Below are 144,179 nucleotides of genomic sequence, written 5' to 3'. Positions count from 1 at the left end.
AAAAGCTTTGAAGTTTCATTAGGTCCCATTTGTTTATTTTTGTTTTTATTTCCATTTCTCTAGGAGGTGGGTCAAAAAGGATCTTGCTGTGATTTGTCATACAGTGTTCTGCCTATGTTTTCCTCTAAGAGTTTGGTAGTTTCTAGCCTTACATTTAGGTCTTTAATCCATTTTGAGCTTATTTTTGTGTATGGTGTTAGGGAGTGATCTAATCTCACACTTTTACATGTAGCTGTCCAGTTTTCCCAGCACCACTTACTGAAGAGGCTGTCCTTTCTCCACTGTACATTCCTGCCTCCTTTATCAAAGATAAGGTGACCATATGTGCGTGGGTTTATCTCTGGGCTTTCTATCCTGTTCCATTGATCTATCTTTCTGTTTTTGTGCCAGTACCATACTGTCTTGATTACTGTAGCTTTGCAGTATAGTCTGAAGTCAGGGAGGCTGATTCCTCCAGCTCCGTTTTTCGTTCTCAAGATTGCTTTGGCTATTTGGGGTCTTTTGTGTTTCCATACAAATTGTGAAATTTTTTGTTGTAGTTCTGTGAAAAATGCCAGTGGTAGTTTGATAGGGATTGCATTGAATCTGTAAATTGCTTTGGGTAGTAGAGTCATTTTCACAATGTGGATCCTTCCAATCCAAGAACATGGTATATCTCTCCATCTATTTGTATCATCTTTAATTTCTTTCATCAGTGTCTTATAATTTCCTGCATACAGGTCTTTTGTCTCCTTAGGTAGGTTTATTCCTAGATATTTTATTCTTTTTGTTGCAGTGGTAAATGGGAGTGTTTTCTTGATTTCACTTTCAGATTTTTCATCATTAGTGTATAGGAATGCCAGAGATTTCTGTGCATTAATTTTGTATCCTGCTACTTTACCAAATTCATTGATTAGCTCTAGTAGTTTTCTGGTAGCCTCTTTAGGATTCTCTATGTATTGTATCACATGATCTGCAAACAGTGACAGCTTTACTTCTTTTTTTCCGATTTGTATTCCTTTTATTACCTTTTGTTCTCTGATTGCTGTGGCTAAAACTTCCAAAACTATGTTGAATAAGAGTGGTGAGAGTGGGCAACCTTGTCTTGTTCCTGATCTTAGTGGAAATGCTTTCAGTTTTTCACCATTGAGGACGATGTTGGCTGTGAGTTTGTCATATATGGCCTTTATTATGTTGAGGAAAGTTCCCTCTATGTCTACTTTCTGGAGGGTTTTTATCATAAATGGGTGTTGAATTTTGTCGAAAGCTTTCTCTGCCTCTATTGAGATGATCATATGGTTTTTATCCTTCAATTTGTTAATAAGGTGTATCACATTGATTGACTTGCGTATATTGAAGAATCCTAGTGTTCCTGGAATAAACCCCACTTGATCATGGTGTATGATCCTTTTAATGTGCTCTTGAATTCTGTTTGCTAGTATTTTTGCATCTATGTTCATCAGTGATATTGGCCTGTGGTTTTCTTTCTTTGTGACATCCTTGTCTGGTTTTGGTATCAGGGTGATGGTGGCCTCGTAGAATGAATTTGGGAGTGTTTCTCCCTCTGCTATATTTTGGAAGAGTTTGAGAAGGATAGGTGTTAGCTCTTCTCAAAATGTTTGATAGAATTCGCCTGTGAAGCCATCTGGTCCTGGGTTTTTGTTTGTTGTAAGATTTTTAGTCACAGTTTCAATTTCAGTGCTTGTGATTGGTCTGTTCATATTCTCTATTTCTTCCTGATTCAGTCTTGGCAGGTTGTGCCTTTCTAAGAATTTGTCCATTTCTTCCAGGTTGTCCATTTTATTGGCATAGAGTTGCTTGTAGTAATCTCTCATGATTTGTTTTTTTAACATCTTTATTGGAGTATAATTGCTTTACAACGGTGTGTTAGTTTTTGCTTCACATCAAAATGAATCAGTTATATATATACATATGTTCCCATATCTCCTCCCGCTTGCGCCTACATCCCTCCCACCCTCCCTATCCCACCCCTCCAGGTGGTCACAAAGCACCGAGCTAATTCCCCTGTGCTATGAGCCTGCTTCCCACTAGCTATCTACCTTACGTTTGGTAGTGTATATATGTCCATGTCTCTCTCTCGCTTTGTCACAGCTTACCCTTCCCCCTCCCCACATCCTCAGGTCCATTCTCTAGTAGGTCTGTGTCTTTAATCTTGTTTTACCCCTAGGTTCTTCATGACATTTTTTTTTCTTAAATTCCATATATATGTGTTAGCATACGGTATTTGTCTCTCTCTTTCTGACTTACTTCACTCTGTATGACAGACTCTAGGTTTATCCACCTCATTACAAATGGCTCAATTTCATTTCTTTTTATGGCTGAGTAATATTCCATTGTATATATGTGCCACATCTTCTTTATCCATTCATGCAATGATGGACACTTAGATTGTTTCCATCTCCGGGCTATTGTAAATAGAGGTGCAATGAACATTTTGGTACATGACTCTTTGTAAATTATGGTTTTCTCAGGGTCTATGCCCAGTACTGGGATTGCTGGGTCATATGGTAGTTCTATTTGTAGTTTTTTAAGGAACCTCCATACTGTTCTCCACAGTGGCTGTATCAATTTACATTCCCACCAACAGTGCATGAGGGTTCCCTTTTCTCCACACCCTCTCCAGCATTTATTGTTTCTAGATTTTTTGATGATGGCCATTCTGACTGGTGTGAGATGATATCTCATTGTAGTTTTGATTTGCATTTCTCTAATGATTAGTCATGTTGAGATTCCTTTCATGTGTTTGTTTGCAGTCTATATATCTTCTTTGGAGTAATGTCTATTTAGGTCTTCTGCCCATTTTTGGATTGGCTTGTTTGCTTTTTGTTGTTAAGCTGCATGAGCTGCTTATAAATTTTGGAGATTAATCCTTTGTGAGTTGCTTCATTTGCAAATATTTTCTCCCATTCTGAGGGTTGTCTTTTGGTCTTGTTTATGGTTTCCTTTGCTGTGCAAAAGCTTTGAAGTTTCATTAGGTCCCATTTGTTTATTTTTGTTTTTATTTCCATTTCTCTAGGAGGTGGGTCAAAAAGGACCTTGCTGTGATTTATGTCATAGAGTGTCCTGCCTATATTTTCCTCCAAGAGTTTGATAGTTTCTGGCCTTACATTTAGGTCTTTAATCCATTTTGAGCTTATTTTGTGTATGGTGTTAGGGAGTGATCTAATCTCACACTTTTACATGTAGCCGTCCAGTTTTCCCTGCACCACTTATTGAAGAGGCTGTCCTTTCTCCACTGTACATTCCTGCCTCCTTTATCAAAGATAAGGTGACCATATGTGCGTGGGTTTATCTCTGGGCTTTCTATCCTGTTCCGTTGATCTATCTTTCTGTTTTTGTGCCAGTACCATACTCTCTTGATTACTGTAGCTTTGTAGTACAGTCTGACGTCTGGGAGCCTGATTCCTCCAGCTCTGTTTTTCGTTCTCAAGATTGCTTTGGCTATTCGGGGTCTTTTGTGTTTCCATACAAATTGTGAAATTTTTTGTTCTAGTTCTGTGTAAAATGGCAGTAGTAGTTTGATAGGGATTGCATTGAATCTGTAAATTGCTTTGGATAGTAGAGTCATTTTCACAATGTTGATTCTTCCAATTCACAAACATGGTATATCTCTCCATCTATTTGTATCATCTTTAATTTCTTTCATCAGTGTCTTATAATTTTCTGCATACAGGTCTTTTGTCTCCTTACGTAGGTTTATTCCTAGATATTTTATTCTTTTTGTTGCAGTGGTAAATGGGAGTGTTTTCTTGATTTCACTTTCAGATTTTTCATCATTAGTGTATAGGAATGCCAGAGATTTCTGTGCATTAATTTTGTATCCTGCTACTTTACCAAATTCATTGATTAGCTCTAGTAGTTTTCTGGTAGCATCTTTAGGATTCTCTATGTATAGTATCACGTCATCTGCAAATCATGACAGCTTTACTTCTTCTTTTCCGATTTGTATTCCTTTTATTTCCTTTTCTTCTCTGATTGCTGTGGCTAAAACTTCCAAAACTATGTTGAATAAGAGTGGTGAGAGTGGGCAACCTTGTCTTGTTCCTGATCTTAGTGGAAATGCTTTCAGTTTTTCACCATTGAGGATGATGTTGGCTGTGGGTTTGTCATATGTGGCCTTTATTATGTTGAGGAAAGTTCCCTCTATGCCTAATTTCTGCAGGGTTTTTATCATAAATGGGTGTTGAATTTTGTCGAAAGCTTTCTCTGCATCTATTGAGGTAATCATATGGTTTTTCTCCTTCAGTTTGTTAATATGGTGTATCACATTGATTGACTTGCGTATATTGAAGAATCCTTGCATTCCTGGAATAAACCCCACTTGATCATGGTGTATGATCTGTTTAATATGCTGTTGGATTCTGTTTGCTTGTATTTTGTTGAGGATTTTTGCATCTATGTTCATCAGTGATATTGGCCTGTGGTTTTCTTTCTTTGTGACATCCTTGTCTGGTTTTGGTATCAGGGTGATGGTGGCCTCATAGAATGAGTTTGGGAGTGTTCCTCCCTCTACTATATTTTGGAAGAGTTTGAGAAAGATAGATGTTAGCTCTTCTCTAAATGTTTGATAGAATTCGCCTGTGAAGCCATCTGGTCCTGGGTTTTTGTTTGTTGTAAGATTTTTAGTCACAGTTTCAATTTCAGTGCTTGTGATTGGTCTGTTCATATTCTCTATTTCTTCCTGATTCAGTCTTGGCAGGTTGTGCCTCTCTAAGAATTTGTCCACTTCTTCCAGGTTGTCCATTTTATTGGCATAGAGTTGCTTGTAGTAATCGCTCATGATCTTTTGTATTTCTGCAGTGTCAGTTGTTACTTCTTTTTCATTTCTAATTCTATTGATTTGAGTCTTCTCCCTCTTTTTCTTGATGAGTCTGGCTAATGGTTTATCAATTTTGTTTATCTTCTCAAAGAACCAGGTTTTAGTTTTATTGATCTTTGCTATCATTTCCTTCATTTCTTTTTCATTTCTTTTTGATCTGATTTTTATGATTTCTTTCCTTCTGCTAACTTTGGTGTTTTTTTGTTCCTCTTTCCCTAATTGCTTTAGGTGCATGGTTAGGTTGCTTATTTGAGATGTTTCCTGTTTCTTGAGGTAGGATTGTATTGCTATAAACTTCCCTCTTAGAACTGCTTTTGCTGCATCCCATAGATTTTGGGTCATCGTGTCTCCATTGTCATTTGTTTCTAGGTATTTCTTGATTTCCTCTGATTTCTTCAGTGATCACTTCGTCATTAAGTAGTGTATTGTTTAGCCTCCATGTGTTTGTATTTTTTACAGATCTTTTCCTGTAATTGATATGTAGTCTCGTAGCGTTGTGGTCCGAAGAGATACTTGATACAATTTCAATTTTCTTAAATTTACCAAGGCTTGATTTGTGACCCAAGATATGATCTATCCTGGAGAATGTTTCATTAGCACTTGAGAAAAATGTGTATTCTGTTGTTTTTGGATGGAATGTCCAATAAATATCAATTAAGTCTATCTTGTTTAATGTATCATTTAAAGGTTGAGTTTCCTTATTTATTTTCATTTTGAATGATCTGTCCATTGGTGAATGTGGGGTGTTAAAGCCCCCTACTATGAATATGTTACTGTCGATTTCCCCTTTTATGGCTGTATTTGCCTTATGTATTGAGGTGCTCCTATGCTGGGTGCATAAATATTTTAAATTGTTATATCTTCTTCTTGGATCGATCCCTTGATCATTATGTAGTGTCCTTCTTTGTCTCTTCTAATAGTCTTTATTTTAAAGTCTATTTTGTCTGATATGAGTATTGCTACTCCAGCTTTCTTTTGGTTTCCATTTGCATGAAATATCTTTTTCCATCCCCTTACTTTAAGTCTGTATGTGTCTCTAGGTCTGAAGTGGGTCTCTTGTAGACAGCAAATATATGGGTCTTGTTTTTGTATCCATTCAGCCAATCTGTGTCTTTTGGTGGGAGCATTTAGTCCATTTACATTTAAGGTAATTATCGATATGTATGTTCCTATTCCCATTTTATTAATTGTTTTGGGTTCTTTATTGTAGCTCTTTTCCTTCTCTTGTGTTTCTTGCCTAGAGAAGTTCCTTTAGCAGTTATTGTAGAGCTGGTTTGGTGGTGCTGAACTCTCTCAGCTTTTGCTTGTCTGTAAAGGTTTAAATTTCTCCATCAAATCTGAATGAGATCTTTGCTGGATAGAGTAATCTTGGTTGTAGGTTTTTTCCCTTTCATCACTTTAAGTATGTCCTTCCAGTCCCTTCTGGCTTGCATAGCTTCTGCTGAAAGATCAGCTGTTAACCTTATGGGGATTCCCTTGTGTGTTATTTGTTGTTTTTCTCTTGCTGCTTTTAATATGTTTTCTTTGTATTTAATTTTTGACAGTTTGATTAATATGTGTCTTGGCATATTTCTCCTTGGATTTATCCTGTATGGGGCTCTCTGTGCTTCCTGGACTTGATTAACTATTTCCTTTCCCATATTAGAGAAGTTTTCAACTATAATCTCTTCTAATATTTTCTCATTCCCTTTCTTTTTCTCTTCTTCTTCTGGAACCCCTATAATTCAAATGTTGGTGCGTTTAATTTTGTGCCAGAGGTCTCTGAGACTGTCCTCATTTCTGTTCATTCTTTTTTCTTTATTCTGCTCTGCAGTAGTTATTTCCACTATTTTATCTTCCAGGTCACTTATCCGTTCTTCTGCCTTAGTTATTCTGCTATTGATACCATCTAGAGCATTTTCAATTTCATTTATTGTGTTCTTCATCATTGTTTGTTTCCTCTTTAGTTCTTCTAGGTCCTTGTTAAATGTTTCTTGCATTTTGTCTATTCTATATCCAAGGTTTTGGATCATCTTTACTATCATTATTCTGGATTCTTTTCCAGGTAGACTGCCTATTTCCTCTTCATTTGTTACGTCTGGTGGGTTTTTATCTTGTTCCTTCATCTGCAGTGTGTTTTTCTGTCTTCTCATTTTGCTTATCTTACTGTGTTTGGGGTCTCCTTTTTGCAGGCTGCAGGTTCGTAGTTCCCGTTGTTTTTGGTGTCTGTCCACAGTGGCTAAGGTTGATTCAGTTGGTTGTGTAGGCCTCCTGGTGGAGGGAACTAGTGCCTGTGTTCTGGTGGATGAGGCTGGATCTTGTCTTTCTGGTGGGCAGGTCCACGTCTGGTGGTGTGTTTTGGGGTGTCCATGGACTCATTATGATTTTCGGCAGCCTCTTTGCTAATGGATGGGGTTGTGTTCCTGTTTAGCTAGTTGTTTGGCATAGGGTGTCCAGCGCTGTAGCTTGCTGGTCGTTGAGTGAAGCTGGGTGCTGGCGTTCAGATGGAGATCTCTGGGAGATTTTTGCCGTTTGATATTATGTGGAGCTGGGAGGTCTCTTGTGGACTGGTGTCCTGAAGTTGGCTCTCCCACCTCAGAGGCACAGCACTGACTCCTGGCTGGAGCACCAAGAGCCTTTCATCCACACGGCTCAGAATAAAAGGGAGAAAAAGTAGAAAGAAAGAATTAGTAGAAGTTAAAAGAAAGAAAGGAAGGAAGGAAGGAAGGAAGAAATGAAAGAAGGAAAGAAGGAAAGAAAGAAAGAAAGGAGTGAGGGAGGGAGGGATGGAGGGAACCAGGGAGGAAGGAAGGAAGGAGGAAAGGAAGGAAAAAAGAAAGAAATAAATAAAATTAATATAACATAAAATATAATAAAGTTATTAAAATAAAAAATAATTATTAAGGAAAACAAATTAAAAGAAAAAAACGGACGGATAGAACCCTAGGACAAATGGTGGAACCAAAGCTATACAGACAAAATCTCACACAGAAGCATACACATACACACTCAGAAAAAGAGGAAAAGGGGAAAAAATCATAAATCTTGCTCTCAAAGTCCACCTCCTCAATTTGGGATGATTCGTTGTCTATTCGTGTATTCCACAGATGCAGGGTACATCAAGTTGATTGTGGAGCTTTAATCCGCTGCCTCTGAGGCTGCCGGGAGAGATTTCCCTTTCTCTTCTTTGTTCTCACAGCTCCCAGGGGCTCAGCTTTGGATTTGGCCCCGCCTCTGCGTGTAGGTCGCCGAAGAGTGTCTGTTTTTCCGCTCTGACAGGACGGGGTTAAAGAAGCCGCTGCTTCGGGGGCTCTGGGTCACTCAGGCCGGGGGGAGGGAGGGGCACGGAGTGTGGGGCGAGCCTGCGGCGGCAGAAGCCAACGTGACGTTGCACCAGCCTGAGGCGCGCTGTGCGTTCTCTCGGGGAAGTTGTCCCTGGATCCCGGGAACTTGGCAGTGGCGGGCTGCGCAGGCTCCCCGGAAGGGAGTTGTGGATAGTGACCTGTGCTCGCACACAGGCTTCTTGGTGGCGGCAGCAGCAGCCCTAGCGTCTCCTACCTGTCTCTGGGGTATGCGCTTTCAGCCGCGGCTCGCGCCCATCTCTGGAGCTCCTTTAAGCAGCGCTCTTAATCCCCTCTCCCTGCGCACCAGGAAACAAAGAGGGAAGAAAAAGTCTCTTGCCTCTTCCGCAGGCCCAGACCTTTTCCCGGACTCACTTCCGGCTAGTGGTGCACTAACCCCTTCAGGCTGTGTTCACGCCGCCAACCCCAGCCCTCTTCCTGCGCTCCGACCAAAGCCCGAGCCTCAGCTCGCAGCCTCGCCCGCCCCGGCGGGTGACCAGACAAGCCTCTCGGGCTGGTGAGTGCCGGTCGGCACCGAACTTCTTTGCGGGAATCTCCCCGCTTTGCCCTCCGCACCCCTGTTGCTGTGCTCTCCTCCGTGGCTCTGAAGCTTTCCCCCTCCGCCACCCGCAGTCTCCACCCATGAAGAGGCTTCCTAGTGTGTGGAAACCTTTCGTCCTTCACAGCTCCCTCCCAGAGGTGCAGGTCCCATCCCTATTCTTTTGTCTCTGTGTTTTTCTTTTGCCCTACCCAGGTACGTGGGGGAGTTTCTTGCCTTTTGGGAAGTCTGAGGTCTTCTGCCAGCGTTCAGTAGGTGTTCTGTAGGAGTTGTTCCATGTGTAGATGTATTTCTGGTGTATCTGTGGGGAGGAAGGTGATCTCCACGTCTTACTCTTCCACCATCTTCCTCCTCTGCAGCCTTTTGAACACTTAGGCTCTATGCTTCCATCCAGAGAGTGCCCATCCCGGGTCCTGTGACTGTTTATGCATCTCTCCCTACCCCCGACCCTGCACTGGTTTTGGGAGGTGGCAGGCACTGAGGTGGCCACCAGGTGAGACCCTGGTATCCGCAGGGGATCAGTGAGGGCCCGCGTCTGGGGGGATCTTAGAGGGTCTCTGAGTTCCACTTTTAAATTATTATTCTTTATAGAGAGTTAGCAAATACATCTTGTAGTTAGTTAGCTGTCAGCCTGCTGGCCTTGTTAGAGCTGCACTTCGGAAAGTAGCCATGTTACCTATCTATATCTGTATGCAATTTCATTTTTCAAGTAGAATTAATACCTGTAATACTTAGGGTCTATGTAACAGGGTCAACAATAAAGATCCTCCATTCTGTTGCTACTAAGATGAAAGTATGCATATGCTTATTTATTATATTTATTATTTCTCATCGTATATGTATATACTTGACCCAGTGTATTGGACCATCTTCCCATTCTACTTTGTATAGAATAGGAAGAAAAATGTTGCATTGTGATAACTTACATGTTTGTCACCATTCCCCCCACCCCCCAGACCACACACATTGATGAATTTATGTTGGTATACTCACTGTCTAGAACTCTATCCAGCATACAGCACTTGCTCAGTGACTGCTTGTTAAAGTAATGAACTTTGTGAATGAATGACAAAAAATAGCATGCCGTTACTGTAATTCTTACATCCTTTACAAATGATTATTTTCTGTCATTCAAGTTAATAAACCATGGAAATGTGTTTATTGTATTGTCACTCTAAAATGTCAGGTCTTCAATTTTAAAGGAATTTATGAAGCAAATGCTATCATCTAATCTTGGGACTGAAGCATTCCTTCAAGTGGGTCCTGTTGCCACACTGGAGATAAGCCCATGTATTGGCCTCTAGTGACCAGTGCTGTTTTCTACTCAGCATGTGTTCCACGCTTCTCCTAACAGAAGGCTGATTTTGTTCTCTATTCATTTATGTGTTCTTTTCCACCTTGGCAGACACACCCTAGGCCTCATCATGACATGGAAATCCTCAATCCCCAAGATGCAAAACTAAAGTCCCTTTTCTGATCAGATCACCTTCTTTCTTTCCCACTAACTACCACTTTCTGCATCTCTGCTCAGTGGCCAAAAACCCATCATCCTCATTATCACTACTGTTCCCAACTAGTGAGTGCCTACTCTGTGCCAGGTCCTGAGTTATAAGCACTATAGATATTATCAGCAATCCTTATGTTACCATCACCTTTTCACAGATGGAGCTAGATTAAGTGAAATGTGTAGGGTCCCATGGATATGAAGTGGCAGAGCCTGAATTCAAACTCAGTTTGTGTCTAGCTTTAAAATTCTTACTCTTTCTACAGTGCCAAGTGGAGGAATAAGAAGATATATTCACAAGCCAGGATGTTGTCAAAGTCCAAGAACTCACATAGATTCAACATATATTCCAATAGGTAAGTCATAGCTAAATTATGTGAACTTTGAAAGCAGAGATGAGTAGGAAGATTTTTATTCTGAAGCTGGGAGGAGTCATTGGAAGACTTTTGAGGCTGGAAGTCACAAGGTAAGATTAATTTAAAAATTTTTTTAAATTAGGACAGTTTTTTAGAGCAGTTTTAAAATAGCAGCAAAATTGAGGGGAAGATACAGATATTTCCCATATACCCCCTGCAACATCCATATGCATAGCCTCCCCGTTATCACCATCCCCTATGGGAGTGGCACATTTATTACAACTGATGAACCTGCATTGGCACATCATAATCACCCAAAGTCCATAGTTTATATTATAGTTTACTCTTTGTGTTGTACATCCTATGATGTACCTATGGGTCTGGACAAATGTGTAATGACACATATCCTTCATTATGGTATCATACAAAGTATTTTCACTCCCCTAAATATCCTCTTTGCTTGTATTATTCATTCCAAACACCACCCCACACCCATATTGCATATATTGCATATTTTGGAGATTAATCCTTTGTCAGTTGCTTCATTTGCAAATATATTCTCCCATTCTGAGGGTTGTCTTTTCATTTTGTTTATGGTTTCCTTTGCTGTGCAAAAGCTTTTAAGTTTCATTAGGTCCCATTTGTTTATTTTTATTTCCATTTCTCTAGGAAATATTTTTAAAATATGCTTATTTGTCATCTGTATATATTCTTTGGTAAGGTCTCTTTTAAGGTCTTCAGCCCATTTTTAAATCAGGTTTTCTTATTGTTGTTTTAAGAGTTTTTTGTATATTTAGGTTAGCAGCCCTTTATCAGATATCTTTTGCCAATATTTCACCCAGTCTCTGGCTTGTCTTCTCACTGTCTTGACATTGTCTTTTGCAGAGCAGAAGTTTTCAATTTTGGTTATCTACAGCTTATCAATTATTTCTTTCATGGATCATGCTTTTGGTATTGTATCTAAAAAGTCATCACTGTACCCAAAGTCATCTAGGTTTTCTCCTGCATTATCCTCTAGGAGTTTTATAGTTTTGCATTTTACATTTTAAGGTAATCTTTCTATTGAGTTAATCTTTGTGAAGGATGTAAAGTCTATGTCTGGATTTATTTATTTTTTGCTTGTGGATGTTCATTTGTTCCAGCATCATATATTTAAAAGACTGTCTTTGTGCCATTGTATGCCTTTGCTTCTTTGTCAAAGATCAATTGACTATATTTATGTGGGTCTATTTCTGGGCTCTCTGTTCTGTTCCATTGATCTTTTTGTCTTCTTTTGCCAATCCCACATTGTCTTGATTACTGTAGCTTTATAGTAAGTCTAAGCTTTATAGCATCTCTCTTCCAACTTTGTTTTACTTCTTCACCATCGTATTGACTATCCTGGGTCTTGTGTCTTCATACAAACTTTAGAATCAGTTTGTCAGTATCTACAAAATAACTTGCTGGACTTTGATTGGGATTGCATTGAATCTGTAGATCAAGTTTGGAAAAACTGACATCTTTTTTTTTTTTTTTTTTGCGGTACGCGGGCCTCGCTGTTGTGGTCTCTCCCAGACGTGCAGGCTCAGCGGCCATGGCTCACGGGCCTAGCCACTCCATGGCATGTGGGATCTTCCTGGGCCGGGGCACGAACCCGTGTCCCCTGCATCGGCAGGTGGATTCTCAACCACTGCGCCACCAGGGAAGCCCCTGACATCTTGATAATACTGAGTCCTCCTATCCATGACTATGGAATATAACTTCATTTATTAAGTTGTTTAAAAAATTTTCATACATCATGGTTTTATAGTTTTCCACATATAGATCTTGTACACATTTTGCTATATTTATACCTAAGTATTTCATTTTTATGGCTGCTGATGTAAATGATATGTTTTTAATTTTTTATAACTTCTTTACTGGAGTATAATTGCTTTACGATGTTGTGTTACTTTCTGCTGTATAACAAAGTGAATCAGCTATACGTATACATATATCCCCATATCTCCTCCCTCTTGCGTCTCCCTCCCACCCTCCCTATCCCACCCCTCTAGGTGGTCATCAAGCACCGAGTTGATCTGCCTGTGCTATGCGGCTGATTCCCACTAGCTATCTCTTTTACATTTTGTAGTGTATATATGTCAATGCCACTCTCTAACTTCGTCCCAGCTTACCCTTCCCCCTCCCTGTGTCCTCAAGTCCATTCTCTACGTCTGCATCTTTAGTCTTTATTCCTGTCCTGCCTCTATGTTCTTCAGAACCTTTTTTTTTTTTTTTAGATTCCATATATATGTGTTAGAATACATTATTTGTTTTTCTCTTTCTGACTTACTTCCCTCTGTATGACAGACTCTAGGTCCATCCACCTCACTACAAATAACTCAATTTTATTTCTTTTTATGGCTGAGTAATATTCCATTGTATATATGTGCCACACCTTCTTTATCCATTCATCTGTCAGTGGACACTTATGTTGCTTCCATGTCCTGGCTGTTGTAAATAGAGCTCCAATGAACATTTTGGTACAAGACTCTTTTTGAATTATGGTTTTCTCAAGTATAGCCCAGTAGTAGGATTGCTGGGTCATATGGTAGTTCAATTTTTAGTTTTATAAGGAACCTCCGTACTGTTCTCCACAGTGGCTGTATCAATTTATATTCCCACCAACAGGGCAAGAGGGTTCCCTTTTCTCCACACACTCTCCAGCATTTACTGTTTACAGATTTTTTGATGATGGCCATTCGGAACAGTGTGATGTGATAGCTCATTGTAGTTTTGATTTGCATTTCTCTAATGATTAGTGATGTTGAGCATCCTTTCATGTGTTTGTTGGCAATCTGTATATCTTCTTTGGAGAAATGTCTATTTAGGTCTTCTGCCCATTTTTGGATTGGGTTGTTTGTTTTTTCAATATTGAGCTGCATGAGTTGCTTGCATATTTTGGAGATTAATCCTTTGTCAGTTGCTTCATTTGCAAATATATTCTCCCATTCTGAGGGTTGTCTTTTCATTTTGTTTATGGTTTCCTTTGCTGTGCAAAAGCTTTGAAGTTTCATTAGGTCCCATTTGTTTATTTTTGTTTTTATTTCCATTTCTCTAGGAGATGGGTCAAAAAGGATCTTGCTGTGATTTATGTCATAGAGTGTTCTGCCTATGTTTTCCTCTAAGAGTTTTATAGTATCTGGCCTTACATTTAGGTCTTTAGTCCATATTGAGTTTATTTTTGTGTATGGTGTTAGGGAGTGTTCTAATTTCATTCTTTTACATGTAGCTGTCCAGTTTTCCCAGTACCACTTATTGAAGAGGCTGTCTTTCCTCCATTGTATATTCTTGCCTCCTTTATCAAAGATAAGGTGACCGTATGTGTGTGGGTTTATCTCTGGACTTTCTATTCTGTTCCATTTATCTATATCTCTATTTTGTGCCAGTACCATACTGTCATGATTACTGTAGCTTTGTAGTATAGTCTGAAGTCAGAGAGCCTGATTCCTCCAGCTCCATTTCTCTTTCTCAAGATTGCTTTGGCTATTTGGGGTCTTTTGTGTTTCCATGCAAATTGCACAATTTTTTGTTCTAGCTCTGTGAAAAATGCCATTGGTTGTTTGACAGGGATTGCATTGAATCTGTAGATTGCGTTGGATAGTATAGTCATTGTCACAATATTGATTCTTCCAACCCAAGAACATGGTATATCTCTCCATCTGTCTGTATCGTCTTTAATTTCTTTCATCAGTGTCTTATGGTTTTCTGCATACAGGTCTTTTGTCTCCTTAGGTAGGTTTATCCTAGGTATTTTATTCTTTTTCTTGCAGTGGTAAATGGGAGTGTTTCCTTAATTTCTCTTTCAGATTTCTTATCATTAGTGTATAGGAATGCAAGAGATGTCTGTGCATTAATTTTGTATCCTGCCACTTTACCAAATTCATTGATTAGCTCTAGTAGTTTTCTGGTAGCATCTTTGGGATTCTCTGTGTATAGTATCATGTCATCTGAAAACAGTGACAGCTTTACTTCTTTTTTTCCGATTTGGATTCCTTTTATTTCTTTTTCTTCTCTGACTGCTGTGTTTAAAACTTCCAGCACTATGTTGGATAATAGTGGTGAGAGTGGGTAATCTTGTCTTGTTCCTGATCTTAGTGGAAATGCTTTCAGTTTTTCACCATTGAGAACGATGTTGGCTGTGGGTTGGTCATATATGGTCTTTATTATGTTGTGGTAAGTTCCTTCTACGCCTGCTTTCCAGAGGGTTTTTATCATAAATAGGTGTTGAATTTTGTTGAAAGCTTTTTCTGCATTTGTTGAGATAATCATATGGTTTTTATCCTTCAATTTGTTAATATGGTGTATCACATTGATTGATTTGTGTATATTGAAGAGTCCTTGCATCCCTGGGATAAATCCCAGTTGATAATGGTGTATGATCCTTTTAATGTACTGTTGGATTCTGTTTGCTAGTATTTTGTTGAGGATTTTTGCATCTATGTTATCAGTGATATTGGCCTGTAGTTTTCTTTCTTTGTGACATCCTTGTCTGGTTTTGGTATCAGGGTGATGGTGGCCTCGTAGAATGAGTTTGGGAGTGTTTCTCCGTCTGTTATATTTTGGAAGAGTTTGAGAAGGATAGGTGTTAGCTCTTCTCAAAATGTTTGTTAGAATTCGCCTGTGAAGCCATCTGGTCCTGGGCTTTTGTTTGTTGTAAGATTTTTAATCACAGTTTCAATTTCAGTGCTTGTGATTGGTCTGTTTATAGTTTCTATTTCTTCCTGGTTCAGTCTTGGAAGGTTATGCTTTTCTAAGAATTTGTCCATTTCTTCCAGGTTGTCCATTTTGGTGGCATATAGTTGCTTGTAGTAATCCCTCCTGATCCTTTGTATTTCTGCAGTGTCAGTTGTTACTTTTCCTTTTTCATTTCTAATTCGGTTGATTTGAGTCTTATCTCTTTTTTTCTTCATGAGTCTGGCTAGTGCTTTATCAATTTTGTTTATCTTCTCAAAGAACCACCTTTTAATTTTATTGATCTTTGCTATTGTTTCCTTCATTTCTTTCATTTATTTCTGATCTGATCTTTATGATGTCTTTCCTTCTGCTAACTTCGGGTTTTCTTTGTTCTTCTTTCTCTAACTGATTTAGGTGTAAGGTTAATTTGTTTATTTGAGATGTTTCTTGTTCCTTGAGGTAGGCTTGTATTGCTCTATACTTCCTTCTTAGAACTGCTTTTGCTGCATCCCATAGGTATTGGGTTGTCATATTTTCATTGTCATTTGTTTCTAGGTATTTTTTGATTTCCTCTTTGATTTCTTCAGTGATCTCTTGGTTATTAAGTAGTATATTTTTTATCCTCCAGGTTTATGTATTTTTTACAGATTTTTTCCTGTAATTGATGTCTAGTCTCATGGCATTGTGGTCAGAAAAGATACTTGATACGATTTCAATTTTCTTAAATTTATCAAGGCTTGCTTGATTTGTGACCCAAGATATGGTCTATCCTGGAGAATGCTCCATGAGCACTTGAGAAGAAAGTGTATTCTGTTGTTTTCGGATGGAATGTCCTATACATATCAATTAAGTCCATCTTGTTTAATGTGTCTGAAAGCTTGTGTTTCCTTATTTATTTTCATTGTGGGTGATCTGTCCATTGGTGAAAGTGGGGTGTTAACATCCCCTACTATTATTGTGTTAGTGTCGATTTCCCCTTTTATGGCTGTTAGCATTTGCCTTAGGTATTGAGGTGCTCCTATGTTGGGTGCATAAATATTTACAATTGTTATATCTTCTTCTTGGATTGATCCCTTGATCATTATGTAGTGTCCTTCTTTGTCTCTTGTAATAGTCTTTATTTTAAAGTCTATTTTGTCTGATATGAGTATTGCTACTCCAGCTTTCTTTTGATTTGCATTTGCATGGAATATCATTTTCCATCCCCTCACTTTCAGTCTGTATGTGTCCCTAGGTTTGAAGTGGGTCTCTTGTAGACAGCATATGTATGGCTCTTGTTTTTGTAGACATTCAGCCAGTCTATGTCTTTTGGTTGGAGCATTTAATCCATTTACATTTAAGGTAGTTATCGATATGTACGTTCCTATTACCATTTTCTTAATTGTTCTGGGTTTGTTATTGTAGGTCTTTTCCTTCTGTTGTGTTTCCTGCCTAGAGAAGTCCCTTTAGCATTTGTTGTAAACCTGTTTTGTTGGTGCTGAATTCTCGTAACTTTTGCTTCTGTGTAAAATTTTTAATTTCTCTGTTGAATCTGAATGAGATCCTGGCTGGGCAGAGTAATCTTGGTTGTAGGTTTTTCCCTTTCATCACTTTAAATATATCCTGCCACTCCCTTCTGGCTTGCAGTTTCTGCTGAAAGATCAGCTGTTTACCTTATGGGGATTCCCTTGTATGTTATATGTTGCTTTTCCCTCAACCTCTTTTAATATTTTTTCTTTGTATTTAATTTTTGATAGTTTGCTTAATATGTGTCTTGGCGTATTTCTCCTTGGATTTATCCTGTATGGGACTCTATGCACTTCCTGCACTTGACTGACTATTTCCTTTCCCATATTAGGGAAGTTTTCAACTATAATCTCTTCAAATATTTTCTCAGCCCCTTTCTTTTTCTCTTCTTCTTCTGGGGCCCCTATAATTCGAACGTTGGCACATTTAATGTTGTCCCATAAGTCTCTGAGATTGTCCTCAATTCTTTTCAGTCTTATTTCTTTATTCTGCTCTCTGGTAGTTATTTCCACTCTTTTATCATCTAGGTCACTTCTCCGTTCTTCTGTCTCAGTTATTCTGCTATTGATTCCTTCTGAAGAATTTTTAATATCATTTATTGTGTTGTTCATCATTGTCTGTTTGCTCTTTAGTTCTTCTGTGTCCTTGTTAAATGTTTCTGGTAATTTCTCCATTCTGTTTCCAACATTTTGGATCATCTTTACTATCATTACTCTGAATTCTTTTTCAGGTAGACTGCCTATTTCCTCTTCATTTGTTTGGTCTGGTGGGTTTTTACCTTGTTGCTTCATCTGGTGCGTATTTTTCTGTCTTCTCATTTTGCTTAACTTACTGTGTTTGGGGTCTCCTTTTCTCAGGCTGAAGGTTTGTAATTCCCCTTGTTTTTGGTATTTGCCCCCAGTGGGTAACATTGGTTCAGTGGGTTGTGTAGGCTTCCTGCTTGAGGAGACTGGTGCCTGTGTTCTGGTGGATGAGGCTGGATCTTTTTTTCTGGTGGGCAGGACCGCATCCGGTGGTGTATTTTGGGGTGTCTGTGAACTTAGTATGATTTTAGGCAACCTCTCCTCTAATGGGTGGGGTTGTGTTCCTGTCTTGCTAGTTATTTGGCATGGGATGTCCGGCACCACACCTTGATGGTCCTTGACTGGATCTGGGTCTTTGCGTTGAGATGGAGATCTCTGGGAGAGCTCTCGCCAACTGATATTACGTGGGGCCTGGAGGTGTCTGGTGGTCCAATGTCCTGAACTTGGCTCTCCCACCTGAGAGGCTCAGACCTGACCCCCTGCCGGAGCACTGAGACCCTGTCAGCCACATGGCTGGTTTTGTTACCACCCTCTGGAGTCAGTCCCTAACAACAGTCCTCCTGCCCAGTGTCTCTCAGGACAATAGAACAAAACTGAGCTCAGTTCAGAAGCAAAGGAAAGCTTCATTCTTTGATTGAAGAATGGAGAGGCACAAGCTTATGCTCTAGAGCACAAGCTGCCCTGTGTTTTTAATTTTAAATTCAATTTTTCATTGCTAGAATATAGAAAAGTGATTGATTTTGTATATTAACCTTGTATCTTGCAACCTTGCCATAATCGCTTATTAATTCTGGGAGTCTTTTTATGATTGTTTTGGATTTTCTACATAGACGATCATGTCATCTGTGCACAAAGATAGTTTTATGTTTTCCTTCCCAATACCTTAGTTTTTTATGGAACTGTTACCGTTTATTAAGTACCTACTAAATCCTAGGAATTTTCAAATATTTTCTAATTAATCCTCACAATAATTCTATGAAATAGTTTAATCTCAACCAAGTCTCAGAAATTTTAAGTAATTTTCTGGTTTTCATGGCTGGTAATGGTGGATTTAGGCCCCATAACCTAATCTGTATTGTTCTTTACTTGTCGTGCTTCCCTGCTTGTAAAATGTTCTAGAAATGTAGATCAGACAAAACTGTGCAAGATTTGAGGTTATTGGAGGCAACTAATGTAATAATTAAGGTGAAAGTGGTTTATAATGTCTGAGACCAATGTTAATGACAGAAAATGTTCTGCATGGACCAGGGAGTATTCATAATTGTAAACGGATTAAGGAATTTAAATTTTGGGCGAATGAAAAGTTTCCCTTATCAGCAGGCAGTCACTGTCTTTTGATACTTTATCATGTATTGTGGTTATGAAAATGTATAAGGTACTGTCTCTGTTCTGTTAGATATACAGCTATGAAAACAAAAGCAAGTCATAATTTAATCCTTAAAATAATGTGTCAAATGGGTGATCAAGTCAATATATATATGCTAGAGGAGGTTAGAGGAGGGAGTGTTTCCTGAAGCCAGGTGGACAGGGAAGGCTCTTTGTAGCAGCTGGCACTCTCCTGCAGTTCAATTTTAAGGTAGTGGGCAGACTCCATGATTGATGCTCTTCTTCCATAATGTCATTACATCATAAAATTGGGAAGAAAATGAAGGATCAACTAATCCCACTTTCTCATTTCACCAATGTGGAAATTAGGGCTCAGAGAAGGCAAATTTTTAGAATGTAGCTTTTTTTTTTTTTTTTAAACATCTTTATTGGAGTATAATTGCTTTACAATGGTATGTTAGTTTCAGCTTCACAACAAAATGAATCAGTTATATATATATACATATGTTCCCATATCTCTTCCCGCTTGCGTCTCCCTCCCTCCCACCCTCCCTATCCCACCCCTCCAGGCGGTCACAAAGCACCGAGCTGATCTCCCTGTGCTATGCGGCTGCTTCCATCATCGGATGAATGGATAAAGAAGATGTGGCACATATATACAATGGAATATTACTCAGCCATAAAAAGAAACGAAACTGAATTATTTGTAGTGAGGTGGATAGACCTAGAGTCTGTCATACAGAGTGAAGTAAGTCAGAAAGAGAGAGACAAATACCGTATGCTAACACATATATATGGAATTTAAGAAAAAAAATGTCATGAATGTAGCTTTTTTGATGATAAAGTCAGTACTCAATTCTAAATGTATGTGGCTTTCAGATCTTTGTGCCTTAACACGTCTTTCCTTTTCTATAGGCAATTGTTTCCTTGGAAGATCTCAGAAAGAATGAGCTCTTTCGTGTTTATGTCACTGTTTATATCTAGGAAATTTGATTTAGGAGTTGAGTTGTCTGCCTCAAATACTTTCTAGAAGAAGGTGGGGTGGAAATAAATTAGCAAGTAAGCATAAATAGACATGAGTAGTCCTGGATAAAATGACATTCTTTAAATCTAAGGAAATCCTATATGATGAATCATACTTCATGCATTTCACATTATAATTTGACCTTGAAGAGTTTTGTGGCTATTAAGGACAGTGTGATTTCGTTCTTAAAAAGAATTGGTGGGTGGGATCTGGAATGGAAGAGGAAGAGAACAGTCATTTATTGAACACCTTTTATTTGCCCATTATTGGGCTAGATTTCATTTAACTTTAATCCTCCCATTATTCTGTGAGATCAATGTCATTATTTCTCCTTCTCTACTAAAGAGGTACAGAAGTTCATATACCTGTTACGTGGAGCAGGTTGGCTCTAAAGCATGTGTCTTTTGCTCTGCAGTAGTTTACTTTATACAGTCTCCAAATTGGGTGGAATCTTAGGGTTCCTCATCTGTAAATGAGAATGTTATTACCTTTTTCATTTATATCCCACATAGGAACAAGTAAAACAGTCTTATTATCCAATTGGCTAAAGATATGAAAGTATTATGAAAAATATTACACTATTATTTTCAGTTAGAAGTGTGAGATCACAGCCTGCTGGCATTAAAAAATTTTTTTTATTGAAGTATAGCTGATTAACAACATTGTATTAATTTCTGGTGTACAGCAAAGTGATTCGGTTATACATGTATAAACATATTCTTTTTCATATTCTTTTCCATTACTGTTTATTACAGGGTATTGACTATAATAGTTCCCTGTGCTATATAGTAGGACCTTGTTGTTTATCTATTTTATACATAGTACTTTGTATCTGCTAATCCCAAACTCCTAATTTGTCCCTCTCTCACCCCCTTTCCCCTTTGGGAACCATAAGTTTGTTTTCTATGTCTGTGAGTCTGTTTCTGTTTTGTAAATAAGTTGATTTGTATCTTTTTCTTAGATTCCACATATAAGTAATATCAATGTGTCTTTCTCTGTCTGACTTAGTTCACTGAGTATGATAATCTCTAGGTCCATCCATGTTGCCGCAAATGGCATTATTTCATTCTTTTTTATGGCTGAGTAATATTCCATCATATATATGTACCACATCTTCTTTATCCATTCATCTGTCGATGGACACTTAGGTTGTTTCCATGTCTTGGCTATTGTAAACAGTGCTGCTATGAACACTGGAGCGCATGTATCTTTTCAGATTATAGTTTTTTCTGGTTATATACACAGGAGTGGGATTGCTGGGTCATATGATAGCTCTATTTTTAGTTTTTTAAGGAACCTCCATACTGTTCTCCATAGTGGCTACACCAATTTACATTCCCAACTGTTGGCATTTTAAGTCTGGAAGACAGCACAATAGCATGGCCTCTGTGGTCACACATTTCTAGGTTTGAATCCAGTCTGTGCCACTCTCTAGTTTTGTGACTTAGGTTAAGATTCTTAGCCTCACTTTCTAAGTTTAAAATGGAGATAAAATATCACATAGGTCTATGGGGAACATTAAATCAGATGACAGGTGAAAAAGGTATTAGTTAGTTCTTTAGGCTCTGAGGAGAAGAGGTTTTACCCAAGCTACCTCTAGTAATGGGAATGAATTGTGAGGATATCATGTGGCAGTAAGAAAGAAGGATGATAGACAGAAAGTGTGGTATATACATACAGTGGGATGTTATTCAGCCACAGAAAAGAAAGCAGTCCTGTCACATGCTACAACATAGACAAATCTTGAGGAAATTATGCTAAGTGAGACAAGACAGACACACACGGACAAATACTACAGTTCCACTTTTAAAAAATATTTATTTATTTAATTTATTTGGTTGCACCAGGTCTTAGTTGCAGCACATGGGCTCCTTTGTTGTGGCTGCAGGGCTCCTTTATTTGTGGCTTGCAGGCTCCTTAGTTGTGGCATGCGAACTCTTAGTTGTGGCATGCATGTGGGATCTAGTTCCCTGACCAGGGATCAGACCCAGGCCCCCTGCATTGGGACTGCAGAGTCTTATCCACTGTGCCACCAGGGAATCCCTATATGATTCCACTTGTATGAGGTATTTACAGTAGTCAAACTCAGAAACAGAAAGTAGAATGATGGTTTCCAGGGGTTAGGGGGAGGGGGAAATGGGGAGTAGTTGTTCAGTCATGCATGTTTTAGTCATGGAAGATGAAAAAAATCTTAAGAGATCTTCTGTACAACATTGTGCTTACAGTTAATACTGTACAGTACACTTAAGATTTTTTTAAGAGGATAAATCTCAAGTTATGTAGTTTCTACCCAATTTGAATACAAAGGAAGAAAGAAGGATCCTAGGGGAACCATCAAAAGGCTTTTGGAAGACCAAAAGTAGTTCAAATAAATGATCTGATTGGAAAACTGACAATGTACTTAAGGGACCTACAAAGCTGAGGTGCCAGAGTTTTATTTTTTAAGGTTTTAATATTACGTTACAATCAGTGCATAGTCATAAAGGTAAAACTCAAGTGTGTGAACTGCTATAGACATGTTTTGGTCTTAAGTAATTTTACAATTTTTTTAAATTGCAGTATAATTGCTTTACAATGTTGTGTTAGCTTCTGCTGCACAGTGAAGTGAATCAGCCATACACATACACACATCCCCTCCCTCTTGGACCTCCCTCCCCACCACCATCCCACCCAACTAGGCCATCACACAGCACCAAGCTGAGCTCCCTGTGCTATACAGCAGGTTCCTACTAGCTATCTATTTTACACATGGTAGTGTATTTAAGTCAAACCTAATCTCCCAATTCATCCCACCCTCCCCTTCCCCTACCATCCACACAACTGTTCTCTACATCTGCCTTTCTATTCCTGTCCTGCAAATTGGTTCATCTGTACCATTTTTCTAGATTCCATATATATGCGTTAACATACGATATTTGTTTTTCTCTTTCTGACTTACTTCACTCTGTATGACAGTCTCTAGGTCCATCCACATCTCTACAAATTACCCAATTTCATTTCTTTTTATGGCTAAGTAATATTCCATTATATATATATGTGCCACATCTTTATCCATTCATCTGTCAATGGACACTTAGGTTGCTTCCATGTCCTGGCTATTGTAAATAGTGCTGCAGTTAACATTGTGGTACATGTGTCTTTTTGAATTATGGTTTTCTCAGGGTTTACACCCAGTAGTGGGATTGCTGGGTCACATGGTAGTTCTATTTTTAGTTTTGTAAGGAACCTCCATACTGTTTTCCATAGCGGCTGTATCAATTTACATTCCCACCAAGAGTGCAGAAGGCTTCCCTTTTCTCCACACCCTCTCCAGCATTTATTGTTTGTAGATTTTCCGATGATGGCCATTCTGACCTGTGTGAGGTGATGCCTCATTGTAGTTTTGATTTGCATTTCTCTAATAAGTAATTTTACAATTTTGAATTCCATATTTTGTAGACAACTGTGTCAATATAATTGCAATACTTCGAACCCCTGCCTTCATCTCTGGGAACAATAGATTTTCTTGCCAACCCTTTCATTAGATTTACAAGTATATTTTAAAACCACAAGCTTGCAGTATCCTTTTTAAACAAATTTGATAATTTTTCTTTTTACTTTTTTCAAAATATTACACATAAAGCTTGGCTTATTTCCAGTAATATTACCTATTCAATTTCATTCTAAAATGTCATTTGTGTTACCTTTGGCCAAGTTTTTAAATAATATTTCCTTATTGATTATATGTAGGTGATAAGTTTCCACTTATTATATTCTCTAACTTATGAAGGTATACAGATTACTCTTCAATTTGGCATGCCAAAATTTGTCCATATCAGCAAATACTTAAAGCAGAATAGGTAACCAAGATTTTCTTTAATAGAACATTAATCCAGTATACAGACTTCCTATAAAATATTTGATGTTTAAAAAAATCATGTAGAAAGAGCCATGAGAGATAAAGCAGAATGAGACCCAAGATCCAGGTATTGTGCCCTTTACATTTTGGTCCCAATATCCTTTTATAATTATATCTATCAGTATTTTCAGTCACCTTTTGTCACAGTTGAATTAAGCGCTGCAATATTACTTTTCCTCCAAATATAGTTCTCCTGAGCCTCACCCATATACCTATGTGTTCAGACCATTCATCTCTCAAGGCTTTTTTTCAAAAATCATGTCTCCTATAATCCTTTTCGTAATATTTCAGCTGATAGTCATTTTTTTCCTTCTAAATTCCCATGCCACTTTATCTTTCGGCAGTTATCACTTTTTATTTCAAAGTAAAGCTATATTGGGCATATGCCTTGTCTACGCTATTACAAGACCCTTGAAGGCAAGACTTCTATCTGATTCATCTTCAGTAACTTCCACTGACTTTGAAATTGATGCTCAGTAATGACTCAGCGAATCGATGAGTTTGTGCGTGCTGCCGAAGCAAGCACAATGAATGGTTTTGGTAGAGCTAATGGAAAAAATGAGAAGTGGTCTTGTTTTTTTTTTTTTTTTTTTTTTGCGGTACGCGGGCCTCTCGCTGTTGTGGCCTCTCCTGTTGCGGAGCACAGGCTCCGGACGCGCAGGCCCAGCGGCCATGGCTCACGGGCCCAGCCGCTCTGCGGCATGTGGGATACTCCCAGACCGGGGCACGAACCCGTGTCCCCTGCATCGGCAGGCGGACTCTCAACCACTGTGCCACCAGGGAAGCCTGAGAAATGGTCTTTAAAAATGAAGAAAAGGGGCAGCAAATCTGAATAATGCGTTCAATGAGGATAATACAGTTCTTCACAACATGAGGAATTTTCAACAGATACACGATTTAGGATACCTCCAAGCAATTGAGATGCAGGGGGAAAATAGGGTGAAAAGTCCACACTTGGCATCGTTGTTATTTTCAAACTGTTTATACTTCTTCCTTCTTTCATTTTGATTAATAAAATAAGTACACACTTCTTTGCAGGTACCCCTCTCCAAGATTTTAAAACTTATGGTTTCTGCACTTGTAATAAAAGGGGAGGCTGGGTGAGGCATATTAGTCCTCCCATCTCTGGTTGAAAACAAAACACTTTTATGTATTATGTATGTTATGGTTATATTCAAGATCTTATTTGAACAAATTTTATTTTTTTTAAATTGAATTACATGTTGCAAAGACAGAAATGTTCCAATCTCCAAAGAAAGAACAGAAGACACTTAGGAAAGTTCTAAAGAAGCAAGAAGAATGGAAGATAGGAAAGCATTCTCTGGAATGCAAATTTAAGGTAGACCATGGTTTTAACAGTGAAGAGAATCAGAAATAGAAATAAACCTTTAGTATGTGACCAGCTGTGAACTCCTAGGTAGCTTGGGGAAGTTTCACCAAAGGTGAAAAGTCACTGAAAAAAGATCCTTGGAAGGAAAGGGTCTTGAAGTTAGATCTAAGAGAAGTTCAGTTCTGGAAATGCTAATGACAAAATAATGATTGGAAAACATGGAGGAAACAGAAAGAAGGACAAAGTAAAATGTCCAGTATTCTACATCTTTTTTTGAAAGTGGTCCTTTCTCTGGCAAAAACGAGTTATTGACGGATTCAACATTTGTTCATGTACTCTACATTCAGGCGAGGATTTGATTTTTAAAATCAGAAATAAGAAAGTTTCCAATCCTGTAAGACATTAAAAAATAAGTATCACTTGGCTTTTCTATCAGTACATTATACCCTCTGGGGGCATAGCAGAATCCCTTGTTCCAGAATCAACTGTATAATCACCAAGATAATTAATGAAGCTTTGAAGCTAATTCTGGATAATAATTCTAGAGTAGAGTCTCTGAACGCTCTGTTGGCATTTTAGAGTGGCTAATTCCTTGTTGGGGTGGGGAGTGTTGTCCTGTGCATCGCAGGATGTTTAACAGCATCCCTGGCCACTATCCACTAGGGGCCATAGAACATCCCTAAATGTGACAACCAAAAATGTCTCCAGACATTGCTGAGTGCCCCCTGGGGGCAAAATTGCCTTTATTTAAAATAGATTAAAACTAATAAAAATGTAAACTAGCGGTCAAACCCCATTATATAAAATACTATATATGAGTCTGAGTTTGTTCCCTGGAATACAGGGTGATTAAAAAAAAGAGTCAATCCCCAAATCAGGCATGAGTGAGTGATTGAAAAAGTTGTGGTTTGGGAAAAACACATGGGGCTAGGAGTCAGGAGAAGTGAAATGAGTTCCAGCTGGGCCAGTCTCTAATTTTTTGTCCTTGAATCTATGGCTTCCCCTTGTCAGGACTTACGGATAAAATGAAGATATTTGGGGGCTTCCCTGGTGGCGCAGTGGTTGGGGATCCGCCTGCCGATGCAGGGGACGCGGGTTTGTACCCTGGTCCGGGAGGATCCTGCATGCCGCAGGGCGGCTGGGCCCATGAGCCATGGCCGCTGAGCCTGCATGTCCGGAGCCTGTGCACCGCGACAGGAGAGACCACAGCAGTGAGAAGCCCGCGTACTGCAAAAAAAAAAAAAAAAAAAAGAAGAAGATATTTGAATATACTAGAATACACCACAGCCCATTCCTGTTCAAAGACTATGATAAGTTTGTGACTATTCATAAATGTACACACACCTGGTTCTTTGGGTATTGAACTCTCTCAAGGACTGGACACTCAAGAGAGCTAAGTGTGTTTTCTTGCCAGGGCCTGACCTGAAAGGTTTTCAGTCTTTCTTTTTTCCTTTTGCAACAGGATTCACCCCATGTCTACGCTCACTGTTTACTTCCATGAGAAATGGAAGGAAAGAAGTGTGCTCTGGCAAAGGCATTATTTGGCCCTAAGATGATATTCACATTTTCCACCTCTGGAGAAGAGGCCTGGGGCTAGGCTGTTTGGGTTATGCAAGCACCTTTTGCTGAGCTCAGAAACATAAGCCAAGTGGGCAAGGAATCAAGAGTGAACTTCCACGGGAATTTCAGAGCCCATTTCTGTCCACTTGCCTCTCTTCCCAGAAAACCAACATCAGAGGATGTTCTGCATTTCTGCCCTAAGTAGGCTGCCATTTTCCCATTGCATCACAACTCTAAGATGAGAGATTATTCTGACTCCCAAGAGTTGTTTTCAGAGCACAGCAGTTAATTAGGCAACAAGACAACAGGGTGGAGTGCTACTTTATTACTCCGGATGTCTCCACACCCACAATGGATTTGGCCTGGTGCCACTGCCAGCCACCTTCACAGCAGTGGCATCTTATAATGCAGCCACACCCAGATGATGACAAATTGTATTTTTTAAGGACTAATTTAAAAATTGCACATAGTCATTAATCTAGGGGCAAAAAAATGTGTTAGCTCTTCCCTCTCTTCTTTCCCAAACCCCACATAATTGTTTGAAATTTTGAGATGTAATGAGCTAGCCTTTTAAGTGAATATTCCTGATAAAATAGGAGTTGAGGCAGCTTGAGGCACATAATACCAATCTACACCAAGAACAGCAACTAGCTTCTGCTCAGCACCTTAGAGCTCATGAGTCAGTCCACTAGTACTGTTTAATTATATCTTTATATAATTCGCTCTTGATATTGTACATTCTATGGGTTTGGACAAATGTGTAAATGTATAATGACATGTTTCCACCATTATAGTATTATACAGAGTAGTTTCTCTATCTTAAAAGTCCTCAGTGGGGCTTTCCTGGTGGCGCAGTGGTTGAGAGTCCGCCTGCCGATGCAGGGGACACGGGTTCGTGCCCCGGTCCGGGAAGATCCCACATGCCGCAGAGCGGCTGGACCTGTGAGCCATGGCTGCTGAGCCTGCACGTCCGGAGCCTGTGCTCCACAACGGGAGAGGCCACAATAGTGAGAGGCCCGCGTACCACAAAAAAAAAAAAAAAAAAAGTCCTCAGTGAAGATATCTTTATTATATTGGTTGATACACTTCATCAGTACAGTGTAACTGGCCTACCTTCTTTTCATTCCCTTTGTTCATTTCCCAATGTGCCTCACATCATTAGTAGTTTAGGAATGCAATCTGTCTCACTTCAGCTAAAAGTGAGGACTGGAATTAAAACACAGACTTCCTAATTCCACATCAAACACTATTTTGACTTCATTCATGAACTTGCAAATGAGCTAAAGGCATAAGAGGGACTGGTAATGGTAAGAAAAGGCATTCCCTCCAGTCTCATCCCCTGCTGGATAATAAGACATTTCCTCTCTTTTAAGGAGGGAAAATATTTGAAAATTTAAGAGCTTAGAATGAGCTCTTTGATTTTCTGAAGTATTTAAAAAGGTGTCACTTCTTTTTTTTTTTTTGCGCGGACCTCTCACTGTTGTGGCCTCTCCCGTTGCGGAGCACAGGCTCCGGACGCACAGGCTCAGCGGCCATGGCTCACGGGCCCAGCCGCTCCGCGGCATGTGGGATCCTCCCAGACCGGGGCACAAACCTGCGTCCCCTCTGCATCAGCAGGCGGACTCTCAACGACTGCGCCACCAGGGAAGCCCAGGTGTCACTTCTTGATGGCTCAGATGACCTGTCAGTCCATCCAGCCATGTGTGGTTGTTGTTCACTGAGGGTGACCCAACTCCTTACAAAAGCTGCACCACCTGAAGTACAATATGTTGTCCAAAGGAAGGGGCACTAATGAGGAAATGACTCCTTCACCCTGGAGGCTATTAGTTGTACCCCTAAAATTAGCACTGGTTTTTAGCACTTCCCACAAAATACTCAATACTTTAAAAGACCCGGAAGTGGATTTCCCTATTGTGATCTCTAATTCAATGTAGCCAGCAGGCTAACAAGAAGACCTTTCTAGCAACAGATAACACTGTGCACTCTCCATACGCCAGGTACTATCTAAAGGCTTTACATAAATTACCTCACGTCAACCTCATGGCAATCATGTTACCCTTCTCAGGTTAGTGGTGAAGAAATTGAGACAGAGTTTAGGTAAATTGTCCCTGGTTACACAGCAAAAAAGCCAGTTTTTAAATCCAGGTAGCATTGCTCCAAAGCCCAACACAGTTCTAAGTTACATCTCCTTTGGCTCTCAAGAAGGACTTCAGCATGTATAACTTGAACAGCTACCAATAATAATAGTTGCTTTAGCCTTTTCACACAATCATGTCAATCTGCTCAACAATTCTGTCAAGTGAATGATACTCTTATCATGATTTGTCTGAGATCAAAATGCTAGCAAGTCACACATTTCCAAAAACCGCTTGTCTCCTGTGGTGCAGATTGGAGAAGTAATCTTCTCTGTCCAGACACTGTTGGGATCCACCTCCAGGAGATGGTCCAGGAAAATCCTGAGACACTTTGCTTTAGCATTATGAAGTGGGGGTTTGGAAGGATGAAAATCTCCCCCACCCCATCAAAGTAAATCATGACATTTACAGTTAGATCATATCGCTTAGGGGATGAAGGTACTGAGGATGTGTGGTTTTAATTGAAATAATTAGGAAAAATCATTCTATTTGTCTTAGCCCTCATATCTTCATCTGTAAACTAAAGGGGGGAGTTGGATGACTTTCAGTGTTCTATCTAGCCCTAAAAATACCTAACGAATTTATAGAAATAGCATTTTTATTCTTAAAAATAATACCTACTTGGTACAAAAAACTTATCAGACAAGGAAAATGAAAGGAGAACATTAAAAAATCATAAGTAATTCCACCAGAGATAATAAATGTTAGGATTTTCTTGTAAATCCATTTCTACCTTCCTTAATACTTAAGTGTATAAATGTTTTTAAAATAGTATGATATTTAATGTCAGTTTTTTTCCAAAGTTAAGTTTATTGAAGTGAAATTTATAAAGGCAAAATTTAAACTTTTGGGTGTACAGTTACATAAGTTTTGACAATCACTTATGTAACTACCATCACCTCAAAATATTTTCATGTGCACCTTTGTGGTCAATCCTGTATCCTCTCCTTTGATTCATAGCCCCTCGCACCCTCTGATCTGATTTCTGCCCTTGTAATTTTGTCACTTTAAAAATGTCATATGGGGACTTCCCTGGTGGTCCAGTGGGTAAGACTCTGTGCTCCCAGTGCAGGGGGCCCGGGTTCGATCCCTGGTCGGGGAGCTAGATCCCGCATGCCACAACTGCAACTAAAGATCCTGCGTGCTGCAATTAAGACTTGGTGCAGCCAAATAAATAAATAAATATGTATTTATTTATTATGAATATTAATAAATATTTCATAATAAATATTTATCATTTCATACGAATGGAATTTTATATCTGGCTTCTTTCATTTAGAATAATGTTCTTGATGTTCACCCATGTTGGAGAAGGTTCATTTCTTTTTATTCTTGATTAGAAATCCACTGTAAGGATGTACAATAGTTTTTTTTTTAATCCATTCATCAATTGATGTACATTTGGGTCATGTCTGTTTCTCAGTGATTATGAACAAAGTTGCTATAAATATTCTTTTGTAAGTTTTGTGTGAACATATGTTTTAATTTTCTTTTGAGTAAATACTTAAGAGTGAGATTTCTGGGTCCTATCGTAAGTACATGGTAAACTTTATAGAAAGAACATAGGATTTTGTAATCTACATTTTTAAAAACTTTGTTTGGAATTTTGCAAAGATAGTACAAAGAAGTCCTGTGTACTCTTTACCCAATTTCTCCCAATAATTAAGTCTTACATAATTATACTACAAAATCAAAACTAGGAATTTGATTTTGATGAAATGTGTGTGTGTGTGGTTCGATATTATTTTATCTAATGTGTAGTTTTGTGTAATTAACACATCAATCAGGATATACAATTTTCCATCACCACGAAGACCTCCCCCATGCTACCTCATTATAGTCACATCTACACCCCCCACTCCCCATCCAACAGCCATCATTAACCCCCGGCCAATATTAATTTGTTTTCCATGTCTGTAATTTTGAATGTTATATAAATTGAATTACAGTATGTGCGTTTTGGAGATAGCCTTCCCTTACTTAGCATAATGCCCTTGAGATCCATCCAAGTGGTTACATGTTTACATAATTCATTCCTTTTTATTGCTGAATAGCATTCCGTGGTGCAGTGTACTAAAGTTTGTTTAACCATTCACCTACTGAGGGACATTTTAGTTGTTTCCAATTTGGGGCTATTACAAATAAAGCTACTGTGGATGATTGTGTGCAGGTTTTTGTGTGGATGTAAGTTTTCATTTTTCTGGGATAAATGCCAAGATGTGCAACTGCTGGGTAGTATAATTAGTACGTGTTTAGTTTTTTTAAGCAGCTGCCAACTTATTTTCCAGAGTGGTTGCACCATTTTACATTCTTACCAGCAACGTATGAGAGATCTGGTTTCTCCCAATACTTGCCAGCATTTGATGGTCACCATCGTTTATTTTAGCTACATTCTGACCTCCCACTCTTCTAAAATTACTTTCTACTCTTTACTTTCTCATATATTGATGCAGTCAAAAGGTATTACAGGGCTTCCCTGGTGGCACAGTGGTTGAGAGTCCGTCTGCTGATGCAGGGGACACGGGTTCGTGCCCTGGTCCGGGAAGATCCCACATGCCGCGGAGCAGCTGGGCCCGTGAGCCATGGCCGCTGAGCCTGTGCGTCCGGAGCCTGTGCTCCACAACGGGAGAGGCCACAACAGTGAGAGGCCCGTGTACCACACAAAAAAATAAATAAATAAAAGGTATTACATAGTCTTTCATGGAGACCCCACATTATTTTGCTCCTGGAACTTTGCGTATGTCATTGTGCTAAAATATCAGTTACATTCCCATCACCACATGTTCAAATATTCTCAAGCCTCAAGGCCCACCCAATCCAAAGTCCACATCGTTCAAAAAAATCATTACTATCTTCCAGATAGAAATACTGTATCTTTCCTGGACACTTCATTTGGACTTATTTTAGCACACTTTAATATTTTGTTTGGGACTTCCCCAGTGGCGCAGTGGTTAAGAATCTGCCTGCCAGTGCAGGGGACATGGGTTTGATCCCTGCTCCGGGAAGATCCCACATGCTGTGGAGCGCCTAAGCCCATGTGCCACAACCACTGAGCCTGCGCTCTAGAGCCTGGAGCCACAACTACTGAGCCCACGTGCCACAACTACTGAAGCCCGCATGCCTAGAGCCCGTGCTCCACAACAAGAGAAGCCACTGCAATGAGAAGCCCGCGCACCACAACGAAGAGTAGCCCCCGCTTGCTGCAACTAGAGAAAGCCCACACACAGCAACGAAGACCCAACGCAGCCAAAAAATAAATAAATTAATTAATTAATTTAAAAAAATTTATATTCTATTGAATTATTTCTGAGGCAAGTATTGTCTTCCTTACCAGGTTGCTAGATTCCTTAGCGTAGAAAAATTTTTTATTTTTTTCTCCTTACTTCCAGCACCTATGGTTTTCAAGCTTTCAACTACTGAAATTCAACATGACTCCTACAAATTGATATTGATCTAAATTTTTGATTGGCATTAATATCCTTATAGATAAGTATACAAGAGAAAAATGCTTAATTTCAAATCTCTGTGTTGAACATTTTCTTAATCCTATACCATCTTTATCTTCATTGCATCTAGTTAATTTCTACATAGCATTCAAATTTTATAGTTTAAAATCCACTTATTCTACCCTAGGCCCAGATAGTAGCAGCCCATGCATGTGATCTATTAAGTGTTACTTATGGTTTTTCTGCCATCCCCAGAGGCATAAAAGACAATCTCTCCAAGGCAACCATGTGCTTTATATCTGGACAGATTTCATTGTTAGAGAGCTTTCCCTTTCAATGGAGTCATAACAGCCTCTTACTAACTTCAGTCAGGTTCTAGCTTTACTTTCTTGGGTTACATGGAGTAAAACTTTTTCTTTTCTGCTTGATCATAAAGAATTTCAAGACTTTCCTAAGTATTCAAAATGCCAATGAGTAACAATTCTGGCTTAAGGTGAGTTATAAACAGATACTATGATTTATAAACATATGAATGCTTGGTTTTCATCTAATGAAACAATAAGAAATATTCTCTCATGTAATTTCTATAACTCTTGACTACCTCTCCTTTGTTAGGTACAAACACTTTGAGTGGTAAAAATGTTCTCTTGGTGAACTGATATCTTTGTCATCATGAAATGATTCTCCTTATCTCTGGTAATATTCTTTGCTCTGAAATCTAGATTGTCTGATATTCATATAGCCAATCAAGCTTTCTTTTGATTAATGTTAGTATCATATATCTTTTCCCGTCCTTTTACTTTTAACCTATTTCTATCTTTACCTTAAGGTGTGTTTCTTGAAAGCTGCAAATAATTGGATTTTCCTTTTTTTATCTAATTTGACAATCTGTCTCTTAATTTACATATTGACATATAACACATATGTTTATGTCTAATACATTTATATAGAATATATTTACATTTAATATATATTTTACATAAAATATATAGGTTTAAATATAATACAGGTTATTGATATGGTCAGAGTTGAGTCTGCCATCTTTTTGTTTTCTATCTGTCCTTTCTGTTTTCTTGTTACCTTTTTCCTTTTTTCTGCTTTTGGATAAATCAAGTATTTTATGATTTCATTACATCTCCTTTGTTAATTTACTACCTATAGATCTTTAGTTCTTACTATTAAAGCAGTTATTTTTAAAAGAGATTTAAATAATAAGAAAAATTCTCATATATTTACCCATGTCGTTATCCTTTCTAATGATTTTCTTTCCTTTGTGTAGATCCATATTTTCATGTGGTATGTTTTTTTCTCTTGCCTGAAAATCTTCCTTTAATATTTTTTCCAGTAAATGTATGGAGTAAGGGATGAATTCTTTTAACTTTTTTACATAAAAAAGTCTTTATTTCACCTTCACTTTTAAAAGATGTTTTTATTGGGCATAGAGTTCTAGATTGACAGAATTTTCTTTCAGTACTTTAAAGATGTTGCTTCACTGTGTTTCTACTTGTGTTATTTCCAAAGAGAAAATCTGCTGCTTTCCTAATCTTTATTATTCTGTATATAACAGAGCCTTCTCTCCCTGCCCCACTCACCCACCCCCTGCAACTGCTGTGAAGATTTTCTCTTTCTCACTATTTTTGAGCAACTTGATAATGATGTGCCTTGGTATAAGTTCTTCACATTTCTTGTGCTTGGAGTTCATTGAGATTCTTGACCTGTTGGTTTATAGTGTGGAAAATTTGGGGCCATTACTACATCAAATATTTTTTTCTGCCTTCCCAGGCCTACCTTTGGGGGCTCCAATTACACTTATATCAGTCTTCTTATATTAGTTGTCCCACAGCTCACTGATGCTCTTGTCTTTAGTTTTTTTTCCTCTGTGTTTTATTTTGTATCATTTATATCATATGTCTTCATATTCATTCATCTTTTTTTCTATGACATCCAATTTATCATTAATCATATTTAGTATATTTTTCATTTCATACTCCAAAGTCCAGTTTGTATTTTGTTTTTATGTTTTCCATATCTCTACTTTATATTTTCGAATATATGGAACACATTTATAACTGTTTTAATGTCCTTGCATTCTAACATCCGTAACAGTTTTGAGTTAGTTTTAATTGATTGATTTTTCTCCTCACTATTTTCTTGCTCTTCATATTTTCTTGCTTCCTTAGCATGCTTGGTAATTTTTTATTGAATACCAGACATTGTTAGTTTTATATTATTGAGTAGTGAATGATTTTGTATTTCTATAAATAATTTTTAATTTTGTCCTGGGACACAGTTCTGTTAGGAGAAGTGTATGTATCCTTTTGGATCTTGCTATTACCATTTGTTAGGTAGGACCAGAGAAATATTCAGGCTAGAACTAATTATCCCCTACTACTGAGACATAGCCCTTTTGAGTACTCTATCCAATGCCTTATGAATTTTGAGATTTTTCCAGTGTGGTTGATAGGAACAGGTACTAGTCCTGACCCTGTATGAACATAGGGTGCTATTCTCTCTAATTATTTCAGGTGGATCTTTCTTTGGTCTTGAATAGTTACGTCATGTGCCTTTGGTGATCCATACTGTGCTGAATGCTTAAGTGTTATTCATATTTCTAGGGTACCCACTCTGTTCAGCTCTTTCATCTCCAGTATTCTGTTTTGGTAAATTCCAGCTGCCTTCATCTCTCTGGAATCTCAGCTCTCTCCTTAACAGAGTCTGTATGGCTGTGCCTGAGTTTCTCCTTCATTCTCTATGACTTGGAAATTTTCTTAAGACAGTAAGTTGGGGCAATTTTAAGTCGCGGCTTGTTTGTTTACTATCTCTCATGGATCACTTGTCTGCATTTCAAGAGACTGTTGTCCCGTATCTTGAAAACCATTGTTTCATATATTTTATGTTTGTTTTTATTTGTTGGTTTACTTATTGCAGGCAGCAATATAACTCCAGTTCCTATTACTTTCTTTTGGCTAGAATCATGAGTCCAGTCAATTCTTTTGATTGATTTTTCTTCTTAACATAAATTCTATTTCCTGTTTCTTGGTTTGTCTGATAATTTTGGATTGTATGCTAGTCGTTTTATGTTTACTTTGTTCAGTGATGAATATTTTTCTTTCCTCTAAATGTCCTTGAGGTTTGTGCTGGGACACAGTAAAGTTACTTGAAAATACTTTGATCCTTTCTAGCCTTGCTTTTAAGCTTTGTTAGGTGGAACCAGAGCAACCTTTTGTGGTTAATTTTTTCTCACTACTAGGGAAATACCATTCTCAGATCTCTAACTAAATGACAGGTTTTTCCCTTTGATTGGTGGGAACACAAGCCATCTCCTCTCCTGTTTTACTCTGGATATTATTCCCTCTACTTCTTAGCACCCTTTTTTCCACAGCCTTGAGTAGTTTTCTCACACACAGTTACTATCACTCAGTTGAAGACTCTAGGTGGACAATTTGCTGCAAATCTCTCTTTGAAGTTCTCTCTTCTTGGTATCATGCCATGTAAATTTTACCTCCCTTGGTCTCCTCAACTCTTAGCTTTGTATCCTCATCTCAGGGAGACTGCTGTGCTCTACCTGTGTTTTCTCTCTCTATTCAACAGACTAGAAACTATAGACAGTAAGCTGTGGCAATGTAGAGCTAACTTGGGTTCTATTCCCACTCCCAAGGATCATGACCTGCATTATATAATGTCCAGTGTCAGAAAACTCTTGTTTCATGTAGCTTTTTTTTTTTTAACTAATTTTTTTCTTTTATTGTTTCAGGTGGGAGGAAATATTCTTTCCTTGTTACTGCATCTTGGCCAGAAGTGGAAATCTTATCATTAAAAACGAAACAAAACAAAACCTGGTATATCCTGGTAAACATATTTTTTTGTTTCTCTTTTCAGAAAATAACTCAGTTATTTTAGTTTTCTTATTTGCCTTCTCATCATTTTCTTCCTAATGAAATTATGAAAGCTTCAAGCATCTTTCACAGTGTTCCAGAAGGTTTATTCTGTATAAACTACATGTTAGTCTTCAGTAGAGTATCTTTTCCTTTTCTTTTTTCCCCCTTTTTTCTTTCTTTTTTCCCATTTTTCCGTTATTATTATTATTTTTTTGATTTTGGTTGTTTGATGTGCAATATGTTTTTGTATGCAGGTAGTAAATAAACTTTGATCTTCAAAAAAAAAAAAAAAGCCAAAGGGCATAGGGAAAAGACAATGGAATCTTGATTGAGTAGACTTCAGTCTGATTCCAGCTTTCACCACTTACTGTTTGTATCTTTGGGAACGATCTCTCTAAATTTTAGTAAAATGGGGATGCTAGCAATAATGTATGTCCAACCTACTCAGAAGGTTGTTCATGAGGCCCAAATGAGAATATTAAAAATTGTAATTTGTAAAGCATTTTACATGTTAATATTGCCCTTCACCACCAAGATTGGTTCAAACTTGATTTTTTTCTCTCTTTCAGTATATTTGGTGTCCTTCTGTTCCTTTATTTTCTTTCTGAATACATGCCTCTCTTTTGTACTCTTTCCATGTTTTCTTCTTTCCTATCCTAATCTCACTGAATTTGTGTTTAGACCTCTGTTAAATATGGGAGAGTGTGAAAAAAATATATCAGAACAAATACATATATATATATATATATATATATATATATATATATATATATATATATATATCAGGAAACTTGAATTCCTGTCACAGCTCTTCCACTTATGGCTAACAGACTTGAGGAAAATCATTCAACCATGCTGATTTTCAGTTTTACTGACCATGAAATGGAAATAAGATATTATCTGCTTACCTCAAAGAGTTAATGTGAGGATCAAATATATAAAATATAGATAGTATATAAATATTTTTATATATACATATTGTGTACAAATTAGTATTGCATTCTATTATTATATAAATATCCTATTATAAAAATAAATTTTATATTGAATTGCTCTATAAGTACAATAATAATATTAATAGCCTTTATTAATGTTAGTAACTGCATAGAATTCTTAAATAATTTCCTATACAGTTTTACAATACTTCTCAGAAGCATAAGTAGTATTTTCTATCTAGAAGTGACAGAAAAAATAGACTAAAGCTGGTTATTGCATTTTCCAAGGTTGTGTATGTAGATGACAAATGTCCACTCCTTACAGCTTCTTGCTCAGAAATATTAAAATTACTTTCTGGAAAAATACCTTCTTAAATAGAGGTGTTTTATAGTAAGGACGTGGTGATGAAGTGCATTAATATCATGTGGGAGGTGTCACTCAAAATAAACAAAAAACCCACTAAATGCAAAATAATTTCTATATTCACTTTTAAATTTCTATATTCACTTTTAAATTCACTTTTAAATAACTCCTGCTCCCGTCCCCAATAGTGTTAGTTAACTAACTAGTAATATAGTGGAAACTAAAATTCAGGTAAAAGAAATGACTACAGCAAAATTTCATTCTCTGATTCATTTAAAATATATATTTTTAAATTTTTATTGGAGTATACTTGATTTACAATGTTGTGTTAGTTTCAGGTGTAGAGCAAAGTGAATCTGTTATACATATACATATATCTCTTCTTTTTTTTTTTTTTTTTTTTTGTGGTACGCGGGCCTCTCACTGTTGTGGCCTCTCCTGTTGCGGAGCACAGGCTCCAGAGGCGCAGGCTCAGCGGCCATGGCCCACGGGCCTAGCCGCTCCGCGGCATGTGGGATCTTCCCGAACCGGGGCACGAACCCGTGTCCTCTGCATCGGCAGGCTGACTCTCAACCACCGTGCCACCAGGGAAGCCCCCATTCTTTTCTAGATTCGTTTCCCATATAGACCATTACAGAGTATTGAGTAGAGTTCCCTGTGCTATACAGTAGGTCCTTATGAGTTATCTATTTTATATACAGTAGTGTGTATGTGTCAATTCCAATCTTCCAATTTATCGCTTCCCCTCCTTTACCCCCCCGGTAACTATAAGTTTATTTTCTACAAGGAATGATTCATTTGGATTAACTGAATTTTTCAGATGATTGAAGGCTATACACCTTTTTAACCCCAGCTTATTTTTTTAAGAATTGAGAGTATCATCAGGGAATTCCCTTCTAGAGGCCAAATATCTGTATTATATGCTAGTTTTACTCTATGGACATCGTTTTTAAAAGATTTTCACAGAGTCAGGTGAACAATGATTTGTATGATTATTTTCTTCTTCTTCCACTAGAGTATAATTTCTTAGAGATTAGAGACCACATCTATTTTATTCACAAGCTTAATGCTGGGCTCTCACATGATAACAGATAATTGTATGCATTCAGTAAATATTTGTTGTATTCATGTGGGGAGTATTATAGAATCTATTGGAATACCATAACATCTAACTTTGGACTTATATTTTTAACTTGTTAAATCACATTTTGGTAATTTGGTCCCATACCTGAGGATTCTCTGATTTATTATTCATTCTTACTGCTTTTTTCTGTCTAGTGAATCAAGATTGTTGTATGACACAATGGTTGGTGCTATTTAACTTGCTACTTGTTTGAATGAAATTTTTAAGTCTTAAAACCTAGATGTGAGCCACAGCTTAACTGCTTACAAACCATGTGGCCTGGTGTAAGTGACTGTGCACAGGCATCCCTGGTGTCTCTCTCTACATCCAGATTTCCTCCTATAAGGGCACCAGTCAGTTTGGGTTAGGGCTCAACCCTAACGGCCTCATTTTAACTTAATCACCTTTGTAAAGGCCCTCGAACACAGTCACATTCTGCAATACTGGGGTTTAAGACTTAAAAATATGAATTTTGGAGGGACACGGTTCAGTCTATAAGAGGAAGTGTCTGAGATAAACTAGTTATAGGTGTAAATAATATGGTCACTACAGTGTGTGTTACTTTAGAGCTTGGACTCTGGATTTCACTGCCTTTATTTTCATTGAGTGTTATCATTTGCAAAGACCACGGCTTACAGGCTGTATGACCTTGGAAAAGTTATAGAATCTCACCAAACCTCCATTTTTTAACCTGTAAAAAAAGAGAAAAATGATACTCTTTATTGTTGTACCTGTCACTTAGTAAGTGTACCATAAATGATAGCAAATTTCATATTTCTTTGCAAATAATTTAATAAAGATATATATACCACCTTTTTCTAATTTTGCTTATAAATCTAAGTTTTCTTCTTATTGTATATACACACACATAAAAGTATTTCACTGTAAAATATGCGTTACTTTTTTGCCAAAACTCATTATACTAGCTACTTCAGAATTAATTCATTGTGATTTTTTTCCCAAAGGACTGTAGCTCCACAAACTTGTTTTCTACAGTCAGAATGAATCCTAGGAGACTTGAGAATGTACAGAATTTTCAAGTGATGGATAGTGTAGGGTCATGGAATAGGAGTTCCAGTAGCATCAGCTGTAGGGAGAAGCTGGATATTGTATTTAAGAACAAAATATAACCTGATACATAAAATTTAATACAGTTAAAAATTAGGTATTAAAACATTCCTGTTTTCTTAATCCTAATCTAACATAAGCAACAATTATGTCTATAAATAGTAGGGTCTGTATGCTTAGTGATCAAAGAATGCCCATCTCATCCTGTTCTTAGATAAAATGACATGCTTATCTTTATAGTTTCTCAGCCTTTCTAGACAAACAGAAAGGAACTCCCAGAGAAGGAGTAAAGGTACCTGTTAATGGGACATTTCAAGATAAGAAGGGGGGTAAAATCTATTTTCCAGTTAGTGTCTTTTAAAAAAGGAGATACAGACATGTTAAATTAATGGGGGAAAACATGAGAATTTTAGGAAAGGAAATTAAAAATTAAGAAAATAAAAAAGAAATTAATTCATCTTCTAAGAACTGTTAGGACATATACTTTTTCAGTCATGGTCACAACGTAATTCTTTTTGTCATTATGGGTTTACGGTTGTGTGTGTGTGTATGAATGTGAGAGCAGCAGATAAACATAAAGGACTGCGTTAGCAGTAGAATGTTGAACCTAGTTTAAAGCACTGTTAACGTCCGGATTCTCTTTGAACTGTCTGAAATGCTATGCGATGGCCACATAGGGTGTAAAAGGTGAGAAAGTGGCAAGGCTGGTATTACCATCCAAGCTAGTTCCTACTCTGAGGTTTATTAATGGCGCCATTTTGGGCAGGTGAGGAAAGGACAATAACACCTACTCTGCTGCATCACTGCATTGCATAAACAAGTCATGAGAGCTAATGGATGACAGATTGTTTGGAAAGATGCGGAAGGTGATTTAATTGTAAGGGACTATAATTATTTATTATTGTGATCATCAAGGATATCTCAGCATAGAAAAAGAGAAGATCTGAACAATGATCTGCTAACTTTGGATTTTGGAAATAACCTTTGTCTTTAGTAATATTACTGATCTACAAAATCTTGTTTACTTTATATTTTTCTTATCTCTTCCCTCTGTGTCAATATCCTTGATGTGAATTCAGATTCTGGGCCACTCGATACATGTTTTGAATTGTAAAGCTTATACTTTTTACAACCTAACTCCATTCCTTTTTAATGAGAAGAAAAAGGGTTTTACACGTTTGATGAATAATTGAAAGAGCTGGCCACCCCCCCAAAAAAATAGAATTTAGAATTTCAGGAAAGTACTCTGATAACCTAATATAAAAGTACTCTATTAACCCAAAACTCAGTTCTCTAAAACCTCAGTCCCATTCATTTGAATTTAAAGTCCATGGTTTTCAAAAATAAGGAGTGATTAACAGAGTGTATGATTAATCACCTCTGGATTTACATTTCTAAAATGAAATGCAGAAGTAGGTCTGATGACAAGAGCCGGCTGACATGTACTTCCAGTATTGGGGGTGCTCACTGAATCTTCTCTTGGCCATCTTATTCTGCTGGAAGAGGTTATCAGTCTGAATCCTCTTATTCATCATTTCAGAAGGTTCTGGGTGTTAGTAAGGAACTCTTCTTCAGTAAGAAAGAAACCAACTCCTTCAACCTTCCCTCATAGCAGGGATACTTTAGAGATGCAATCATCTTTTGGTTCTTTTGTTACACCCTATCACTACTTCCACTCCTGGAAATACTGTCCATTTGGGCTAGATTTGGTGTTCATCAGAACATAGTACACAGTCACCAATTCTATTGTAAGGCATTAAACTTTTCTACCGTATGGTTGGGACACATTTCATATGGTCTAACAGAGCAAATGGAAGATTAAAAGATTAGTATTGGTATGTCATTATGCAGAGGAGGATTTTTATAGACATCAGTGATGACCGAAACCTAGCAATGACTTTGACAGAGTTTAGATGGTTAATACTTTGATCTATTTCAGGTGTCATGGTTTAGAACACAATGATAGGATGAAAAAGAGAACCTATATCCTGACTTTTTGATTTCACTTCAGAATGTTTGGGGATTGTTATTTCTATGCCGAGTAAACTTAAATCTGTCATTGTGGACCACGTTTAAGAGATGTTGACTTTTCTCGGAGTCTTAGAAATTACCTAGTAAATCACATCATTATAATGAGATAAAAATGCAAGGCCAGCTATCATTAACTATAAAACTTACCACATATGCTTGGAATTGTTCTAAACAGTACACGCACACACGATTTACCTCTAACTCTTACAACAATTGTACAATATAGTTTTACTGTCTCTATTTTACATATTAGGAAACTGAGGCTGAAAGCAAATAAGTGACTTGCCCAAGACAACATAGCCAGTAACTCGTGAGTCAGGATTTGAACCCAGATCTATAAATGCATCAAAGCCAGGTTCATTTCCATTACACTGTGTAGTTGCAAAGACAGGAATAGAAACAAATTTTCTGACTCCCTGTCCCATTCTTTTTCCATTAAGCTAAGACAGTCAATTTTCTAACCTGTGATAGTCACGCAATTTGAACTTGTTTTCCATGGGCACTAATTTCACTAACCCACTGGAGAGAAATAAAGCTTATAGCACAGACCTTAAGACCAATGATTATATTTTATAGGAAAGAAATTAATTCATGAAAAAAAGAAAGGGAAATATTCTAGCTTTGATGGGATTCAGAATATTGACACAATCTCAGCGTTGGATCAGTTTTCTGGAACAATAATTAAAAGGGCTTTGATCCCATCAATTCTAACTTATATATGTGTCTGTGACACTGAATTGAGACACTTTAGAACAGATGCAGATGGAAGCAAACGGAATCCTAGGTGCTCTTGCTATATGCAGCTTTCTTCAGATGTAGAAATCTTTAAATCTTTACTTGGCTTGTAGGACAACCCATCTGTCTTCTTTTTCCCTCCCCTCCCACTTATGAAGGGAGCTGAGTTAGAAACATGTTTGTCTATGAGGAAATGTGTCTGGTGTTGGTGAGGAATTCAGTTCTGATATAGGATTATGGAGTACTAAACTTTGAGCAGGGTCCTTGGACATTATCTGTTGCATTCTAGGGGAGGTATCATGAAGACACATTAGAACTACTTTAGAAATAATATCTGTTCAAATCTGCCACGTTGACAGGATCCTAAAAGATGGAAACTAAATTGATGTGGTATATTAAGTTTAGCATGACCTTGAACAACTGGTTTTACAGTTTGGCTGTTGTTGTGGGTGTCACCCATAGTATACTATAAAAATGAGCTGCATCTCCACAGGTTCAGTCTTAGAGCACCAGCTGGTGAGCAATGCAAGGAGCAGTCGTGTAACCAACTTACATCCTCTTCAACATGAAGATAGCTGCAGTGCCAATGCTTCTGACCCTGGCTCTTTGCCTCATACAAGGTGAGCAATTTACCTGTAGTCTAAGCCTCTTGCCACACATCCTAAAGCTCTGGACAGGGACTTGTCTCTCTCCCTCCTTCTTCAGTGTGTGTGTGTGTATGTATGTATGTATGTATGTGTGTATATATATATATCCCTGAAATACCTTGCCAGACGCAGAGTTTTGAAGAATTACATATGTGGTTTTATAGCTATGTTATCTTTAGAAATGACAAGTAGTTTGAGATAATCTGAATTTTTATCCATCAGAAATCCTTCCATTAATTCAACATTAATTCTGAAAAGCTAATAGATTCTTTTCCATATTCCCCTCACCAGACATAAAAGTTCATAACAATATGAATTATATATATTATACATATGTAGGATATTAAGCCTATGAATTGATGCTGATATGAATTATGTGTATAACAGATATTTAAAACTTACATGTACTTAATATGTATATTTTAATACTATATTTGTAAATAAAACATTAAAAACTCAAATTCAGTCATCTGTTTTTATTTTAAAGCAGTAGTGCTTTCTAGCAAATTTTATTTTTGTGTTTTCAAATCCTAAATGGATTGAAAATATTTCATCTAATTGGTAAGGGACTTCTGTGGGAGCTAGGAAGTAGGTTTTTGCTTTTGCTATTTGAATTTGAAGGGAACACAAGATTGCCTAGACTTAACCTGCTATGAAGCATTTACATATTTTAAAAGGAAACCTCAGAGATGGAGAGTGAGGAGACCATTATACACAAATGATGCCCACTTTCCTAAAAAAGTGTATAGGTACAAAAAAAGTCTGTTAATGAGAGAGTATATTAGTCTGTGAGTTTAATCTTAATATTTACCAGATCTCTAATTTTTGTGGCTATAATGAGGAGGCGGAGCTACCAGAATTCAGAAAATTTAATTTTATGTATATATATGATATAAACTTTATGCTACACTATACCTTAAAACTATAATTGATATATTTGATAGGTGTACTATGTTATAATTTTAAAAGAGGCCTGCAATACTTTGTTCTGAAAGGATCTTTTAGAAATTAGATATTTTGAGGGGGTAAGAAAGCATATGAGTAAGTATTATTTTTCAAAGTAATTGGAACTTTATGAGCGAGAGATCTTTGTGACTGTATATACTGCCTGGTGCAGTGCCCTCACTTCATTTGCCATGGTAAATTTTAATGTGTTCAAATCAATTTGTGGTTTTAAAATATACTGCCATTAAAATAAGCAAGATACTACACTCAGTAAATTGTTTTACTTATTAAATGTTTTACATTCCCTTAACTTTGGTTTCTGTATTTTTGTCCCAGATGCTGCCAGTGAAGGTGAAAATCAGGTTAGTCCTGCTTTGGCTCTTCATTGAATTCATTCCAAGATCCCTAAAGAAAAATGTTCTGTGGCCAACACCTTCATATTATAATACAGATATATTATACTCATGGGTACTAATAGCTTTTGTTAAAAACACAGAAACAGGTCTTTATGAATCACACACACACACCAGTCAACGTCTTAATGATAATGGATATCTGCAAGAGGCAATCTACCACACTAAAGGAGTGCTTTAAAATTCCATAAACAAACACACTAGTGAATTACTATTGTTCAGTTTAACAGCTGAAAAGTCATGATACACATAGGAAGCTGAAATAACTTTTCTTGTGATCATTATGCAAAAAGGGGCTGTCTGTATCTTGTATATAGTCAGTGTATATATTTCATTCAATACATATTTACTGAGCATCTATTGTATGTCAGATCCTGTTTGAGATGCCAGGGATATAAAAACAAAAAAGAACGCTGCCGTCATGGAGCTTACATTTTAGTGGAAGAAAACAAACAAGTTAATAAGTAAATTAGTAAAATATATACAACATTAAATAATGATTAGTGCTAGAAGAAAAATAAAGCAGGATGGAAGACAGGAATTTCTGGGGATGCAGATGGTATCAGTTCTTATGAGATAGTCAGGTAAGTTCTCTCTGAGAAGATAGCATTAGAACATGGATCTAAAGGTGAGGTGGGAGTGAATCATGAAGCTACTTGTAACTCTCAGCAGACCAGGCAGAAGCACCTGTGATGGCAGAGGCCCTGACTCTGGAAGGGTCTGCACCAACTCTAAGGGATCTTTTGATTGAGAAATGAAGGAATCGTTTTCTATAGAAATTAAACATTTTTTAATCTATTTGAAAGACACGTTGAAAGAGCCAATTACACACACACACACACACACACACACACACACACACACAACTGTGCCATTATTTCAGATTGAAAATATTTCTACTTATGTAGCAGATATTTGCTATGTTTCTCAAAGACCACGAACATTGAAAGAATAAAATAGTAAAAAGATTCTTTTCTACACCAAAACTCTTATAAATGTGGTTAAAATACTCTTGCTGTATTTTATTGTTACTTTTTTTTTAAAGAAACTTACAGGAATATTCTAGAGAATTCCATTATAGTCTCTATTATTTCATTTAAGTTTTTTTTTTCATTTTAACATCTTTATTGAGTATAATTGCTTTACAATGGTGTGTTAGTTTCAGCTTCACAACAAAATGAATCAGTTATATATACACATATGTTCCCATTTCTCTTCCCGCTTGCGTCTCCCTCCCTCCCACCCTCCCTATCCCACCCCTCCAGGCAGTCACAAAGCACTGAGCTGATCTCCCTGTGCTATGTGGCTACTTCCCACTAGCTATCTACCTTACGTTTGGTAGTGTATATATGTCCATGCCTCTCTCTCTCTTTGTCACAGCTTACCCTTCCCCCTCCCCATATCCTCAAGTCCATTCTCTAGTAGTAAGTCTGTGTCTTTATTCCTGTTTCACCCCTAGGTTTTTCATGACATTTTTTTTCTCTTAAATTCCATATATATGTGTTAGCATACGGTATTTGTCTCTCTCTTTCTCACTTACTTCACTCTGTATGACAGACTCTAGGTCTATCCACCTCATTACAAATAGCTCAATTTCGTTTCTTTTTATGGCTGAGTAATATTCCATTGTATATATGTGCCACATCTTCTTTATCCATTCATCCAATGATGGACACTTAGGTTGTTTCCATCTCTGGGCTATTGTAAATAGAGCTGCAATGAACATTTTGGTACATGACTCTTTTTGGATTATGGTTTTCTCAGGGTATATGCCCAGTAGTGGGATTGCTGGGTCATATGGTAGTTCTATTTGTAGTTTTTTAAGGAACCTCCATACTGTTCTCCACAGTGGCTGTATCAATTTATATTCCCACCAACAGTGTAAGAGGGTTCCCTTTTCTCCACACCCTCTCCAGCATTTATTGTTTCTAGATTTTTTGATGATGGCCATTCTGACTGGTGTGAGATGATATCTCATTGTAGTTTTGATTTGCATTTCTCTAATGATTAGTGATGTTGAGCATTCTTTCATGTGTTTGTTGGCACTCTGTATATCTTCTTTGGAGAAATGTCTATTTAGGTCTTCTGCCCATTTTTGAATTGGGTTGTTTGTTTTTTTGTTATTAAGCTGCATGAGCTGCTTATAAATTTTGGAGATTAATCCTTTGTCAGTTGCTTCATTTGCAAATATTTTCTCCCATTCTGAGGGTTGTCTTTTGGTCTTCTTTATGGTTTCCTTTGCTGCGCAAAAGCTTTGAAGTTTCATTAGGTCCCATTTGTTTACTTTTGTTTTTATTTCCATTTCTCTAGGAGGTGGGTCAAAAAGGACCTTGCTGTGATTTATGTCATAGAGTGTCCTGCCTATGTTTTCCTCTAAGAGTTTGATAGTTTCTGGCCTTACATTTAAGTTTGCTGATTAAAGAGAGGTTCAGAAACTTCTATTGCCTAAGTAGAGTGGGATGGTAGGGTAGAAAAAAAGCCTGGATTTTTGAGAATCGAAGAGCATGCTCATTTGGATATTTCATACTGGAAAAAGAAGGGTATTGTGTAAATCTTACTGAGCATGAAGCCATGATTTTCTTTTTTCAGTGTCTAAGATAATGGGTAGTAGTTTCGGTGGATATTTCAAATTTTGCACTGATATTTCTCATACTGTTGAACTCTATTTCACTGAAAAACATTTTAAAAACAAATTTAGCCACCTCTCGTGTTGGCATAAGCAAAAAAGAATATAAAACATAATTATTTATCTGGAAATATTTCTGATCATAGTCTTTGGATATTTTGTCAGAAATGAAAACTATTAATTTAGTCTTTCTTATAGTGCTGGAAATTTTATTTTCCAAGTTCAGTAGCTCAAGTTCTTTCTAGTACAACATAAAAACATGTTGAATTTTACAAACATGAGCCAGAATAGCACAGAAAAGCACTGGAGTAATCTGCAAGGATCTTTACCATATGCTTAAATTTGTCATCCCAGAAGAGTTAATACAAAGCCATGGCAACCTTGATGATGCTCTAACACAGAGCAGGGGTGATGCCAGCTCCTGAGGGGTTTATGGTGATGCCTGGGGAGGAAAAATGGAAAACACTGGGCAATATCACAGCCAGTGAAGGAAAACAGAAAGAGCTTGGCCCTACAGGGCTCCAGTTTCTCTGAGACAAGTAGAGAAAACACAAAGAGCAACTAAAGCAAACAAAACAAAACAAAAATGAGCCAAAGACTGGAAGTTAGATTGCAAGTAATCGGTTGCTGGGAAGTCATCTCACCAACTCAGGATTCCTTTACGGTCCAGACCTGTTCCTGTTTCAGCCCTCTCTGTTATGGTCATTGGGAGGTTATTTCCTTTTTCCCAGAGAAAAACACAACTGCTGATTTCAATTTTTATGGCCTTTTCCTATTTCCCAAAAGAACACACTGGATAACCTCATAACTCAGAAAAATAGCATCGAGTTCCATCTTTACTAATTACAAACTGTGAACAAATTTCTTACCTGTTCTCTGGGACTCAGTTGTCCATTCGTATAAAAATAAAAGTGTGTCTTTCTAGGATTTAGGTATTTTTCTAATTATGACACAGGAGAAGTCCAATTCAGGAATTATCTTGATTGAGAATGTTCTTTTTCAGTTGACCACTAAAAACTATTTAAAGCTTTATTCTAGTGTTATCATGAATCTTTGTTTTCAGCACTTTCTTTAAGACCTACTTCACAAGGGATATATTTCTATTACAGAGTCACCAGGCTGTTCTCTGGTTCTATGACAATGTTTTTATCTGGACTTTATAGAATCAGTTATATCCAGCCAGCTAAGCAGTAACTTGCAATACTGGCATAAGATACTATAGAATCAGAGACCAGACACGGATCTCAAGAGGCCCAGTTGTCAGTCTGTTGCCAGAAATTATTGCTCTGCTACTCAGATAAGATCACTGGGTGGTGGTAATACTCTTAGAGATGTTTTAGTAGGTCACCCTTAGCGAAATTTCCTAGGGCTGGTCTCTGAAATTATTTATTCTTCTTCACCATTAATCATTTATTCTGCAAGTGCTACCAACTGCCTCCTGTTTATAGGATGCTAGGTTAGTTACATCATTATCCATTAGATGGTAAGCACCATTTAGGCAAGGATCCTTCCTGCCTTATTTATTGCTGTATCCATGACACCCAGGAAAGTATAGCATCCTCATAATAAGTGTTTGTTGATTAACTGAATGATTATTATGAAGATATAGGAGGCTGAATAGAATTCTATAATCTGTCCTTTGGAAGAGGTTGCCTATGTCAGAGTTGGAGCAAAGGCTTGATTGATTTACTTATATTTTCTGGTGCGAGGATCTTTATGCTTTGTATTTTCAAAGTCAAAACAAAACAAAAAACCAAAAGAAAAAAAAAAGAAAACATAGATTACAAAGGCTTTAAAGGACCAGTGGATTTCCTAAACTAATAGGTAGTATAACATTTTAAATCAGTACTTTACTAGGTAGTGCAAATGCATCATTAATGTTAAGCTCCTAGAAAAAAAGTGAGTGACATATAGCAGGCCTTCATCAAATATATTGCAACATTTTCATATACCTTTTAATGGCCAATATTATTGAACTGTGTGCTAGGTATTTTATATGCATCATCTTAGCATATTCCAATAATAATGGCAATAGCAACAACAGCTATAATAATAAAGCAGGAGGAAGAGGAGAGGTAGAGAATCTAATTATTGAATATCTGCTATGTATCAGGCACTCTTTGAGGGATTTACATGCTTATGATATTTAATCCACACGAAACTTATGAAACACATATACTTATATCCTCTGTTTTTACAGATAGAGTAAATGAGCCTTTGAGAAGTTCATTTGCTATGGCTATTGGGCTTGTAAGTGAGAACCCTGGAAGATAAGCTCAGATCTTTTGACTCCAAGTCCCTTGTTCTTTCCATTTCACTAATGACTTTAGATGAATGCTTTTAGGTGAATTTTCAATCTCCAACAGACAATCCAGATTCATTACTTTTATTTGTATTATCTTTATCACCTGAGTGAATGTCTTCCATACAAAGCGGGTGGTGGTCATGAAATAATATTGTTCTTAGAAGGTAAAGTCTTGCTTTGATGAGATTTCTGTAAGCACTTTTTTCATATTTTCCTAAGGAAACATGCAATGAATATAGGGCACTGATGAAAAATGGAAAACTGTTCTGTTCCCGAGATAAAAACCTTTTTCAAAGCTCTGATGGAATAGTGTTCATCAACAAATGTGCCACATGCAAAATGATATTGTGAGTAAAGTTCAATCTTTCTTTCAAGTGTTTTGAGTTACCAGTTATTCTCTGAACTACTAAATGTATTATTTTTATTTTCTGTCAAATATACTTTTCTAAATCTAAGTGGGTAAATAAAAATGCTTAGCAGATCACTGTGATACCTACCATCAAGTAAAGTTGGATAAATGCCACCCACTCGGAAAGTTTTTAATAATCACTCATGGTATTCCAAAATATCCCAGAGGGCCTGGTATCAGTACCTCATGTAACACTTAATAGTTTTTTGAGGATGTACTTCCAAGTTGAGTTTTCTGACCCTGGGAGAAAAGAATTCTTGAGCCTGTTAAGACCTGACTCTGTTGTACCCCTGAGAATGATGCCAGACTCTTCTTGTGAGAGCCAACCAGGAGAATCAGGATACACCCTGACTCTGTGAGCTGCCAGTGTCTTCAGACATCTAGGATTATGCTAACATGAGATGGACCCTAGGATTGACTGTGGCTTCCAACTCCCCACAACTCAGAAAGAATTAATATCCTGGAGGTTTACTGATATCTTTGCAATGCTTCTTAACTATTTCCTTCTATCCAGTGACACTCCATAGGTGGTAAAGGCTTGAGTTATCAGTTGCAAGTCCTCAAATCAAAGGGACCGAATTTGGTTTTGAACAGGGAATTCATTCTCGGTTTCTGACCACCATCAAAACTTCAACTCTGGGGGTTTCCCTGGTGGTGCAGTGGTTGAGAGTCCGCCTGCCGATGCAGGGGACACGGGTTCGTGGTCCGGTCCGGGAAGATCCCACATGCCACGGAGCGGCTAGGCCCGTGAGCCATGGCCACTGAGCCTGCGCGTCCGGAGCCTGTGCTCCACAACGGGAGAGGCCACAACAGTGAGAGGCCCGCGTACCGCAAAAAAAAAAAAAAAAACTTCGGTACCAAGCCAACACAAAACTTACCCACTGAAGATAATTATATTATAATCAGCTTTTAAAATGCCAAGTTGGTAATGTGTCATTTAATCTGACATAGTCATTAATATTGGGATAACAAAGCTCTGATCACATGTGCTGCTCCTATTGAAGACACTGTAGGAAGATGAAGGAAGGCAGGGCAAAATTTAGGGAGGAAGGACTCCCAGGGCAAGTTGAACAATCCTTTCTTAGCCTCTTGAAAGCTGAATGTAAACCAGCAGGTGTAATATTTACTAAAGAGTTTCCTCCTTGTTACATAGGATGTTTTGTTAGGAGACTGAAACTATAAATAGAATAAATTTATTGAAAAATAATTTAAAATAAAAATTAAATGCCTTTAGACATACAAGGCGGGTTATTTATCACTTTGAGGTCACTCACGCAATTATTATCTTTATTACTTATGTAAATTATATTGGGATAAACTTGGCTTCTTAACCTGGAAAGGAGGAGACTGTATGAGGCATTAAAGTTATCTTTAAATTGCTGAATTTGCTCTGTGGGTCCTTAGAGATTGGAACCTCAGACCAAGAACAGGTGGGTAGATTTTGGATCAATCTGAATATGGTCTTTCAAAGAGCATTCCAAAAATGATATAAATGGCTTTTAGAGTTGGTGACCACCTGGATGATGGAAGTATTTAAGGTGGGTAATCAGTTATACAGTTAACAGTAAAGATTCTTGCCTTTAATAGAACCACATTTGAGATATATTTCAGCACTGAGGAGAGATTTACAGTACCTGTGGTTATTTCCAGACATACCTCCACTTCTGACAAGCTAGATTAAGCTGAGAAGAATAGCCAAAATTAAGTTTACCGTGTATGATGTTAGACCTAAAATTGGTCAAGCATATCTGAGCTATTTTGTTCTTTGCTATCTTCCAGAGAAAAAGAAGCAAAATCCCAGAAAAGGGCCAGGCATTTAGCAAGAGCCAGGGCTACTGCCCCAGCAAAGGTGAGACTATTTGGAGTCAACTTGTCATATTTGCTTTAGAGATTATGTTCAACTCTATTCAGATCTCTTTATTTCTTAATTACTAGGTCATACCTGTTCTGAGACCAGCTACTTAGAAGGGAGGGAACATGGCGTAGTCCAGGGGTAGGCTAAATATCTGGTACAGCTTGTCCATAGGTCCAACCCATGACCCAACTCTCTGAAAACATCTGGGGCACTGACAGATGCTAAGAGGTGGTGTAAGCCAGTGTGATGTCTGCCTTCCATGGCCATTTCTCATTTCTACTGTCCTGTCTTAGCTCCAACAAGAGAATTCACGGGACTGTAGAACTAAGTTCAAGTCTCAGAATTTGGACAATTTATGTATATCTGGGTCTCAGTTTTTTCACCTGTGAAATGGAATGTGGATCAAATGAGAAACTAAGTTTTAAAAGCCAGCTACAATGTTTAACATGTGTTAGCAGACATTTGACTCATTTTATTTCCTTTCTCTTTTCCTCTTTCTCTTCTGACTGAACATATTTTCTAATACTTGGAGATTTCTCCTAATTCAAGTAGACTTGCTTATTTATATCTGTTTTGCAAATTGGGATTCAGGCTAATATTTGTTGGAGAAAACTCTTCTGTGGTAAAAAAAATTTTTAATTAAATAAAATGAAAGAAACTATACAGATGCAACCCAACACATAACCATTTCCCTTTATAAATAATTTTTTATTATACAAAAATTCTTATTTATACAAAAAAATAAAAGTTATAGGCCCAGACTTGTTGAACTCTCTGTCTACGATGTCTTACAATAAGTTATTGACAAAGCTGGGGCTATTGCCAGGTATTCTGACAACTACTCATATTATTCCAGGTCTCCTATGTAGCTTCTTCTCCAATATCTTCTTTCTCTTCCTCCTCTCCTGCCTCTGACACATAACTAAAATGATCAGTCAGGGAAGGCACACCCAAATTACATTAATATCCCTGGTCTAACCAAGCTACCATTCTCCTTGTCAGTGTTACTCAGGACTGTCTGAGCACCTCAGCCTCCGCAGTAGACCGAGTCAACCAAATCTTTGCCCGGGCTCAACCAGTCTCACTTTTAAAACAATAACATAGTCACCACACAATTGGTCAATAACTACAAACTCTTTGAGCAAAAGGGAGCTGCTTCTATGTTCCCCCAAATCTGTGAGGGTCAGAAAACTTTACTGATACTTTTCAAATCTGCCTTTCTTTGTGACATTTAGAGAGAGGCTTATGCTATAAAATCCATTCTCTTCCTCCTCCTCTTTTTTCTTCATGAAAAACTGATATATCATTGGTGTTTAAAAATATAAAATACAAGAAAGTGACAAACAAAAATCCCCCCAATACATACACACACACACATCATTCTTAAACCTACTGTTTTAAAACATTACTAGTGGTACGTTTTCATATGTAGACACACATTTACTGAATTTTAATGAAATAGGATTTTTAAGAAATAAAATGATAGAATATTAAGACATTATACTTCTCTGTTACCATTTTATGCCTGAATTATAATTTTGACCTCTAGATAAAGTTCCTATGGTTACATGTTTTGCTACCTAGGAAATTATTTACTTATAAATTAAGGCAGTTAATATTTAGCTGTTTGCCTTCAAGTAATTTCTGTCTAGATGTTTACTTGTCTGTGTGTGAATAGATTAATGCAATTATAGTATATTTTTATTGTTGTTATTTTCCTCTTAACTGTAAAAGAAAACAATCTACTTTCTCTGCTTAGATTTTTCCCATCAAAAATTAACCCTTTTCTCCACACCCTCTCCAGCATTTATTGTTCGTAGATTTTTTGATTATGGCCATTCTGACTGGTGTGAGGTGATACCTCATTGTAGTTTTTTTTTTTTTCTCATTGTAGTTTTGATTTGCATTCCTCTAATGATTAGTGATGCTGAACATTCTTTCATGTGTGTGTTGGCAATCTGTACATCTTCTTTGGAGAAATGTCTATTTGGTCTTCTGCCCATTTTTGGATTGGGTTGTTTGTTTTTTAGATATTAAGCTGCATGAACTGCTTGTAAATTTTGGAAATTAATCCTTTTGTCAGTTGCTTCATTTGCAAATATTTTCTCCCATTCTGAGGGTTGTCTTTTCGTCTTGTATCCTCTTGCACTGTTGGTAGGAATGTAAATTGATACAGCCACTATGGAGAACAGTATGGCATTTCCTTAAAAAACTAAAAATAGAACTACCATACGACCCAGCAATCCCACTACTGGGCATATACCCTGAGAAAGCCATAATTCAAGAAGAGTCATGTACCACAGTGTTCATTGCAGCTCTCTTTACAATAGCCAGGACATGGAAGCAACCTAAGTGTCCATTGACAGCTGAATGGATAAAGAAGATGTGGCATATATATACAATGGAATATTACTCAGCCATAAAAAGAAACGAAATTGAGTTATTTGTAGTGAGGTGGATGGACCTAGAGTCTGTCATACAGAGTGAAGTAAGTCAGAAAGAGAAAAACAAATACCGTATGCTGACACATATGTATGGAATCTAAGAAAAAATTGGTTCTGATGAACCTAGGGGCAGAACAGGAATAAAGATGCAGATGTAGAGAATGGACTTGTGGACACAGGGAGGGGGAAGGGTAAGCTGGGATGAAGTGAGAGAGTGGCATGGACTTATATATACTACCAAATGTAAAATAGATAGCTAGTGGGAAGCAGCCGCATAGCACAGGGAGATCAGCTCAGTGCTTTCTGACCACCTAGAGGGGTGGGATAGGGAAGGTGGGAGGGAGACTCAAGAGGAAGGAGATATGGGTATATATGTATATGTATAGCTGATTCACTGTTGTAAAGCAGAAACCAACACACCACTGTAAAGCAATTATACTCTAATAAAGATGTTAATAAAAAGAAAATTAACCCTGCTTCTTACTCTCAGAATAAGATGCTTTGTTCAAGAAGTTTCCTCCTATAGACATCCTCTCTCTCTTGCATCATCAATTTATTCTTCATTACTATGTATGTCATCCTTTAACCTTATGACTCTGATATGCAATCCATCAACAAGTCTTGGTTTTGCATCCAACGTATATTCCAATTTGACTCCTTTTCATGATTTCCATTCCTACCACCCAAGTTTTCTGAAATCCTCCATAATTTCTAATCACTAACATCTTTGGCCTATGTAGAAACTTTTGTTTTTTAATCGATCAATTCATTCATTCAGTGTTTCTCATTGATTTAAGTTGCCAACTTTGTAGGATATTAAATTCATAGGTGTGTATGTGTTTCTAAGTTCCCTTTTTTGTTCATATTGTTCATTTCTTTAATAACTAATAAGACAAGTCCCCTTTCTTATCTCACTTTTTCAAAGTTGACTTACCTATGCACAGATATATATTTTTCCACATACATATTTGAAATAAAAAATTTACTAAGTTTATTAAAAATCCAACTTGAGTTTGAGAACTCAATGTGGTAAAGGCTACAGAGAATTTATAAATTAATTTGGGTAAAATTGACTTTTTACAATAGTAACTTGCCCAAGTCAAAGGCATAGAATATCTTATTAATTCATATAACTTTTGTGTATCTTATGAAATCTATAAAATATTCTCCACAGGTATTTTTTGCCAATACCTAGAAAATTTGTAATTTTATTGCTCTTTTGAGTGGTATTTTGTTGTTTATGGTATTTATATCTGATTATTGTTGGCATAGACAAATTCTATTGATTTCTATAGGTTTATCTTCTGTTAAAAACCTTTATGATATCTTGTTAATTCTTATAATTTATCTTTTAATTCTGTTGTCTTTTTCTTGTAAGTTGATCACATCATCTGCAAATAATAGAAGCTTTATAACTTCCTTTTCAATCTTGTCACTTCTTTCTTTTTCTTTCCTTATATCATTGGTGAGGATCTAGAGTTCAATACAGTAGTTCAACAGTAGCAATGATAATGGACTTCAATCTGCCCTTTCTCTGCCTATATTAAATGCAATATAGCCAAAGTTTCTCCATTAAGTATATTGTTTACCATAGGTGTTTTTCTATAAACTTTAGTAAGTTTAGAAGTTCCTTTCTGTTTTTATTCTTCTGAATATGTTTTGATCATTATCACATGATAATCACATTATCACATCAAATTGTAAAAAATTTTACAATTTTTCTCTTTCAGTCTATTAACATAATACATTTTTTGATAACCATGCTAAATGTTAAATCATTATTATTTTCTTAGGGTAAATCATAATCGTAATGCATTTTTTAATACACTGTTGGATTTGCAGTTATTATTTAGAAAATTTGAAACTATTTTTGTAAGTAAAATGAGTCTATACTTTCCCCTTGCTAATTATTCTTATCTGGTTTGGGAATCAATATAAAATTACCCTGAGGGGGTGGCACTTCAGACTATTGCTGAATAAGGAGGTCAGCTAATTCCCTCCCCAAAGAACAACTATAAGGCTACACAAAATTGAGTAAAACAACCATTTTAGCATTCTGGAAATTGACCAGCAGCCTATGTTAATCTGACAATCAGTTATGCTTGAAAAACTGTTGAACTCTGGGTAAGAGCAATGGGATTCTATGATGTTCTTGCTTAATGATAGTCCCATCTCACTCCCATGGCTTGGTTGATATGGAGGGTCTACCAAAACAGAGCAGGCTATGTGGATCAGCAACTGCACTGCAAATGTTGAAAGGGGTTTATTTAATTTTGAGTAGTGGGCAACTGACATATCCAGAGATATTTTTGGTTACTCCAGTAAGGAGAATGATCTTAGGTTATAGCAGTAAGCATATTTCTGGCTATGTCTTCATAACAGGGCAGCAGAGACAAAAAGGGACTAAGCAATTCATAAAGTCCTGGACAATCATAGGGATGTGTGCAAGCACTTAGAAGACACAAGAAAATCCCAGTGGAAAGCAAATGCTAGGGTAGACGTAAAAGTAGCCTGAAATTTGAATACCCTCTCCTACATACACAGGTCCATCTGTGGAGGATAGACACCTTACTAGCTTGAGCATAAACTCTGTCTAATCATTGGCCTACTGCTAAGTTACACAGATCCAGGGAGAAAAAACCTAAAAAGTCAGGCTTAAAAAAACCAAAAAACTACAGTCATCCCTCCATGTCTATGGGTTCCACATTCATGGATTCAGGCAATCACAGACCAAAAATATTAAAAACAAACAAACTCCAGAAAGTTCCAAAAAGCAAATCTTGAATTTGCCCCATGCTGGCCACTATTTACATAGTATTTATATTGTACTTACAACTATTTACATAGCACTTAAATTGTGTTAGGTATTGTAAGTAATCTAGAGATAATTTAAAGTATACAGGAGGATGTGCATAGTTTATATAAGGGACTTTAGTATCTATGGATTTTGGTATCCATGGGGGTCTTGGAACCACTCCCCCAATGGATACAAAGGTATGACTGAATAAACGTTTTCTTAGCATACACATCAACAGCTGCACACTATGGGAGAGCAAGAGATCAGAGATTTAGCTCAACCAAAGAAGCAAACAATAAAACAGCGAAAATCATCTTTGGAATAAATTGAGTTGCTAAACTATATTATCCATAATGTCCAGTTTTCAACAAAAATTATGAAATAGGCAAAGTTAATAGAATATATGAACCATAGTTGGCATGAAAAAATGTTAATGGAAACTGTTTGAGTGGTTCCAGATGTTAGTTTGACAGACAGAGACTTAAAGAAGCTATTTATAAGGTGTCCAACACTAAAGAAAACAATATTTGAAGAGTTAAAGGAAAACGTAATAACAATGAATAGAGATTTTCAGTGAAAAGTTATATATAACACCCTCATATACACTTGTATATGTGTATATATATATATATGTATATACACATATATATGTATGTATATATATAACCAAATGAAAATTCTGGAGATGAAGGGCACAATAACTCAAGTTTTAAAAATTCAGTAGAAAGCCTCAAAAGCAGCTTTGAGATTGTATAATAAAAGAAGAATTAGTAAACTTGAAGAAAGATTAATAAAGTTTAACAAAAGAAGTACAGAAGGAAAAAATATTGACAAAAATTGCACAGAGTCGCAGAGTCCTTGAGACATCAAGAATGCCAGTATATGTGAAATAGGAATGCCAGAAACAGAAGACAGAGACTGGATAGAAAAATTATTTGAACGAATAACAGCCTAAAATGTATCAAATTTGATGAAAGAATGAATCTTTATATTCAAGAATTTCAACAAACTCTAAATGGAACAAATCAAAGAGATCTACACTTGGGCTCATTATGATCAAAATGTTGAGATCAAGAGAAAGTTTTAAAAGTAGCAAAAGAAAAATAACCCATTATATATGACTGGCTTCTCATTTAAAATAATGAAGGTCAGAAGGCAATGGAAAGAGATGCTCAAAGGGCTGAAAGAAAAAAAATGTTAACCAATATTCTATATCCACAAAAATTACCCTATAAAATTAAGGCAAAATGAAGATATTCCCATATCAATGAAATCTGAGAGAATTTGTTGCTAACAGATCTGTCTTATAAGTAATAATAAAGTTCTTTAAAGGAATGACCACCAGATGGTAACTTGAAATTAGAAAAAGAAATAAAAAGCACCAGAAATGGTAAATATAGGGGTTAATATGAAGTACTCTATAAATATATGTCCCTTATTTTCACCTAGCTTCTTTTAAAGATATAATATTGTATATAGCAATGATTATAATGCTGTTTTATTGGGTGTACAAATATAACATGTATGATAGTTACAGTACGAAAGGAGACAGAGAAAATAGAGCTACAATTGGGGCCAAGTTTCTATATTTTACTAGAATTAAGTATTAATTGGTAGTAGATTGTGATAAATTAGGATGCTTATTGTAATCACTAGAGTAACCGATCAGAAAATGACATGTATAATAAATGCATAAAATCAGCAGGAGAATAAAAAAGACGCACTAGTAATATTTAACCCAAAAAGAAGGCAATAGTGGAAGAATAGAGAAGTAAAAAGAACAAGAGTATATTAAAAACAAATAGAAACATAGCATATGTAAATACAATCCTATCGATAATTATATTAAATGTAAATGGTTTTAACATCCCAATCAAAAGGCTGAGACTATTATATGCTAAAAAAAAAAAACCCAACTATGTCTCCAGTACATACTCCTTAAATTCAAAGTTTTAGAAAAATGTATTTTAAGTCTATTAGAAATGGGGCATTTTGGGGAGAGAATATCTCAGACCAGTATATCAATTAGTTAATATACTTATTGATACGTTCAACTTTCCTCCTGCTTAGGACACCAGCGGAGGTATTTTCTACTTTTTTTGTAGCCATGTCTCCATTTTGGTTTTCAAATGCATTAGCATATGGATACTCACAATATGCTTTCATTGTATTATTTCTTAATGTTCAGTTATTTCCAATATCACTATATATATTTTTAAATTGTCATCTTCTCTTTCTTTTTTTTATCAGTTGTACTAGAAAACTATAACATTAGCTTTTTTATTAATTTTCTCTGTAGTTTCTGTTCTTTATGTTATTCATTCCTATTTGCTCTGCTGCTCATTTTACAGTGAATTGAGCAATACTTAGTCTTTAAATTTTAACTTTCTAAATTTCATGACAAGTGTATTTGAAGGTATCAGTGTTCATCTGTCTCAGATTTGTACTTGAAGTGTTTTCATTTGTCATTCTTTGCCAAATATTTCTTAACTTTCCTCCCTCCCAAATTTATTTAGTAACACATTATTTGATTTACAAATATGTGGTACTTTTTTTCCATTTTAAATTAACTTAAGTTTATTGAATTGTGGTCAAAGAACATGGGCCATATGACACTGATCCTTTGGAATTTCCTAAGACTTTCTTTAATTTTTTCCTTTGATATATTTTTCCTTATAATTTTTTCCTTAATTTTCTTAAAATTTTTTTTTATTTCTTTTATTTTTATTTTTTATTTTTTTTTATTTTTTCCTTAATTTCCTTAATTTTCCTTAATTTTCCTTTGATATATCAGCTTCTGAGAAGTGTGTGCTAAAAACTCTAACACCAGTTATTGATTTATTTAATTATATTGGTTATCACTTGACAGAGCCTGTATTATTGAATGTATGCTCATGATTATTACACCTTCTTGTTCTTTTCTTCCTTTTACTTTATGTAATGTCCTTCTTTGTTACTTATGATGCATTTGGGACTGAATTCTATATATTAATATTTTTGCTTCTGCTCTCTTCTTACTCACTTTTGCTTTGTATCTTTTCTTATCCTATTATAATATTTATGGGCTTTTTAATTTTTCTGTAGTAAATTTTTTCTGCTAAGGTGAGTTAGAAAATACTGAAGCCAAGCTTCAGCCTCTGCCTCTCCTGGTAAGTATCAGGAGAGGACAAAGGATAAGACTCAGAGCTGAAGGTTCTAGAACCAGTGTTAACTCCATTTTGCTGCCACTTCACCATGTCAAGAATCCATCTGTAAGCTCTCAGAAATTGTCAGCATCAGGAAGAATTGTTCTCTGTAGGCTGTGATCCACCAGCCCTTGGGGTTTGGAGGAGGAGGAGGTGGAGTAGTAAATGCTTACACCTGTTTTCATCACCTCCCAGCTGGGCTTTTGATCTGTCCATCACCCTGCCAACATCTGTGACCTAGTAGGCTGCTGTTGGTTTCACTGGTGAAGCGGGAGAGGAGTGATGGTCCCAAGTTGATTGCTTGGATCCCTATCCCCATGCTTCTGCAATTTCTCCAGAAATGATTTTTGAGAGAAAATCAGCAGCTTTTCCTTACGCTCCTGCTTTTTCCTTATGCTCCAAACACACTTCTCTTCTTTCTGCCCCTTAAACAGGAGAATCTAGTTCCTATCACAAATCTTTTGCAATTGCAGTTCTCCATGTCTGGAATGTTCTTTCCACAAGTCTTTAATGCCTGGCTCCTCCTCATTAATGCCATCTCACCTCAAATGTTACCTTTGCAGAAAGATCTTTCTTGACACTATATTTAAAATAGCCCCTATTCTGGGTGCTATCATATCGTGCAGTTTATTTTTCATAGCACTTGTTATAATTTAAAGTTTTTGTATTTACTGTCTATCTCTTCCCCTGTTTAACGAATGTAAATCCGTTAGAGTACATATTCCTTTTCTCTTTTTTTGCTGTGTCACAGTCTAGTGGAATGCCTAGAGCCTAGTAAATGGGTAATGGGTTTTGAGGAATAAATGAACAACCAAGTGAATGGGGTAGCACATATGGCCATGACTTAACCTGTTTTCACTCTATTTTTAACTTCTTCCTAAATATATGACATGAAGAGTGGGGTATGTTTCATAGATTTTCTTTTCTAGTTTAAATTCTTTTTCCTTTTTAATTGTCTTCTAGGTGAGTTCCTCAGTGTAATCTTCTGGTTCAAAAATTTATTTTACATTTGTGTCTATCCTACTTTATTCTTGATATTGTGTGCCATACTAAGTCACAGGTCCATATCCTAAGTTTTCCAAATCTATAATAAAGACATTTTTGTTATGACAATAATGACATCAAAAAATTTGTTTTGCAATGTTCTTTGGTTTTAGATAGAAATTAAGTTCTGAACCATATTCTTTGGTTTTAGATAGAAATTAAGTTCAAGTTAACTCTGAATCAGAATATCTAGCTTATGTCACAATGATGAGTTGCCAAATAACGTTTCAGTTGGGCTAACACCTTCTTTCTATGCTAAAATTCTGTGAGCCTGTGATAATAGGGGAAGTGAGTGAGGTTACCCCCATCAAGACATTTAGCACATTGTATTTTTTTCTTTAGATTTATTTAAACTATATTTTTTGTCTTTTTTAATTGAAGTATAGTTGATTTATAATGTTGTGTTAATTTCTGCTGTACAGCAAAGTGATTCAGTTATATATATATACACACACACATTCTTCTTTATATTCTTTTCCATTATGGTTTATCATAGGATATTAGCACATTGTATTTTTTTTAGCTGTATAGCATTATTTTTATGAGAAAAAGATAAATATATGTATATGTGTGTAAATATGCTTTTGCTTTTATATGCTTAGGGAAAAAAGGGAGATACCTAAAAAATCACAAATACATTTATCCTTGGAAAGTAGGATTACTCTAGGATAGTGGTTTTCAATGTTTTTTGTCTTAGGACTCATTTAAACCCTTAAAAATTATTGAGGACCCCAAGGAGCTTTGTTTATGTGAGTTATATCTATAGATATTTATTGTATCAGGAGTAAAAACTGAGAACTTGAAAAATATGTTTATTTTTCATTTTAAATTACAATAAACCCCTTACATGTTAACATAAATAACCTATTTATATAAAAAGCCACATTTTCCATAATTAAAGAAAAACAGTGAGAAGGTAACATTGTTTTATCTTTTGTAACTCTCTCTTTTATTGAAGTATAGTTGATTTATAATGTTGTGCTAATTACTGCTGTACAGCAAAGTGATTGTTACAGATATACATTCTTTTTTTTAATATTCTTTTCCATTATGGTTTATCATAGGATATTGAATACAGTTCTCTGAAGCACGTTGTATTTTAAATGTCTCTTTGTATCACCCAGTAGATTGTGAGCAAGTTGAGGGCAAGGATTGTGTTCTACCTTTGTTCTAACACATCATAGGTTATCCACGTTTACTAATAAATGAATAAACAAGTAAACGAGTTCTATAGTTAACCATGTGAATTATACAGTACTTACTGACCTACTTTTACATGACTGGCATTGCTCTAGGTAGCTAGTGTGCACTAGGCAGAGGGGCACTGGGCTGTATAAAATTTCTGAAAATGGTGTTGTAAGCATTACCATCCGGATGGTAAATGTGAAGTTTCTTTCCCTGTTCTTCAGGATATATGTAGTGATTTTCGGCCTTATGTGAAGGATGGAAGACTTGGATGCACAAGGGAAAATGAACCAGTTCTTGGTCTTGATGGAAGGACACATGTCAATAAGTGTGTGATGTGTGCTGAGCTATTGTAAGTATCATCACCCCCAAGCTGGCCAGCAGGTGGACCTGATGAGAATGTACTTGGTTGCTATCCTGAGAACCACTCCACAGAGAGATAAAGTCCTTTTCCTCAAGCATGTTATCCTTTGTCTTTATAAGGTGAAATGGGCCTTGCTCCCAGAGTGGCTTCTTCTCTTTTTAATTCATATTATCTGATAAAGTTTCTTTTTTTTTTTGCGGTACGCGGGCCTCTCACTGTAGATAGGGCTTCCCTGGTGGCGCAGTGGTTGAAAGTCCGCCTGCCGATGCAGGGGACATGGGTTCGTGCCCCAGTCCGGGAAGATCCCACGTGCCGCGGAGCGGCTGGGCCCGTGAGCCATGGCCGCTGAGCCTGCGCATCCGGAGCCTGTGCATCCGGAGCCTGTGCTCTGCAACGGGAGAGGCCACAACAGTGAGAGGCCTACGTACCGCAAAAAAAAAAAAAAAGAAAAAAAAGGAGTAGATAAAGCGGTTATGCTAGTTATTTAATTTATTTAATTATAATGACTTGAAAATGCACAGTGTTTTATAAGGCATAATATTTCAAAATTTAAAAGGTGCTCTCTTGTGGAATAATCTAAGTCAGTCATTTGACATGTACTGCTTCATTCAGGCATGTATAGATACTCTCACTGAATATGACAGTCTAATTTAAAATAATGTCATGTGGCCGAATTTATTAGTTGTATAAAAGGTGGGACTTTATGAAAGGGAAGAACTGTTGGGTTAATCTTTCTCTCAGTGCCTGACACTGCTCTGAGCACTGAGACACAGATATGAGTAAGATCCACAGAGTCTTTAATATTCTGACTGTTAAAGCATAGATTCTCTAATCCGTTTGTCAGCAAGCCTTAAAGTGCTCTATTTATATCACTGGATTTTTAAAATCAGGAGAGAGAAAGATTTAACAGATTAAAGGACTTCACATCTGTCTTTGAAAATTATAGTATGCTGTGTGGAATTCAAGGGCATGTCCTCTCAGGTTTAAAAATAGTTATTATAACTGGTTTCCAGACAGGAAATCATCCTCATTTCCACTTTCTTATCTAGGAGGCATGCACTTTTAGTGCTCAAACCTGCCCTAATTCTGATTCTGTGTTTCTTTCCATGTGCTAGCTAAAAAAGAGAATCTGACCTCCCTGACTCCTGGTTGGTTTCTTCCTCTGTAGAACTAAGATAGTCTTGTCTATCTCCAAGTTGAACTGCAGTTAGATAATAGATCTGAAAGGACTTAGAAGCTCAGTTCAATGTAGCTTTTATTGACAAGGGTGCTTTTACATGAAGGCAAACAAGTACTTTACAAGGTTTAAAAAAGCTATGCATAAGGGTGTGGATGACAACATGTACTTCAAATGCTTAGTTTGGTTTCATCCTTGTCACAGCATTGTTTTAAAGCTCTTGGTTCTTCCTGTTAAAGCAAGTTTTCCTGACAATCTTGTGTGTCAATCAAGGAGTCACACCCATCCAGTTTTACAGAACAAGGCTTCTAATTGATTGTCAGTGAGTCAGTTTCACACCCATCCTTATCTTTGGCAATTTTCTGGCTCAAACATTCAAGACAGGCAAAGCTTGTCTCATGTAAGTGGATGGGTTGAGCAAGTTGAGCAAAGGATATGGAAGTGCTTAGCACAGAACTGGACACTGAAGATATGATAAAGTCATAAACCGACCAACTATTTTCCTTTCTTAACAGCTTAAAAGAAGCTGAAGAAAATGCCAAGCGAGAAGGTGAAACCAGAATTCGACGAACTGCTGAAAAGGTAAATTTCTCATCAACACAATTTGGTTCTTGTGGACATAAATATTAACAATTTATACTTGAACCTTTAAGGTAATTCAATCATGTCATTGTTCTTCATTATTACATTGAACTTTTCTCCTTAATTTTAAAGTTTCCCAAGTTGAATTCCTAGTACAATATTCCTAGTATAATATTCCTAAGTATATTAATCACTAGATTCAAAGTTAAAATAGCATTTCCCACCTAAAGCTCAAAATACTCTGCTTGCTTAAAAAAAACAAGAGAAAACAAAGTTTATGCAAATTAAATTCTGCTTAGTTTCCACCAGACTTCTCTTTGACTTAGTGTAAATTACTTTTGCTTTGAATAAATTAGTTAAAAAAGCAACTTAATATAAATTTGACAGGAATAACTTGAAAATAATTCCAGAATCTTTTAAACAGTATATCCACTGGTGTATTTCATGTATATTCCCACTGATGCAAATTAGTTATTCATTTTTCCATTATGGTTATTATGTTCAGAGAGGCATGCAATTATGAAGGTCATGCTTCTGATTAAACAAAACCTCAATTATTGATATTGTTTTTAAAATAACCTTAAAATTAAGGTTTTTCAAATTATTTGATGATTTATTTTTTCAATCTAGTATAAAAAATTATTCCTTTCGTTAATTGAATATGCATTGTAGATAACACAGCCTGGATTTCTTAAATCACCAAGGTTATTAAACCCTACTTTCAATGAAAGTGATAGCAGCTACTTTGGTAATGAGTAGTCTTTTGTTGAAAAGTCAGAACACCTGAGTTTTAGTCCTTCTCTGGGTGTGTGAAACTGAGCAACTCATCTCTTCTGTCCAGGTCTCAATTTTCATTATTAGTAAAATAAGGAGGCTGGGTAAATGATCTCAATTTTACCCTCCTGTTGGATTCTGATTCTGTGTCCTGCACCCTTTGGTGCTAATAAAAAGATACTATTTTTGTGGATTGTAGGGCATATGTTTTCCTAAGGGGAGACACAGGTGCAATTTTTGGTATTTAAGAGCTGAACTTCCACTTCATAATGCCATTCAATGAAACAAATGTCCCACCCTAAATAGGGCATTCAGAATTTAAATTAAGAAACACAGAGCATTCATAATTATCCATAATGTGTTCAACACTCACTGAGATTTGAAAAGCAATTTTGTTGTGGTGGTTGTTAAATTTCAGTATAACACTTTGGGTCATCTTGTGATATTCAACATTTTATTACTTCATAAACAGGGAGTTTCTTTTCCCTTGTCTTTCATCATGCCTCAGCTACTTTTCCTTCTTTTTGTCTGTGGCTGGGATCATTGTTTTGGTGGGGTCATTGGACATGATTATGTTGAACAGGACTGCATTATTGTGATGGCGCAATATTTGCCCCATAATTAACCTGTCAGTGGGTTGATCACACAGCATTTCTTTAGAATCTCCTTGGATGAATCACAACTTATAAACTGAAATTATCATTGTTTCTTTTATGGGAACCATTGAGCATCAATTTTATTACCACACTGTGATTATCAGGTGACTGTCTTCTGCGTCTGTATTCCTAGATTGTTACAACCAGGAAGTTCGGAACACACCCATTACTCCTCTAAAGACAAATATCTCCTCATTAGATTCTCTTTTAAAGTGTCCTAATGAAGTGTGAGTTATATATTTTTTAAAATCAGAGAATACTAGATCTAGAAAAGGTCCTAAAGAGCAGCTATTCTGAAAACTGCCTTTGTGTTGGTAGTGAGACTGAAGTCTCAAAGGTGATGTGACTTTGCTATGGTCTCCCAGTGAGTTAGAGCCACAGTTTAATTTCCCTTCTGACTCCAAACCACACTCTTTTTTAAAATAAAATTTTTAATTGAAGTATAATTGATATGCAATATGTTAGTTTCAGGTGTACATCACACTGATTTTGTATATATATATATATATATACACACATTTCAAAACAGTCACCATGATAAGTCTAGATACCATTTGTCACTATACAAAGTTCTTATAATATTATTGACTATATTCCCTTTGCTGTACATTACATCTCCATGACTTATTTATTTTATAATGGGAAGTCTGTACCTCTTAATCCCCTTCACCTATTTCCCCTACCCCACCCCACTCCCCTCCCCACTGGCAACCACCAGTTTGTTCTCTGTATCTATGAGTCTGTTTTATTTGTTCCTTTGTTTTGTTTTTTTAGATTCCACATATAAGGAAAGTCATACAGTAATTACCATTCTCTGTCTCACTTATTTCACTTAGCATAATACCCTTTACAACCCATCCATACTGTCACAAATGGAAAGATTTCATTCTTTTTCATGACTGAATAATATTCCATCCATCCATACATACACATTGTATATATGTATATATCACATCTTCTTTATCCATTCATCTACTGATGAAAACTTAGGTTGTTCCACGTCTTGGCTATTGTAAATAATACGGCAGTGAATAAACCATACTCTTTATGCTCACGTTTTATTAGCTGAAATGGGAAGATGAGGGTCATACAGTTGAAAAAGGCCACAGAGAAGGAAGCATTTTTATAGATTATATTATAGTAATATATGCTCTCAAGTAGTGTTTTGGTATAGTGTTTTAAAGTTTATATATATATTTATCATATATAATTAAATATAACTTTTGTATACACACATACCCACACACACATATATATGGCCCTTATCAAATAGAATTTTCAAAACACAGAGAGAAACTTGAAAATACTGAATTCAAGCATCAATCAGGAAATTTGTGTGTATAAACCTCTTCTGAATTTTGGGAGGAAGTCACAACATTTTTAGGTTTTCTAAATAAAGATTAGTCTTGATGGTCTGCATTTCTAAGTGGGTAATGAAGGAAAATTAGGTTCACTCCTGAGGTTTCCACCTGCAGTGTTAGAAATGAACATTGATAAAGGTGGCAGAGTATATATAAAAATGGTCCACAGATCCACAGAGGAAACAAATAGAGTAAGCATAATGCTGTTGGATACCATCTTATTCCTTTTTCCTTGCAAACTAAGTAAAATTGTTCTTGACTTGTTCCATATTAAGTAGCTCTTAAGTATCTCATCTTACAGATTCTATATTCTGCTCATTGGCAACACTTTTGTTTTGTCTTGGCTGCTGTGTTTTGTTATGTCTTTGTTGGAACCTCATGACAGATCTTTTATTTATTATCTTTTTCCATAGATTTGAAAGTGAACAAAAACTATCTGATTTTAGAAAGTATTTGCTCAGCCTTATTCTTTCCTAGGATCTTTTACCTTTTAATAAATACACGACATAGTATATACAGGTACCGAGTAATTTGACAATGTAATTACTATTTCTCATTAATACGTTGTGTGTGTTCACCAACACTTTCTAGATATGACATTCTTTGACTATAAATCCATGATGCACATTTTCTAGATTAAAGAATAGAAAAGTGCTAAATGTAATTACTTGTCTTTTTAAAGGATTTCTGCAAGGAATATGAAAACCAAGTGAGGAATGGAAGACTTTTTTGTACACGGGAGAGTGAGCCAGTCCGTGGCCCTGATGGCAGGATGCATGGCAACAAATGTGCCCTGTGTGCTGAAATATTGTAAGTATAGATGTGGTTTCTTTGGAGTTACTCAAAAGGTGAAGTGGAGAGTGACTAAAATGATGAATAAGAACAATGTTCATGGGAATATTTGTTGTTGAGAATTTTTGAGCTGTTTTATGTCCTCTACAAATCATAATACCACCTAATAAGTAGGCTCTAATGCTATACATTTCTTTTTTAATACAAATGGATTCTAATTTCCAGTAGGATGACTGGATTACAAAATACTTGTTTACATTTTCTCCCATGACCTTTGTAGGCCTTTTTATGAGCTAGTCATAGTACAGAATGAGGGTTAAAAGCAGGCACTAGGACTTTGATTCTTTTCCTTCAGTAATTACCCCATTGTGGCAGAATAGATGGGATGCCCACAAAAAAATCCATGTTCATATGTGAACTGGATTAACTCTATCTTTTCATCTTGGACATCTGACCCTGGGGGAAGAGCAAATCCCACAACATATAAATTATGGCACTTATAAAGATGGCTCAGGAAAGGTCTCATCACATTTTTTTTTAGATCCTTGAACTCTATGAGCTCTTTCCTACACTTTCTGACTGCCAGTTCTTGTTTTGGCCAGCTAATGTCTCTTCTATGGTTTGCATTTCAAGATTATCCTTCCTTGGATGAAATCTCCTAAAATCACTAATTAAATTCAATCTTTATAACACTTGATAATTTTATTTTATACTAGTCATCATAGTTGGTATTTGTATAATTATTTCTAGTACTATTTGTTGACTGTCACTCTTCTCTACTGGTCTGTAAGTTCTAAGAAGATAGGGTATGTGTTTATATTGTAAACTACTGAACTATATGCCCAGAGTGCTTTCCAATGCTTGCTGAAAAATAATTACTAACCAAATGTTGAATAAATAAGTGAATGAATGAATGTATGGACAAAGATCCCTGCTCTCAAGAAGCTTAAGGCTAATAGCAAAAATAATCCTTGGATGTACACACACACACACACACACACACACACACATTGCAAGACAGAATGAAAACTGTCCTATAAGAGAAGAATATACAAGTATGAAAACACACTGAAAGATGTAGAACTCATTTCCACTTTGAGGTATGAGGTGTCTTCTTAAAGAAGGTAGAATTTAAGCTGGGGAGGTTTAAAAGGGAAGATGACAAAAAAAAAAGAAAAAGATTGTTACAGTGGAAGGAAATGGCAAACTTAAAGGCAAAATGCAAGGGGTTCTTTGGGGAAATGGTGAAGATTTCAATTTCATAAGGGGCTTTAGGGTGGTTTGAAAATGTTTGTTCTAAAACTCAGGAACACTTAGCTGTTTTTTTCCACTTGCATCTAAATGACCATTTTGTAGCTTGAAGATTCAAAACATCTATATTCACTTCCTTATTTTTGTTTCTTACTCCAGCAAACAGCATTTTTCAGAAGAAAAAAATAAAGCAGATGAACGCCTGAGAAAGGCTAAAGAAAAAGTTAAAAGAGAAACTGAGGTGAGGATTAGTTTGATCAATTCAGTTACGACTTTTGTAGGGTGTGCATGTGTGTACTTTACTCTAGAATGCATTTTCAATATTTATTTATTTTTCCTCCACTACTAATGGGTTTCTGGAGACTAATTTTTAGTTACTATTTTATAAGATTTAGAATACTTATGACATTACAATTTTCAGCTCTATTTGGAGGAAATTAAGGCACATTAATAAAAACAGTTCTACACTCCTGAATGAAGGTGATATATCAAGGCTTATCTGAATTCAAAGCTGATATACATTCTTCAAATGTGTGACAGTTGTTTTGGGGTTTTCATTTTGAAAGCAATAGCAATGTAAAATTTTAATATGATCCTTTTAAAATCATACGACATTCTACTTTTAAAACACCTCTTAACTAGTCATCCCTTTTTTCCACTGCTGTCATCTTAGCACAGATACCTAATAGCTTTCTTCTGCATTGATACATTAGCATCCTGCCTGTTCTCTATACTTCTAGCCAACATCTTCCTCAATCTTCAAGATTCAATTATTCTTCCATGTTGTTTTCACAGAGTAGGAAATACTTCCATGAACCAATGGCATTATGAAAATCTAATGTTTACAGGTATTCTAGAGTGTATTTGGACCATTTCACTCCATTAAAGAGACCCTATTTAACTTATTCCTTAGAGTTATCCCACCTTCTATGAAGTGTAGTTCAGTTTCATAAAATAGCTCATTCCCGTAGTCCACCTTCTGCCTTCATGTAACTATATCTTAATTGCTAAGGCCTGTTTCAACTGCTTTCTTTCCTTCAGTCCTAGGTTACACAGTCCTTTTAATTTTAGCTGTTAAATGTCCCTCAACTATCCTATCTTTCACTTTCAATTTCTTCCTTCCTTTCTCTCTTCCTTTTCTTTTTCTCCCTTCCTTCCTCCCTCCCTCCCTCCTTCCCTCCCTCCCCCCTTTCTCCCTTCCTTCCTTCTTCCCTCCTTCCTTCCTTCCTTCCCTCCTCCCTCTTTCCCTCTCTCCCTCCCTCCCTTCCTTCCTTCTTTCTCTTCTATAGTTTCCCTAGCTTCAGTCTTTAGTCACTTAAACCCTCCACACATCCGACTGGATAATCTTTCTAAAACAAAGATTTGATTAGGTCCTTCTCTGCTATAAATATTGTTTTCCATTTCCTAAGAATAAAGTCCAAAGTCCTTTCAAAGTTTAGTAGTCTGATTTTGACTTTCTTCAAGGTCTCCTTTTAACGAGTTCCCAAACCTTCCTCTTTGTGTCCTGCTAATTCTTTAGCCACTATACTCCTGACTGTAATAGATTATCTCAAAATAACGTATTCTTTTATGCCTGTGTCTTTGCATATCATAATTCCTCCTGGAGGACTTTTTTGCCACACTGTTCTCCTAGGCACATTCTAAAGATACAACTCAAATATAAGCTCTTCTCTGAACTTCCTTGGATCATTCTTTCCTATATGCTAGTGCATACTTAATTTAGACATGTGTCATATCCCTTAGCTTTTTATATTGCAATTCCTTATCCTTTTCACTTGACATAAAAGCGCTAAATCACATTCATATTTAATCCCTTTAACTTAATATATTTGTTGAACACTTAAATGGATGAATCTTAATTTATTTTTTAAATTATTTTTGGCTGCACTGGGTCTTCGTTGCTGCGCACAGGCTTTCTCTAGCTGCAGCGAGCCGGGGCCACTCTTCATTGCAGTGCACGGGCTTCTCATCGTGGTGGCTTCTCATGTTGTGGAGCACGGGCTCTAGGCGTGCGGGCTTCAGTAGTTGCAGCATGTGGGCTCAGTATCTGTGGCTCGTGGGCTCTAGAGCGCAGGCTCAGTAGTTGTGGTTCATGGGCTTAGCTGCTCCACGGCATGTGGGATCTTCCCGGACCGGGGCACGAACCCGTGTCCCCTGCATTGGCAGGCAGATTCTTAACCACTGCGCCACCAGGGAAGCCCCAAATGGATGAATCTTACAAGAGAAATATCACAAAGCTTTTGGACAATTATACATCCTAAATGTTTTATTTTTTTATCCTTAATTCCTCTTTTCCAATATCTTTGATAAAGAGTATCTAAAGTTTATAGAGAACCATATCTAAACTGTCTTATTTTCTTTATTCAGAAACTCTGCAGTGAGTATCAGGATCATGCAATGAATGGAATCCCTTTCTGTACCAAAGAAAATTACCCTATTCGTGGCCCAGATGGGAAAATGCATGGCAACTTGTGTTCCATGTGTCAAGACTTCTAGTGAGTACAGAGTTTTAGAATGTCGAAGAGAAAAGGGAACCTACAGTAATCTAATAGAACTAGCTTGTTTCATAGATGGGCAAACTGGGAAGGGAGTTCAGGAAATTACATGGAGAATGTAAGTAATAGAGCTGGGAATAAGTACCTAGAGCATTTATGCCAAGATGTCTGTTAGCCCCGACACTCATTCTCTTAGCACTGGAACATCCTGACTTACGCAAATATCAAATTCTCCCTACTGCTGAAGCTTCATATTGTGAACCCGTTGTACAAGTTTATAGGCATCTCATCTTCCAGAGAGGCAAAGACCCAAAGTTAACACTTACTGCAGAAACTGATTATTGAAGTTGCCCATGAAACAACCATGAACTCTTATTAAATTACAGTAAATGTTACTTCATATAATGTGACATTTCTCAGTAAGTTATAACTGAGTTTGGTTTCAAAATTTGGGACTGTACTCAGTTTATCTGATTGAGTTCAGATTAAGTAGTTGACTACATTTAGAATCTTTGGTCTTTTGTAATTTGATTGACAACCAGGTATGGTTGAAATACCATCAGTTAACTGTACATACCATGCAATTCCATTGTACAAAGCAAATTTGGCTCATTTGGTTTATCAATGTATGGAAATTATTATTTTTCCACCCATCCTACATTTTCTTACAGATAACACAGCCATGAGTAAGCAATACAGGTAAACTGAATTAATAAAGCTACGGCATACACGACGTGGTAGACAGAACATAGACTTGAGAGGAGAAATTTGGGTTAGTTGTTGTCATATCCTGAGATTATAAGCAAAGCCCTCACCACCTCACCTTGTCTCTGTGAAACAAGGGGACCAGTCAATGTGCTTTATTAAGGCCACTTTCAGGCTCCAGGTGTAATGTCACCGCAGTACTAGTTCTTTTTTGTTTTTTTTTTTGCGGTACGCGGGCCTCTCACTGTTGGGGCCTCTCCCATTGCGGAGCACAGGCTCCGGACGTGCAGGCTCAGCGGCCATGGCTCACGGGCCTAGCCACTCTGTGGCATGTGGGATCTTCCCAGACCAGGGCACGAACCTGCGTCCCCTGCATCAGCAGGCAGACCCCCAACCACTGCGCCACCAGGGAAGCCCACGGTACTAGTTTTGATATCTCCTTGATGAACACTGATGATGTTCCTTTTCTGACCACAGCCAAAAAAGGTAATTTACAGAAAGCAGGTCTCCCAAATCCACAAGTAACGCTATCTTTATTTCAGTGTTATGCAGAAACTATGAAGAAGTTCTGGTATCTTATACTGGAGGCTGTTTTGTTGCTTCTCATTAGTATGTAGTGATAAAGGGGCAAAGTTGCTCCTTCTTCAGGAGGGAGGACAGATTAGCAATGCAGAAATGTGGAGAAACCATTGACTGTGTTTGGTCCTATGGATCTGTCCTGTTTTTGTTTTGTTTTGTTTTTTCTAATTCAGCCAAGCAAAAGCTGAAGAAAAGAAAAAGGCTGAAGCAAAAGCAAGAAGTAAAAGAGAACCTGGAAGAGTAGACTCATATGCAGTGAGTAGACTGTAATTTGAACACACTTCAAAGAGCCTAAAGGCTGGAATATTGCCCTGCAAAAATCCCCAGAAAACCTTAACCTTTCAATCTGGAGATGACATTGAGATGAATGATATGGGAGTGGATCAATTCTTGCTGCTTCAGAGACTAACTCTGTACAGTAAAAAGAACTTATTTGCAGTCTGAAAAAAAATGATTTCTAGTTCTAGTTTCATCATTTACAGACTATGCTAGCTTTTGCTTACCACTTTCCTGAGACACTTAGTGTATATTTTCTACATGTGAATTTTTGAAATTTCACATCTGAGTTGGGTTTAAAATACATTGTACACACACAGAAAACATAGTTTTTACCTTTGAAATATTACAATATTCATTTTCATGGCTTTATATAAGTTACCGTTAACTTCTTCTTTAGATGATGAAAGTCTCCTAATCTTCCCTCTAAGTTCTATTCTTTTTCTTATCCAACCATCCTCCCTAACACAGCTGGAGTAGTTTCAAAATATTAACTAGATCATAATACTGCTCTTCTTAAAATGCACAAATAACTCATTATCAACTAAAGGATGCATTTTAGTCTCCTTAACTCTCTTATTTGGCTCCTTACCGTCATTCAGAAATTCATGTTCTGCTATAGGCCATGTAGTTTCTGACATGTGCTTCTCAGCTTATTTTAGCAATCTAAAATGTGTATTTCTGAATCCATTTCTTAACCAGGAAAATCCTATTTACTCTTCAAAGTCTCACTCAAAGTATCCTAGTTCCCTGACATCTTCCCTGATTTCCACAATCAGATTTCATGGTCCCAACAGTTCTCAGATTTTCTTGTACCTGTATGTTTGCACTTATTTTATTCTATTTAGATTATAGTGGAGTTTACTTATCTACCTCTTTTATTATACATCCTATTATGTCTTATTTGTTTCCATCTCTTAGCAAATCACGAGGGTTTTTTTTGTTCAATTGAATTTTATATTTGAGAGAAAACACAACTAAAATCCTGGGCTCAAAGATTAGTTTCTACCAATGTAGATGCTTCAAACTTCTGCTCTGAATGGGAATAAAACGTGTGTCCAAATTACCTTCTCTATCTTGGCAAAAGCCGTGCAGACCATACCTCAAGTTTATGACAAATGGAATACTCCCCTGCACCAAAGAGATTAACCCCACCAAGGGCCCAGATGGGAAAATGTATAACAGCCCCTGCTCCATGTGTGCGACTATGCTGTGAGTAGAGCTGCTGCTGGGAAAATGAGGGAGGGTTTTGTCCTTTCTGCTTCATTTCTCTTTTTTGGAGCTTTATTCTATTTTGTTTCTTAAATTGTGTTTGTTTCTTATCAATGGCATTTTTTTGTGACACATTTTTGCACAATGTCATAATTGTCAAAGAATGATTCCTGCATATCAATCACTGGTTGAGTTCCCGTGAAAGTGTAAATGACATGAAACAAGGATCATACCCTTGCAGAGTGGGATATGAAATCATCTGAAAACACGACAGATCACTAGCAAACATATCAATATGCCAAACAGTACATCAGTTCATACATGGTTCATAATATATATAACTGTAATAACTGAATGATATTTGAGTATTTTAGATCACTTTCAATCTGGAGATTCTATGATACTTACTCATCTCTTTTTAAATCACTCTTTTTTAGCCAAGCAGAAAAAAAAGAAAAGAAAAACAGGGAAGATGAATCAAAAAATAAAAGGCAATCTGAGAATACATCTTCCTTTGAGGTGAGGGGACCTTCTTCAACAAGTCAGAGGCATATGGACCTGGGATCCATAGATGGCGTTCAGGGAACCCATAAATTCCCTTAAACTGTATGAAACATTGATACAGTTTGTGGTTTGTGTATTTGTTTATATGTGTGCATGTACACATGTGCATATGTGACTATTCTAGGTTGAGGGTCTGTAACTTTTATCATTTAAAAATATTCACGTCTTCAAAGTTAAGAACTATTCTAAAATTTGCTAAGTGCTGACCGCCATTTAAGAAAAATGTATAAACTTGAGCAGTTTTTGCAATCTGATCCAACCCGTGTTCAACACCTCAAACTTCCCTCCTTGATTTCACAGGAGTTGTGCAGGGAATACCGCAAATCCATGAAGAATGGACATCTTCTTTGCACTAGAGAGAACAACCCCATCCAGGGCCCAGATGGGAAGGAGCACGTCAACCTCTGCTTCATGTGTGAGGCTCTCTTGTGAGTAGAGCTTGGGGCTTCTGAGGCAGTGGGGACAGGGAACTGCTAAGGGCAGTTTTCCAACAATTATGAATAATGCGTTTTCCTCTTCAGTGTAAAACTTCAGTGTTGTTTTCCTCTTCTTTTTTTTTAAATTTTTTTTATTTTTTGCGGTACGCAGGCCTCTCACTGTTGTGGCCTCTCCCGTTGCAGAGCACAGGCTCTGGACGCGCAGGCTCAGCGGCCATGGCTCACGGGCCCAGCTGCTCCGCAGCATGTGGGGTCTTCCCGGACTGGGGCACGAACCCGTGTCCCCTGCATCGGCAGGCGGACTCTCAACCACTGCGCCACCAGGGAAGCCCAGTTTTCCTCTTCTTGTGTGTCACATTTAAATGAACTAAAAAACAAACAAACACACAAAAAACTCCAAAACCAAGTGGAGAGCTTTCAGATGATAACTACTGTGATATAAAAAATGCAGAATAATTTCAGGACATTTCAGAAAGAACTCCGAATCCTTTTTTCAGAGAAGAGAATACTCTATGACAACCATACTAATTGCTTTTAGTTTTCTGAAGGATTATCAGCTGAAAGAGGAAATGCATGAGATTACATGTAATATATTGATATCATTATGGTGCATGGCAAATTTTAGGAATTTTTGTTTTGTGTTGGTTCATGATTTTTATTTCTACTTGTTCTGTGTGACCTCAAGGAACAGAATTAAAATTGATGAGAGATATAGGGAGACAGATTTGGGCACAACATGAAGATGAACTCTGCAATAGTTAGAGAAAGGCTGCTTCAGGAATGATGATTTTGTTGTATAGGAGTTGAATACCTCATTTACAGGGGACTAAAGTATGACTTTAGAATAGACAACATGGTATGTCCTCTCAAACCAGAGTCTGCTGTATTCCTTAAGTCTTTGTCCCAAGGGATACTCTATTTTCTAGATGCCCAGAATCTCTGAAAGGATTCAGTCATTCCGTCTTCCCTAGTGGAGAGCAATACAACCCAGCAGATTTGTCCCATAGTGTAAGTGAGCCATGGAAGCATTAAAAAATCTGTTAGATGGAAGTCATGACGATGACCATATAATTATCATAACCAACATTTATTGGCATATAATCGGCATATACTTGGGTTTTGCTACCCAATCTCATTTAATCTTCACAACAACCGTATGAAATGGGTTCTGTATTATCCCAAGTTATAGATGGAAAAAAATTAAGGCCCAGAGAAGATGAGAATGATGGAAATTTCGGCCCAGGAAAAATGAAGAAAATGATAAGATTTCTCAATGTAGGGTGTAGACAGGGTATAATTATTTAGCAAAGCCATTATCAACTTCTGGTAGTAACATCTGCCTGTTACGCTCATCTCAGGCTTTTTCTTTACCTTAATCTTTCATAGATAAGGAAGTAAGTCTGCCACCTAGTGGTCATCTCTGCTGTTTCCTCTGACAAGTTTCCATTATGAAAAGAAAATGCTTCTTAAATTTTATAGTCAACTTAGACTCACAGTAAAGTTTGGATCAGTATCCATATAAAGAAGTATAAGAAACCCCACAATTTTGGAGCTATTTTAGTTTGTTCCATCAATATAAAAATTCCTTATCCAATTAAAATTTTATTGCCTCATATTTTATGGATATGTTAGCAAAGGCTATTGCCTTTCTTAAGAACCATACTTCCCTCCACAGTCATTTCTTAAACACTTTAATATCATATACAAATAGTGTTTTCAACTTTTAAAAAAGTTTTAAGTTGATCAATGAGCAGTTTTTACGTTGACTGTAACGTATGAAAACGTTTTAGCAAATTATTTTTGTCTCTACAACATGATTGAATTATCTGCATTATAGATCTAATTATGCTGCATACTGAGTATATTAAACTTAATTTCTAACACTGTTACTCATCCAAAATGGTTAATAGCTATTACTCTCATTTCATTTTCATCATGTGCCTGTTTTTTTGTTGTTTTTATTTATTTATTTTATTTATATAAATAAAAGTTATTTATTCATTTTTGGCTGTGTTGGGTCCTCACTGCTGCACACGGGCTTTCTCAAGTTGTGGTGAGCAGGGGGCCACTCTTCCCTGCGGTGCACGGGCTTCTCATTGCGGTGGTCTCTCTTGTTGCAGAACACGGGCTCTAGGAGCACGGGCTTCAGTAGTTGTGGCACGTGGGCTGAGTAGTTGTGGCTTGGGGGCTCTAGGGTGCAGGCTCAGTAGTTATGGCACATGGACTTTTAGTTGCTCTGCGGTATGTGGGATCTTTCCAGACCAGGGCTCGAACCCGTGTCCCCTGCATTGGCAGGCGGATTCCTAACCACTGCGCCATCAGGGAAGACCAATATGCCTGTTTTTGGAGTGTTCACTTTCAATAATGCTTACAATGCTGATGATGACAATCACTTTTATCAATCACTTTATTATGTACCGGATACTAATTCTAACTGCTTTACATGTATCAACTTATTTAATGCTCACAACAGTCCTATGAGAGAAGTATTCTTATGACCTCTTCTATCCCTCCACTCCATTTCCCCATTTAAAGATGAGGAAAACACAGAGAGGTTAAGACACTTTTTGTGTTCCTTATTCTATTTGGCTGCAGAGTCTTTCTTCTTAACTTTCTTCTTAATCACCATGCTATACTGCCTCCCAGAAGCTAAATATCACCACTTTATAAAGAGTTCTGCACCTTTTGCAGATGTAAAAGAATCAGCAAATAAGAAAGTCCTATTCCAGGATATTTGCTGGGAAGCTAAATAGGTTTACTCATTAATTAAGGGGTTTTCCCTTGAACACCATTCTCTTGAGGTGTGGTAAATCATTCTAATTATTACCCAATAAAATTACACCTACTATGAGTGGATCTTTGGAGTTGCTTGAGAATAATCAAAGCAATGAATGATCAACCTGTGAATGTTAAGAATCTATACTACTGTATTAAGATTCTTCTCTCTTTTTTCCTGTTTCTTACAGTCAACAAGAAGAAAGAGCAAGAGCAAAGGCTAAAAGAGAAACTGCAAAGGTAATCTTCTCACAAATTCTTATATTATACCCTGACATTTTTTCTCTGCAGTAACATTCTAGATATCTCATTAGCATAAATGTTTTCTGTTTTTGGGGGGACAGAGAAAGATAAATATCATATGATATCGCTTACATGTGGAATCTTAAAAAATGGTACAGATGAACCTATGAAACAGAAATAGAGCCACAGATGTAGAAAACAATCTTATGGTTACCAAAGGGGAAATGGCGGTGGATAAATTGGGAGACTGGAATTGACATATACATAGTACTATATGTAAAACAGATAACTAATAAGAACCTACTATATAGCACAGGAAACTCTACTCAATACTCTGTAATGACCTATATGGGAATAGAATCAAAAAAGAGTGGATATAGGTATATGTATAACTGATTCACTTTGCTGTATAGCAGAAACTAACAAACATTTTAAGTCAACTATACTCCAATAAAAATTAATTTAAAAAATGAATAAATATAACCTTTAACCTGGAAAAAAAAGTCTTAAGTACAAGTTTCCTGAGTATCAATTTTATTTCATGATAATTCAAAATTTAAGGTTTAGTTCATAAAAAATGGAGTTTAACTTATTTGGCTTTTCTTAAGATTTCTGTTGTCAGGCACAGGTTATTACTATCAATTTTTACAATTTACTAATTTCAGGTTACATAATTCCTACCTCTTAGCTATTTTAAAGAGAGCACAACATCCCTATCATTCACATTAGTTCAATTTACAAAACAAAGAACACACATATTTTCATATTTGATCTTTGTCAGCACCCAGCTATGGAGGAATACTAGTATTTTCACTTTCAATTATGACAATTAAATCCTTTGACTTTCTAATTATTTTTAATCTACTTCACATTTCTATAATTTTACAATTTTATAAGTAGCAGAGCAAAGTCTGTCTTTACATAGATGTAGGATTACTCTCACATAGCCTTACACAAGGTTTACCTTTATTTATTCTGTTTCCTAACAACAGCTTCAAAAGTATAAGCCTAATAATTTGGGGGGGAAAGTTGACAGTTTAAAATGTTGCCTTTAAACTGATTCATTTTCTCAGTAACTTTGTTACCTGGAACCATCTTTTTATTAGTAATTCAGAATTGAAAATTTGTTTTATCCATAATGTTTGATCAGTTTCTAAATCCTATTAGATTTTTCAAATGTTCTTAACACATTCCTCCTCCTCTCCACTCCCATTGTTACTCTTCTGTTTCAAATATGCATCCCCCATCCCTGGACTTTATCAAGTAACTCCCAGAAAGGTGTCAGTTTCTCCAGGCATCATACTTTCATATTTGTTCTCTCCCCCATATCTTTGTTTCAGATATGTCTTTCTTTCTTTTCTTTTAATAGATCCTTATTGGAGTATAATTGCTTCACAATACTGTGTTAGTTTCTGTTGTACAACAAAGTGAATCAGCCATATGCATACATATGTCCCCGTATTCCCTCCCTCTTGAACCTCCCTCCCATCCTCCCTATCCCACCCCTATAGGTTATCACAAAGCACTGAGCTGATCTCCCTGTGCTATGCGGCTGCTTCACACTAGCTATTTTACATTTGGTAGTGTATATATTGTCAATGCTACTTTCACTTCGCACCAGCTTCCCCCTTCCACCCTGTGTCCTCAAGTCCATTCTCTATGTCTACATCTTTATTCCTGCCCTGCAACGAAGTTCATCAGTACCATTTTTTTTTTTTTAGATTCCATATATATGCGTTAGCATCAGTATTTTTTTTTCTCTTTCTAACTTACTTCACTTGTATGACAGACTCTAGGTCCCTCCACCTCACTACAAATAACTCAATTTCGTTTATTTTTATGGCTGAGTAATATTCCATTGTATATATGTGCCACATCTTCTTTATCCATTCATCTGTCAATGGACACTTAAGTTGCTTCCATGTCCTGGTTATTGTAAATAGTGCTGCAATGAGCATTGTGGTAAATGTCTCTTTTTGAATTGTGGTTTTCTCAGGGTATATGCCCAATAGTGGGATTGCTGGGTCGTATGATAGTTCTATTTTTAGTTTTTTAAAGAAACTCCATACTGTTCTCCATAGTGGTTGTATTAATTTACATTCCCACCGGCAGTGCACAAGTGTTCCCTTTTCACCACACCCTTTCCAGCATTTACTGTTTCTAGATTTTTTGATAATGGCCATTCTGACTGGCCTGAGGTGATACCTCATTGTAGTTTTGATTTGCATTTCTCTAATAATTACTGATGTTGAGCATCTTTTCAGGTGCCTCTTGGCCGTCTGCATGTCTTCCTTGGTGAAATGTCTATGTCTTCCACCCAGTTTTTAACTGGATTGTTTGTTTTTTTGATATTGAGCTCCATGAGCTCTTTGTATATTTTGGAGATTAACCCTTTGTCTGTTGTTTCATTTGCAAATACTTTCTCCCATTCTGAGGGTTGTCTTTTTGTCTTGTTTATGGTTTCCTTTGCTGTGCAAATGCTTTTAAGTTTAATTAAGTCCCGTTTGTTTATTTTTGTTTTTATTTCCAATACTCTAGGAGGTTGGTCAAAAAAGATCTTGCTATGGTTTATGTTATAGAGTGTTTTTTCTATGTTTTCCTCTAACAGTTTTATAGTGTCTGGTCTTACATTTAAGTCTTTAATCCATTTGGAGTTTATTTTTGTGTAGAGTTAGGTAGTGTTCTAATTTCATTCTTTTACATGTAGCTGTCCAGTTTTCCCAGCACCACTTATTGAAGAGGCTGTCTTTCCTCCATTGTATGTTCTTGCCTCCACTGTTGTAAATTAGGTGCCCATATGTGTGTGGGTTTATCTCTGGGCATTTTATCCTGTACCACTGATCTATATTTCTATTTTTGTGCCAGTACCATACTGTCTTTATTACTGTAGCTTTGTGGTATAATTTGAAGCCAGGGAGCCTGATTCCTCCAACTCTGCTTTTCTTAAGATTGCTTTGGCTATTCGGGTTCTTTTGTGTTTCCATACAAATTGTAAAATTTTTTGTTCTAATTCTGTGAAGAATGCCACTGGTAGTTTGATAGCGATTGCACTGAATCTGTAGATTGCTTTGGGTAGTATAGTCATTTTCACAATATTGATTCTTCCAATCCAAGAACATGGTATATTTCTCCATCTGTTTTTGTCATCTTTGATATTTTTCATTAGTGTTTTATAGTTTTCTGAGTACAAGTCTTTTGCCTCCTTAGTCAGGTTTATTACTAGATAAGTTTATTCCTTTTGTTGCAATGGTAAATGGGAGTGTTTCCTTAATTTCTCTTTCTGATTTTTCATTGTTGGTGTATAGAAATGCAAGAGATTTCTGTGCATTAATTTTGTATCCTGCAACCTTATCAAATTCATTGCTTAGTTCTAATAGTTTTCTGGTGGCATTTTTAGGATTCTCTATGTATAGTATCATGTCATCTGCAAACAATGACAGTTTTATTTGTATTCCTTGTATCAGTTTTATTTGTATTCCTTTTAGTTCTTTTTTTCCCTCTGATTGCCATGGCTAGGACTTCCAAAACTATGTTGAATAAGAGTGGCGAGAGTGGACATCCTTGTCTTGTTGCTGATCTTAGTGGAAATGTTTTCAGTTTTTCACCATTGAGTATGATGCTTGCTGTGGCTTTGTCATATATGGCCTTTATTATGTTGAGATAGGTTCCCTCTATGCCCATTTTCTGGAGAGTTTTTATCATAAATGGGTGTTGAACTTTGTCAAAAGCTTTTTCTGCACCTATTGAGATGATCATATGGTTTTTATTCCTTAATTTGTTAATGTGCTGTACCACATTGATTGATTTGCATATACTGAAGAATCCTTGCATCCCTGGGATAAATCCCACTGGATCATGGTGTATGATACTTTTAATGTGCTGTTGGATTCTGTTTGCTAGTATTTTGTTGAGGACTTTTGCATCTATGTTCCTCAGTGATATTGGTCTATAGTTTTCTTTTTTTGTGATATCTTTTTCTGGTTTTGGTATCAGGGTGATGGTGGCTTCATAGAATGAATTTGGGAGTTTCTCCCCCTGCAATTTTTTGGAAGAGTTTGAGAAGGATGGGTGTTAGCTCTTCTCTAAATGTTTGATAGAATACACCTGTGAAGCCATCAGGTCCTGGACTTTTGTTTGTTGGAAGATTTTTAATTACGATTTCAATTTCATTACTGTTTATATTGATAGGTCTGTTCATATTTTCTAATTCTTCCTGGTTCAGTCTTGAAAATTGTACCTTTCCAAGAATTTGTCCATTTCTTCGTGGTTGTCCATTTTATTGTCATATAGTTGTTTGTAGTAGTCTCTTATAATCCTTTGTATTTCTGCAGTGTCATTTGTGATTTCTCCTTTTTCATTTCTAATTTTACTGATTTGCATCCTCTCCCTTTTTTGCTTGATGAGTCTAGCTAAGGGTTTACCAATTTTGTTATCTTCTCAAAGAACCAGCTTTTAGTTTTATTGATCTTTCCTATTGTTTTCTTCATTTCTATTTCATTTATTTCTGCTCTGATCTTTATGATTTCTTTTCTTCTACTGACTTTGGGTTGTCTTTGTTCTTCTTTCTCTAGTTGTTTTTTTTTTTTTTTTTTCCCGCACGGTACGTGGGCCTCTCACTGTTGTGGCCTCTCCCCTTGCGAAGCACAGGCTCCAGACGCGCAGGCTCAGCGGCCATGGCTCACGGGCCCAGCCACTCCGCAGCATGCGAGATCTTCCTGGACCGGGGCACAAACCCGTGTCCCCTGCATCAGCAGGCAGACCCTCAACCACTGCACCACCAGGGAAGCCCTCTCTAGTTGTTTTAAGTGTAGGTTTAGATTGTTTACTTAAGATTTTTCTTGTTTCTTGAGGTGAGATTGAATGCTATAAACTTCCCTCTTAGAACTGCTTTTCCTGCATCCCATAGGTTTTGCGTTGTCGTGTTTTCCTTGTCATTTGTTTCTGTGTATTTTTTAATTTCTTTGATTTCTTCAGTGATCTCTTGGTTATTTAGTAGCACACTGTTTAGCCTCCATGTATTTGTGGTTTTTACAGTTTTTTTCCTTTAATTGACTTCCAGTCTCATAGCGTTATAGTCAGAAAAGATGCTTGATACGATTTCAATTTTCTTAAATTTTCTGAGGCTTGATTTGTGACCTAAGATGTGATCTATCCTGGAGAATGTTGTATGTGCACTTGAAAAGAAAGTGTACTCTGCCACTTTCGGGTGGAATGTTCTATAAATATCAATTAAATCTATCTAGTCTATTGTGTCATTTAAAGTTTGTGCTTCCCTATTTATTTTCTGTTTGGATGATCTGTCCATTGGTGTAAGTGGGGTGTTAAAGTCCCCTACTATTATCATGTCACTGTCGATTTCTCTTTTCATGGTTGTTAGCATTTGCCTTATGTATTAAGGTGCTCCTATATTGGGTGCATAAACATTTGTAACTGTTATATCTTCTTCTTGGATTGATCCTTTGATCGTTATGTAGTGTCCCTCCTTATCTCTTGGAACAGTCTTCATTTTAAAGTCTATTTTATCTGGTACAAGTATTGCTACTCCAGCTTTCTTTTGATTTCCATTTGCATGGAATATCTTTTTCCATCCCTTCACTTTCAGTCTGTATGTGTCCCTAGGTCTGAAGTGGTGTCTTGTAGGCAGCATATATATGGGTCTTGTTTTTGTAAACATTCAGCTAGTCTGTGTCTTTTGGTTGGGGCATTTAATCCATTTACATTCAAGGTTATTATCAATATGTATGTTCCTATTACCATATTCTTAATTGTTTTGGGTTTGTTTTTGTGGGTCTTTTTCTTCTCTTGTGTTTCCCACCTAGAGAAGTTTCTGTAGCATTTGTTGTAAAGCTGGTTTTGTGGTGCTGAATTCTCTTAGCTTTTGCTTGTCTGAAAAGCTTTTGATTTCTCCATCAAATCTGAATGAGACCCTTGCTGGGTAGAGTAATCTTGGTTGTAGGTTTTTCTCTTTCATCACTTTAAGTATATCCGGCCACTCCCTTCTGGCTTGCAGAGTTTATGCTGAAAAATCAGCTGATAACCTTCTGGGGATTCCTTTGTATGTTATATTTTGGTTTTCCCTTGCTGTTTTTAATATTTTTTCTTTGAATTTAGTTTCTGTTAGTTTGATTAATATGTGCCTTGGTGTGTTTTTCCTAGGGTTTATCCTGTATGTATACTCTCAGTTTTTCCAGGAAGCTTCCCCTTCCAGGCCTGTTGAATCTCCTCACCTTGATCTTTCCTAGCTTTTATAGACTGTGATGTGCAACACATCATAAACATATATATTTTATATTGCTCTCCACCAATTTTATCAGCCTTCTTCTGCACCAATATTTAAGCACCCTCAAAAGAATGCTGATGGTAAATATTTACAGATCCACTATAGTGACATCACAATTCTGAGTCTATGATAGAAGCCTTTTATTTTTTTATTTTTTTAAATTAATTAATTTATTTATTTTGGGCTGCATTGGGTCTTCGTTGCTGCACACGGCCTTTCTCTAGTTGCAGTGAGGGGGGGGCTACTCTTCATTGTGGTTCGCAGGCTTCTCACTGCAGTGGCTTCTCTTGTTGCAGAGCACGAGCTCTAGGTGTGCAGGCTTCAGTAGTCGTGGCAGGCGGGCTCAGTAGTTGTGGCGCACGAGCTTAGTTGCTCCGTGGTATGTGGCATCTTCCCAGTCCAGGGCTCGAACCTGTGTCCCCTGCATTGGCAGGTGGATTCTTAACCACTGCACCACCAGGGAAGCCCCAATAGAAGACTTTTAAATGCTTACTGACACTTACTGCTACATGTAATCACTTTTCTTTTTACTTCTTACTCTGCATTACTTGTCTTCATAATAGACAAAAGTGTAGGGAGGATAGGAAACCACTCTGAGAACATATTTTCTTCATTTTCCAGGAACTCTGCAATGAATGTCTCTGCTTTTTCTAGCTTCTAGAGGGCGTTCATGTTCCTTGGCTCCTGGACTGTTTCCATCATCTTCAAGGCCAACAACATTGCATCTCTAATTGTTCTTCTGTAGTCATATCTCCCTCTCACTCTCTCCCGTCTTACTCTTCCAGTTTTAAGGACTGACCCTTTTGATTTCATTGGGCATACTAGGATAATCCAGGATAATATCCCTATCTCTAGGTCCTTAACTTAAACACATCTGCAAAGTCCCCCCTGCCCTGCAATATATTCACAGGTCCTGGATATCAGGACTTGGACAAATTTGGGGGCAGGAGCTATTATTCTGCCAACCACAAATTGCTTTACGAAAGGGACAATAAATCATTCTTTTTTGTATCTCTCACAGTGCCTAGCCCAGAATAATATTCGGGTAAATTGAAGGTTTTATAATTAGATAAGTGACAGCAATCTCATATTCCAAACAATGTGTGACCTAGGCCTCTGAACAGCATCTGGCTAATACTAACCTTCTGCATCGTCTTCTTGATGCATCCATTATGTTTGGGACATTATATCATAGTTTTCAGAGGGGTAATGTGGAGGAAGCTTTCAATATTTAGTTACCTGATTCTATTTTTTTGTGTGTGTGTGGTACACGGGCCTCTCACTGCTGTGGCCTCTCCCGTTGTGGAGCACAGGCTCCGGATGTGCAGACTCAGCGGCCATGGCTCATGGGCCCAGCCACTGCGCAGCATGTGGGATCTTCCCGGACTGGGGCACGAACCCATGTCCCCTGCATCGGCAGGTGGACTCCCAACCACTGCCCCACCAGGGAAGCCCTAGTTACCTGATTCTTAAACCCTCCCTCACTTGGCAGGAGCTGTGCCGTGAATACCGTAACTATGTGAGGAACGGACGTCTTCCCTGCACCACAGAGAATGACCCCATCGAGGGCCCAGATGGGAAAATCCATGGCAACACCTGCTTCATCTGTGCAGCCTTCTTGTGAGTAGACCTGCAGTCACTGCTCCTGCTGAGTGTCGGAGAAGACAGGCCTGTGGTGGGCAAGAGAGATGATATTGAAGGTTTTTTCTAGGAGGCAGATGGCTATCTTTGCACTGAGTTTGGGGATTTACTCTTACAAAGCCATATACTCGGTGCATTTCTTTGTAGTGTTCTCAGTGTTCTGAAAGGTACCTGAATTGCCATTAAGGGAGGACCATGTGCTAAGAGGAAACTCCTCCAGAGTTAATGGCATATAAGGATTGGAATTTTTGTTCTCTGCGTACATACTGTCATGAATAATCCAAAGATGTAATCACTGGGTGCTAGCAAATTAAAAATTTGCTAATATTTAGTCATTTTTTAAGTATCCTAGTTGCTTTCTGAGGAGAAGGCCGATACCTTTGTTTTCCAAAATAAACAGAGTAGTGAAAATTTATTTACTGTCTGGCCATGGCATATGTGTCTTACTCTTTAAGCAATACTAAAAACAAGAAGAACAATATGGAGAGGTGTACATTTACCTTTCTACTCCCAAGAGATTCCCCTTTAGGATAATATGTATTGGGTACTAGGAATGATTGTTCCCCCTGCCTTTCTCTTATAGCCAGCAAGAAGCAAAAGAAAAAGAAGCTGAATCCAAAAGACCTAAGAGAGGAGCTGAAAAGGTAGTTATCTTGGAAGCTTCATACCACAATGCGGTTTGCAGTTTCTCTTTAAAAATAACTCATGGAATCACTGAAGGCCTATGTGAGAGAACTCAAGGTTTAGTTAGTCCAGGGGTTGATAAAATTTTCTTAAAGGGCCAGACAGTAGATATTTTAGGCTGTGACCATTCAGTCTCTGTCACAACTACTCAACTCTGCTATTGTAGCTCTAGAACAGCCATGGATGATATGCAGATAAATGGGCATGGCTGTGTTCCAATGAAACTTTACTTACACAAAAAAGGTGGTAGGCCAGATTTTGCTCATGGGCCATAGTTTGCAAACCTCTGATTTACTCCATGCCCTATTTTTAAATGAAGATTTAAAATCCAGAAGGAGGAAGAACTTGCTTACAAAGGTAGTGAGACTATTGGTATCAGAATCTTCATACTGTTTCAAAGTTCTCACAGCTGCAAAACAGAAACAATTCAAACTTAGACTTCCTGACACCAAATCTAGCATTATTCCTAACACACTATGTAGCTTTGGATGAGCACATTTGGTCAAACCAGGTGTGTTCCTTGCTTTAACTTTAATTATCTCTGGTGTCAGCAGTTGGCAGAAAAATAGAAGAGCAACTTTCCCCAATAATATTTTCTTGGTTTCAAAATGAATGACTCCAGGTAGATTTTTCCAGGTTTGTGGATATTTCCTTGCCCCCATCAAAAAACTATTGATATTAAAAATAATCTATAATGAAGTATCACTTGGAATTCTGTATGATTGGTTTGTTTACAGTTATTTTCCCCACAATTGTGAGCCTGAATTTAAAAATAATATGAGCTCATATGCTTCCCTTTTCAACATCAATAAGAAAATATTCTTCAGTATCAGACGATTTCTGATTTCACATTAGCTACTATCCATAAACTATCCTCTCATATCATATTTCTTTTGCTAAATATGACCAGTTAGGGAATCAGGCAGTGAACCTTGAAGGAAAGCTAGGAAAAAACTCACTCTTGTCCTCACTGAGTTTTGACTTGAACTAAAAGATACAGAAAAAAACAAGTTCAGTCTTACTTGCCACCAGTAATTAATTATATGATCTTAAGTGATTTGCTTATTCTATCTCAATTCCTCATAACTCTGAAGCTAAAATTTATTGAGTACTTCCTAGATGTCAGTCATTGTAGATATAGTAGATATACATTATTTCACATTATTCTCATAACAATTCAGCACATATATTGAATACTTAATAGATATTGGCCATTATTATTTTAACTGTGTGAAACAGATACTATCATTATTTCCATTTTATAGAAGAGGTAACTGAGGCACAGAGAGGCAAGACCCCCTCATCCAAGGTCTCTTGGTGACAGAATGGAATTCTAACTAATGATATTATATAGCTGTCAACATATTGGGCTTGTCTGGACATACCTGGAATATTATGTTGAAAGGGAAGAATTAAGAATGCAAAATGGTGCAAATGACTGAAACAGATTGGAACAGGAAGACTGAAGTATCTGGGGATGCTTTGCTCTTGGAAAAGCACATAGGGAGCTATGGAGAAGGACAAGAAAGCTTTCTCCAAATATATGAAGGACTTTCTGTGTGCAGGAAGGAAAATATACTCAATTTTTCTGAAGGAAGTAAAATATGTTGACTTTGCTTACTGGTTTGAAAGAACGTATTCATCCCATGCAGTGACATCTTAGAAAAATAAAACTCTAAGGATAAGGATCCTATAGGATTGATTAGAGATATTTTCCAAGATCCTCCCAAAGTAGCACTATGGCTAATCTGTGGGAATGATTTAAGAAATTTTGGAATGAACTATCTGGAGGGTAACGAACTCATCACTGCAGGTATTCCAGTGCAAATTAGACCACTTTTTGGCAGGCATGACATAAAGGGGATTGAGACGTAGTACAGATGGTTGCACCAGGTGAACTTCAAAGTTCTACCTAAACCTTAATTCTTTAAACTTCTATGCCATGTGCAGTGTTTTTATTGCATTATAATATAATAGAGAGGGACAATAAAATCTTGACTAAGGACTGTGACCAGTCTGCAGAGAACCCAGTTTATTAAGAGGTTCTTGCTTGTGTGTGACTGCAGGTTCAGTCTGGATTTGGAGGCTATATCTCAAGGACAAAGAAACAGAAACCTCTTTTTAAGTCCTGTGTGCTTACTAGGATTTGAACAAAACAGTTGCCAGAAAGAAACATTCATAGGTCATTTTCTTTTTTTTTTTTTTTTCCCCCAGGAAGCACTTAGTAGGGACCCAACAAAGTAATTTCCAAGAAAATACCCAAGCTCTTGCCTTTTCTCCTCCTTTTAGGATACATGCAGTGAATTTCGGCACCTTCTGAAAAATGGAAGTCTTTTCTGCACTCGAGAAAATGATCCTGTGCGTGGCCCAGATGGCAAGACCCATGGCAACAAGTGCGCCATGTGCAAAGAAGTCCTGTGAGTGCACAGATGAAGCCCATGCTGTGGGTGGCAGAGCCGGGAAGATAATATAGATTGTGTTTGTCCTTTCCTTACATGTAAAAATGACAAATGATGACCTCTAAAGCATTTTGGGGTGAATCTCTCTTTACAGAGGCTAAGATTCACAATTCTAGAAATAGGCAATAGGTGACTAAGTTATTACACTACATTCTCCATTAGTTCTGGGGTAGCACCTTACAATGATCACACCATCTTTCTTGGTAAAATCTTAAGCCCTTTGCTGTCAGGTGGATCCCTTTTCTGGATTATTTTGTAATCCCCATCGGGAAGAACATACACAGATTTTACTATCAATCTAATGCCTCTACCTGCATTTTTGGGAAAAAAACAATCACACTTCTAGGAAACTAAAAATAGCTTTACACAAAGTTTGGAAGTACACCTAAAATATTTGTCATTAACAGTCATTTGCTGAACATGTACAATGTATAATGTGTATAACGGTTGGTTATACAAAGTTGAATGAAACAGTATTACCAAAAATCATATAGTTCAGTAAGGTTTAGACATGGGCATAAATTAATATAACACAAAGGAGGAATTGCTAAGTGAAAAATGATATATACAGTGTGTTATGGTAGTTTAGGAAAGGGAGCGTTAATAGAAAGTTTTATGGAAGAATAGAACTAGATCTGGTAATTTGGATCATATGTGAACAGTATGGGAAGGAATGAGAGGAAGAAGGAACAGTGTAAGTAAAATCTAAAATTAAAGAAACTGTACTGTATGTACATAAAGAGAGCAAGTCATTTTAGTTTAGTTAGAGCTTACCCACTTCACCAACTGTGAATGCCAGATCATGGATTTTGAAGTCAATTCTATATACAGTGGCAAGCTGCTAAAATTTTTCAGCTAGGAGAGTAAGTGGCGTAAATATGGTTCCTTTCGGAAGATTCATATGTCAGCAGTAAAAAGGAGAAAAGAGGAAGGGACTAAAATTCAGAAGACCGCTGGCGGTAGTAGGGGATTACAATAATCCAGTGAGAGGTAACTAGAGCAAGGGAGCTAGAATAGAAGGTGAGTGGGTCAACATAGGAGACACTGAAAGTGAAACCAACGTCCTGTGGCAACAGCTATGCGAGCTGAAGGAGAGGGAGCGGTTAGGGATGGCTCCAATGTTTTGTTCTTTGTGAAAGAGAATCCAGGAGGAAGAACACATTTGGCAGAGAAGATAATTATTTTGGGACCTTTTGAACATGAGATATTTGAGAGAAATCCAGCTGGAGGTTCACATGAGCATTTACAAAATGCTAATTAATTGCTCACCTAGTCTTGCTTGAGGTTATGTAAACGCTGGTTTTCTTCTACTGCAATGAGAGCTCTTCCAGGCAAAAGGATGTGACATAATTCATCTTTCTATTGATATTTTCAAAGAAGAGGACCTGCAATGTAATAGGTGTTCAATAAATGCCGGTGAATTCCATACAAATCTAATCTGGTCATATGATGAGAAACTCACAGAAATGCATTCCACTCTCTGTAATCTATTATTCCCTACCTCCCACTTTCCAATTTCCAGCCAGAAAGAAGATGAAGCAAGAAAGAGAAAAGAAAAGGAGAGAAAAGAAAAGGAAGATCAGAGAAAAGCTGTACGGAGTGGTTGCAAACGTGGCAGAAGAGGGAAAGCTCAGGTGAGAGCAGCCTCTAACTTCCATAACCAGAGTGGGCTCAACTCAATGGCACTGGGACCCCGGCAGACCCTATGGTCAAAGGCTATGAATGTGTGTAGTGCTGAGTTGGAAAGCATCCTTGGAAGGACAGGGGATTTTCCCCTTAAGACTGTAGAGTAATATCTGAGCAATTTTTAGTTTCTCTAGGGCTCACTTTGACTTCTTTAAACTTGGAAATAATTAACATGAATACCAGACCCCAGTCTCTTGACTCCTCTTTATATCATCTAGCTTTCAGGCCAATAAATGATCCTAGGAGAGTAAGTGGTATAAATGTGGAGATGTTCCACATCAGCATCACATGCTCTTCATTTCCTTTCATTATTCTCTCTTTCCCTGAATGGAACCACTTTTTGGAAGTATATTTTCTATTGTTCCTAGGCAGAATAATATGGTGAAAGAGCACAGGTTTTCGAGTCAGATAGTTTGAGGTATCATCCTACCCATGCCACTTGGACTTGCAAAGCACTGAATAAATCACTTCATCTCACTCAACTCTAGTTTTTCTTACTTAGCACTACTCTTATAGGGATACAATAAAATAATTTAGGCAAGTGTTTAGCACATTTCCTGAGACTTTTTTTTTAAGTGTCAGCATGACAGTGTTGCATGTAAGCTCACTCCTCGTGCATGTGAACACAACTGCCTGAGATCACAGCCACCTTATTTCTATTCTTATGACCTGGGGATATCAAGACCATCTCTTTGCCTCCAGATCTGACACAGGCCCAATATCTGCCTTTGATAAATTTTGGCTTTTCTGTTTTTCCATATTTTCTCCTGTAGGAACCTGAGTTCTCACTCTCAAATGATAGACTTGTTAAGACCCTTTTTCTATCTTCATAATTTGCTCAAGCCTGTCTTCCTTGGCATTTTGCATGATTCTGTGCTTTCTCCCAGCACTTCTTTCTCCCTTCTATCTACATTAGAGGTCAGCAAAATTTTTTTTTTCTGTAAAAGGCCAGATAGCAAATATTTTAGGCATTACGGGTCACACGGTCTCTGTCGCAACTATTCAACTCTGTTGAATAGCCACTGTTGTGGGAAAGCAGCCATAAATAATATTTAAATGAATGAGGGTGCGCTTCAAGTTTTATATATGAAACTTCTTATGTAAGAACAGACAGCAGGACAGATTAGTCCTGTAGGCTATAGTCTGCTTACCCTTGATTTGTGCGATTAAATCCCAACCAGCTTTATCATTTCCCTTTGTAGAACCTTAAAAGCAACATTACCCATGACAACAGATGTCTTAGAATATGGATGATTCCTGCCCCTCCTCTTCTGTAGACAGCAATCCTAGATGTTACATGCCTTATAAGAGAACATAGACAAGAACTTCTTACTCAAATTATTTAACAAACTTAATAACAATACAACAGACCAAGTCATCCAAGAGGCCTGCTCTCTTCTTCCCTTTCAGGACCAATGTGCTGAGTATCGGAAACAAATGAAAAATGGACCACTCAGCTGTACTCGGGAGATTGATCCTGTACGCAATGAAAATGGCAAATCATACAACAATAAGTGTGCCATGTGTAAAGAGAAACTGTAAGTAATTCTCTCAACCTGCATGTTTAAAAGATAGCCACCTGTTCCTCCTGAATTAATGGTTATTTCTCATTTGCCTATAGCTCCTTTCGTGAACACTACCCTTTTTGTTAATTCTCAAATATTATCTCTTTCTCTTGCATCCCCTAAGGAACAGTGAGCCCTAGTAAGGGCAGCTAATCAGTGGCTGATTCCTACTCTATTTTCTATCATAATTCTGTGAACTGTGTCATCATGGTAGATAATTGCTCTTTAGAACACATCATGGCTAAATCCTAAGGATGGTTTGCAACGGTCATTGGAATAGTTAACCAACATAGTTTAAGAGGGTGGCTTCATGTCGTATGTATGGGACACATTTATTGCACAATCCAGGGTTTGTTCCTTCTATTTATTTTCTTTTGGTGAATGGTACTGATTGGAGTGGTTAATGATCCAGCTCAGCCACTCTTGATTTGTGTTACTGCAGCAAGTAACATAACCACTATTGGTCCCATCTGTATACTGAGGTAGTTTTCTAGGTAACCTTGATGGGTACTTATAGTTCTAAAATTTGATGCATATATCACAGTGTTATTAATTATGGTATTTAATTGATATGCATTTAATGAGCACTTAATGCTTCTCCACACACATTTTTTTTCTCCTTGAAAAAAAATCACAATCTTGTGATTGTGGTACTACAGGCCATGTGATAAAATCTAGTTATTCCAAGTGCTGCATTTTACAGATGAGAAAAACTGAATTTTTTTTCTTTAAGTACAAGGTCTCATGGGGGAGTGACTTCAGAGCTGAAACTAGAATCCAGTTCTTCTGAATACCAGCCTAGTATTTATTCCATGTCATAATATTCTTTAATAGAAGCAGGGTGGCAGAATGGGGCAGTGCTAGGGTATTAGCATCATATGGTTATTTCAGCTCCATGTTCTTGGACAGGTTATTTCACGTCCCTAGGCTTTAATCTGCTCATATTTATAGTGGGGGTGGGGCAGCCATAATCATAGTAGCCACATGATGTTTCTTTTGAAAGTTAAATGAGAAAAACTATGTAAAACTCTTAGCACAGTGCCTAGCACAAAGGAGGTGCACAAAAAATGTGAATGGTCACTATTAGCACTGTCATTAGTGTTCAGCAAATAACAGGTGTCGCCATTAATAGCAATAAAAGAATGACTATTATGATCTCTTATGCTACCCTATGTTGCCCCTTTGCACACCTCATACTTCGTAGGTATGATGTACATAATTGAGATAGCTCTTCACATATGACTATTTCTTTCTGCATCACATATTAATAGTGGGTAATTTTGTGAAGGAACAAATGATGAATCTCAGATGCAAACAATTATTAAGATAAAACTTTGCTGATACAATCCATGTCATCTATGTTATAAGATACTTAACTGGGGCTTCCCTGGTGGCACAGTGGTTGAGAGTCCGCCTGCTGATGCAGGGGACATGGGTTCGTGCCCCGGTCCGGGAAGATCCCACATGCCGCGGAGCGGCTGGGCCCGTGAGCCATAGCCGCTGAGCCTGTGCGTCCGGAACCTGTGCTCCGCAACGGGAGAGGCCACAACAGTGAGAGGCCTGCATACCACAAAAAACAAAACAAAAAGATACTTACCTGGTACTCCAGGTAACAAAATATTTAACAACATAACAAAGTATTTAACAACATAAATCAAATAATTTTACAATCTTTGGAACCCATGCATCTGACAATAAATGGTTTTTGATGGCCTACTATATAATAGGCACTCTTCACGGACAGGTGCTCTTCAAGTGAACAAGACAAAATTCCTGCCATATGGAACTATAATATAGGAAAGACAGATTATAAACAAAGAAGTAAAAAGCTACATAACAAGACCAGGTGTTGATAAGTAAAGCAGAGTAAGGCAACAGAAAGGGATTGGAGGTGCTACTTTATGGTGTTTGGGGAAAGCCTGACAGTAAGGGAGACCTGAAAAAGGGAGTGAAATGAGCCAGCTGGCCATCTGAAGGAAGAAAGTTTCAGGCAGAGCAGGAGCCACTGCAAGTTTCTGTATATATATATGAAATTCACAAGCTCAGGAAAGAGAGAGGAGGTCATTGTGTCTCAAGATTACTGCGTGGAAAATTGCAGAAATTAATTTGGAAAGATCATGTAAGGCTTTTTTGGGCCAAGAGAAGGACATTGGATTTTATTCTATGTGTGATCAGAAGCCACTGGAGATTTTTGAGCAGAGCTGTGATTGTAGATTGAATTCCACCAGACTGAATCATTACAGGTGGTCTCTTTTTCCTAGTATTTGATTAAGATGTCATGACTTTATTATATTTGTTTGAATCCTCAGGATACATTTACTACCACTTCCCTATTTCTTATATATGAAAAGGGAGCTCCGTAAAATACACACACACACACACACATATTCATGTTATATACATTCATACATGTTTCTTTTAAGCATAAAGCCAAAAGAAACTTTTTTTTTTACATCTTTATTGGAGTATAATTGCTTTACAATGGTGTGTTAGTTTCTGCTTTATAACAAAGTGAATCAGTTATACATATACATATGTTCCCATATCTCTTCCCTCTTGCATCTCCCTCCTTCCCACCCTCCCTATCCCACCCCTCTAGGTGGTCACAAAGCACCGAGCTGATCTCCCTGTGCTATGCGGCTGCTTCCCACTAGCTATCTATTTTACGTTTGGTACACAGACCTACTAGAGAATGGACTTGAGGATACGGGGAGGGGGAAGGGTAAGCTGTGACAAAGTGAGAGAGTGGCATGGACATATATACACTACCAAATGAAACTTTGAAGGAGAAATACGTGTACTAGAGTTCTGCAGTATTTGGATCTTGGGTCAACTGCATCAGAATCACCTGGCTTGCTTGTTAAAAATCAGGTTACTGAATCCCAATGTAGATCTTGTCAGTAAAATTGTTGGGATTGACGGTGAATCTGATTTTAAAAATCTCGTAGCTGATTCTTAATGTACATGAAAACTTAGGAACCACTGGCATAAATATCTTATCAGAAAGGTGAAAGGTTAAAAAAAAAAAACCCCAAAAAACCATGATCCTAAGGTACTTCCTATATCACTTGTCTTCTTTCTATCTTGGGCTCCAATGATATTATAATGAATTGAAATAGTACTATAATAGATTGACCTACAAATTAAGGAATAAGAATGGTGAATTGATAAAGAATTAAAACCACAGCTTATGATAAAAAGGTGAAAGAACTGAGGAAGGCGGACTTGGAGACCTGAAACTTGCCTTTAGATATCTAAAGGATTAATATCAGGAAGAGGTAATGGATTCAGCAGGCTTGTTCTGTGTTTTCCTGAGAATGTGAAGTAAAACTAAAGGATGAAAGCTATAGGGAGATGAATTTGGATACAAATAAAGGAGACTCTGAGATTAATTTGACTTGATCTGCCTAGAATATCTACCCTGTAATGAGGGAGCTTCTTAATAACCAAAGTCACTGTCCATCTGTGAGAGGTGCAGAGAGGTTCTCTGTGAAGGAGGTGGTTTAGTATACATAAACTCTAAGGCCCCTTCCAAATCTGAGTATGTGTCTGCAAGATGACTACTGACTCTTTTCTTTTCCAGGCAAAAAGAAGCAGAGGAAAACAAAAAGAATTCTCGGAACAGATCAAATGGGAATGAATCAGCATTAGGAAAGGTGAATCATTAACTAGGTTTTGGCAAGAATGGTCTTTCTGTAAGTCATTACTTAACTATCAAAAATGTGGAAAGAGGTTGTCAATGTTACCAGTCAGGATATTGCCCTTAGAACATCAGAAGTCATCATTAATGGGAATATCTATCCCTGATAACTTTTTCAGTGTAGAAATTTAACACCAGATGGAAATCTTTCGGTCTAACACTTTATAAAACAGTTTTATAAATAGTAGTTTAAGTATCTCAATAGCCTGGTCAACTAAGTTTTTTTTCAACCTCATTTTATAGATGGGGAAAATGAGGTTCGGCTGCTGTAACAGATTACTACCAACAGTGGTAAAGCAACCCAAATTCATCATCATACATTTCTGGAGTTCAGAAGTCCTAAATGGGTCTCACTGTGTTACAGCCGAGGTGTCAGTAGGGCTGCTTTCCTTTTTGGAGGTTCTGGGGAAGATCTATTTCTTTGCCTTTTTAAAAAATTTCTAGAAGTGCCTGCATTCCTTGGCTTGTGGCCATCTTTAAAATCAGCAGAGGCCAGCTGATTTTTTTTTTTAAGCTGCATCATTCTGACACTGATTTTCCTGCCTTCCTATTTCACTCATAGGAATCTTTGTGATTACCCTGGGCCCACCCAGATAATCCAGGATAATCTCTCCATTCTAAGGTCACCTGGTTAGCAACCTGAATTCCATCTTCAACTTTAATTCCTGCTTGCCATGTGAGGCTACATATTTTCAGGTTCCAGGAATTATAACTTGGACACCTTTGTGGTCCGTTATAGAGCCTCCCACAGCAAGGTTAAGTGGCTGCCCAACTCCTGAGTCAAAATCTTCCAATTTTCAAGCTCAAATACTATGTGAAAATAGCCATTTCCAATGTAATCCTTCCTTCTTTTCAGGATGTATGTGATCAGTTTAGAAGTCAAATGGAAAATGGACAACTTACTTGCACCCAAGAAAGTGACCCTGTCCAGGGTCCAGATGGCAGGACACATGGCAATATATGTGCTATGTGTAAGGAAAAACTGTGAGTTATTTTTCAAAAATGGGCCTTTAGTTGTGAGTCTTAAAGGAAATAATCATTTCTCATCAGCTTGAGAAAATGACAATTATTTTTAAAGCACACCTGAGGTGTTTGTTCACTTTAGTTGAAGCGTTTCTTCTCATGTTTTTCTTCAAGGGGAAGGGAAGCAGCCAAAAGAAAAATGAAAGAGCAGGACTACATGACAAACACAGTTGAAAAGAACAATGGAAAAGAGGTAATATATGTTAGATGTGCTTATACTTAAATTTGGATGATTGGTTGCAAGATTGATTCATTCAACAAATACTTATGGAATGCATACTCTGTCCCAGTCGTTGTGGATATAATGATAAACAAGAAAGACACGGCCAGAACTTCAAAGAAACAGCATGGAATTCAATGCCCTAAGAGCAACTCTGATGCAATTACCACACATTTGCAGGAACAGTGGTAATTGTAAAATTATTGTTATTATCAAGTGGATTTTTTTCTGAAGTTTTAAAACAATTAAGCAAATAGATGCCAAAATTACACACAAGAAAAAAAAGTATCAAAAGCTTGGAGCTCCAGATGATAAATTCTTGACTTGGCATTCTAGTGCCATCTTGTATTCAATTGGGGGTTTTAAAAATAAGGTTCAATGCTTTATGATAGCAGCACATAGAATATGACAACAGCACAATCTCTTCTAATCCATCTATGGACTTCAATTAGAAAAGTGAAATAGTGAAATTTCCCCAGGAAAGTTTTCCCATTAATGAGGCAACTTTTCATTAGTTCTATACTGACTACACAAAATGAAACATTAATAGTAATGTTCATTTTTGAAAAGCATGTTGGGAATTATGCATTTTGGTAGATGAATAGCTTTGAGAAAAGACTACTGTACAACTTCAAATGATCTCTACTGGATATCTATTCTATTTCTAATATTGATCACTTTTTTTCAAGTTTTAAAATATCTATTTTAGCAATTTCAAACAAGAAGAAATACTCTTTCAGCAGACCAGAAAGGCTCTTCACCCAACTTCCTCCCACTCCCCGTCCAAACCAAGTCCTTTTCCCAACAGCCTGGAATGCGATGCTGAACTTACTTATACTGATTATATACGTATGTAAATATAAATATGTAATTTTATACTTATTATATTTACATTGAGCCTAATGGGATTGCTTTTTTAGAGCTTTGCCAAGGTCAGGAGTAGAAAGAAGTAAAGAAGATATGAGAGCATGAAGTATATTCATTCACAAAGTGCAATCTTGAATTGGGTCCTAGAAGGGAGACTTTAGCACCTAATCTGATGACCCAAAAAAAGAAGAAAGAAAGGTATCAAACATGAATTTTATCTAATTATTTTCCCAAATCAAGTAGAATAATAGATGAGTTACACTAGTGAAATACATAGTAATTACATATTTCTAGTAAATTAGGCACTATACTAGGGATCCCTAAGCATGGAGAAGAGCTGTTCACAAAATCTGCTATTTTCCCCCCAGCTTTATTAAGCTATAGTTGACATAAAACATTATGTAAATTTGTGTACAACACATTGATTTGATAGACTTAAAGAATGTAAAATGATTACCATTATAGTGTTAGCTAACACCTCCATCACCTCACATAATTACCATTCCTTTTTTGTGGTGAGAATATTTAAGATCTACTCACGAACTTTGAGTATATAACACAGTATTATTAGCTATAATCACCATACCATATATTAGAGCCCCAGAACTTATCTTTTAACTAAAAGCTTGTACCCTTTGACCAGTGTCTCCCATTTTCTCCAATACCATCCCCTGGTTAACGACCCTTCTATTCTCTGTTTCTATGAGTTCAGCTTTTTTAGATTCCACATATAAGTGATGTCATATAGTATTTGACTTTCTTTGTCTGACTTATTTAACTTAGCACAGTGCCCTCAGGATTCATCCAAGTTGTCACTAATGGAAGGATTTCCTTTTCTCATGACTGAATAATAGTCCATTGTCTGTGTCTGTGTGTGTGTGTGTGTGTGTGTGTGTGTGTCTTGGCTCTTGTGAATAATAAAATCTGTTTTTTTTTCAGATTTTTATTGGAGTATAGTTGATTTACAATGTTGTATTAGTTTCAGGTATGCGGCAAAGTGAACGAGTTATACATATATCCACTCTTTGTTTTTATATTCTTTTCCCATATAGGCCATTACAGAGTAGTGAGTAGAGTTCCCTGTGCTATACAGCAGGTTCTTATTAGTTATCTATTTTATATATAGTAGTGTGTATATGTCAATCCCAATCTCCCAATTTATCCCTCCCAAAATGTGTTATTTAAAAAAAAACATTTTACTGAAGTATAATAGTCATATAGAAAAAGTGTATATATCATAAGTGTACAGCTATTACTAAGTGATCATATCTGTGATATTAACACCAGATCAAGAAATAAGATATTACCAGCAGACCAGAAACCCGATCATGCTTCCTCCCGAATAATCTGGTTTTGAGCTGAGCTTTCTCTTGGGGAAGAAAACAACATTCATTATTCATTTTGTCATTTATTTAGCTATCATTTATGCATTCTACAAATAATTATTAAGCACCTACTATTTTCCAAGCATTACTGTGCATATGAGAATAGCCATAAACAAAACAGATACAACTCTCTACACTTATGGAGTTTATACTGGAAGAACACAGATCATAGATGATGCGAATAAATAAAATGTAATAGCAAGGGGGAAATAAAGTAGAAAAATGCTATAGTAAATGCTGGGATACAATTTTAAGTAGCTTGTACAGGAAAGAGCTCTCTGAGAAGGTGACATTTGCACCTCCTAAAGGGATCAATTCCATACATGTAAGTGAGGGGAGAACATTCCAAGAAGAGGAACAGCAAAGCCTTGAGGCAGGGATCACAGTACAGCAAGGAGCCCAGTACAGTTGACAGAGTGACCACAGAGACAGTTATAAAGGAGGCAATCATTAAAGTAACAGGAGGCCATCTTATGTAGGATTTTGTAGACCATTTTAAAGGCGTTAGCTATTATTCTGAATGAAGGTTTTGAAAAGAGCAGTGACGTGATGTGATTTATGTTTTGAAAGAATGCCTCTGCCTGATGAATTGAAAATACACTGCAGAAGGACAAGAGAAAAAGCTAGACAGCTAGTTAGCCACAGCAGTAATCCACAGAGGCTGCTTTATACTATGGTGGTAGTGCTGGAGGTCATGAGAAGTGGATGAATCCTAGGTCTGTTTTGGAGGTGGAGAATTTGTTCAGAGTTGATGTGCTATGTAAGAAAAGAGAAGCATAATTCTGTCTTTGTTGCTTCTTTATAATCCTTTATTTTAGTAGTTCAATCTTGGGGCAGCAGATACCTGAAAAATACTAAGGATATACCTGGTTCAGTCCTACCTTTACCAGTGATTCTTAGAAGGGGCTTGTCTAAACTCTCCCTGAATTATCTCTATTGATAAGGAACTCACCAGAGTCTAAAACAGTCCCTTTAGATGTTTGAATTATTTAACAAAACAAATTAGAAAATACTTCTTTATGCCTCTGAAATAATTATCAACAGACTACTATTACATTTTCTATTTCTTCTCAGAAAGTGGTTTTCAAGGAATTTGTTAATTCCATCTAAGTGGTCAAATTTATTGGCACACAGTTATTAATAACATTTCCACATTATCCTTTTAATATCTATATTTATATAGTGTACCACTTTTTATTTTTAATATTGCTAATGTGTGTTTCTTGCATTTTGTCAATTTTGTAAATAGTTTATCGATTTATTAATCTTTTCACACAACCAATGTTTGGCTTTGTTCTGTTTTCTATTTCATAAATTTCTTTTCTTTATTATTTGTTTTCTTCTATTTCCTCTGAGCTTAATTTGCTTATTATTTGCTAGTTTCTTGAAATGGAGGTTTATTGATTTTAAAACTTTTTATGTATTTACTTAAAACTCTCCTTCAAATCACTGAGTTAGCTACTGAGTTTTGATATTTTGTATTTTCATTATCATTCAGTTCAAAACACTTCTACATTCCATTATGATTAGAGTCATGAGTTCTTTAGAAGTGTGTTGCTTAATTTCTAAATACTGAGGAATTTTATAGCTATCATATTTATTACTATAATTATTCCACTGTGATCCTAAAACTTACATTTTATGACTTCAATTTTGAAATTTATCAACACTGGCTTAATGACCCAGAATATGGTCTATTTTGGCAACAACTTCATGTCCACTTGAAAGGAATGTATAGTCTGCAGCTGTCAGATACAGAGGTCTATAAATGTCATTTAGGTCAAGCTGGTTAATTTTGTTTTTCAAATATTATACATTGATATTTTTTGTCTGGGGTATCAATTATAAAAAGAAGTATGTTAATATTTCCATTTATGTTTGCAAATTTGCCTATTTCTCCCTCAGTCAGTCAATTTTTGCCTCAGATATTTTGAAACTATAGGTACATAAATGTTTGGGATTGTTAATTACTGAACTTATTATTTTATAATTAGAAATTCTCTTCTTTATCTCTGCTATTACTTCTTGTCCTAAATTCTACTTTGTGGGATATTAATATAGATACACCACCTTTTGTATGATGAGTGTTTGCATGTATATATTTTCCGTCCTTTTACTTTTAACCTACTGGTTGAAATATAAAGATATAGTTAAAGAATCATCAGAGAAATGCAAATCAAAACTACAATGAGGTATCACCTCACACCGATCAGAATGGCCATCATCAAAATATCTACAAATAATAAATGCTGGAGAGGGTGTGGAGAAAAGGGAACCCTCTTGCACTGTTGGTGGGAATGTAAATTGATACAGCCACTATGGAGAACAGTATGGAGGTTCCTTAAAAAACTATAAATAGCACTACCATATGACCCAGCAATCCCACTACTGGGCATATACCCCGAGAAAACCATAATTCAAAAAGAGTCATGTACCACTATGTTCATTGCAGCTCTATTTACAATAGCCAGGACATGGAGCAACCTAAGTGCCCATTGACAGATGAATGCATAAAGATGTGGCACATATATACATTGGAATATTACTCAGCCATAAAAAGAAATGAAATTGAGTTATTTGTAGTGAGGTGGATGGACCTAGAGTCTGTCATACAGAGTGAAGTAAGTCAGAAAGGGAAAAGCAAATACTGTATGCTAACACATATACACATATATATGGAATGTAAAAAAAAAAGGTTCTGAAGAACCTAGGGGAGGGACAGGAATAAAGACGCAGACGTAGAGAATGGACTTGAGGACACGGGGAGGGGGAAGGGTAAGCTGGGACGAAGTGAGAGAGTGGCATGGACATATATACACTACCAAATGTAAAATAGATAGCTAGTGGGAAGCAGCCACATAGCACAGGGAGATCAGCTCGGTGCTTTGCAACCACCTAGAGGGGTGGGATAGGGAGGGTGGGAGGGAGATGCAGAGGGAGGAGAAATGGAGATATACATATAAGTATAGCTGATTCACTTTGTTATATAACAGAAACTAACACACCATTGTAAAGCAATTATACTCCAATAAAGATGTTAAAAATAGTTATTATTAAAAAAAGATATAAAGTATACTTCTTGTAAATATTATAAGTTGAGTCATTTTGTTTCTCCAGTCTGATAATGTCTGTTCTTTAACTGAAGTACTTGGTCCTATTAATATTTAATGTAATTATTGACACCACTGAATTTTAGTCTTTCATAATCCTATTTTTAAAATTTCTCTGTGTTTTTTTCCCTTTGGTCCTACTTTAAGATTAATAAAGTTGTTGTTATTATTATTATCATCATCATCATTATTAAACTCACACTTCCAAAAGACTAGCAACAACAAATAATCTTCCTTCTTCTACATGAAAAATCTATGTATTTTTTCACCTTGGGAAACATACTGACAACTAACATATACTGAGCACTTAGTGTGTGCCAAACACTGTATTATGTATGCATATAAATGCATTATCTGATTTGATTCCCTAAAACAAATGAGGCAGGAGCTATAATTATTCATGTTTTTCAGATGAGAAACTAAGGCTCAGAGAAGTCAGATAAATCACTTCTGTAATTAGTGGCAGAGCTGGGACTCAAAAACCCATATGGTTACCCAGCATTTACCTCTGAGTCTCTCCTTTCTAGATTGTATATAACCAGTGTCTTCATTTAAGAAAAAAAAAAGGGATATTATTTCTTGCATGGTAGTTTTTGTCCTATGGGCATACCTCAGTTTATCTGTGCCCAGTATCATGTAGGATTTCTGTTTTCTTATTGCTTTGTTTTTCCTTGTATCTTGGTTTAGCTACTTAACTTCCCTAGTAAAAAGAAGCCAAATCTAGGAGGTTAAATCTACCTAACAGTGGTGTGAAACGAATATGTGAGTTTGTATAACCTATGTTACAGTTCCTTTACTAACCATTTATTCATACATGATTGAGGAAATCAAGAGGTTTTCCCCAAGCTCATATCTCTTGAGTGCCATTGAGCAAATGTACTTTATGTTTTGCTTGTTCAGAACTCTGAGATGTGCAAACACTACCGAGTATTACCCAGGATGGGTTACCTTTGTCCAATGGATTTACAGCCTGTCTGTGGTGATGATGGCCAGACATACGGCAATCTTTGCAGGCTCTGTCATGAAAATCTGTAAGTATACAAGTCCAATGAGTCCATCTTCCAGTGTAGAGGCTCTTGATGACAGTGCTGACCCACAGCAGTGTACTGATATGAATGTGAGGTGTGTTGCAAACAATTTACTAATCGTAGCAGTTAAAATTCAAATGTTGTGAATGATCTTATTCATGCATAAAATAGAGAGGATTTAAGGTTATCCCTTTAATAAAACTGTTCATATAGTTTACTGAGTGGAAGAGAAAGGAAAAAGTGGTGGGGTTACAATAATTAGAGAAAATCTAAGCCCATGTGCACTCATGGGAGCGTGAACATCATCTACCCTTCGTGTAAAGAGAAAAAAGTTGAAAATCATTGCGATACAGAGTCAGCCCAGCCTCTAATCTCTAATGGCCTTATGACTACCTGATAGTCACAGATTTCCCATCCTCTCCAAGTCTTCTTGGAGCAGGAAGTGCTATCGTGCAGAAGAAAGCACACTGGAGCAACCGGCAGACCTATTCTCAATTTATCACAATCTATCTGCAGGCATATTATCTCATCCTGAGATTCACTTTCTTCCCTGGAAAACTTGAGATAGTTCTCTGGGCCAGCTGACTTCACAGGATTATTGAGAAGAATAGCGATTTTTATTTTAGTTAAATACAAGGAATTTGTTTTAATACTTTAATTATTGGTTGTAGATTTGTTGCTTTTCTGCTCGAATGCTATTTACTCTCACCTCCATTCACATTCTTCACCTGTTCCCAGCCTTCATTTGACCAGCTTTAAATAAGGGCATGGTGGCAAATCTTGACTTTTCTACCCCACCCCACCTCAGACTTACATTGCAGTCCATATATGTTCGTTCTCTCCTTCTTAGAACACTGTAAGCAAGGCCCAGAATTTGAGGATGGGACTGATATCCTGCTTTTCAATCCCAGGAAAATATCTGAATTTACATTTATTTCCTTTTAAATCAACTAACTCACAAAAGCAAAAGCCATTCTGCAGTTCATATACATAGACTAAAATCTGAATATGAGTGCTTTATGTGTTACATCTGTAAGTCAGTCACTTTCATATTCACAGTTTCACTGAATCCTCACTGCTCACTACAGAGTGGTATCATCTTCATTGCACAGATGGTTAATCTGAGGCTCAGAGTCCAGGTAATTTGTTTAAAATGACAAAGCTAGGAAGTAGATCAGACTGGATTTTAATCTTGTTGATTTGGGTCTAAACACAGTTTTCTTTTCTCTCCACTACACTACTGTTATATCCAAGGCAGTAGTTCCTTAAACATTTGGGGAGCAAAGATTCCTTTGATAATATAGAGAAAGTTACCTCTTTCCACAAAGGAAAAGAAAATGCTGAAACATTAAAAATCTGTATGCATAATATCTGTGGGCACATAAATCTCTTGAGATCTATCCATGGATCTTACAGAGTTTTAATAATTAAGGAATCTTAATTCTTAAATGTCTTAAATGTTTAAGGAATGAGTACAACCATTCATGATACTGTTGCTATATATGTCTTATTTTCACCCCAGAAATCCTTCAACTTCTCTTTATTGTAAATGTCAGGCCCTAAATTATCCATCCAGTGCTCTACAAGCATTCCATTCACTGTATAAACCCACAGTAAGTTTACTCAAGGGAGCTTCAGAAATTACAGAAATGCCCATAATAAAAATATTGATAAAGGATTGTTTAGCTAAAGAACTGTGAGTATACATTAGGAAGAGAAGATTCAGGCTAACCCAGGCAAGATGGAACATTATTGGCTTCCATGGTCTTAGAGGAAGTTATAGGGAAGCAGCTTCAACTTGCACCATGTTCAAAGACAAAATGAACTGTCCTGATAGACAGTGAGTTTCCTATCACCAGAGCAAACAAGTAGATGTTTGCTATATAATATTTCTTACGAGAAAGGCATTAAAATTCATCTTTTAAGATTCTTTCCAACTATTGATATAAAATTCATACTCTATGATCATATATTGTTTTATTTTATAACATACATATAGAATTTATATATATTTATATAAAGTACATTTTACAAAATATATTCTATTTTATAATCTCCAAGTCACATTATAGGTATCCAATAAAGTCAAACTTCTCTCTGGGATCCAGTTTTCCCATCTATAAAATAATGGCTTTTGCTCTAGATGATCTCCAAGTTTATTTCTGACATTCAACAATTCCATGACTGTATAGTGTACAGGAGAATGAAATGTGATGAAATAGATCCAGGCCTGGAGCACAAATCTGGGGCTCAATCAGGAGAGAGAGAATAAACCTGAATGATGCCTACTGGAAAATAGTTGAATGCAGATCCCGGCCCCTACCCCTAATTTCAGTTCTGGTTTGATGCCCAAATGTCATATTGATCCTTGGTTGTGTTTTGTCTTTTTTTTTCATTATAACTTTGAGTTTTCCCATCTTTGAAACTTCCTCTTCTGTTTTAGAATACGCCAAACTAATATACGCATACGCAGTGAAGGAAGGTGTGAGGAGAGCAACACAGAAACAACACCTCTCAGCATGCCAGCATCTGTAAGTACACCGGTGTTCATGATTACAGTGTCAGAACCAGGTGGTTCTGCTTCTGTTCTCTTGAACTGAGTGATGGAGAGTTCTCTGGCCAGGGAAATGATACTAGGTTAGATAACCCCAGAATTGGTCAAATCTTCATTGTGAAGATAAGTGATTACTGAAATATGTGGAAATAAAAATATAGTAGTTAACATTTTTAAATGTTTACAGTTTACTGGGATCAATGACAGACTATGAGCAATGTACATAATGTAACACTTCTGCAGAGTTGATTTTATTTTCTGTGATCTGCAATACAAAGATGAGACAGAGACCAAGCGAGGTCAGATACTGAAAGAAGTGGACTTAAACCTTATATCCTCGTATCAATACTTTGCATTAAGCTGTTTACCAACATGAAAAGTTGCCTTTTTCATTTAAATCCCTACAAGGATGTTATGACACACATTACAGTACTTTCACCTTATCTGAGGTTTTGCTTTCCATGGTTGTAGTTACCCAAGGTCCAAAAATACTAAATGGAAAATTCCAAAAATAAACAACTCACAAGTTTTAAATTATGTGCTGTTCTGAGTAGCATGATGAGATCCTGTACCGTCCTGCTCCATCTCACCTTTTTCCAGCATAGCCCACCTCTTAGTCACTTACTAGCCATCTAGGTTATCAGATCAACTGTCATGACATCACAGTCTTTTGTTCAAATAACCCTTATTTGAAGGAATAATGCCCCCAGAGTGCAAGAGTAGTGACACTGGCAATTTGTATATGCCAAAGAAAAGCCCAAAAGTTCTTCTTCTATGTGCAAAGTAAAAGTTCTCACCTTAATAAGGGGGAAAAAAAATATTGTGTGCTGAGGTGCTCAGACCTTTGGTAAGAATGAATCTTCTATCCACGAAATTGTGAAGAAGGAAAAAGAAATTTATGTTAGTTTTGCTGCTCCACCTCAAAGTGCACAAGTTACAGCCACATTGTGGGATAAGTGCTTAGTTAAGATGGAAAAGGCATTAGATTTGTGGGTGGAAGACATGAATAGAAAATGTGTTCTGACTGGTGGCAAGGTGCTGGGCCAGAAAGCATCAAGCCTCTACCAAGACTTCAGCAAGGGATGCCGTGAAATCAGTGACACCAAGCCATTTACTACAAGTAAAGTATGGTTACACAGATTCAGGAATAGATTTGGACTGAAAAATATAAAAATTACTGGAGTGGCTGCGTCTGCCAGTGAAGAAGCTGCTGCCACATTTCTGACAGAGTTGAAAAGGTTGATTAAAGAGAAAGGATGTCATACAAAACAAGTCTTCAATTACAATGAGGCTCCTCTGAAAGAAGATACCCAACAGAACCTGCATTCATAAAAGTACAAAGGAGGCACCAAGGCATAAAACGTGGAAAGCCAGATTAACTCTGGTACATACCACAGGGCATATGATTAAGCCAGGCATAGTATACAGAGTGAAGAACCCACTTGCTCTCAAAAACAAAAATTATCTGCCTGTGTTCTGATACCATAATCAGAAAGCATGGGTGATAGCCATCTTGTTTATGGAATGATACCACCAATGCTTCAACCCAGAAGTGAAAAAATACTTGGAAGAGGAAGGCTTGGAATTTAAAGTCCTCCTAATAACAGACAATGCACCTGGCCATCCTGAATCTATTTGCTATGAAAATGAAAATTTCAAGGTTGTATTTTTGCTTCTATATAGAACCTCATGACTTCAGCCCCTTGACCAGGGCATCATTCAATTTGTCAAGGTCACATACACCTGCCTGGTATTTGATTACATTTGATCAGCAATTGATGCAGACCCTAATCTGGACAAAATGCACTGCTGGAAACCATTCACTATTGCTGACACAATAACATTCCTCAAAGCTGCAATGGATAAATTAGACCTAGAAACTGTAAATGCCTGCTGGAAAAATTTATGAAGTCATGAATGATTTTAAAGCCTTCCTGGGGATCAATGGAGAAGTTAGGAAAATCATTCACAGGGCAAGACAAGTTGATGGAGAAGGATATTCTGACATGCTTGATGAAGTGGAAGAACATATTGAAGGCCACTGAGAAGTGTTAAAGACTGAGGAATTGGAAGAACTTATTGAGTCATCTACAGAGGGAGAGGAAGATGAAGAAATTGAAGCAGAACCAGCAATGTGAACATTACCAAAATTTGCCAAAGTGTTTCAAATTGCACAGATATTAAAGGAAAAAATTATGGAATACGATCCTTGGACGGAACACAGCATTAAAGTCACCCGTATGATCACCAAAGGATTACAACCTTTGCAGCAACACTTTGATGAGTTAGAAAAAAAGAGTGACACCTTCCGATTACAATGTCCTTCCAAAAGTTTTTGGCAAAAAAACCTTAAGCTATCAAAGATTCCCAACCATTGACATTATCTGCTCCTGTCATCCAGCCATCAACATCGTCATAGTTTGATGGATTACCTGAAGCAGATGATCCTCCTTGTGACCTATTCAGAAGGTCAATGGTAGCCTAATGCTATGTCACAGTACCTATGTCATTCACCTCAATCTCATCACATAGGCACTGTATGATCTCATATCACCACAAGAAGAAGGGGTGAGTACAGTGCAATAAGATATTTTAGAGAGAGAGAGAGAGAAGGACACATTCACATGCCTTTATAATTGTTCTATTTTATTGTTGTTGTTAATCTCTAACTGTGCCTAATTTATAAATTAAACTTTATCAGAGGTATGTATGTATAGGAAAAAAACATAGTATATATGGGGTTGGGTGCTATCTGTGGTTTCAGGCATCCACTGGGGATCTTGGAACATATATCCCGAGGGTAAGGAAGACCAATGTGTTGAGTTTAACATTCTCCCTGGTGATGGCATTTGAGGAATCTCTTCCTCAGGCAAGATGATATGTGACCTGGGGAAAAAACTAGGAATTTTCAAATAAGAGAAAACTTTTTGTCACCAGATAAATATGGGTTCAGAGTTTTTGATGTTTTTCATATGTGAGACCTTTGGCAAATCACATAAATACGTAAACCAAAGCTCTCACTGAGTTATTGAAAATATTTAATAAATACTTTTAAGCATTTGGCCCAGTGTTTAAAAAGCAATGGCATTTATTATTATTATCAGGCCTAGGAGCCTAAAGTATGAATGTAGAGAAACAGACCCTGGCACAAGGCTTATTTCTTTTAAATAATTTTAAGAAATTTATATTTGGTATTAAAATATACTTATCTTTAATAAAACAATATTTTAGTAAGATTTGATAGCTAGTTATTATTATTCACAACTGTTTTTACTCTATTCCACTGGCACAGAAAGCTTTGGCAACAATGGAATTAAAAACAGTTCTGCCAGACGTGAGGATCTTAAGCAATACTAGATGAGACCATATTCAGAAGAACTCAGCGAGCCTTGATATGGGAAAGTGGAAAAACAAGAGCTATAAGCTAGGTGTTTCTGGTTTCACACTGGCAGCTGGAACGCAGGGTAGGAGGCAGGGTACTGGAATGAAGTCAGGAGACCTTCACTGTTTTCTCATGTGGGTTAAAAAAGTCATATATCTACTCTGGGCATTACACATATATAAAGAGAGGTTTTAAACTTTTGCTCTAGTCCCTATGTTGTGTTGGCTATCTTCTTAATCTTATTAGATATAAACTGTTAGTGGTCTGCTTCTCATTTTATTGCCAGAATATCCTGTCTCCCCATCTTAAAAACATACCTGGTCACGTACATCTCAAACAGGGAGGTAAAAATAATCTTTATGCAAGTCTTATAGACCACACCTTAGACTATGCCTTGCTGTAATCTCATGTAGACAACATGATGCAAACTACTTTATGAGGAATTTGCCATAGAATAATACTAATAAGATGTATTTATTCAAATAATGAAGCATCTTGCCAGAGCTAAGAACAAAAGGTTTTGCAACTTCCTTCCTTTCATTTTGGGGTGTTTTTTTTCTCGCTAGAGTTATATAACAGGCATTATTAATGACAGGAATTATTTATGGTTTTATCTGATGGAACAAATCATTAGAGCAAGAGGTGTCCTGGGCATGGGTTCAATTCCTGCTGTATGATTCAATTATGTGATATTGGATACCCCAAGGTGATATGGGTGGGTCATGGCTCAGGACTGCTCTGATAACCATTATGGGTGTAAATCCTGGAGGCTGGAAACTATTGCCTAAACCTTGTTCCTCTGTAGAAGATTCTCTAAGAGAGTCTGGAATCTCAAGAATGAATAAAAGGCCTGGCAGTCACAACTTTCCTGGAAAAATAGACTGAAAATCCTACTTTTACTTCCTATTCTACGAGGTACTTTTCATTATCCAGTAACTACTAAGATTAATTTAATATAGAGCTTTATCTGCTCTTTCCTTCTGCACCCTCACAGTAAATCTGTATTTAGGGCAGGGATCGTTATCTTTCCCACTTTACAGAAAATCAGCCTGGGAGAAATCCTGCAATTTACCAAAGTTAATCAGTATTTGTTCGGGGTCCACTGTAGCCCTGACTTCATTTCTTGTGCTCTGCCACCATCCTTTAGTTGTCAGGAGATTCTGAAAACCAAGGGCTCTAGAAAAGGCATTATCTCAATTAAATAAAGATTAGCTACACTGGAAGGAAATTCCTATGTTAAGAAAAATACCAGTACTATTTTCTGAGATGAATAAATGACTATTCTCAATTCCATGACAAAGATTTTCCAGGATTCAACAAGACCATAGCTTGCCAACTCAAATCAAAGGAAGCCTGATGGGGTTAATGTGAGAACTAAAGTGGAGGTTTGAGTTTGGAATAATAATGCTGCTAGTGTTCCAGGTAGTACCAGCAGACAAGATGCAGTTACCTTTTTTAAAAATTTAAACGTTGATTTAATGTTTTAAATGTTGATTTCAAGAATATACAACTACATGGATGAGTCAGGCAGGAAGACAGCTGATTAAAATCTCATGGCCTAAAACAAACTATAATAGTAAAGCATTAATTGTTAGAGGAATTAGACTTAAGTCCTGACCAAATGTGACATCTTGGCAAGTCAGTGAACTTCTCTGAAGTTTAATTTATTCCTTTGTGAAAAGATGTGAATGACACCTTCCTTTTTTCATTACCATGACGGTCTCATGTAATCAAGAGCAGAGTTCATTTTTGTATCCACCTCAACAGGTAGTATATACTAGATACTCAATAAATACTCACTGAATCAACTGAATAAAATGTGAAAGTGATTTGAAATTGTGCATTCTTAGCAGAATGCAGGAATCTATGGATTTCTTTGACTATGTTATTACCATCATAAATGTATAGCCTGCATTTCTACAATGTCTTTGAGTTTCTAACATCTAACCTACCCATCTTCTCTTGTAGGTCAAATGATGAAAGAGTTGGTGAAAGCCATGAGGGAAAATGTGTATTCCAATTCTGAATTGCCTACCTTCACCATCTGTATATACAAAGAATTCTTCAGAGCTCGTCTTATTTACTATAGAAAACAATACAGAACTGTTGGGGGAATGGACTCACTGACTTCCAGTCTTTTCCATCTCTTTCCTCCTAGATTCTGTGATCTGAGGGCACAGAGACATCTTCACCCAGTCTGTGCTGTAGAAACCTCCTGATCACAATGCTGTCTGTCCAACTGCTTGTTCAATAAAAGTAAACCCCGCAGAACGCCATTTCTGGGATTTCTTTGTCACTGCCTGGAAAATAGGAACTTGTTTTTGCAGAAGCTGAATGAACTCTACCTTTTTGTTTTTCTAAGCCTATAGGTGGATGGAGAATGCTTTCTTCAAATTCAAGTTGCTGTCACGGCTGGGAAGGAATGTCTAGAAGAGAGGTGGGGATGTAGGGGTTCCCAGGCAGCCAACAGCTATATAAAGCCAAACCAGATATGAATCAATAATTCATAATTTCCTGTATCAGGGCCTTGGAGCCATACATAGTCTGGGGGAAGACCAAGGCAACAAGAGTTACCAAGCCCCATGTCAAGTGCTCAAGAGCTACATGTATTATAGCTAGAGGCTACTAAACTAGACAACGACCTAATACACATGAGAAATCCACCAGAGAATATAAGCACTAGATAGCGGATGGAACACGTATAAGCTCCTGCCTCAATGCTGAAACACTCTCATGCTCAGAACCTTGCTACTGGTGTCCTGTGACAGTATCTAGTTACATTGTTCACTTGCAGATTCCAGGCTAATGCTGAACACACTGTAGATGGAGGAAGCTGTGGGGAATCCACCATGCTTCTAGTTGTTCTCAGCTCTAGAACTGTGCTGGGAATGGCAGGCCTACTTGGATTTGGGGAGTTAATTTTGTATTGATTCCTCTGCCCTTTTTCTTTTAGATAAGTTGCCACTAGGCCCATTATAGTAGGATTTTATGATCTTTGTCCTCTTTAACTGAGTGAAGATAAATCATTCCCTATGGTGTTTTTGTTTTCTTTTTATGTTATCATTAAGAAAAAAGAAAGAAGACTTGTAAATCATTTTTCAAGCAGGAAAACACAGAGCCATTTCAGGAAAAAAAAAAAATGAGAAAACAGTGTTGCTATTTTCTTTGGTAATTCCAGGACATACAGAATGGGTTTACAGATACTGTAACATCTGAGATTGTATCTCCTCCCTGGTTATTTCTAGGAAATCCAGAAATACCATTTTCCTGGCCAAGACATATGATTTTTGAGAAGTAGTCACTTTATGTCATTTTGAATATTTTATTGAGATAACAACAACAAGCCCCCTGTACTGCCTTCCTCATTATTATTTTGATTATGATTATCAGGTAATATGCACAGAAGACTATGTTCTCTCACACTCAAGACTTAAGCAACCCTTGATAATAATTCTGAGCACTAGGGAGAAAGTATAGCTCAGGGATATGGTGAGGTGAAGGATAGGGTGGTCTAGAACAGGATGAGACACAGGAATGGAGAAAATTCCAGGGACCCAGTCAAAGTCAAGGGTGAAGAGGGGGACAGAGGTCAGGGATGAAATGAGAATCAAGGAAAATAAAGCAGGGAATGGACTGAGGCTCTGGGATTGGGGTTAAGAGTGTGAATGTGTTGAACACATTACTTGAGATTAAAAAAAAAACAACTGAAAGTTGTTTATTTTGGAGACACAATCTGGAGGCAAATATAAAATGTCATCTGTGTCAAAATGGTCACAACAAAATAGCTTTATTAACTATCAAGTAAACTGATTTTTGAGTTGCTTCCTGAGTTATATCTTGACATCCGAATGGGAGGTAAATGAAAACCAGACCCATCTTACTGACGTTTCACAAACCAGCCCTAAAATTCTAAACCGGGAAGTGACAAATGATCCTGAGATGGACCTAAAGAAGGCCAGACTATTTCTATCACCTCTTCCTGGTCACTACCACAGACTTATGCATTTCTCTATAACTATACTTCAGATTCCACTTTCAGAATGTGGGTTTTCATAGAAGTACCACTGTCAAACTCCTTATTTTTTCATGTCAGGAACTCACCTGAAGTCTCCCTCTCTCTCTCAAGGCTTCAGAAACAAGTACAGAGAGCACTTGTATAGACTACAGGTCAGAAAACTTTTTCACTAAAGAGCCAGATAGACTTTGTGGGATAAACAACCTCTGTCACAACGACTCAATGCTGCTGTTGTGTTAATATAATGAATTTACATTATGTAAATTCATATGCATAGCTATGTTCCAATAAAACTGTATTTATAAAAACAGGTGGTGGGCCAAGTTTGACCTGTAGGCTGTAACTCAGTTATAGTTAAGAATCTGTCTCTTTAGCTACATGTAAATCAATGAAATTAGAACATTCCCTCATACCATACACAAAAATAAACTCACAAAGACATGACACCATAAAACTCCTAGAGGAGAACATAGGCAAAACATTTTGACATAAATCGTAGAAATAGTTTCTTAGATTAGACTTCCAAGGAAAAGAAATAAAATTTTAAAAAAATCAAATGAGACCTAATCAAACTTAAAAGCTTTTGCACAGCAAAGGAAATCATCGACAAAACAAAAAGACAACCTACGGACTGGGAGAAAATATTTGCAAACGATGCAACTGACAAGGGATTAACTTCCAAAACATACAAACACCTGATACAACTCAATATAAAAAAAAACTCAATCAAAAAAAGGGCAAAAGATCTAAGCACACATTTTTCCAAAGAAGACACACAGATGGCCAACAGGCACATGAAAAGATGCTCAACACATCACTAATTATTAGGGAAATGCAAATCAAAACCACGATGAATTATTACCTCACACCAGCCAGGATGGCTATTATCAAAAAGAACACAAATAAACGTCGGCAAGGATGTGAAGAAAAGAGAACCCTTGTACACTGTTGGTTGGAATGTAAATTGGTACAGCCGCTACAGACAACAGTATGCAGGTTCCTTAAAAACTAAAAATAGAACTACCATATGATCCAGTAAATCCACTCCTGGACATATATCCAGAAAAGATGAAAACCCTAATTCAAAAAGATAGATGCATCCCAATGTTCATAGCAGCACTATTTACAATTGCCAAGACATAGAAGCAAACTAAGTGTTCATCAACAGATGACTGGTTTAAGATGTGGTATATATAGGCAGTGGAATATCAGCCATAAAAAGAATGAAATACTGCAATTTTCAGCAACATGGATGGACCTATGGAATAGCATACTAAGTGAAGTCAGACAGAGAAAGAAATATTACATGATATCACTTACATGTGGGATCTAAAAAAGAATATAAATGAATCTATATACAAAACATAAACAGACTCACAGACATAGAAAACAAACTTATGATTACCAAAGAGGAATGGGAGGGGTGGAGGGATAAATGAGGAGTATGGGATTAACAGATACAAACCACTATACATAAAACAGATAAGCAACAGGGATTTACTGTATAGCACAGGGAACTATATTCAATATCTTACAATAACCTATAATGGAAAATAACCTGAAAAAATATATCTCTATATACATAGATATAGATGTAGATAGATAATGACTGAATCACTTTGCTTTACACCTGAAACTAAGACAATATTGTAAATTAACTATATTTCAATTTAAAAAAAAGAATCTCCCTTATCCTTCTTCTTTGTAACTTAATTGTCTTCTTTGCTCCCTTCTGTACACTTAAACACCAACCACACTTCTTATTCTATGATAATAATAGAAGATAATAAATGTTGACATTTCTAAACATTTAATATGTGCTTACAAATGAGAAAAGCACATTCAAAATGCACATTTGTACTCCAATCCAAGACTCTTCGTGGCCTTGCTGGTTGACTTTGTCCAAGGCCAGTCTCATATATAGCACAATTAGATCATGGTAAATGAAGGGAATGTGCCCTCAAATAGCACTCCCTGTGGCCTTTACCAATGATGGATAATACTTGTTTCCCTCATAGTAAAAAGCATAACAAGACATCTTGTTCTTTCTCTGATACCATCCTGGCACACAAGTCCCTTTTTATTTCCAGTATTGAAATTAAAGTTAAATATAAATAATATGTGACTATAAATCATTCTTCAAGCATGAAGGGAGAATAGAAAGACAGACTTGGTCATTTGAAAATCAGTCCCAAGAAAAAAAACCTCATAAAACATTCATCATCCTTGATGGACTTTTCACTTGACAGTAGTTCCTTCTGGACTATTTTGAGGGATGATGAGCTGTCTTCCTCCAGGCTATTCCATGCACTCTCTCCTTATCTGTTACAGTCCTTGTAAATATCTTTCTAGCCTAAAGACATTTACCTTATTTTTTTCTTTAATGAATTTTAGATCCTCTTTTTCATTTCAGTGGACTTTTCAATGGCCTAACAGACTTGCCTGTCTCTATCCTTTACAGCTTTCTTGTTTTTTAATCTCCAAATGACCTCTTCAAAACACAGATCTGTATAATTCCCCATTTTAATTTTTTTTTTGAAAACTCCTACTAAGCAGCCACACTGCACTAAAACACAGTAAAACGAGAAAAAGCTGAAACCCAGGCATTATCTTCCCAGATACCTTTTATCCTCTGTACAGTTAATCACTAAATCTATTAAATCTTTGGTTTAAACCATCATCAATCATTCATGATTGACCGAAACAGCCTTATACATGATTTCCCTGCTTCAGCCTTCTCCCATCCATTGCATTCTCCACTGCAGAGTGATGATCTGAAATCCAAATTTGATAGTAATGTGCATGAAACTTTTAAGTGGCTTCTCTAGCCCCCAAGATGAACACCAAACTCCTCCTGACATGCAAGGCCTCTCTGTCCACCTCTTAGGCTCAGCTCTTACACTCTCCTCTTTCCCTTCTACCCTTGAATAATTTCCTTAAACTTGTTCCTTTATGTCCTCTCCTCTTAACATATCCTCCTTATCCACCCCTGGTCCTTCTCCCACTTTTTCCTTCCATCTCACAAGGTTCATTCCTTCAAACTCTAGAATAATTTTTTCTCACCTCATTAAAGGTGTAGCTTTTTTCTGGAAGCCTTCCATGACTTCCTTCCCCTCTGTGAATTAGTTATTCCTTTCTTATGCTCCCATAACACCCTGTCCTTTCACCTATATTACCAGCTGTCACTGTTTCCTAGTTGCTTATTTACAAGTCCATTTCTCTCACTAGACTGTGAATTCTTTAAGAGAAGAGATGGTTTAATGTTCTTGTTTTTATTTCCAGTGCCTAGCAAAATACCTAGCATGGAGTGTTGCTTATTAAAAGTTGTTGACTAAAGCTAGACCCTTAAGAGACTTAAAAGAAAATTTAAAACAGGCACTCTCAGTTATGGTCAGTGACATAAAGCCTACAAGGACTTTTGTTTTCAAAGAACTTAGAGATTCTGCATTCCCTTCCTGGTACAAATTTAAAATTGCTGGCACTGATGGTTGGAAACAAGCTAAAATTACCTGAAAATATGAACTTATAAAATGTATCTCCTCCCCAGATGAAGGCTAGATTCATGAGATGTTTCTCAGAAATATTAGAAAAGGCTGCAGCTAAAGAGGAATGCAAAAGCAGTAGGAGCCCAGAAAAAAATATGCTGTGAAGTGTATTGTTATAATTAGCCTTATTGTAACTTTCAACTAATTAATTTGCTCTTTATCAGCTAAATATATGATATGTAGTTATAAAGAAAATCTCAATCAGGGAAAGGCTATTTTACTTCAGACTGATAAACTCCCAGGCTGACAGAGCTAGAAGAAAATTAGAGATGATTTATCCAGCATGTTTAGTATATGGGAATCCTGAAGCCAAAAGAGGGGAAGTGATTTTTCTAAGCCTACCCAGATGAGTGCAAAGGAGAAATACAAATTCAAGTAAATGGTTTTTAATCTCATGTCCCTTACACCACTCTCTCTGGCCTCATGAACCACAGTTCCATGCTTTTCATGTAAATAAAATTATCTGATTATGTTTTCAGACAAAAGGGTGGATTTTGTATCAAATGATCCTAGAAAACTTCATTATCTACAGAAACAGTCACGTCTGTTAATCTGTGGAATACTTCACTTCCAAATCTATGGATCATGTGGCAGGAGACAGTACACATGCAGATTTTTTAGCATAGAGTAATGGGATTAGCAATGAAAAGTGAATTCTAATGGCTTGACTTAACACGAAAGAAGTCCTGGGAGCAGTAATAAAATGGAAAGTTGCCAGCTATTATATTCTCATCTCTGGATCCACTTTGCTCCTTAAATTTTAAGTTAGAAAGTTGCCAGAACTCCTACTGCCAAGGTCTCTAGAAATGAGCTCTGACAAGTTGTGTTCACAAAGGATATTTGCTTAGGTCCTGGCCTCTGGTCACAAGACAGACATGGATGATTCACGAAGGAAATGCCCCATCCGTCTCTACCCAGAGGCTCTTCCCAGGCACCCAGGAGAGGTGTAGGTAGTTGGAGAACCTCCAGTTATAAGTACCCACTGAAGAATTTCTGGTGGAGCTGTTTACCCCCAGGTTAGCACTTATCTGGAAGCACAAGGTAGGTTTCTAAAGATGAATGGAATTTTGACATAGTCATTTTAATGTCAATATGTCAAACAAGAAGTAATAACACAGCATCAACAACTAAGGCAGTAGTTAAAAGCTATTAACTAGTTTTCTTTTTATCTTTCCTTCACTCTCTATCACAAAGCTTGAAGAAAAAGGTATGTATTTTTACTTTACAGGATATTTGAAATAAACTGGACAAAAACATAAAAAGGGGCAAAAAATTACTCTTAATGGCTTGAGTACATTAGAAAGTAACCAAAGCAGAAGAAATTAAATTTTCAAAAGAAATCAAAGGGACGGAGTATTGACCAAGACTGCTGCCCGGCAGCTTCCTGAAGAGGAAGAGTCTGCTGAGTGTATGACTATACAAAGTATCTGCTGAACCCTAGATTCATGGGGTTCTCAATCTCAGTCAAAAATCACCCTGTCTCATGGGTGGTACAGAATCATGGAGCAGCCTCAGTGAGGGGAACCATTTAAGGCTGGCTTGCACTGCTGAGATGCAGGCAGCCACCATGCCTGTTCAGAGATAATAGGGCCTGTTCTCATTTTCTGTGCACTGCTTAAGCACCTCAGATCCTCATAAACTCCTATAATGAATGAGACCAAATCTCCCCAAATCTAGGCAGAATGAAGACCTCAGAGTCAGACATAATTTTATTTAGAGAAAAAGAAACAGATAATGTTTTACATATACACTTATTGATGGAAACTGACATCTACTCTGTGTGGGACCCATGTTGGGGATTGCTAGGAATTCCTGTGCAGTGCATGTCCACATTAAAGGCTGGCTGCCCCAGAATCACACCTAATCAATTAGTTTTGAAAAAAAAAACTGAGCCTGTTAAGGAACTGGTAATAGAGATGAGCGTGGATTTGTTGAAGGGTTTTTTGATTTGGGCAATGTATTGTGATGATGTTGAGTTTCAGGTAATTGTATATACTGTTTTTAAATCCTTAGTTACTGAGTAGATGGTGAAAGGAAAACGCAGTCATGTTGGTTGTTGACCAGATTAATTCTTCGTATAAGTATTTCCAGAAAGAGAAGAACATGGATAGTGAATTTTTAGATCATTATTCTTGAACCCTGAATTTTTTAACATCTTTATTGGAGTATAATTGCTTTCCAGTGTTGTGTTAGTTTCTGCTGTAAAACAAAGTGAATCAGCTATACATATACATATATTCCCATATCCCCTCCCTCTTGCATCTCCCTCCCACCCTCCCTATCCCACCCCTGTAGGCGGTCACAAAGCACTGAGCTGATCTCCCTATGCTCTACAGCTGCTTCCCACTAGCTATCTATTTTACATTTGGTAGTGTATATATGTCCATGCCACTCTCTCACTTCGTGCCATCTTACACTTCCCCTTTCCATTCCTCAAGTCCACTCTCTACATCTGTGTCTTTATTCCTGTCCTGCCTCTAGGTTCATCAAAACCATTTTTTTTTTTAGATTTCATATATGTGTGTTAGCATACAGTATTTGTTTTTCGGTTTCTGACTTACTTCACTCTGTATGACAGACTCTAGGTCCATCCACCTCACTACAAATAACTCAATATCGTTGCTTTTTATGGCTGAGTAATATTGCATTGTATATATGTGCCACATCTTTATCCATTCATCTGTCGATGGACACTTAGCTTGCTTCCATGTCCTGGCTATTGTAAACAGAGCAGCAATGAACATTGTGGTACATGTCTGTTTTTGAATTATGGCTTACTCAGGGTATATGCCCAGTACTGAGATTGCTGGATTATATGGTAGTTCTATTTTTAGTTTTTTAAGGAACCTCCATACTGTTCTCCACAGTGGCTGTATCAATTTACATTCCCATCAACAGTGCAAGAGGGTTCCCTTTTCTCCACACCCTCTCCAGCATTTACTGTTTGTAGATTTTTTGATGATGGCAATTCTGACTGGTGTGAGGTGATAATCACTGTAGTTTTGATTTGCATTTCTCTAATGATTAGTGATGTTGAGCATCCTTTCGAGTTTTTGTTGGCAATCTGTATATCTTCTTTGGAGAAATGTCGATTTAGACCTTCTGCCCATTTGTGGATTGGGTTGCTTGTTTTTTTTGATATTGAGCTGCGTAAGCTGTTTGTATATTTTGGAGATTAATCCTTTGTCAGTTGCTTCATTTGCAAATATTTTCTCCCATTCTGAGGGTTGTCTTTTCATCTTCTTTATGGTTTCCTTTGCTGTGCAAAAGCTTTTAACTTTCATTAGGTCCCATTTGTTTATTTTTGCTTTTATTTCCATTTCTCTAGGAGGTGGCTCAAAAAGGAACTTGCTGTGATTTATGTCATAGAGTATTCTGCCTATGTTTTCCTCTAAGAGTTTTATAGTGTCTGGCCTTACACTTAGGTCTTTAATGCATTTTGAGTTTATTTTTGTGTATGGTGTTAGGGAGTGTTCTAATTTCATTCTTTTACATGTAGCTGTCCAGTTTTCCCAGCACCACTTACTGAAGAGGCTGTCTTTTCTCCATTGTATATTCTTGCCTCCTTTATCAAAGATAAGGTGACCATATTGTGTGGGTTTATCCCTGGGCTTTCTATCCTATTCCCTTGATCTATATTTCTGTTTTTGTGCCATTATCACACTGTCTTGATTACTAGCTTTGTAGTATAGTCTGAAGTATAGTCTGATTCCTCCAGCTCCGTTTTTCTTTCTCAAGATTTCTTTTGCTATTCGGGGTCTTTTGTGTTTCCATACAAATTGTGAAATTTTTTGTTCTAGTTCTCTGAAAAATGCCATTGGTAGTTTGATAGGGATTGCATTGAATCTGAAGATTGCTTTGGGTAGTACAGTCCTTTTCAAAATGTTGATTCTTCCAATCCCATAACATGGTGTATCTCTCCATCTGTTTGTATCATCTTTAATTTCTTTCATCAGTGTCTTATAGTTTTCTGCATAGAGCTCTTTTGTCTCCTTAGGTAGGTTTATTCCTAGGTATTTTATTCTTTTTGTTGCAATGGTAAATGGCAGTGTTTCCTTAATTTCTCTTCCAGATTTTTCATCATTAATGTATAGGAATGCAAAAGATTCCTGAGCATTCATTTTGTATCCTGCAAGTTTACCAAATTCATTGATTAGCTCTAGTAGTTTTCTGGTATCATCTTTAGGATTCTCTACGTATAGTATCATGTCATCTGCAAAGAGTGACAGTTTTTGTTCTTCTTTTCCAATTTGGATTCATTATATTTCCTTTTCTTCTCTGATTGCTGTGGCTAAAACTTCCAACATACTACTATGTTGAGTAATAGTGGTGAGAGTGGGCAAACTTGTCTTGTTCCTGATCTTAGAGGAAATGGTTTCAGTTTTTCACCATTAAGAACGATATTGGCTGTGGGTTTGTCATTTATGGGCTTTATTACATTGAGGTAAGTTCCCTCTATGTCTACTTTCTGGAGAGTTTTTATCATAAATAGGTGTTGAATTTTGTCAAAAGCTTTTTTTGCATCTATCGAGATGATCATGTGGTGTTTCTCCTTCAATTTTTTAATATGGTGTATCACATTGATTGATTTGCATATACTGAAGAATCCTTGCATTCCTGGGATAAACCCCACTAGGTCATGGTGTATGATCCTTTTAATGTGCTGTTGGGATTCTGTTTCCTAGTATTTTGTTGAGGATTTTTGCATCTATGTGTGTCAGTGATATGGGCCTATATTTTCTTTTTTTGTGACATCTTTGTCTGGTTTAGGTATCAGGGTGATGTTGGCCTTGTAGAACGACTTTGAGAGTGTCTTCCCTCTGCTATATTATGGAAGAGTTTGAGAAGGATAAGTGTTAGCTCTTCTCTAAATGTTTGATAGAATTTGCCAGTGAAGCCTTCTAGTCCTGGGCTTTTGTTTGTTGGAAGATTTTTAATCACAGTTTCAATTTCAATGCTTGTGATTGGTCTGTTTATATTTTCTATCTCTTCCTGGTTCAGCCTCGGAAGGTTGTGCTTTTCTAACAATTATCCATTTCTTCCAGATTGTCCATTTTATTGGCATATAGTTGCTTGTAGTAATCCCTCATGATCCTTTGTATTTCTGCAGTGTCAGCTGTTACTTCTCCTTTTTCATTTATAATTCTGTTGATTTGAGTTTTCTCCCTTTTTTTATTGATGAGTCTGGCTAATGGTTTATCAATTTTGTTTATCTTCTCAAAGAACCAGCTTTTAGTTTTACTGATCTTGCTATTGTTTCCTTCATTTCTTTTTCATTTATTTCTTTATGATTTCTTTCCTTCTGTTAACTTTGGGTTTTTTTTTTGTTCTTCTTTCTCTAATTGCTTTAGGTGTAAGGTTAGATTGTTTATTTGAGATGTTTCTTGTTTCCTTGAGGTAGGATTTTATTGCTATAACTTCCCTCTTAGAACTGCTTTTGCTGCATCCCATAAGTTTTCGGCTGTCGTGTTTTTTTTTTTGTTTTGTTTTGTTTTGTTTTGTTTTGTGGTACGCGGGCCTCTCACTGTTGTGGCCTCTCCCGCTGCGGAGCACAGGCTCCGGACGCACAGGCTCAGCGGCCATGGCTCACTGGCCCAGCCGCTCTGCGGCATGTGGGATCCTCCCGGACCGGGGCACGAACCCGTGTCCCCTGCATCGGCAGACGGCCTCTCAACCACTGCACCACCAGGGAAGCCCGGCTGTCGTGTTTTTATTGTCATTTGTTTCTAGGTATTTTTTGATTTCCTCTTTGATTTCTTCAGTGATCTCTCGGATTTTTAGTAGTGTATTGTTTAGCCTCCATGTGTTTGTATGTTTTACAGATTTTTTTCCTGTAATTGATATCTAGTCTCATAGCATTGTGGTCGGAAAAGATACTTGATACAATTTCAGTTTTCTTAAATTTACCAAGGCTTGATTTGTGACCCAAGATATGATCTATCCTGGAGAATGTTCCATGAGCACTTGAGAAGAAAGTGTGTTCTGTTGTTTTTGGATGGAATGTCCTATAAGTATCAATTAAGTCCATCTTGTTTAATGTATCATTTAAAGCTTGTGTTTCCTTATTTAGTTTCCTTTTGGATGATCTGTCCATTGGTGAAAGTGGGGTGTTAAAGTCCCCTACTACGATTTTGTTATTGTCAATTTCCCATTTTATGGCTGTTAGCATTTGCCTTATGTACTGAGGTGCTCCTATGTTGGGTGCATAAATATTTACAACTGTTATATATTCTTCTTGGATTGATCCCTTGATCATTATGTACTGTCCTTCTTTGTCTCTTGTAATAGTCTTTATTTTAAAGTCTATTTTGTCTGATATGAGAATTGCTACTCCAGCTTTTTTTTTTTTTTTGCAGTACACGGGCCTCTCACTGTTGTGGCCTCTCCTGTTGCGGAGCACAGGCTCCGGACATGCAGGCTCAGCGGCCATGGCTCACAGGTCCCACCACTCTGCGGCATGTGGGATCTTCCTGGACCAGGGCACAAACCCGCGTCCCATGCATCAGCAGGTGGACTCTCAACCACTGTGCCACCAGGGAAGCCCTCCAGCTTTCTTTTGATTTCCATTTGCATGGAATATCTTTTTCCATCCCCTCACTTTCAGTCTGTATGTGTCCCTAGTTCTGAAGTTGGTCTCTTGTAGACAGTAATATATACAGGTCTTGTTTTTGTATCCATTCAGCCAGTCTAATGTCTTTTGATTGGAGCATTTAATCCATTTACATTTAAGGTAGTTATTGATATGTATGCCCCTATTACCATTTTCTTAATTGTTTTGGGTTTGTTTTTGTAGGTCTTTTCTTTCTCTTGTGTTTCCTGTCTAGAGAAGTTCCTTTAGCATTTGTTGTAAAGCTTGTTTCATGGTGCTGAATTCTTTTAACTTTTGCTTGTCTGTAAAGGTTTTAATTTCTCCGTCGAATCTGAATGAGATCCTTGCTGGGTAGAATAATCTTGATTGTAGGTTCTTCCTTTTCATCACTTTGAATATGTCCTGCCAATCCCTTCTGGCTTGCAGAATGTCTGCTGAAAAATCAGCTATTAACCTTATGGGGATTCCCTTGTATGTTATTTGTTGCTTTTCCCTTGCTGTTTTTAATATTTTTTCTTTGTATTTAATTTTTGATAGTTTGATTAATATGTGTCTTGACGTGTTTCTCCTTGGATTTATCCTGTATGGGATTCTTTACACTTCTGGGATTTGATTGACTATTTCCTTTCCCATGTTAGGGAAGTTTTCAACTATAATCTCTTCAAATATTTTCACAGACTCTTTCTTTTTCTCTTCTTCTGGGACCTCTATAATTCAAATGTTGGTGCATTTAATGTCCCTGGGTTCTCTGAGACTGTCCTCAATTCTTTTCATTCTTTTTTCTTTATTCTGCTCTGTAGTAATTATTTCCACCATTTTATCTTCCAGGTCACTTATCTGTTCTGCCTCAGTTATTCTGCTATTGATTCCTTCTAGAGAATTTTTAATTTCATTTATTGTATGTTTACCATTGTTCGCTTGCTCTTTAATTCTTCTAGGTCCTTGTCAAACGTTTCTTGTACTCTCTCCATTCTATTTCCAAGATTTTGGATCAGCTTTACTCTCATTATTCTGAATTCTTTTTCAGGTAGACTGCCTGTTTCCTCTTCATTTGTTTGGTCTCGTGGGTTTTCACCTTGCTCCTTCATTTGCTGCATATTTCTCTGTCTTCTCATTTTGTTTAACTTACTGTGTTTGGGATCTCCTTTTTGCAGGCTGCAGGTTCGTAGTTCCCGTTGTTTTTGGTGTCTGTTCCCAGTAGGTGAGATTGGTTTAGTGCCTTGTGTAGTCTTCCTTGTGGAAGGGACCGGTGCCTGTGTTCTGGTGGGTGGGGCTTCCCAGACCAGGGCTCGAACCCACATGTCCTGCATTGGCAGGTGGATTCTTAACCACTGCACCACAAAGAAAGCCCAAAAGAATATACTTAATTTTTTTGTTTTTGTTGTTTCATCTGCAGAATAGCAATAATACTGCTCTTCTTGTTTCATAAGGTTAATCATTTAACAAGCCTTCATAAAATGTTGTAAAGTGTGTTCATGCTCTAGATAAGCAAGGTTTACAGTGCTATTAATGTTGTCTACTACAGTACATTTTAAAGAAATGTGCTTCTATGATCCTTTTCAACTTTCCTGCATCTAATATAATCTTAATGCCCTTTACACGTCATTTAAATGTCTATTTGCTCTTTACTACACCTATGATTTTATTTGTTCTCAAATATAGCCACACCATTATATTTGCTGAGTGATCAAAGGGATCTTCTGGTAGGTGAGTTTCAGGATGTAACTATTCCAAATGTCTGTAGCTCAAGATAATAAGGAAGCATTCCTTGACACATGAAATAAATACCCTAGCTTGGATTAATGCCAATCATCATTGCAAAGGCCAATTTTAATGAGGATGGGACCCTGCCCTGAGTATATATATGTGTATTTGGCAGACTGCTTTTTCTCTCTTTCTCTCTGAACTTCTTGCCTCAGAACAGCATCTCTCTACTACCCTCATTCATCATCACTATGAAGAGCATCACTGCTTTTGTCATCCTTGCTCCGGCAGCCACTACATGGGTTGTCACTCCACCTGGTAAGTTAGGATTCCTTTTTAATATTCATACAACGTTAACTGCAACATATTAAGCCTTCAGTAATTATAGAATGTTAAAGTCAAAAGAAAATTTAGAAGACATCTATTTTGATTGGTCTAATCAACAGAGTGGGGGTGAATCAGACTTTGAGGAAGAGGAAGAGGAAGAGAGACTGAGAAGAATAAAAGGATTGTGAGCTTTCTGCTCAGTTCCTCATCGGGATCTCTCAGGTTTCTGACTTGGCCTTTCAGAAACCACCTATACAACTTTGAGACCATAACTCCAACTCTACCCTGGGCATGCCCACAGGATCTCCTGGACAGCCCTTTCTCCAATGACCAGAGATTCCCCCTACCACCTCATTTTTTTTTTGTTTTTGGTCAGAATCATATATCTCTGACTTCCCCCCAAGTTGGCCCTGAGTAAAGAAGTGACCTCTTTTAGGTCTGGCCTGGGCAAGGGATGTTGGGAAATGGGTTTTAGTTACTGTGAACAATGAATTCAGCTTTGCATTTCTAACTGTGGAATTTTCTATTTCTCCAACTCCTTCTCTCGAAATGAATCTCGTCCTACTCTCTTCTGGCCATCAAGCAATAGGGACAGAGGTGAGTACCTTTTCGGCATGCTCTTGGCAAAAATGAAATCAGAGCTAATGTGTAAATGAGTCATGAAAGTAGCTAAACTGACTCACAGTGGGCTGAAATAATTCCCTAGGATATAAAACTGTTCCTACTGTACTTTCCTGGTGGTGTTTCTTTCTTTAAAGGTTACAAAATGAATCTCCTTGCAAAAGGAGAAGAGCAGATAAAGTAAAGTTTTACCTTTTGCTAGCATTTTAAACTTTTCTCAGTATTTTTCACATTCATTATCCCACTGGACTCTCATTATAACCCTAAAAAGAGAGATTAATATTTCCTCCTTAAACTGCTAATTCTCATTTAAGGACTATTCTAGGTCTGATTTATTTTTGCAGCACAGCACCTGGTCCATAAAAGATCTTCTAGACATGTTTGCTGAAAAGTTAAAGAGACAAGTACTCTTTCCACTCTCTTCTCCCTCTTTACCATCTCAATATGAGAATGACGCAGAATTGAAGGAAGAGAATGTAGGGTATTATTTTTCTTCCAATTACAGGTGGACTGCACCAAATACAACAGAAAAAGTGCCAGGATTGCATGCACAAGGGAATGGAGACCATTATGTGACATAGATCAGAAAACTCACAGTAATGAATGCATGTTTTGTATGCTAAATCAGTAAGTACAGTACTCAATTTGGAGCCCTGTTTTGCTTTTGTTTTATGATCACAAAATTCACATTGGCCAAAATCTGCTTGGTTTTTAAAAACATGGTTTTACAAACCTTACCTTTTGTCATGATCCTCCAGTACTCTTTGGACATTGCTTTGTTTTGAAAAAATAGCTATATGTAAGGATATATATGTGTATATATTTCTTTGCTATCCAGCCAAATTCTCATTTATAGTCTACAATGTCCCTCAGATTAGCTGCTACATATAGACATTTTTATTCCCACATTACATTTAAGGAAACTGGGTCTCAGGTGGGAAATATATTCTTGGTCAAAGTTTCATGAATCTCCTGTGTTACATCTTTCTTATCACTTAGTGGAAACTCAGAAGACAGCTGTCTATATTTGGGCTGTTAGCCATGGACACTGTTATAAGACTGATCTATCCTTCATACCCCAGAGGAGAATCATGTTGCTTCTCTGATTGTCTGGAGAGGTCTAGGGAAGAGAATGAAAGCCCAAACGCAGAGTTGGAATTAGTTGGAATCCTCACCACCACCAGCCCCATCCATTAAATATTAAGTCCTCACTATAAACAACATCTCAGCTTCTAGGAGATTTTAAGAATGGTTATTACCAGCCATTCCAACAACTTTCTTTTTTTTTTCATTCCAACAACTTGAATTCACTCCTTTCTGATTAGTAGTTAAAATCATGGGCTTTTTATGCTAAAAACCCTGCAGAAAGTAGGCATAGAGGGAACTTTCCTCAACATAATAAAGGCCATATATGACAAACCCACAGCCAACATCGTCCCCAATGGTGAAAAACTGAAAGCATTTCCACTAAGATCAGGAACAAGACAAGGTTGCCCACTCTCACCACTCTTATTCAACATAGTTTTGGAAGTTTTAGCCACAGCAATCAGAGACAAAAAAGAAATAAAAGGAATCCAAATCGGAAAAGAAGTAAAGCTGTCACTGTTTGCAGATGACATGATACTACACATAGAGAATCCTAAAGACGTTACCAGAAAACTACTAGAGCTAATCAATGAATTTGGTAAAGTAGCAGGATACAAAATTAATGCACAGAAATCTCTGGCATTCCTATACACTAATGATGAAATATCTGAAAGTGAAATCAAGAAAACACTCCCATTTACCACTGCAACAAAAAGAATAAAATATCTAGGAATAAACCTACTTAAGGAGACAAAAGACCTGTATGCAGAAAATTATAAGACACTGATGAAAGAAATTAAAGATGATACAAATAGATGGAGAGATATACTATGTTCTTGGATTGGAAGAATCAATACTGTGAAAATGACTATACTACCCAAAGCAATCTACAGATACAATGCAATCCCTATCAAACTACCACTGGCATTTTTCACAGAACTAGAACAAAAAATTTCACAATTTGTATGGAAACACAAAAGACCCCGAATAGCCAAAGCAATCTTGAGAATGAAAAATGGAGCTGGAGGAATCAGGCTCCCTGACTTCAGACTATACTACAAAGCTACAGTAATCAAGACAGTATGGTACTGGCACAAAAACAGATTGATAGATCAATGGAACAGGATAGAAAGCCCAGAGATAAACCCACACACATAGGGTCACCTTATCTTTGATAAAGGAGGCAGGAATGTACAGTGGAGAAAGGACAGCCTCTTCAATAAGTGGTGCTGGGAAAACTGGACAGGTACATGTAAAAGTATGAGATTAGATCACTCCCTAACACCATACACAAAAATAAGCTCAAAATGGATTAAAGACCTAAATGTAAGGCCAGAAACTATCAAACTCTTAGAGGAAAACATAGGCAGAACACTCTATGACATAAATCACAGCAAGATCATTTTTGACCCACGTCCTAGAGAAATGGAAATAAAAACAAAAATAAACAAATGGGACCTAATGAAACTTAAAAGCTTTTGCACAGCAAAGGAAACCATAAACAAGACCAAAAGACAACCCTCAGAATGGGAGAAAATATTTGCAAATGAAGCAACTGACAAAGGATTAATCTCCAAAATTTATAAGCAGCTCATGTAGCTCAATAACAAAAAAACAAACAACCCAATCCAAAAATGGGCAGAAGACCTAAATAGACATTTCTCCAAAGAAGATATACAGACTGCCAACAAACACATGAAAGAATGCTCAACATCATTAATCATTAGAGAAATGCAATGAAATATCATCTCACACCATTCAGAATGGCCATCATCAAAAAATCTAGAAACAATAAATGCTGGAGAGGGTGTGGAGAAAAGGGAACACTCTTGCACTGCTGGTGGGAATGTGAATTGGTACAGCCACTATGGAGAACAGTATGGAGGTTCCTTAAAAAACTACAAATAGAACTACCATATGACCCAGCAATCCCACTACGGGGCATAGACCCTGAGAAAACCATAATTCAAAAAGAGTCATGTACCAAAATCTTCATTGCAGCTCTATTTACAATAGCCCAGACATGGAAACAACCTAAGTGTCCATCATTGGATGAATGGATAAAGAAGATGTGGCACATACATACGATGGAATATTACTCAGCCATAAAAAGAAATGAAATTGAGCTATTTGTAATGAGGTGGATAGACCTAGAGTCTGTCATACAGAGTGATGTAAGTCAGAAAGAGAAAGACAAATACCGTATGCTAACACATATATATGGAATTTAAGAAAAAAAATGTCATGAAGAACCTAGGGGTAAGACAGAAATAAAGACACAGACCTACTAGAGAATGGACTTGAGGATATGGGGAGCAGGAAGGGGAAGCTGTGACAAAGCAAGAGAGAGTCATGGACATATATACACTGCTAAACGTAAGGTAGATAGCTAGTGGGAAGCAGCCGCATAGCACAGAGAGATCAGCTCGGTGCTTTGTGACCGCCTGGAGGGGTGGGATAGGGAGGGTGGGAGGGAGGGAGACGCAAGAGGGAAGAGATATGGGAACATATGTATATGTATAACTGATTCACCCTGTTATGAAGCAGAAACTAACACACCATTGTAAAGCAATTATACTCCAATAAAGATGTAAAAAAAAAAAAAAAAAACATGGGCTTTGGTGTCATACATCTGGATTAGAATCCAGGCTGCAGTTTGTAGATCTGTGACATTAGGCAAATACCCAATTCGCTGCACAATTCTGTATTCAATAAGACAGAAATTATAATAGTGTTTAGGATTCACTGTGATAAAACATGTCAAACCTTAGCTAAGCAGCTGACAAAGAGTGAATACTCAAAGAAATAAACTCTTCTTCCTTTTTATAATTTTCCTCCTTCTTTTCTAGACCTTCTGAAAATTTACAAATATAATAGCAAGTGTTATCCAAAATAAAGTCTCTCAGGATATGCAAATTCATGCCCTAATAAAACCATCAGAGACTGAAGACTGAGATGGTATTGATTATATTATCTCATATCTTCTTTTTAGAAGGAAGAAATCTAATACTCAGAACGGAGAAATGACTATAACAAAATTACATAAACTGTAAATGCCAGAGATGTATGTGTGCATATTTTCTTTTAAAACTGCAGAAATGTTTGCACACTATATTATGCTTTTGATTTCCATCTGAATATTCATGGACTATTTTAAAAGTGCCCAATCTCCTTTTAATGTTGGTCTTATTTTTTATATTTTTATTTGTTTGCAAAATGATCATCTATCAAGGATGTTAATGGTAAATATCAGCTAACTAGGGTAGAATATTAACCAGCACTCTTCATTCTTAGTTCAGGTCAGACAACACAAAATGACATATGACTATGTTTTACTCTGTAGATTATGAAATATCAAATAACTGTATGACCCATTCAATAAAATCTACTTTTCCAGACAGAAAGGATCTCAACTCAGGAAACTTCATGATGATGAAGTGTAAGTAAGTATAGTATATATACTATATATATACTATATATATACTATAGTATATATACTATATATATACTATAGTATATATACTATATATATATGTATATATATAGTAAGTATACACAGAAATTTTATTTATTCTTAATATAAAATGTTTTAACAATTTCTCACTTTCATCGAGAAAAAGTGTTTTCAGATATGTATTCTAGAAATGATCTATGACTATGAGTAGTCATAGATAAGACACCTGACCAGCCTAAACACAAAACCTAAAGTATAATTTATTTACCCAGAGGAAGACTCCACAAACTTTATTCGTAGCCCTTAACTGGAGCAGATTGATATACATGTGGTTATTTTCTAATACTGCAACTAATTAGCAGGTTAAGAAAAGAACATTAGGGACTTAAGAACACTAATAACAGTAAAAAAGTTATTTAAAAAGCACAAAAAAAATTCAAGAACACAAAAGTAGAGATAATTTAGGGGTAAAGAGCTATGTGAGTGGAAAGTCAATAATTTTAATAGAGTTTGAAATGTGATACTATAAGAGAACGGCAAACATGGGGTTGTGGTAGTAAAGACAGTTCATTTTAAGGATGGGCACCTAACCCATTGTGGTGGGTGAGGGAGAGAAATGCGGCCATGAAACTGTTACAAAAGTAAAATGATATTTGAAGGAGAAGTAGCGGTCAGTCTGATGGATGAAGTGGGTAAGGGCATGCAAAGTAGGATAAATATGAGAAGCAAAGGCACAGGGATGTTCAGGAGCAGGAAACACTGGGAATTCAGTCCTTAAATTCAGCTGGGATAAAAGGCAGAGCAGATGAGACTGGAGAGATAAGCATGGGTCATGAGGGGGCTTTCTGTTGATGGAATCAGTTAAATATTTGAACAAGATCAGATATGGTTTCTAAAAATATCACTCTGGCAACAATGTGGAGGGTGAGTGAGGGTGCTGTTAGTCATATAATGAGCTAGTGTATTAGTATGCCAGGCTGCCATAACAAAATTCAGATCTTCCTCCATTTAGGATGGGGTTATATCCCGATAAACCCATCATAAATTGAAAATATCATACATGCACCTAACGTACCAGCCTCGCCTACCTTAAATGTGCTCAGAACACTTACATTAGCCTACAGTTGGGCAAAATCATATAACACACAGCCTATTTTATAAAGTAATAAGGTGTTGAATATCTCATGTAATTTATTGAATACTGAAAAAGTGAAAAACAGAATGGTTGTATGGGTACAGAATGGTTGTCAACATACGGATTGTTTACCCTGGTGACTGTATGGCTGACTTGGGTGCTGTGGCTCACTGCTCAGCATCACAAGAGAGCATTGTACTGCTTATCACTAGCTCAGGGAAAGAGCAAATTTCAAAGTACAGTTTCTACTAAATGCATATTGCTTTCACATCACCATAAAGTCAAAAAATTGTTATTTGAACCATCATAAGTAGGGAACTGTCTATACCACAGATTGGGTGACTTAAACAACAGGAATTTATATTCTCACAGTTCTAGAAGTCCAAGATCAAGGCACCAGAAGATCTGGTGCTAGGTAAGAGCCCACTTTCAGGTTCACAGTCTACTATCTTCTTGCTGTGTCTTCCCATGGTAGAAGGGGCAAGGTTGCTCTCCGGACACTGTTTCATAAGGGCACTAATGCCATTCATGAGGGCTATGCCTTCACGAACTAATCATCTCTGAAGAGTTCTACCTCCTAATACCATCACATTGAGGATTGACTACAACATATGAATTCTGGGGGATTATAAATATTCAGGCAGTAACACATACGAGACCTTTAGGATGATGGTCATGCTAGCTCATGACTGGAATGGTGGGCACATGGGTGTTGACCCTGTAATAATAAATAATTTGCTTAACTATAAACAACAACAATGACAAAGTCTACATATTGTAGAGTGGATATATTGTAGAGTACATTATATAACCTATGTTTTAAAAATATATGTAATTATACAATAATTACATAATTTTCTTTTTTAACCTATAAATTGAAAAAGTGAGTTTACTTACATAAACTCTGCTTTTGTCTAAACAAAATTTTCCTAGGCAGATATGCAAGTCTGGACAATGTTGTCCTGTGGCTTCAATAAAAAACCCTGAGAAGGGAAAGACTTTCCCCTATGGTCCAGGGTGGGACCGATCACTTGTATGGTGGCTTTCCTGTGATGGAGAAACAGCTCTGAGGACCTAAAGAATGGCAGATTAGTACTGTGGTGGAGTGATAATTGGTTAAAGAATGGACTAGACTGTGAAAGTTCTATGGTTTGGGCAGTGGAATTGACTTTCCTTTCTACTGGAGAACATGCAGTCTTAGGTAAAATCCTGTGAAGGATTTCCACATCCCTAATGGTGGTAAGAATCTGCTTTGGCCACACACCTATGGTCAATTAACCTTCAGCAAATGAGTCAAGAATGTACAATGGAGAAAAGACAGTCTCTTCACTGAGTGACACTGGGAAAATTGGACAGCTACATGTAAAAGAAAAAAATTAGAACATTCTCTAACATCATATACAAAAATAAACTCAACATGGATTAAAGACCTAAATGTAAGACTGGATACTATAAAACTCTTGGAGGAAAACATAGGCAGAACACACTTTGACATAAATTGCAGTAATATGTTTTTGGACCCATCTCCTAGAGTAATGAAAATAAAAGTAAAAATAAACGAATGGGACCTAATTAAACTTAAAAGCTTCTGCATGGCAAAGAAAACTATAAACAAAATGAAAAGACAACCTGCAAAATGGGAGAAAATATTTGCAAATGATGCTACTGACAAGGGATTAATTTCCAAAATACACAAACAGCTCATACAGCTTAATATCAAAAACAAAACAAAAAAAGAAAACAACTCAATCAAAAGATGGGCAGATGACCTAAACAGACATTTCTCCAAAGAAGACGTAGAGATAACCAACAGGCACGTGAAAAGATGCTCAACATTGCTAATTATTAGCAAAATGCAAATCAAAACTACAATGAGCTATCACCTCACACAAGTCAGAATGGCCATCATTAAAATGCTGGAGAGGGTGTGGAGAAAAGAGAACCCTCCTACACTGTTGGTGGGGATGCAAATTGGTGCAGCGACTACAGAGAACAGTATGGAGGGTCCTTAAAAAACTAAAAATAGAGCTACCATATGATCCAGCAATCCCACTTCTGGGCATATATCTGGACAAAACTACAATTCAAAAAGATACATGCACTCCTAAGTTCACAGTAGCACTATTCACAATAGCCAAAATATGGAAACAATCTAAAGGTCCATTGACAGATGAATGGATAAAGAAAATGTGGTACATGTGTACAATGGAATACTACTCAGCCATAAAAATTAATAAAGTAATACCATTTGCAGCAACATGGATGTACCTAGAGATTATCATATTAAGTGAAGTCAGGTAGAGAAAGATAAATATCACATAATATCACTTGCACATGGAATCTAAAAAAAAAAATGATACAAATGAACTTGTTTAAAAAACAGAAACAGACAGACACAGAAAACAAACTTACGGTTACCAAAGGGGAAAGGGTGGGGGAGGGATAAATTAGGAGTTTCAGATTAACAGATACACACTGCTGTATACGAAACAGATAAACAACAAGGACCCACTGTATAGCACAGGGAACAATATTCAATAACTTGTAATAACCTATAATGGAAAAGAACCTGAAAAAGAATATATATATGTATTATTATATATATATATATATATATATATATATATAACTGAATCACTTTGCTGTACACCTGAAACTAACACAACATTGTAAATTAACTATACTTCAATAAAAAAATAAACTTAAAAAAAAAGAATCTGCTTTGGACTGTACAGTGAGGAATTGGCTTTTTAAAATATTCGTTTGAGGTGACACTGGAACATACAAACTGAATTATTTCATAGCTAGGAATAGGGCCTGACATCTAGGAACAAAGCCCCAAATTGTAGCTTCTGGAATTCAACCATGGGTATGAGAGATGATGAAGAAGTCAAAGACTAAGGATTCTTTGAGGAAGATGGGATCCCTCAGTCTTATTTACTCTCCTCTCCCAATATTAGTTCAACTGCAATTTGGAAAAGCTAAAACTATTTTAGCTTGATTTTTTCCTATGTTTTTCTTTTTCTTCTATGTATTTTCCTCTATGTATTTAATCTATAGGATTAAATACTGTTTGTAGACCTCTCTCTGTTATCTTATTTTTGCAACTATTAAACAGGGTCACATATTGATAATATGCAATTCCTTTTATCTTAGGAAAGTCTGCTTCACTTTTACCTAGTCAAGATATTGGATCTGTGGAAATTACTGTTTGATTTCTCATTGCTGTTATGGATGAGTATCAGAGGGGCCATGATTCATACTGGAATGTCACAAGAGTCAGGAAACTCAAATGTTAAAATCTGCTTCTTCAAGTCTGCCTTCCACGAGTAATTATTTGTTTAATAATATTCTCCTGCCAAGGTATAAGCTCCATTAAGGTCAAGAATATGCCATTCTTTTTCACGGCTGTATTTCCAGTGCCCATACAGCTCTTGACAAACCAGAATCCCAGACAGTAGAAGGCCTACGGGAACTCATTTAACCAGTGATACCCTGCTAATAACAAAATCTGTGACAAAGCAAAGTTGAGAAAAATGTAAATTATTTATTATCAGGTGGGAAGTAATTTCACGCTCATTATTACCTTTGAATACTCATACAATGCAATCAATCTGTGGCTCTGAGCCTATAAAGCCCACATCAGTAGCGGAGGCAGGCAGTTTTCCAAGCTGTTTAAATGTTAGCTCGCTTAAACCTCCAAAGAGTTCCTTAAGGAAGGTTTGATTACCCCATTGTGAAAATGGGAAAATTCCGTCCAGAGAGGAAAAATTACTTTTCAAGTTGACAAAAATATTGTAACTTGATCTTTTGCTTTTATGTCCAGAATCCTTCTTAAACAATGGGATGCCTCTACCTCTCTGAACTGGGAGATGACTGATTTACTTAGGAAGATGACAGGGTATTTTCAAATTGTTCCATATTAGACTTACAAAGCCCACAGGTTGGATGAAAACCACTTCTTTCATATTCTAAGTGACCCAGGTCCTTTCTGGAAGTTTCCAGTAGGTCTGTTTTTAGGCTTTTATTGAAATGAAATAATGAGACAAATTAACTGAGGTAAATAAAAATTTGTTCATTCCAGTATTGTTGAGAATAATGAAATTGAAATCAGCCTAATTGAGCAACTATGGAAGAATATTAATATAATAAAAATCCATATATGTGACAGAATATGACACTAGGCATCTAAATTCATGTTCTATATGACTATATTTAAAGATCAAGAAAATGTCACAGTACATTTCTAAGTCAAAAAAGTGTAAAACAATATATACTACAAAAATTTGATTAAATATGACAAGAACATGTATATATGTTCATTTCTGTGTATGTATATATAGATTTTTTTTAAAAAACTGGAATGATATAATTCAATACAGTTTATGTTTCACAGTTATCTATGGGTTTTGAGGTTTCTTGTCTTTTTATTTCTTTTCTAATATTTCTACTTTTTGAATTTTCTAAACTTGTATTTCCTTGACATAAGAAGAATTGCTTTTTAAAAAATGTAACATAGAGGCAGGAAGTTCAGAAATTAGGAGGAAACCCAGCTCTGATAAGGTATCTTCCTTGTTACAAAGCTGCAAAGGTTTGGATTGCTACAGGACAAGGCTGGACCTACTGCAAATGGCATCCACAGACCTCATCTGTCACTGCAACCTCCTCTCTTCCTCAGCTGTTTCCACATTTTTCATTCTGGCCAAAGGCACTAATTATTGTTGTGGAACATTCGATACTTCTATGCTCTTTCCTACTGTGGTATGTTTCTTCTGCTATTGCCTCTTTGGATTGCCCACCCAGGGCTGCCCTGGCCAGTGATCCGTTCCCACCACCCAAGTCTTGTAGGCATCTCTGTACTCCCTTCCCCAACACCTCCTGCTGAGTTTGTCTTTGACTCATCCTAAATGTTTGGCCTCCCAGGGCCTGCTCAGCCCAGCACACAATGCATCAGTGTCTTCCCTCTCCTACACAGCTATTCTATCCCCTCTTGAGGCTCTAACACATGCTCCTTAAAGGAGAGGCACCAGCCACAAAGAATTACATCTCACTTCCTTTCTGAGGTGAGTCAACCTGGGTACACGTGGTAGGGAGAGTGGGCATCTGGCATTGTGTTCTGGTACAGCTGGATCTTCCACTGTTGAAGCTCCATTCCTAAAAAAATCCAGGGAAGATGTCAGGAAGAGATGGGGATGTATTTAGAAAAACATGGAGTCATAGACTGTCTCAGGAGCGGGCCGAGCAGACAGCTCTGGACATTGTGCCAGGAGCCTCCAGACATCCTGGAGAGTGGAGCACTGTGGAAACATCTCAGTGTCTCAGATAACAAATATCACACCATAGCATAAAGGCAAGTTCATGTATATTACCTATCAACATATGCTACAGAGCAGAGAAAAAGGCCTCTAGGACATAAGGAGGACCAGGTCACTTTTGCAGGAACAGGAAGACAGGGAGAGTTCAATGTGGTCCTTGGTCAGGACCTGGAACCTCCATATACCATTCTTTAGGGTCAGAAAGGCTGCTACAAAGAAAGGCAATCCCAAGGGAGGATTTGCTCACTGAATTCTGGATGAAATAACTTGGGAACTCCTGTGAGATAGAGTATTTCTTTTTTTCTCCCTATGCAGTCTCTCAGAATGCTCCAAGAGGGTTTAGCTTTCCAAGTCAGAAGATTCTCAGCACAGCCAAGTAGGCCTGGAGTATTAGAAATCTTTGTCTTAATCTCAAGAGGCAATCTCTGCTTCATGACCAAGTACAGACCTGCTTCCTCTATTGAGAAGCCCTTGTTGTCTAGAAGCCTCTAGCAGCCTTATCATTTTCTTTGTATCCCTTCAAATAAAAAAATTTTGAGAGAATCATCAGGTAACGTGCCTTTTCAAGACACTTAAAATATCTCCATCCTAACATAATACAGTTATTCCCAAACAGTAACCTCTGATTTACTTCTGTCTTCTAAGTAGTCACAGGTCTGTCACTGAGATCTATACATTTATTTATAACTAACCAAAGTTTATTCCTGAGCATTTGTTCTCGGAGAAGGAGCATACAATACATATACTGCAGATGAATATTCACTTCAGAAGTGGTCTTAATATCCTGATAACCTCTTCTTTTGTGATTGTATCAAAAGGCAACATCCTGAAGCAGTATCACACAGAATTATTCTAAGGACATGCCAGGAGGAAAAATGGCCAAATCCTTCCCAGTACTCTGCTCACTTCTGTCCTTTATCGTGATACATTTGACGTTACCTTCTGGTGAGTAATGTAGCTGTTTTGAGCAGGGATGTAAGGTTGATTGCTGGGCTGTGACATGATAATCTAGAAGAGAATGCTTTGAGATTTTTGTGTATATATATTTTTATTAAGTGTATCATTTTACTCTACTTATATATCTGTATATATAGAGAGACAGACAATGGAGTGTGATCAAAAAAAAAAAAAAAAAAAGGCTCTGGGCCAATGGGCAGGGGCCTTAGCTTTCCCATCTATTAATGCAGACTATAAGACCTAACTCGTGGGGACCAGGGGCTTGGGTGACTGGGTGAGGTAACATGTGAAAGTGACTGGCAATATGCCTCCAAGACAGTGCATCACAAAAATTCAGAACTTTTGAAAATGCTCTGCCATATATTTGACTGGGTCATTATCTTTTGTGTCCTTTTTTAGAGAAGTCATGTAGAGCGACCTAGCTTCAAAGACTGAAGAGCTTAGTTTTCTTACATTATCTGCCATGAATTCTTGGGCATTTCATAAGATATGGGGATTGGGTTAAAAGATCTCTTTAAAGTTCTAGCATTTCTTAATTTCTTTCATATATTGGCTGTCAGCTCTGAATCCTCTCAAGCCCAGGCTAATTACTGTTAATCAAAAAATTATTTGGTACACTGGACTGGCAGTGATGCACCTATATAGTCTTCTGCTGATTATCTACCAGGAGTAAAAGAGTTACCCCACATTTTAAAAAAATGAATGAATATATGTATAAATGAAATAATGTTTTCAATTATTGCAAGCTTTCTTGGTACTACATAGAACTCTTTTATTCTGTCAACAAATTAAGCTATGACTTACCAGATACTAGATTCTTTAACTATTTTCATTTGTTATGGTTTCAGGCCCTCCACACTGGTGGCCACCACATGGAAATATTAAGGTAATTTTCCTCTAAATTTCCTGGGAACGAGACTCTGAGTTTTCTTTGGAACTACTATTTTAGAACCTTACTGAGGCAAGTGATGTTCTTCAATGTCACATGAATGTGGCAGGTACACTGTAGGTATAGGAGCTCAGAGGAGAGTAATCCAAACTGGGACCCAAGCTGAGATTTGGTCATAGGTATACCACAGAGCCCTCGGTAGTGCCTGGAAAATGTTTATGGACACTGGCGGTTGCCAGGGGACAGGGCAGGTTCTTATATGCCCACAGACTTGGGCATAACATGGTTTCTGCTCTGGAGGGGCTCACAGTTTGGTGGAAAGAATGCTCCTAACTGCCCTGTGATACGCAAAGAATGCCTATGGGAGTTGTGAATGGCAAACGCCAACTCTAAGATATAGACTGAGGAAATGTGAAGGAACAGGAAATCTCTGAACAGAGCCTCAAATTCTGTTTCCAAATCGTATGAGGGCAAAGTGACAGAGACACCTTTTTCATTTTCAGCTACACCTCTGAGCACTGAATATACTGTGGGGTAAAATAAATGTTTAATAAATGGGGGAAATAGTGAAATGAAAGATTGTTTTGGTTTTTTGATGTGGATTTGCATCACTGTAGTCCTTCACTTCAGGAGCACTTGCACTTTAAGCTTTTGTCTCATTAGTAAATTTTAAATTTTACTTCTTAAAAAAATATATTCATGAGTTGACTGGTGAGAAAGATGTTTTGAGGGCAGCTTGGCCTTCAAGGGACCCAGAGATCAGAGTGTAGAACCTGTCAGAGGCTATAGCTCCAGTAAAAAAGTCTATAGAATTTGTCCAGGATTTATACTCTAGTCTCATAGAGTTGAGTCCTAGAGTTTTCCTCTTAAGAAGGTTGCCTGCAAGAGTAGTCCTCCACTTGTCCATAAATTTATAAACAAAAATAACCTTACTCATTCTTACTTATTTTCTCATGAAGCTTACAAAAATAGCCAGAAAAAACGAAGAGAGTGACTGGTTTTATAGTAAATTCTATAAATAATTCTATAAGTAAAAGAAATAGGATGGTACAGTAGAGAATATCTTTTGAAAGTAGAGATACTACTATCAACAATGTGGTCAGTGAAGGCTTCTTGGGCATGGGGCTATCTGAGATGTGAAGGGTGAGAAGGAGCCACCCAGATGGAGAGCAGTGAGGAAGATTTACCTACTTGAGTCACTGATTAAAGACCTGTGTGACTGGAACACAGAGAGGGAGGGAGAGGGCGCAGCAGTTGTTATAGTTACACAGCAGATGAATACATAGCCTACTCACCCGATGAATATACATCCTACTCTAAAGAGAAAGAAAAGCTGTATTTAAAGATGTTACTAATTACTCTTGCTATTATTTGACTATATTCATTCAGTTTGAACTATTTAAAATCTTATTCATTTTGCACATATTTATAGAGCAAGACTAAGTGCCAATATATGTGCTGGACACACAAAGGTTAGTCTAATCAGAAACAGACCTTACCCTTATGGGCTTTTAATTCTTTGGAGTGTGGAATTAGTCAAATAATTGTATAAATGCTTTATTACACACTGATTAGAGGTACTAAAAAAGGAATGGAAAGTTGGGATTGTATTTTGGGAACTCTGAGAAAGTAGGTCATAACTTGAGCTCTGAAGGCAGAATGAGTTTAGGTTCAAGAAAAAGACAATACATTTGATGGGGTGGTCGTGACAAATCACAAGACTCTGAGATGGAGGGACTATGGAGCACTTGAAGCAAAAACAAAACAAAATTTTTAAAAAGACAAAAAAAAAAACCATGGAAAATGGCAAACAGCAAGGTGGTATAAGGCAAGGTTGGAAAAGTCAGAAGGGTACAGATCACATAGGGTCTTTTAGCTTATACTAAGAAGAAATTTTTTATGTGCAGTGAAATGCAATTAAAAGAGCATAAGTACAGGAATAATATGATTCAATGGACGTTTAAATTACAGAAATTAGAGGCTACAGAGGAAAGGAGAAAGTGGAGGGAGCAGTTGGGTGACAGACAGATGGTGGTGACCTGGCCATGGTGCTGGTGTTGGATAAGGGAAGAAGGGAGAAGAGCTCAAATATGATCGCTCTTTCTCTAAATAGCCCAAACTCCTACCCACCTTGTATTAGAGGTACTTTATCCACCTATCTTATGGTAATCATAGAGCCCCTGAGACTATCATCGTCAAGCTCAATCATCCCAGAGTCACTGCTCTCAAGCCATCACTGATACCAACATTGCAAGCAGACATGGGTTCTGGTCCCACTGAGACATGCCCCTTCCTTTGTTTTCAGTTTTCCCTACAAAATCAGGGAGTTACTCTAAATGATCTCATGTTTCACACCTTCAAGATAAGAGTTAGCCTGGAGATATTTTTAGTAGATAAGATGTGATAAATATTTTAAGTCAAGGCATATAGATTTCAGTGAAATATCTTTTCCAATTATGGGGCTTCAGTTTCCTTAGCTGAGTTACCACAGAAAATCTCTAAGACTAATTCCAGGTCAAATAGTCTGAGAATGAAGGAGATTGAGAGAGAAGCTAAATTTCCCAAATCTGTCCTGTTAACTCACTCTTCCTTTTCCCACTATAGCATAGCAAGCCTCCTTTCTCTCTTCCTGTCAGGAGGTCCTGACAACAAGGGCATCACGTACGTTGTTAGCTGATGGACATACGTGGGTTCTGGTTCCCTTGCTTTGTGGAGGGGGAAGCTAGAGAGCTTTTGTCAGACTAGGATATGATTCTATGTTTAGATTTTCCTAGTAAAGTCCAGGGGTGTCTGTGAGTGTAATTCTAATCATATCATTCTTTTCAACTCAATTTCAGGTGAAATGTCCATATAAGAAAGTAGATTGAGTTGGTTCAATGGAACAGTGAACCCCTGCCCTGGTATATATCAACCCATCTGTGGCAACAATTTGGTAACCTATGAAAATCTCTGCATCTTGTGTGTTGAGAGCATGTGAGTAATACTGGGAGAAAAGAAGAGAACAATGAAAAAGCTTAGTGCAAGGTGATTACCTCTTCTACCAAGTACAACAGCCTTGAAGCCAGGAATTTGCTCCAGTTTGCGCAGATAATAATCAGTCCCTGCTCAGGAGAACATGTGGCAATACAAAGCCCACTGGAGTAGAAAGCAGATTCGCTGTACTCAGTAGTGTTTGCTAGGCCCTTTCTTCTCTCAGCCTTCTCATTCCCATATGCCAATTGATAGATTTTTTTTCACTTGAAGCTTTAAATATCCCTTTGAGTCCTTAAAATTCTTTGATTTTAAAACAAACTATACTTTTGCCTTCTCTCAGATATCTTCAACTTCATATGTGTCTGAAACTCTGAGCTAGGGTAGGTGACTATAAAGTTTGGGTCCTCTGGCTAGTTTAGTTTTTGGATTTATGTGACATGATTATCAGTGATTAGACACTAAGTCTCACTAAACTGTGGCTTCAGGGTTGATCTCTGTATAAGACAGTGAAGTTCACAGGGAGAAAAACTCTCCCCGTGGCACCAGACTGAAGCCCTCCACCCAATGATCATTTTGTAATTTTCACAAAGAGCAATGAGACAGGAATTTGTAAACCTCAGGCCACCCCCACTAATGAGGAATTCAGCCAAAGTGTAAGAGTATTGACAGAGTAAGATGAGGACTGATATGCCTCATATATCATAAGCTGAGGCCTGATTAAGTAACTTATTTTCAAAGAGCTTATAATATAGGTCATAATATCTTCAGTGGCATCTTGGAATCATGGAAGGATAACAGGGTAGGAAATCCAATAACCTGGCTTTTGTCTGTAATCAATGTCCTTTATGCTCTTAGTTTCCTCAAATATAAAATAAGGGTGATAGATAATTTTGCAAGTATTTTTGTAGCTCTGACATTATATTAATGAAATATTTATTCTGATTCTTCCTTTAGGAAATCTCAGGGAAAAATTAATTTCTGCATGATGGAAAATGCTGAGTGGACTCAGACATGAAAGAAGTACCTTTTTTTTATCTTTCCATTGAGAAAATCCTTCTCTTGCAACTCACCCCTCCTTAGATGTGTTCTTAGTGACAGAGAGCTACCCCTAGTGAACTTGCAGACCTCTCCCCTCATTGATTCGCTGCCTTCCATATTCTCCCTAATAAATAAACTTTTCTGAAAGTCTCATTTAACATGGGTCTCAGATCCGTATCTCAAGCCTCAGAAGTAGAACAAAATGAACATTTGAGCCAAAGATCAGAGACAAACACAGGGCTTAATCAGGTCTCTGATACTGTAAACTGTGGAATAACCTATCAATATGTAAAGGCTCCTGGTTGTCTTCCAAAGAACACAACAGAAATTTCTTCCATATTCCTTCAGAATTAAAAATAAATATATATTAATAGGAAATGTGCCTAAAATAACCAGCTGAGCTTCCCCTCGCAGCTGTAACCAGAGTAGTCATC

General features: G+C 37.0%; 2 protein-coding genes across 5 annotated transcripts in view; both read left to right on the top strand.

The window, feature by feature from the left end:
* Positions 1-42,894: 42,894 nt before the first annotated feature.
* On the top strand, positions 42,895-112,373 carry SPINK5 (serine peptidase inhibitor Kazal type 5). Of its 4 annotated transcripts, XM_033406840.2 has the most exons (25): positions 42,899-43,035; positions 44,344-44,369; positions 49,571-49,698; positions 51,540-51,609; positions 62,495-62,622; positions 64,327-64,393; positions 67,867-67,994; positions 69,387-69,468; positions 71,595-71,722; positions 73,180-73,261; positions 74,370-74,494; positions 74,932-75,013; positions 75,359-75,486; positions 78,462-78,510; positions 86,286-86,413; positions 87,018-87,078; positions 89,408-89,535; positions 91,100-91,211; positions 92,674-92,801; positions 96,412-96,484; positions 97,385-97,512; positions 97,666-97,744; positions 104,034-104,164; positions 106,605-106,692; positions 112,066-112,373. In XM_033406840.2, exons 1-25 carry the CDS (start codon positions 42,981-42,983, stop codon positions 112,072-112,074), a joined length of 2,343 nt encoding a protein of 780 aa, XP_033262731.2. In that variant the 5' UTR covers positions 42,899-42,980; the 3' UTR covers positions 112,075-112,373. The 4 variants fall into 4 exon arrangements, with proteins under 4 accessions (XP_033262732.2, XP_049564003.1, XP_033262731.2 ...); XM_033406841.2 differs by lacking the exon at positions 49,571-49,698 and having other exon boundaries at positions 42,895-43,035; XM_049708046.1 differs by lacking the exons at positions 106,605-106,692; positions 112,066-112,373 and having other exon boundaries at positions 42,897-43,035; positions 98,692-104,104.
* Positions 112,374-137,982: 25,609 nt separating this feature from the next.
* Positions 137,983-144,179, top strand: part of LOC117196809 (serine protease inhibitor Kazal-type 14) — an 8,101-nt gene continuing 1,904 nt past the window's right edge. Inside the window, 6 exon segments of the mRNA XM_033406839.2 lie at positions 137,983-138,833; positions 139,694-139,731; positions 142,572-142,593; positions 142,596-142,707; positions 143,662-143,684; positions 143,687-144,179. The exon segment at positions 143,687-144,179 is cut by the window's right edge and continues 1,904 nt beyond it. Coding sequence (XP_033262730.2) covers positions 138,749-138,833; positions 139,694-139,731; positions 142,572-142,593; positions 142,596-142,707; positions 143,662-143,684; positions 143,687-143,706 — 300 coding nt within the window. The 5' untranslated portion in view covers positions 137,983-138,748 and the 3' untranslated portion in view covers positions 143,707-144,179.

Source organism: Orcinus orca, chromosome 3 (assembly GCF_937001465.1).
Source record: "Orcinus orca chromosome 3, mOrcOrc1.1, whole genome shotgun sequence".
In the NCBI taxonomy this organism is placed as follows: Eukaryota; Metazoa; Chordata; class Mammalia; order Artiodactyla; family Delphinidae; genus Orcinus; species Orcinus orca.
The sequence above is the reverse complement of the archived record's forward strand: the minus strand, read 5'-3'. Positions and strand labels throughout refer to the sequence as shown.

Coding starts and splice junctions, on each gene's coding strand:
- SPINK5 (XM_033406840.2), top strand. CDS start 42,981: ATGAAGATAGCTGCAGTGCCAATGCTTCTGACCCTGGCTCTTTGCCTC. Junction 64,394..67,866: donor TTCGACGAACTGCTGAAAAG/GTAAATTTCTCA, acceptor GTCTTTTTAAAG/GATTTCTGCAAGGAATATGA. Junction 78,511..86,285: donor CTAAAAGAGAAACTGCAAAG/GTAATCTTCTCA, acceptor CTCACTTGGCAG/GAGCTGTGCCGTGAATACCG.